The sequence below is a fragment of the Bos javanicus genome, chromosome 2 (assembly GCF_032452875.1).
Source record: "Bos javanicus breed banteng chromosome 2, ARS-OSU_banteng_1.0, whole genome shotgun sequence".
In the NCBI taxonomy this organism is placed as follows: Eukaryota; Metazoa; Chordata; class Mammalia; order Artiodactyla; family Bovidae; genus Bos; species Bos javanicus.
In genome coordinates this window covers 56,179,800-56,323,978 of record NC_083869.1, presented here as the reverse complement: position 1 = coordinate 56,323,978, position 144,179 = coordinate 56,179,800, and the positions used below count along the sequence as shown (strand labels likewise).

The 144,179-nt window shown below is 36.0% G+C and overlaps 2 protein-coding genes across 2 annotated transcripts; both read right to left on the bottom strand.

Annotated features, from left to right (window-relative positions):
* Positions 1 to 45,783: 45,783 nt before the first annotated feature.
* On the bottom strand, positions 45,784 to 48,550 carry LOC133260467 (low-density lipoprotein receptor-related protein 1B-like). The gene is made up of 4 exons (XM_061438830.1): positions 48,434 to 48,550; positions 48,147 to 48,298; positions 47,727 to 47,851; positions 45,784 to 46,487 (listed from the first exon to the last, which is right to left on the bottom strand). Exons 1-4 carry the CDS (start codon positions 48,530 to 48,532, stop codon positions 46,096 to 46,098), a joined length of 768 nt encoding a protein of 255 aa, XP_061294814.1. The 5' UTR covers positions 48,533 to 48,550; the 3' UTR covers positions 45,784 to 46,095.
* A 12,564-nt stretch (positions 48,551 to 61,114) lies between these two features.
* LOC133256090 (low-density lipoprotein receptor-related protein 1B-like) lies at positions 61,115 to 121,299 on the bottom strand. Its single transcript, XM_061430832.1, has 7 exons — positions 121,293 to 121,299; positions 115,115 to 115,255; positions 109,217 to 109,342; positions 108,015 to 108,146; positions 65,836 to 65,970; positions 65,130 to 65,259; positions 61,115 to 61,145 (listed from the first exon to the last, which is right to left on the bottom strand). Exons 1-7 carry the CDS (start codon positions 121,297 to 121,299, stop codon positions 61,115 to 61,117), a joined length of 702 nt encoding a protein of 233 aa, XP_061286816.1.
* Positions 121,300 to 144,179: the final 22,880 nt, after the last annotated feature.

Here is a 144,179-nt window from a genome sequence, read left to right as displayed (position 1 = left end):
TTTTGCCTTCTTGCATTTCTTTTTCTTGGGGATGGTTTTGGTCACTGCTTCCTATACAATGTTCCAAACCTCCATCCATAGTTCTTCAGGCTCTCTGTCTACAAGATCTAATCCCTTGAATCTATTTGTCACTTCCACTGAATAATCATAAGGTATTTGACTTAGGTCATACCTGGATGGCCTACTGGTTTTCTCTACTTTCTTCAATTTAAGTCTGAATTTTGCAATAAGGAGTTCAGGATCTGAGCTAGCTCCAGGTTTTATTTTTGCTGACTGGTATAGAGCTTCTCCATCTTTGGCTGCAAGGAATATAATCAATCTGATTTTGTCATTGACCATCTGGTGATGTTCATAATGTAGAGTCATCTCTTGTGTTGTTGGAAGAGGATGTTTGCTATGACCAGTGTGCTGTCTTGGCAAAACTCTGTTAGCCTTTTCCCTGCTTCATTTTTTCATTCCAAGACCAAACATGGCTGTTACTCCAGATATCTCTTGACTTCCTGCCTTTGCATTCTAATCCCCTATGATGAAAAGGATGGTTTTTCCTTTTCATCACTTTAAATGTATTGTGCCTCACCCTTCTGGCCTGTAGTTTCTTCTGAAAAATTATCTGATTGATCTTATGGGTTTTATCTTATATGTTATTTATTGCTTTACACTTGTCTCTAAATATTTCCTCTTTGTCTTTAATTTTTGTCTAGTTGATTACTATGTGTGTTCCTCCTTGAGTTAATCCTGCTTAGGACTATGTTTTTGGGTTTGGGTGACTATATCCTTTCCTATGCTAGAGAAAATTTTAGCTGTTATTTCTTCAACTATTCCCTATGTCCTTTTCTCTCCTTTATTAGAATTATCCTACATTATTGCCTCCTGTAATGTGAATGTTGGTGCATTTGATGTTCCAGTGGTCTCTTAAACTGTCATTTTTTTAAAACTCCTTCTTCTTTATTCTTTTCTTCAGTATCATTTCTAGCACTCTGTCCTCCAGCTCACAGATTTGTTCTTTCACTTTTTCTGCTATTGATGCCTTCTTTTCATTTCAGTAATTGGATTCCTCAACTCTGATTTTTTATATATTCTCTTTGCTAAAAAAAACTTCTTATAACTTCTTGGATCATCTTTACAATCATTGCCCTAAACTTTTTATTGGGTAGATCACTTTATTTAGTTGTTGTTGTGTTTTATCTTGTTCTTTCATATGGAACAAATTCCTTTGACATCTCATTTTGTTTAAATTTCTAATTTTATTTATATATAGTATCTTAGCTATGTGTCTTAACCTTGTAAATGTGGCCCTCTGCAGGGATGTCCCATATGCCCCAGAAGTATATTCCCCTTTCATCACTGGGCCTAGGATAGGTTCTGACTAGTATTTATAGACTCAGTTCATCACCCTACAAGATCTTAGTATTCTTGCTTCTAGTATCTGCTTCCTGGAGGCTGAGCTCAAGGTTTGTGCAGGCTTTTTGGTAGAGGGATGAGTGTCTGCCCACTGGTGGATGGATCTGAGTCTTGATCCTCCAGTGGGCAGACAGTATCAAGGAGTGTGTTTAGAGGTGGCTATGGGCTCAGGAATTCATTAGCCAGCCTCTCTGCTTACAGGTGAGGCTGTGTTCCTTCCTATTTAACCTGAGTCATTCTAGCACTGGAACTTACAGACTGTTGGGTAAGGCCAGGTCTTGGTGCCAAGGGCCTAAACTATTTCCAGTCAGAGTTCACATAGGTCCCCACTTTGTCTGCCACTAGCTCTTTATGACCCCAGTAAGAGCCACAGTCATCCCCTGCCTCCCAGGGACATCCTCCAAGACCAGAAGGTATACCTAGCTCAGGATCTTATGGAGTTACTGCTTTTACCTTGGGACAGGGTGTATGTGGGACCTTGTGTTTGCCTTCCAAGAGTGGATTTTCCATGTCTTCCAGTCCTGTGGGGCTCCTGAAAAAAGTCCCACTGGCTTCAAAGCCAAGTGCTTTGAGAGTTCTTCCTCCAGTGCTGAGCCCTTGGGCTTAAAGCCTGCTAGGGGGCTCAGAACTCTCAGTACTGTGAGAGAACTCATGCAATATAATTATTCTCTAGTTTGTGACTTGCCCATCCAGGTGGTATGGTATTTGAAAATATCATAAGTGTGCCCCTCCTACAGTCTTCTGGTTTATTCTTTTTGCATTTGGATGAAGAATATATACGTCCTCTGGTAGCTCAGAAGGTAAAGTGTCTGCCTGAAATGTAGGAGACCTGGGTTCGATCCCTGGGTAGAGAAGATCCCCTGGAGAAGGAAGTGGCAACCCACTCCAGTACTCTTGCCTGGAAAGTTCCATGGATGGAGGAGCCTGGTAGGTTACAGTCCATGGGATCGCAGTTGGACACGACTGAGTGACTTTACTACTACTACTACTATATATATATATATAGAGAGAGTAGATTCTAGTCATTTTTATTATGCTTCTGCAGTTATTTGTGATTTTTGTGTGCTCATGAGAGGAGGTGAGATCAAGATCATCCTATTGTGCCATCTTGTTTCACTCTCTACTATGATTTCTTAAAGTGATGTGTTTTATTATCCTTATCAGTGGCCCTAGGATAGCCTCAATTATGACATGTTTCAATAAAATATAAATTTATTACTTGAGAATTTATCTTAAAATTAGGTAAACATGAGATTAGTATTCAGCTCTCATTATAGATCATCACCTCAATGTCTCTGATTCTAATATAAGTTGGACTTACTGTTTTACAAAAAAAAATACAGAGAAGTGATCACTTTTTTATGTTGTGAGAAGTTTCACTAGGGAATGTAGAATAAATACAATTAATGTAAATAGCTTTTGATATGAAAATTCCATTAAGCTTAAAAGTAAGGCTGTGTTTTCATAGAAAAAAATAGCCAGTTTTCTGTTAGAACATTTCTGTGTGAGAATTTTCCCTAAGTTTACAAATATGAATACTTTTCTTAATCTGGTATATGTGATTTATTCAGGTAAAGAAGTAGGTTTATAACTCTCATAACAGCCAATCTTATTATAATTAAGTTCTAGGTAAAATAAGGATAAAATATGTAAAGAAATCCGTATCCATATATTAGCAAGTCAAATATGATAATACACTAAAAGGATCATTTATCATGCAAGGATGGTTCAATCCTGCTAATCAATCAATGTAGTATATCACATTAATAAATTGAAGAATAAAAATCATATGATTATCTTAATAGATGCAAGAGAAGCTTTTGACAAAGTTCAGCATACATTTATGATAAAAAAAAAAAAACTCTCCAGAAACAAAGTATGAAGGAAACATATCTCAACATAATAAAGGTCATATATGACAAGCCCACATGTAACAGTATTTCAGCTTTTCACCACTGAATATTGTTTCCCCCAAGAACTGGAACAAACAAGAATGCCCACTCTCATCCCTTTTAATATTGGAAGTCCTAGCCACAGCAATCAGAGAAGCAAAAGAAGTAAAAGAAATCCAAATTGAAAGGGAGAATTAAAACTGCCACTATTTTCAAATGATGCCATCCAATAGAAGGATAATCCTCAAGATACCAAAAAACTACTAGAACTCATGAATAAGCTCAGTAAAGTTGCACAACATGATACAAACTCTATTATACAGAAATCTGTTGTATTTCTATTTACTAACAATGAATTGTAGGAAAAAAAATATTTGTAAAAATTCCATTTACAGTTGCATCAAAAGGAAAAAAAAATACATGGGAATAAATCTAACTAAAGGAGTAAAAGATCTGTACTTGGAAAACAGTGAAACACTAAGGAAACAAATCAAGATCACAGAAATGGAAAGATATGTTCATAAATTGGCAAAAATAATGTAGTTAAAATGACTATCTATAGATTCAGTGCAATCCCTATCAAATTACCAATGGCATTTTTTTCATAGTACTAGTACAAATAATTCTAAAATTTATATGGAAAGACCAAAAAAATCCCAAATAGTCAAAAGAATGTTGAGAAAGAACACAGGTGGAGGTATCATGCTGTCTGATTCAAACTATACTACAAAGCTACAGCCATCAAAATCACATAGTACTAGCACAAAAATAGACATATAGATCAATGGACAAGAATAGAGAGCCCAGAAATTAACTGACTCTTTTATGGGCTGTTAATCTACAACAAAGGAGGCAACAGTATACAGTGGGGAAAAGATATCCTCTTCAGTAAATGATTTGGGACAATTGGATAGCTACATGCAAAAGAATCAAACTGGTGTACTATCTCATACCATGCACAAAATTCAAAATGGACTAAGAATTTGCAAGACATGTAATCATATAAAAGAGCATATTTTGAGCTTTTCTCCTCACAAAATAAAGGTGCTGTTTTCATTACAATTTTAACTTTTAAAAAATTTATTTGGTATTATAATTTCAGATGAGGAAAAGGTGAAAAATGCATATGAGGTTTGAATTTTTAAAAATTTAGTTAACACAACTTAAAAAGTGTAGCTAGATTTCTATTTACCTAATCTATGATCCCAAATAGCCATTAGTTGGTCATGTATTCTTATAGTACATTTTTTTTTCTTGCTCATATAGATTGTGAGATATAGAACTTCCGTGTACCTAATATTTACTGTGTGCCTGTTATGTACCTAACGCTATCCTAAACACTAGAAAAAAAACAGAAAACAACATTTTAACTTTATAGTTAATGTTCAAAAAATGATTTTCAAATCAGAGTTTCAGTGTACCAAAAACAAATGGACCATCATCCTAATTCATTTTTGGTGAATATCATGCAGTCATACATACAGTCCTGCCATGTCTTAGGGAAGAAAAGCAGCCTTGTAGAAATTAGGCAAAGATCTTAAAAAAAACAAAATAAATAAGAGAAGCCTGATATCTAGGAGAACCAAGTGTCATGGGCAAAAATGATGTCATAGGCCTCAAAGGAGAAAAGTTTGTCAAAAGTAGAGGGTGGTCAACAATTTCAAATGAAATGAGGTCACTGGCTTTGCTAAGCAGAAAGTCATTGATATCTGTTACCAGATATGAGAAAGCACATGACAGATAGCAATAGTTGATGGAGTGAGAAGGTGAGTCAGTGGGTATGGATTACTCATTTTAAAGCAATGAATGAAAGGAAAGGTGAAGAGGACAGTGGAAAGCTGAAAAAGAGAGAGGTTCGTTCATGTTTCTATTTTTAGTATAAAAAAAAGCATGATTTTAGGTTTAGGAGGATAGCTACTATGTAGGGAGAAATGAAATGTTAATAAAGAGTAGGAAATTCTTGGGACAAGAAAAGGGGTTTAGCTATAAAGTTTGAACTTGAAAGTCCACCTTCTAAAATGAAAAAGCAGAAGAAGATTAAAATGGTTAAATAAGAATAAAATAATAATAATAATGGTAAATAGTAATCAGGGTAATAATAGTTGACATTATTTGAAATATATATATACATACATTCATACATACACACAGATACACATACACATGTGTATCTCAGTTTTAAGTCATTGATATTTTAATATGTTACTATCCATATTTTACAGATGAGGAAGCTGAGACACAGAGGGGTTAATAATTTACAAAATCACTGTACTATGTACCACCTCTCAATAAACCTGATTAATTCTATAAATGAAAATGACAAAAAACTGAGGATATTTTCTTAACCCTTCTATTTTTGGTCTGTAAGATAAGGCAGAAATAACCTTTACTGAGAATTATGAGGACAGATATGGAAAGAGTTTTAAGATGATGGCAAAGAAAACTATGGAAGCTTCTGTGTTTTTCTGTGTGTTTTCTCTCTCAAAATACCTATTATTTGGCATTAGAAACTAATAAAATTTGTGGAATTTTAGTAGGTTTTTATCAGAAAGATCAGCGTTACTAAACTTTCTGTTTAGGTTGCAGAGTTCAGTTCTTTGCCTATGAGATTGTCAAAATTAGCATAGGTTTTAATATTACTTTTAAAACCTTAGAACATATTAACATTTAAGACATTACATTTTAATCTTCTGAGGTGGCTCAGACGGTAAAGCATCTGCCTACAATTCGAGAGACCCAGGTTCCATCCCTGGGTCGGGAAGATCTCCTGAAGAAGGAAATGGCAATCCATTCCAGTATTCTTGCCTGGAAAAATCCCATGGACAAAGGAGCCTCTTAGGCTGCAATCCATGGGGTGGCAAAGAGTCGGACACGACTGAGCGACACTTAGTGAAGCGAACACCTCACTTTCACTACATATAACTAGTTCCAACTCTACAAGTGTGTTTTCTCCTAAAAATAATCTACTGGTCACTGGCTTTGAAAACTGTATTAGATTTTCTGTTTAAGCCACCCACAGATGAGGTAGCTTAAATAGAAACTTTATTTTCTCCCAATTCTGGTGGCTGGAAGTTCAAGATCAAAATGTCAGCAGGTTGGTTTCTTCCGAGGCCTCTCTCCTTTGCTTACAGGCCTTCTTGATGTGTTCTCACACAGCCTTTGCTGTCTGTGCTGTCTGTGTTCTGATATCTTTGTCTTATAAGACATCAGTCATATTTAACTAGGACCAATCCATATGACCTTATGTTCTCCTCTTTGAAGGTCCTGTCTCCAAATATAGTCACATTATGAGGTACTGGGAGTTAGGATTTCAGCATATAAATTTAGAGGATTAAATTTAGAGGAGGGGACACAATTTGACCTGTATCAGAGAGCATTAAAAAATCTTATTTTTTTTTGTCTGTTCATCTGTCTGGTCAGAACAAGAGCGGGATTACTTCAAGAATAGCCTTGGGCTATCCTTTTCCTCAGCATCCTTAGCACTCTGAAATAAAAATGAACTCATGATGATGAGCTTTGGTAGACTGATATTCATTTTTCTTTACTAACAAGTAAAGAATGAACTTAAAAATATTTAGCATATTTAGTGTTTGGGGAATAACAACAAAAAAGTCAAGTCCTTCTACATTGTGACTGTCCAAACAGCAACAAGCTTTCTCTCGTGGCTGTTCCAGACTAAGTTAAGATTCATTTTACCTTACAATCAAAAACTTCTGGTCCTTGACTATAATAGTTTGGGCCAGGCACTGTGGAAAGCACTCAATTAGCATCATTTTCATTAATCCTCATACAAGCTGTTAATGAGAATAGTTTCTTTAATTTCAGCTAAGGCTTAAATAGATTATATTACCGTACTGATCACATAACCTAAATTTGAACCCAAGCCTCATTTATTCCAAAGTCCATGATTTTAATCTTTAAAAAATAATTAATTTGTTTATTTATTGGAGTATAATTGCCTTACAATGTTGTGTTAGTCTCTGCTGTATAACAAAGTGAATCAGCTATATGTATACATATATCCCTTCCCTCTTGAACCTACCTCCACCCCTTCCAACCTCTCTAGGTCATCACAGAGCACCAAGCTGAGCTTCCTATGCTATACAGCAGGTTTCTACTAGCTATTTTACATATTACCATGTATATATGTTAATCCTAAGCTCCCAGTTCATCCCACCCTCCCCTTCCCCTCTGTGGCCTCGGGTCCGTTATCTATGTCCTTGTGTCTATTCCTGCCCTGCAGATAGGCTCATCAGTACCATTTTTCTAGATTCGATGCAGGTGGGTTAATATACAATATTTGTTTTTTTCATTCATATGACAGACTCTATGTTCATCCACATTACTTCAAATTACCCAGTCTTGTTCCCTTATATAGTAATATTCCATTGTATATGTGTACCACATCTTTATCCATTCCTCTGTTAATGGACATTTAGGTTGCTACCGTGTCCTGGATACTGTAAACAGTGCTGCAATAAATACTGGGGTACATGTGTCTCTTTGAACTATGATGTTCTTAGAAAAATGCCCAGTAGTAGTACTGCTGAATCTTATGGTAGGTTTAAAGGAACCTCCATACTATTCTCCTTATTAGTTGTATCAATTCACATGGCTTCCCTGGTGACTCAACTGGTAAAGAATATGCCTGCAATGCAGGAGATCATGGTTCGATCTCTTGGTTGGGAAGATCCCCTGGAGAAGTAAATGGCAACCCACTCCATTATTCTTGCTGGGAAATTCCATGGACAGAGGAGACTGCTGGCTCCATGGGGTTGCAAGAATCAGACACAACTGAGACACTAAACCATCACAACAGTGCAAGAGGTCTCCGCCCCCTCTCCAGCATTTGTTGTTTGTAGATTCTTTTGATGATGGCCATTCTGACTGGCATGAAATGATATGCCACTGTAGTTTTGATTTTCATTTTTCTAATAATTAGTGTTATTGAACATCTTTTTTCGTGTGGTTTTTGGCCATCTGTATGTATTTTTGGAGAAATATCTATTTAGGTCATTGACCTAATTTTTGATTTTTTTTTTTTAATGTTGAACTATATGAGCTGTTTGTATATTTTGGAGATCAAACCCTTGTCAATTGTTTTGTTTGCAAATATTTTCTTCCATTCTGTGGGTTGTCTTTTAATCTTTTTTATAGTTTCCTTTGCTGTGCAAAAGCTTTTACGTTTAATTAGGTCCCATTTATTTATTTTTGTTTTTATTTTCATTACACTAGGAGTTGAGTCAAAAAGATCTTTCTATGATTTATGTCAAAAAGTGTTCTGCCTATATTTTCCTCTGAGTTTTATAGTATCTGGCCTGACATTTAGGTCTTTAATCTAGTTTATTTTTGTGTAAGGTGTTAGGAAGTATTTAATTTCATTCTTTTAAATATAACTGTTCAATTTTCCCAGCACCACTTATTGAAGAGGCTGTCTTTTCTCCATTGTATATTCTTGATTCTTTTGTCAAAGATAAGGTGACCATAGGTGTGTGGGTTTATCTCTGGGCTTTCTATCTTGTTCCATTGACCTGTAATTCTGTATTCATGCCAGTACCAAGGTAGTATTATCTCAGTTACTGCAGCATTGTCATATAATCTGAAGTCAGGAAACTTGATTCATCCAGCTCCGTTTTCCTTTTTCAAGCATTCTTTGGCTAAGTGGGAATTTGTTGTGTGACACAGGGAGCTCAACCAGTGACAACCTAGAAAAGTGGGATGGGGTGAGAGGTGGGACAACTGTATACCTATGGCTGATTCATGTAGATGTATGGCAGAAACCAACAGAACATTGTAAAGCAATTATCCTCCAATTAAAAATAAATAAATTTTAAAAATTGCTTTAGCTATTCTACCCAAAACAATCTACAGATTCAATGCTATCCCTATCAAATTACCAACAGCATTTTTCACAGAACTAGAACAAAAAAATACTGCAATTTTCATAGAAAGACAAAATACCCTGCATAGCCAAAGCAATTTTGAGCATGATTTTAATCTTGACTGAATACTAATTACCAAATATTTCTAGATATCTATAGACATAATGGTTATGAAGACTGGATTATGTGAACCAGATTTTGATATTACCAAAATGAATAAGGCAAATCTTTAAAAACCTAATTTTGTGATGGCGATGGGTAAGGAAAGATTTAGATGTCATAATTGAGACTTTGAATATGACTGTAACTCTTTAACAGAAAATACTAGTAGTCTCACAACTGTGCAAATGACACTATTGATTTTGTGGAAGTTAAATAGCAATGATGCATGAAATGGTTTGTTACATTAAATATATATGTGAATTTAAGCTACATGGGTCATAAGTCATAAGAAAATGAGTCTATAAAAGTGGCTATATTAGCATTATTGAACAAATATACTACCTTATTCATGATGATTACCAAAGAGAAGATTTATTTGACTTATGGCTCATGTTTTCAATGCTAACAATTTTTGCCAGTATTACTATATATAAATTACATTATTTCTGACTTTCCAAATGAAGAATGGTGAAGAAATATGAAATCACATTTCCCATAATACTTAGCATAATATATTAAATGCACAATAAATATTTTTGAATCAAATTCAACAAAGGAAAAGCATAAGAATCAATACATGAGCATTATTTATTAATCTATTCACACCTAAAATCAAGAATAGCAGCTCTTATTAATACAGGGTATTTTCAGATCAGTAAAATAAATGCTTCAGTATTTTCTATGAAGAGTAAATAAATATGATTTATATGGGTTTCTAAACCTTGATGTAAAGCTCTGCCAAAGAGATGAGTGCAAGTAAAAACATATTGTTACTTATTAAATGATAGAATTTTAATATTTCATTTTAAATGAGAGAAGATTCTGTTCTTGGAAGATATTGAAAGAATATTTGACAAATTGAATTAAATAAGGCAAGAATAAAAATGGTAATTTAGCAGAGTCTATAGGGAGGTGATAATTTCAGACTGCAATATTATCTTGTGCAAAAGTATTATACTACTTGACAACTAACTATGATTCTGTCTCCTCAGTAAAAAATAAGAAAATATTAAATTTAGGTAAAGCTCATCTTTTTTTAGGGTGATTCAAATTCAAATACTAAATTTATTTCTAGCTTCACTGCTAAACCAATAATTTTTATAAGGAACTCAATAATAAGGAAAAAAAAAAGGAACACTTTAGTGCGTAGTCATTAAGTAAGGCAAACAGTGGTATAGATTCAATTCATACATTATGTCTAAAAGATTTCATGCCCGGGGGAAACTAGAATGGCATATATGTGTAAGCCATATTATGAAGTCACTTATATTTTAAAAAGCTGTCTGTCACTAGATGATATTAAAGATAAATGCTTGTTATCTTAATATTAGTCTCAGAAAAATATTAATGACCTGATTCATAAGCAAAAGTCATCAATTAACCCAGATAGTTATTGCTCAGAGTTCATTATAATGTGACAAAACTGGCAGTACAGACTATCCACTCTACAAAGCCCCTGACTGGCAGAGATTTCAGTTTACTCTTAGTGCTTGTAGAATTCTGTTTATAATCATACCATCCTTGTGTGATACTAACTTATAGTTATTTCTGCTGGTAAAATTTTCTGTACTACCTTGTAAATTCCAAGAGGGCAAGAACCTTGATTTTCAGAGAGCATATGATTCCTTCCCTTGGTAAATATTCACTGACTAATTCACTTACTAATTGCTTAGTAAGTCCCAGCAGGTCTGCAGCCAGGGTCAGACTGCCCCAAAGGCATTTTTACAACAGTCCACACAGTGTCTTGAGGGCCTACAAAGAGCTGGGCTGGAGATACAGACAGGCCCCTACACACAAACCTTCAAGTTGCAAACTTTCAAAGATGCAAACGTATCTATCAGCCCCTATATGACAGCTGTTGTACTGTACTCCTGTAAGTTTCAAGGTAGTGTGTGCTGCTGTGCTTAGTCGCTTCAGTTGTGTCCGACTCTGCAATCCTATGGGCTGTAGCCTGCCAGGCTCCTCTGTCCATGGGATCTCCAGGCAAGAATATTGAAGTGTGTGGCCATTTCCACCGCCATAGGATCTTTCTTACCCAAGGATCGAATGTACATCTATTAAGTCTCCTGCAATGGCAGGTGGTTCTTTACCATTAGTGGTACCTGAGAAGCCCGTGTAAAAGGTAGTGTACTGTAAGAGTAAAGATGTTTTCTTTATTGTGTGTGTGTGTCTTAATGTAATTATTACTTGTGTGAAAAGTGTTAGGTTGGCCAGAAAGTTCATTTGGGTTTTTCTGTAACAACTTATGGAAAACCTAAATTAACTTTTTAGCCAACTCAATATTGTAAACCTCTTACAGTACGGTATTATATAGCCAATTGTGTTTGTTGGGTACCTAGGGTAATTTTGGACTTATGAACAAATTGGACTTAGGGATGTGCTCTCAGAATGGAACTTGTTCATATGTGGGGGACTTACTGTATATTGATGTGCAAGGCACATTGGTCTGCTCTTATACGACAAATAAACTATTTCAGTAAAAAGAGAATGATATTATAAATAGGGCTAGAAGCAAATGGTGCAAACCGTCAAAGATGTACTTATCTCTGACTTCAGTTGTCTGTGTGTGTGTATTATGTGGATATTAAGAAAAAGCCAAACTGAAATCAAAAGTGTGAAGACAAGTAAGTGAAATATAAATGAAGACACAGCACATTCAATATTTATCTAGAGGTAAGAAGAGAGAATGTTTCATTTGATATATTCCATTATTTATCAGGGTAGACATTTAATAAATCCAAATAGAATTATTTAATTTGGGTAAACATTCAGAAGACAGAGACTTATCCTCCCTTATCTCTGAATCTGTGGTGTTCACATATGCAAATTGCACAGAAAGAGTTTTCTGCATTCACAAGTGTAGAAACAATGATAAATATATACTTGCTATAGCTTAAGTAAAGCATTTGTCTTTAATACCCCTTCAGAATGACAGAATGTGTTACGTAGCGTACTAAGTACAAATATCAACCTACAATTTTGCTACTTACCCACTTTCTCCCTTGCATTGTGAATATATTTTAATAATATCAGTGGAGGTAAATCAGAGACCTAGGAAAATGCTATGGAGTTTACAAAATAAGTTATAAATGTCTAATGCTATATGAGAGGTCTTTGATCAATTATTGAATTTGACTTCTGAGTATAAATATGTGGCTTTATGTCATTCTGGTGAAAATTGCTTGGAAAATTATGCTTCTATTTTTATTAATTTTAAAACAAATGTTTGTCTTTTCACTGAACTCTTTCTTCTCTGCTTAAGATCGGTAGAGTAAAAAGGTTATTGTAGATGTCTTTTGAATAGTGACTAAATCTTAATTTCTATTATTACCCACCAAACTAATAAGTAAAATTAACAGGTACTTTTACAGACACTAGCTGTTCCAGACTTAAGTACCTCTGTCATTCTAGGCATGTAGGTTGCTACTCAGTGACCTGCCTTGACAGTTGATTTCACCCTGTCTAGACCATTCAAATTCCAGTTTTTTGAGACTAAAACAAAAACATAGAACTTTATATTCTACAAAGGTTTTACTGTTTCAGACTTTTATGGATTAATGGATAATTTGTTATTAGCCATCATTCTATACATATAGGTTTTAAGCAACTTCATCCTACGGTTTCAAAAGGGATGAAACAAAGGAGCTTATAAAAATGTGCTTAATTACATAATACAATCATTCTTGTATATCTGATGCATACTTATATTTAACAATGTTCCTTTTTAATTTTTTTCAGATTTTATTTAGTATTGCTTCTGTCTTGACACTCAAACAAACTTCAGTTGTCAGCAATCCTGAAGTTGCAAATGAGGAAACAGAGAAGTATTTGGATTTTTGGAAAACCAAACACTTCTAATGGTAGGAATTCATTCCATTATCTTGAATATATTACTTTCTATTTTTTCTAATTTCACCCCCACTTACTCATATTTGTATATTCTATTATTATCCAATGAGTATTTTCTGTCATGAAATTCTAAGGAAAAAAAAGTACAGTATCCAGAAGATGTATTAGTTGAGTATATAAGCTCAATAGACACCATGAAATAATTGAAGAGCTATGAGTCTCTTCACTTACAGAGATCCCTCTCCTGAGAGACCCTGTGCTTTCTTCATTTACACTATTTGAAGTTGGAAGGGAGAAATCATATCCATTCTTCAGAATTTTTGTATACTATAGTGGTCATTTTGCATGCTGGCCAGATTCTACTAATTTGTAAGGAGATGGCTTTTTAAAAAAAGTCAGTTAAGAAAATGAAGGCAGAAAAACATAGTAGTTTATGTTGATTGAGTACTTACTAAATACTAGGCACTGTTCTTTTATTTTTATTCATTCACTAGTCACACCAAGTGGCTTTGCAGGATCTCTGTTCCCCAACCAGGGATTGAACTCAGGCCACTGCAGTGAAAGCCTAACCATTAGGCTACCAGGTAAACCCCCAGCACTAGGGAACTCTGAACACTAGCCACTATTCTAAGCAATATATGTTAACTCTTTGAATCTCATCAATTCTTGAGACTGCAGATAACATTATATTTGTCTCTGAAAGAGGAAACAGAGGAAAGGAGAAGTGAATAATTTGCCCAAGGATATAGATTCTAAGTGGAGAACAGCAAAGGAGGGGCTGGGGTGAATCTAGGTAGATATCCTGGTTCTGGAATTCCTGCTTCTAACAACTATCATATACCACCTCTCATATTTTCTCATAGAAGCTTAAGTCTCTTCACTCCCTCCACCTAGTAATTACAAGAGTCAGCTAGGCAAGCAATGGAAGTCAAAAAACTGCTTTTCCTCTGCAAATGAAGCTTTAATACAAGTCCTCTAACAACCTAATTATATGGCTGACACACAGCAAGTTCATAAGTTATTTTTATTACCCACTAAGTGATGAGTTCTCTTTTAGGTTACAAAGGGTGTAGTAAAGAGTATATGCAGTGAACTCTATCTTGAACAACCTAACATTTCTTTGAGGGGATCAACAACAACAAAAAACATATGGCAGTAATAAAGGGACTAAAGCACACATGAGGAATCCTGAATGATTTTTAAGAGAGATCACTGTGGGTTATAGTTCTAGAAAAAAATTCACATCTCTTCATGCTGTGGACTGATGTGAATTGGATGATAAATATCCCCTAAAGTTGAGACCCATTGAAAAGCCATGAAATATCTTCCATTCTAGTTTAACAACATGAGTAAACAAATGAAGTTTCAGAAAAGAATATGTATATTACTGAGACAAAAGGGTGTCAGTAGAGCTGGAGGAAAGGGTCAGTTTTACACTCTAGATCCATCACTGGTGAGATGGATCAAGATTGAGATCACACAGAGAGCAGGTGAATGAATTACAATTTGAGATGCAGAAAACACTGAGTTAATCAGTATTTTAGGGAGTAATTCAGTGAAAGCATTGTTCATGATAGAAGCTTTTAATAACTTACAACAAGGTAAGTTGAAGATTAACAGTCATTCAGTAATGAATGAAAACACAGCCTATAATGATAATGAATAGGAAAAGTACTTGATGAATAAATGGCTCAGGTGAAACAAGAATGGAGGAAGTAAAAATTAATAATAACAGTTTAGATTCAAATGGGGAAGAAAAGTAATGATTTTATTAACAATGAAAATAGGAAGGGCTCTGATTTTTAAGTGGGAAAACAACTTTGGTATATTGATTACGAGCTGACAATAATATAAAAGGAAAATTTCAGTAAATGTCTAGAGAATTCACACCATTCCATTTGTGAGGAGATACATTGGCAAATTTGGACTTGGGTTAATAATAAATAATGAAGACCCTAGTATGAATCATCACAATGACTGAAATCTCTAAAAGGGAAAATATGTCATCCATATGTTTTTGCAAAAACTGCCTTGTACCATCAGAAACAGAAAATACAAGGAAAAGAATTTGACAGTACAGGGAAATCATGGGAAAACATTAAATGGCTTGTCTCTTGGTTCAGGTTTGGAAAAAATGTGTGGTTAACAGATATCTAATTGAATGATGAAGTGAGAAGTGTATGATTATAATTCAGATAAAGAAAATAGCATGCTAATAGATTTGATAATACAGGCTTGATACAATGTCATCAGAATGTGTTAGAAAGAAGGAATACTAAGTTCAAGGACTTTAGATATAAGTGCCAAGAAGTGATCAGATCCAGAATATTGTCAAGCTATACAAGAAAGTGAAAATAGAGAACAAGTGTCAAGAATTGTTACTGAAAATTTTGGGGAGGTTAAAAAGTGCACTAGAGCAAAGGTCTCAAACCTTTTTGGCACCAGGGACCAGTACTGTGAAAGGGTTTTCCCACCAGGGCAAGGGGAATGGTTTGGGGATGATTCAAGTGCACCACAGTCATTGTGTACTTTATTTCTATTATTATTACATCAGCTCTACCTAAGATTATCAGGCAGTAGATTCCAGAGTTTGGGGACCCTATGACTAGAGCATCAATAATTATGCTATCATCCAAGAAAGACTGCATGAAAGGGAAGGAAAAGAAGAAGGAAGAATTCTGGTTTAAATTGTCTAAGGAAATGGAAAGGAAACATGTAGTTGAAGGAGAGTATTGGCTGACATTTAGTTTTACCAACATGTAATTAAAATAGAACTATATATTGAAAATTTTACTTTGTAGAAATCTAAAATAAATTAACGAGGTTTGCAAGAGCTGAAAACATTCATTTGAATATGGCACAAAGTATTACCGAGACTGCTATTCTGCAAGAATGATGATCTAAACCACATGCTATTTTATAGTAGATGTTGCAAATAAGACTAACTGAAAAATTCTGGAATGTAATTTATCTTATGCCATTTTTAAAGCAATATAATTAAAACTTGAGGAAAAATCTGTATGTCAATTTCTGTCTTAGGAAACATATTCACATAATGATTTGTTTTAGAATAAATTCTTTGAACACTCTCTCCCCGTTCCCCCTCTCTCTCAGCACTTTTAACCAGACAGGTAAAACTGAAAAGCTCAGAATTGCAAGCTGAATATGTAAATAACACTTCTTGATTTCCAGTAAACTTTGTTTATTATTATATCATAAGTCTAAAATACTGAGCACATCTTAGTGAACATATGAAATTCAAATATGTTGCCCTTGCAAATAATAACAGGCATCTTCACTCCAACAAATTATAATCATCTTTCAAGAGGAACCTTGGATTCACTTGTGTCCTTGCCTATTTCCACAGGTGCTCTACTGTTTTCTTAAGAATTTTGAATTCACCATCTAGCCCCTCAAAGACCTATTTATAATTCAAAGTACATTGATTTCATCTATTGAATTTATGCCATAAATCTCTCAAAAGGAAAGGAAAGCTCTAATATGTATACTTTCTTTTATTACTTCCTATGAAAAATGTCTCTTCTAATACTATATCATATTTTTTCTTCCTTAGATGCCATTTATAATTTCCTCATTCAAGTCAAAACTACAAAAAAAAAAATTCAGTTACATTGCTTACATAGAAATGAGGGGAATTAAAGTGGCTTAATAGCAACTAATCATGAGAGACTTGTGAGAAAAATTCAACATTATTTGAGCTAAGTCTTTAAAAGTTTATGCTCTTGAAGGTGACAGAATCAATTCAGTGTCTAAAATCCACTAATCTTCCCATAATTTTGTTATAACTTTTCCCAGTAGATAATCCTTTCCCATCTCATTTTATTTCTTTGCCATCAAAGATAGATTGACTTAAGGTTCATGTATAAAGCCAGATATTATTGTCATTGCTCACTCATGGTTGTCAAGAAACACTGTATCACAAAATACAACAAAAAAGGAAGTGAGTTTCAAAAAGACTGACTAAATTTTAATGTATTATGTATGAAATCCTAGACAATAGGCTAACAATCACTTACACAACTGGCTTGATGGTAGAAGTAGCAAATTCTTCCCCTCCAGTTATGTGTGCAGCCCGTTTGTGGCTCCTCCCATCAGTGTGAGTTCATTTTTCCTTTCCCTTGAATCTGGACTTGGCCATGTGACTTGACTTGGATTGACCAATGAGACTTTAGTAAGTATGACTTGTAAAATGTTTGCAATTTGGGTCCAGCTGTTTCTTGACACTCTGAGGCCATCCACAAATGACCTGTTGTATAATGAGAGATTTATGCCACAGTATGTGGTGTTGGAGAAGACTCTTGAGAGTCCCTTGGACTGCAAGGAGATCCAACCAGTCCATTCTGAAGGAGATCAGCCCTGGGATTTCTTTGGAAGGAATGATGCTAAAGCTGAAACTCCAGTACTTTGGCCACCTCATGCGAAGAGTTAACTCATTGGAAAAGACTCTGATGCTGGGAGGGATTGGGGGCAGGAGGAGAAGGGGGCAACAGATGAGATGGCTGGATGGCATCACTGACTTGATGGATGTGAGTCTGAGTGAACTCTGGGAGTTGGTGATGGACAGGGAGGCCTGGCGTGCTGTGATTCATGGGGTCGCAAAGAGTCAGACACAACTGAGCAACTGAAATGAATTGAACTGAACCCTGAACAAAGCCTGCCAACTGTCAAACATATGAGGGAGGCCATCCTTGATCATCTAGCTACCATCTGATCTGCCAGTTGACCAGAGATGAACATCTGACAAAGACCAGAAGACCCACTCAGCCAACCCACAGAGTAATGGGATAAACAAGCAGTTTCTTTAAAGACACTAAATTCTGGAATGGTTTGTTATACAATCAAGTCTAGTTAATACAAACAAATCTCTCAAATCCTAAAGTAGGGATCAAAAGGAAATAAATATAATTATCTTTAAACTGATATTTAACACAGAAATGATTATGTTTAGGGATTAGTAATCTCACTCGGAGAAGGCAATGGCACCCCACTCCAGTACTCTTGCCTGGAAAATCCCATGGATGGAGGAGCCTGGTGGGCTGCAGTCCATGGGGTTGCTAAGAGTCAAACACTACTGAGCGACTTCACTTTCACTTTCCACTTTCATGCATTGGAAAAGGAAATGGCAACCCACTCCAGTATTCTTGCCTGGAGAATCCCAGGGATGGGGGAGCCAGGTGGGCTACTGCCCTCTACAGGGTCACACAGAGTCAGACACGACTGAAGTGACTTAGCAGCAGCAGCAGCAGCAGCAATCTCACTATCTCCACCCTCACTCACCTGTTGGCACTTTACATGGCACTTATCCAATACTGGGATGTTTATTCATAGCTGAGTCACTATATGTTCCCAAAGACCACCTAGCATCTTTACAATTGCTCTATCCTCTAAGAACTGTATCAGCTTGCCAGTCTCCTAGTCACCAGAGTCACTAACTAAAACACTTTTCAGTCTACCATAGGTTTCTAGTTGTTTTGATAAATGTTGACCCTGACTCTTTCACATGGAGATGTTCCAGTGGTCTCTGATTATGCAAATAGAAGTGCTTTCACATCATCTAACATGACCTATAGGACAGTCTCCTGAGCCTGAACGCCTTGCAGAAAACTTTTCAGCTACTATCTAGATAAGTCTATGATTCTCAACATGGGAATCCTAGTATTTGTTCGTGTTGCATGGGAAAACCATTGTCAATATTTTTGTCAACACTTTGGACACACATGTGAACAACTGGGCAGTATTTAGTCTTGTGAATAATACTGACACTGATGATGTGAAACTTGTTGAATTCTCTGTGTTGATTATCTGCTCCAAACCTGAACCACACTTCATACTGACCTTGCAAAACTTCAATAGAATGTTCTACACATGATTCAGAATCATTTTTCCTTTGTTTAGCATAATGCTCTTCATGAATTTTTTCTGCTCTTCATATTAAGAAGCCTCTACCCGTGATGTCAATGTTTCTTGTTCTGTGGTATGTCATAGACATCTAGATCTGATCTGAATTGATGTTGTGATATAGGACTTTAGGACAATCACACCACCCCAGAATATGACACTTGAGCTTGAGGATTAGTTTAAGCTGAAGCAAACGGAAATGGCAGGTGTGGATGATGCTCTCTACTCTCCTCCTACCCACTCTGAAACTGGACATAAATTTCGCTTTTGAAGTTGTCCCCTCTCTTGTACCAGGAACAATCATCATCAGTGGATATGAAGTTAACACTGAGATAAGTCTGCATAAACAGCACTTTACTAAATAACCCTTACCCTCCATTAGTTTTCCTTCCCACCACTTACTGCCTCTAGAGGCCCTAAACTCTTTCCTTTGTTTAGTCATTTCTCTATAATTTATCACCCTTTCTTAAAATTCTGTAAAAGTCCCTGGGTCTAACCACTTCTCTAGGTTGTGAACTCTTCCATGAAGGTTTCCAAGTAGATGTGAAAATTAATGTAAAAAAATTACCTTTAACAAGAAAAAATGCCTTTTCTCTTGTATTTTTCATTCAGTTTAATTTGTGTTTCACTGACCAAAATATAACAGAGTTCAGTAAAAGTTGTTTTTGTCCTCAACACCTGCCACAGACTATCTTCTGTGAGAAACTCCAATATCTTGAAAATTTGAATTCATGGAAGCCATAGTGAAACTAATTTACAGCCTACAACTTAGTGAGGGGGAGATCTCACATTCTCTTTTCCTTTGCACTAATCATGACTCACTCCAGGTTTTGTTCTTCATAATTAATGATTATGTTACCCTCTCTTCCTTTGGACCATAAAAATTATTCCCTGCTTTACCACTTGCTGACTCCTTATGCACAGATTTCACCCTTTAATTTTATCCTTTTCTTATCTTGGTAATTTCAATATCTAACAAAACAATGTTCCATTATAATTTTCAGTAGCTGCAATTATCTAAATAGGTAATCTGAAAATTGCTTTTGTTAATAAACGTAACATGATTGAAAGTCATTTCTTTATTATATGAAATATGACAATTCTAATAACTAACATTCTTACATTTTGAGACTGAATGTCTCTATGATATACACCAAGCAAACTAAAAACAAATACATTTTAAAAACTGACATTTTTCACCTTTGAAATTGGAAAAGGAAAATTAACTTAGTCAAATGTATTTTTATGCACTCATAAAAGGATATAGAACAAGTTCTTTTAAAGAAAAAGACATTTCTAGTGAAATATAATTTAAAAGCAAGGCATATTGCCTCAAGTAGCCATGAATAGCATAGGTGGTAATATAATGATTTAACAAGTTTTACCATTTTGCTATAAATGCTTCAGAGTTTTAAAGACAAATACTTTGAAGTTGTGTTGAACCATATAACCCTTTAATAACATATCTCTCTTTCTCCTCCAAGAAAACAAAATGTTAATGTTTGCATGTGTGATTTCACATTATTTATTTTTTATTTAGGCTTTTTATTTTGAGCTAATTTTCAACTTACAAAAAAGTTGCAAAAATAAAATGAATTCCCTTTTGTTTCTAATGATAACATCTCATATAATCATCACATAATTATCAAAAAAGGATCACTGTTTTAAAAATATTACTGTGTGTCTTTTTTAGTTTAATTTTTTTTATAATGGAGTATAATTGCTTGAAATGTGTGTTTCTGCTGTACAACATGAATCAACTATATGTGTACATATATATCCCCTCCCTCTTAAAACTCTCTCCCACAGCCCCAACCCACCCCTTTATGTCATCACAGAGCTCTGTGAGCTAAGCTCCCTGTGCCATACAGCAGCTTCCCACTGTTTTACACATGGTGGTGCATACATGTCAGCCCTACTCTCCCAAATCATCCAACTTTCCCTTTCCCCAAAGTCCACAAGTCTGTTCTCTACATCTGTGTCTCTTTTCCTGCCCTGCAAATAGGTTCATCTGTACCAAATTTCTAGATTCCACATATATGCAGTAATATACACTAAAAATATTACTATGTATTTCTATCCAAAAATAATATGTAGCAGTTTAGCATCTTTTTCAACATTACATACCAAATTAAACTAATATCATTTGGCAACATTTTGTTACATTATATATTTTGTTTTAACCAAATTGTATTTGATTAATGTGAATAGATGTAACATTAGGTTTTGTTGGTTTTTTTTGGCTGTAGTCTTGTCATTCTCCTTAGTGTATAAGAGTTCTGGTTTAACCACATTGTCAAACCTTAAAAAAAAAAAATTGCCAAATTTAAGGGTGGAAAGGGTATTTCATTATTTGACTAGGAATTTTCTTGATGATTGGTGTAGCTTAATAAAAGTAAAGAAAAGTGAAGTCACTCAGTTATGTCCGACTCTTTGCAACCCCATGGACTGTAGCCTACCAGGTTCCTCCATTCATGGGATTTTCCAGGCAAGAGTATTGGAGTGGGTTGCCATGCTGTACTCCAGGGGATCTTAGTGGTACATTATAAATTCTAGCTTCAATCTTTTGTTGCTTTTATGGAATACAAATACTTTCTGCTACTGTTAGTCTGTTTTCTTTTAAATTTTCTTACATATCTGCTGCAAAGTTTTTAACTTCAGTGAGGTAATATATACCAAACTTACTCTTTTTGTGTTTAATTTTTGAAATATCTCCCTATCTGTAGTTCATAAATATATTTTCCTATATTTTCTTTGAAATTAAAAAAAACACATTTACATCTTTAATGTACTTGAAACTTATTAGTAATAATTTTAATTTTTATTGATAATTTATTTCCTTTATACAAGTTTTTATACAGTGGAAGTGAGAAATAGATTTAAGGGCCTAGATCTGATAGATAGAGTGCCTGATGAACTATGGAATGAGGTCCGTGACATTGTACAGGAGACAGGGATCAAGACCATCCCCATGGAAAAGAAATGCAAAAAAGCAAAATGCCTGTCTGGGGAGGCCTTATAAATAGCTGTGAAAAGAAAAGAAGCAAAAAGCAAAGGAGAAAAGGAAAGATATAAGCATCTGAATGCAGAGTTCCAAAGAATACCAAGAAGAGATAAGAAAGCCTTCCTCAGTGATCAGTGCAAAGAAATAGAGGAAAACAACAGAATGGGAAAGACTAGAGATCTCTTCAAGAAAATTAGAGATACCAAGGGGACATATCATGCAAAGATGGGCTCAATAAAGGACAGAAATGGTATGGACCTAACAGACTGAGAAGATATTAAGAAGAGGTGGCAAGAATACACAGAAGAACTGTACAAAAAAGATCTTCACAACTCAAATAATCACAGTGGTGTGATCACTCATCTAGAGCCAGACATCCTGGAATGTGAAGTCAAGAGGGCCTTAGAAAGCCTCACTACGAACAAAGCTAGTGGAGGTGATGGAATTCCAGTTGAGCTATTTCAAATCTTGAAAGATGATGCTGTGAAAGCGCTGCACTCAATATGCCAGCAGATTTGGAAAACTGGCCACAGGACTGGAAAAGGTCAGTTTTCATTCCAATCCCAAAGAAAGGCAATGCCAAAGAATGCTCAAACTACCACACAATTGCACTCATCTCACACGCTAGTAAAGTAATGCTCAAAATTCTCCAAGCCAGGCTTCAGCAATACGTGAACCATGAACTTCCAGATGTTCAAGCTGGTTTTAGAAAAGGCAGAGGAACCAGAGATCAAATTGCCAACGTCCGCTGGATCATGGAAAAAGCAAGAGATTTCCATAAAAGCATCTATTTCTGCTTTATTGACTATGCCAAAGCCTTTGACTATGTGGATCACAATAAACTGTGGAAAATTCTGAAAGAGATGGGAATACCAGATCACCTGACCTGCCTCTTGAGAAATGTGTATGCAGGTCAGGAAGCAACAGTTAGAACTGGACATGAACAACAGACTGCTTCCAAATAGGAAAAGGAGTACATCAAGGCTGTATATTGTCACCCTGCTTATTTAACTTATATGCAGAGTACATCATAAGAAACACTGAGCTGGAAGAAGCACAAGCTGGAATCAAGATTGCTGGGAGAAATATCAATAACCTCAGATATGCAGATGACACCACCCTTATGGCAGAAAGTGAAGAGGAACTCAAAAGCCTCTTGATGAAAGTGATACTGGATGCTTGGGGCTAGTGCACTGAGACAACCCAGAAGGATGGTATGGGGAGGGAGGAGGGTTCAGGATGGGGAACACATATATACCTGTGGTGGATTCATTTTGATATTTGGCAAAACTAATACAAATATGTAAAGTTTAAAAAAAAAAAAAAAGAAAGTGGAGAGTGAAAAAGTTGGCTTAAAGATGAACTTTCAGAAAACGAAGATCATGGCATCTGGTCCCACCACTTCATGGGAAATAGATGGGGAAACAGTGTCAGACTTTATTTTTGGGGGCTCCAAAATCACTGCAGATGGTGACTGCAGCCATGAAATCAAAAGACGCTTACTCCTTGGAAGGAAAGTTATGACTAACCTAGATAGCATATTGAAAAGCAGAGACATTACTTTGCCAACAAAGGTTCGTCTAGTCAAGGCTATGGTTTTTCTTGTGGTCATGTATGGATGTGAGAGTTGGACTGTGAAGAAGGCTGAGCGCATAAGAATTGATGCTTTTGAACTGTGGTGTTGGAGAAGACTCTTGAGAGTCCCTTGAACTGCAAGGAGATCCAACCAGTCCATTCTGAAGGAGATCAGCCCTGGGATTTCTTTGGAGGGAATGATGCTGAAGCTGAAACTCCAGTACTTTGGCCACTTCATGCGAAGAGTTGGTTCATTGGAAAAGACTCTGATGCTGGGAGTGATTGGGGGCAGGAGGAGAAGGGGACGACAGAGGATGAGATGGCTGGATGGCATCACTGACTCGAGGGACGTGAGTCTGAGTGAACTCCGGGAGTTGGTGATGGACAGGGAGGCCTGGCGTGCTGCGATTCATGGGGTCACAAAGAGTCAGACATGACTGAGGGACCTAACTGAACTAAACTGCACCATAAGTTTGTTTTTGATATCTGTAAGTCTGCCTATGTTTTGTAAATAAGTTCTTTTTTTTTTAAGTTAGATTCCACATATGAGTGATATCATATGATATTTGTCTTTCTCTATTTGACTTACTTCACTTAGTATGATAATCTTTAGGTCCATTCATGTTGCTGCAAATGGCACTATGCTTTCATTTTTATGGCTGAATAATATTTTGTTGTATATATCACTATGTCATCTTTATCCACTCCTCTGTCAATGATCGTTTACGTTGCATCCATGTGTGCTGGCTATTGTAATTAGCAATAAACATCAGGGCACATGCATCCTTTTGAGTAATGGTTTTGTGTGGATATATGCCCAGGAGTGGGATTGCTGTATCATATGGTAGCTCTATTTTTAGATTTTTTTATGAACCTCCATCCTGTTCTCCATAGAGGCTGCATCAATTTACATTCCTAACAACAGGGTAAGAGAGAGTTGTCTTTTCTTCACTTCCTCTCCAACATTTATTGTTTGTAGAGTTTTTGATGAAAGCAATTCTGACCAGTGTGAAGTGTTACCTCATTATAGTTTTGATTTACATTTCTTTCATAATTAGTGACATTGAGCATCTTTTCATGTGGATTTTGGCCATCTGTATGTAGTCTTTGGAGAAATATCTATTTAAGTCATCTGCCCATTTTTTGATTGGGCTGTTTATTTATTTATTTATTTTTGATAGCTGCATGAGCTGTTTGCATATTTTTAGATTAATCCCTTGTCAGTTGCTTCATTTGCAAAACTTTCTCTCAATCTAAGGATTGTCTTTTTGTTTTGTTTTCTTTGCTGTGCAAAAGCTTTTCACTTTCATTAGGTCACATTTGTTTATTTTTATTTTCATTACTCTAAGCAGTGGTTTGAAAAATATCTTTCTGTGATTTATGTCAAAGAGTGTTCTGCCTATGTTTTCCTCTAAGAGTTTGATAGTATCCACCTTACATTTTAGGTCTTTCATCTGTTTTGAGTTTCCTTCTGTGTATGGCATTAGGCTGTGTTCTAATTTCATTATTTTAGATGGGGATGTTTTAGGTGCAGTTTTCCAGCACCACTTATTAAAGAGACTGTCCTTTCTCCATTGTATATTTTTTCCTCCTTTGTCAGAGATTAGGTGGCCATAGGCACATGAGTTTCTCTCTTGACTTTCTATCCTATTCCATTCATCTATATTTCTGTTTCTGTGCCAGTACTATACTGTTTGTGCCAGTAACATACTACCAGTACTGTAGCACTGTAGTGTAGTCTGAAGTCAGAGAGCCTGATTCCTCCAGCTCGGATTCTTCTTTATCAATTTCTTTTTCTTTATTATTATTTTTTTTTACTGTTAAGGATCTTTTATGTTTCCATACAAATATAAAATTTTTTGTTCTAATTCTGTGAAAAATGCCCTTGGTGATAGGGACTTCAGTGAATCTGCAGATTGCTTTGGGAGGTAGTCATGTTCATATTGATTCTTCCATTCCAAGATCATGGTATATCTCTGCAACATCTTTCACTTCTTTCATTTTATAGTTTTCCAAGAAGAGGTATTTTGTGTCCTTGTTGTTTTTCAGTCTTCTCCTGCATAGAGGTTTCTCAGGAGACAGATAAGGTAGTCTAGTATTCCCATATCTTTAAGTATATTTCACACAGTCAAAGGCTTTAGCTTAGTCAATGAAGCAGTAGATGTTCTTCTGAAATTCCCTTGCTTTTTATGTGATCCAGCGGATGCTGACAGTTTGATCTCTGGTTCCTCTGTCTTTTCTAAACCTAGCTTGTACCTCTTGAAGTTTTTGGTTCACATACTGCTGAAGCCTAGCTTTAAGGATTTTGAGCATAATCTCAATAGCATGTGAAATGAGTACCACTGTACAGAAGTTTGAACATTCTTTGGCATTGCCTTTCTTTGGAATTGGATTTAAAACTGACCTTTTCCAGTCCTGTGGCCATTGTTGAGTATTCCAAATTTGTAGTCATAATGAGTATAGCATTTTAACAGAATCATCTTTTGGATTTGAAATTCCAACTCAGCTGGAATTCCATCACCTCCACTAGCTTTCTTCATAGTAATGGTTCCTAAGGCCCACTTACTTGACTTACACTCCAAGATGTCTGGCTCTAGGTAAGTGACTACACTCTCGTGGTTATCTGGGTCATTAAGATCTTTTTGGTACAGTTCTTCTGTGTATTCTTACCACCTCTTCTTAAGCCCTTCTTCTGTTAGGTCCTTCCTGTTTCTGTTCTTTATTGTGCCCATCTTTGTATGAAATGTTGCCTTGGTATCTATAATTTTCTTGAAGAAGTCTCTAGTCTTTCCCACTCTATTGTTTTCCTCTATTTATTTTCATTTTTCATTTAAGAAGGCTTTCTTATCTCTCCTTTGCTGTTCTCTGGAACCCGGCATTCAGTTGGATGTATCTTTCCTCTCTTCTTTGTATTTTTCTTCTCTCAGATATTTGTGCGGCCTGCTCAGACAACCACTTTACTTTCTTGGATTTCTTTTTCTCATGTACTAGATCTAATCCCTTGAATCTATTTGTCACTTCCATTGTATTATCCTAAAGGAGATGGTTTAGGTCATACCTGAATGGGCTACTGGTTTGCTCTACTTTCTTTAACTCTGAATTTTGCAATAAGGAGCTGGTGATCTGAGCTACAGTCAGCTCCAGGTCTTGTTTTTGCTGACTGTATAGAGCTTTACCATCTTCAGCTGCAAGGAATATAATCAATCTGATTTCAGTATTGACCATCTGGTGATGCCCATGCATAGAGTCATCTCTTGCATTGTTGGAAGAGTGTGTTTTCTATGATCAGAGCGTTCTCTTGGCATAACACTGTTAGCCTTTGCCCTGCTTCATTTTGTACTCCAAGGTCAAACTTACCTGTTTTCCCAGGTATCTCTTGACTATTTTTCCATTCCAGCCTCCTATGATGAAAAGGACATCTTTTTTGGTGTTAGCTTTAAATGGTCTTGTAGGTCTACATAGAAAAATTCAGCTTCAGCTTCTTTATCGTTAGTGGTTGAGGCATAGACTTGGACTACTGTGGTGTTGAATGGTTTACCTTGGAAACAAACCAAGATCATTCTGTTGTTTTTGAGATTGAGCCTCAGTACTTAATTTCAGACTCTTTTGTTGACTATGAGTCTGGTTCCATTTCTTCTAAGGGATTCTTGCTTAAGGTTTTCTGTGTATATAATTTCAGGTCATCTGGAAATGGTGATACTTTTACTTCTTTTCCAATTTTGATTCCATTTATTTCTTTTCCTGTCAGCATTCTCTGACACCTGTGGCTAGGACTTCCGCAACTATGTTAAATAAAACTGGTGAAAATGGGACATCCTTGTTCCTGATGTTAGAGGAAATGCTTTCCACTTTTCACCCTCGAGTACGATGTTAGCTGTAGGTTTATTGTATATTGTTGTTGTTGTTATTCATTCACTAAGTCATGTCTGACTCTTTGCCACCCCATGAACTGCATCATACCAGGCTTCCCTGTCCTTCACTATCTTCCTGAGTTTGCTCAAACTCATGTCCACTAAGTCGGTGATGCCATCCAACCATTTCATCCTCTATCACTCCCTTTTCCTCTTGCCCTCGATCTTTCCCAGCATCAGTATCTTTTCCAATGAGTTGGCTCTTCACATCAGGTGGCCAAAGTATTGGAGCTTCAGCTTCTGCATCACTCCTTCCATTGAATATTCAGGATTGATTTTTTTAGGATTAACTGGTTTGACCTCCTTGCTGTCCAAGGGACTCTGAAGAGTCTTCTCTAGCACCACAGTTCAAAAGAATCAGTTAATTGGCACTCAGTCTTCTTTATGGTCCAACTCTCACATACATACATGACTACTGGAAAAACCATAGCTTTGACTATACTGTCCTTTGTTGGCAAAGTGATGTCTCTACTTTTTAATTTGCTGTTAGGCTTGTCATAGGTATTCTTCCAAGGAGCAGGTGTCTTTTAATTTTGTGGCTCCAGTCACCATCCGCAGTGATTTTGAAGCCCAAGAAAATGAAATTTGCCACTCTTTCCACATTTTCCCCATCTGTTTTCCAATAAGTGATAGGACCAGATGTCATGATCTTTACTTGTTTAATGTTGAATTTTAAGCTAGCTTTTAAATGTTCCTCTTTGACCTTCATCAAGATGCTCTTTAGTTCCTGTCTGCTTTCTGCTATTAAAGTAGTATCGCCTGCATATCTGAGATTACTGATATTTCTCCCAGCAATCTTGATTCCAGCTTGTGCTTTATCTAGCCTAGCATTTCTCATGATGTATACTGTACATAAGTTAAATAAGCAGGGTGACAATATACAGCCTTGATGTACTCCTTTTCCTATTTGGAACCAGTCTGTTGTTCCATGTCCAGTTCTAACTGTTGCTTCTTGACCTGAATAAAGGTTTCTCAGGAGACAGGTAAGGGGTTCTGTTATTCCCATCTCTAAGAATTTTCCTGATATGAAGAACTGAGTCATTTGAAAAGATCCTGGTGCTGGGAAAGATTGAGGGCGGAAGGATAAGGGGATGACAGAGGATGAGATGGTTGGATGGCATGACCAACTCAATGGACATGAGTTTGGATGAACTCCAGGAGTTGGTGATGGACAAGGAGCCCTGGTGTGCTTCAGTCCATGGGGTTGCAGAGTTGGACACAACTGAGCAGCTGAACTGAACTGAAGAATTAACAATCAAGGGTTTTAGTGTAGTAAATGAAAAAGATATTTGACTAGAATTTTGCTGCTTTTTCTGTGATCCAGTAGATGTTGACAAGTTGATCTCTGGTTCCTCTGGTTTGTCTAAATGCACCTTGTACTTCTGGAGGTTCTTGGTTCATATACTGCAAAAGGCTAGTTTGAAGGATTTTGAGCATTACCTTGCCATCATGTGAAGTGAGGGCAATTTTATAGTTGCTTGTACATTGCGACTTCACTTTCACTTTTCACTTTCATGCATTGGAGAAGGAAATGGCAACCCACTCCAGTGTTCTTGCCTGGAGAATCCCAGGGATGGGGGAGCCTGGTGGGCTTCTGTCTATGGGGTCGCACAGAGTCAGACACGACTGAAGTGACTTAGCAGTAGCAGCAGCAGTACATTCTTTGACATTGCCTTTCTTTGGGATTGGAATGAAAACTGACCTTTTCCAGTCCTGTGGCCACTGCTGAGTTTTCCAAGTTTGCTGGCATATTGAGTGTAGCACTTAACAGCATTGTCTTTCAGGATTTGAAATAGCTCAGCTGAAATTCCAACACCTCCACTAGCTTTGTTCATAGTAATGCTTTCTAAGGTTCACTAGACTTCATATTCCAGGATGTCTGGCTCTAGGTGAGTGACCACACCATTGTGGTTATCTGGGTCATTGAGACCTTTTTTGTGCAGTTCTTCTGTGTACTCTTGGTATCTCTTCTTAATCTCTTCTGCTTCTATAAGGTCCTTGCCATTTCTGTCCTTTATTGAGCCTGTCTTTGGCACAGAATTCACATATGTCCTTGCTATGTCGGCCAACAGCTTTTATGACCTCAAAGATTTTGAATCTTAATAAACTTACAATTTGGGGCACATTCCCATCAGATCAGATCAGATCAGATCAGTCGCTTAGTCGCATCCGACTCTTTGTGACCCCATGAATCGCAGCATGCCAGGCCTCCCTGTCCATCACCAACTCCCAGAGTTCACTCAGACTCACGTCCATCGAGTCAGTGATGCCATCCAGCCATCTCATCCTCTGTCGTCCCCTTCTCCTCTTGCCCCCAATCCCTCCCAGCATCAGAGTCTTTTCCAATGAGTCAACTCTTCGCGTGAGGTGGCCAAAGTACTGGACTTTCAGCTTTAGCATCATTCCTTCCAAAGAAATCCCAGGGCTGATCTCCTTTAGAATGGACTGGTTGGATCTCTTTGCAGTCCAAGGGACTCTCAAGAGTCTTCTCCAACACCACAGTTCAAAAGCATCAATTCTTCGGTGCTCAGCTTTCTTCACAGTCCAACTCTCACATCCATACATGACCACAGGAAAAACCATAGCCTTGACTAGAGGAACCTTTGTTGACAAAGTAATGCCTCTGCTTTTGAATATGCTATCTAGGTTGGTCATAACTTTCCTTCCAAGGAGTAAGCGTCTTTTAATTTCATGGCTGCAGTCACCATCTGTAGTGATTTTGGAGCCCAGAAAAATAAACTCTGACACTGTTTCCACTGTTTCCCCATCTATTTCCCATGAAGTGATGGGACCATATGCCATGATCTTCATTTTCTGAACGTTCAGCTTTAAGCCAACTTTTTCACTCTCCACTTTCACCTTCATCAAGAGGCTTTTTAGTTCGTCTTCACTTTCTGCCATAAGGGTGGTGTCATCTGCATATTTGAGGTTATTGATATTTCTCCCATATCTGAGGTTATTGATATTTCTCCTGGCAATCTTGATTCCAGCTTGTGTTTCTTCCAGTCCAGCATTTCTCATGATGTACTCTGCATATATATGCACAATCTCATGGTATGGAAATTGAATTTTACCATCATGAAAATTACTTTTCTCCCTTTATTTAAAGTCATCGTTTATGTCCACTAATATTTTATAATTTTCTCCACAGAAAATTGTTCATCCTTTGTTTTATTCCTAGTTTAAGAGTTTTCCTTAATTATATATCTTAATTGTTTATTGCGGAGGAGGCGATGGCACCCCACTCCAGTACTCTTGCCTGGAAAATCCCATGGACGGAGGAGCCTGGTAGGCTGCAGCCCATGGAAAGCACTGGACTTTACTATAAGCAATGTCGTTTTTTAAACTGCTCTGGTTGGCTAAAACAAACCATCAGAATGAATCCTATAGAAAAAAAAGATATAATTGTGTAATACTGAAACATATACCAAGTCACAATGTAAAACACAAATTTTAGTTCTTAGTGTGGATTATTGTCAGGTTTGAGGGCATAATTTTTATGTACTTTTGGGTTTTTTTCAGTGAGCATATGTATATATACTGTTACTGATTTCATGTCTGAAAAAAAATCTGTTTCTCTTCATTTTGAGTAACAGTGTAATCAGTTATAGGATTATATATTCCCTTAGTGGTGTGAACATATTTCTAACGTTGATTAGAAGTCTGCTTAAATTCAATTGTTGTTCCTCTGTAAACAGTCTGTCTATTCCTTCCTATAGTACTTTAAGGTCCCCCTCCCTTTTTTAAATGATTCTCTGAAGTTTTACTATCGCTGACTTAATTATATTATTATTTTCAGTGCTCAGAGGGAATATTCAATCTAAGGACCCATTTATTTCTTCTTCTCTAGTAAACCCCACCATTGTTTCTTGGAATGTTACTTTTCTGCCCTTCCTTCTCTTCTTTGTCATTTGTTAACCTTCACTACCTAACAACTTACCTTCCAAGTTTTACAACTGCTCTTAGTTATTTTTATTCTTACTTGTGTATTAATTCTTCAGTAATTATCATACTATTTGTTCATTCTCACTTTGACTAGTCCAACATAAACTTTATTATATCAACTAAGATATCTTTTAAAATTTTTATTATACTGACCATATTTTTCAGTTCTAAGATTTTTAGTTGTTTTCATTCATTTTAATTATTTTTCTTGTATAACTTTAGCCTCTTTAGTTTCACCATCACTTTTTATGGACATGTATTCCTTTTCCTCTGATGAACTCCCAAAATACTATAAAAGTCTGCTTCTAATTGTTCTATTATTTGCTTTCATTCATCTGCTGATTGGTATCCTTTTTTCTAGCTGTCTTTCTTTAAAATTCATTTATTGTGGAATTTGAATTTGCAGACTCTCCTTAAGTAAACTAGTTATTTTTTAACCTTTCTTCTGACATTCATTCCTTTTAGTTTGTTGGTTCAGTTGCTTTCACTTGTCCTCTGGGCCTTAAGCTGCAGCTCTTTTCTTACATAATTCACTTGGATTTTTGTTCCACAGGGCATATGAGAACTTGAAAGGCAGTTAAACTACAAAAAGAATGATGTTAGTGTTGGTCACAGGATTGTTTCTGTATTCTCTAAGCCTCTAAGGTAAAAACTTCACACAGGACAGTGGTCCATGAAGGAGATGGCATGGTTTTACTTCAGCATTTTTTCCTATGTGGTAGCCTCACCCCAGACCATTTTAAGTAGGCTCTAAACTTACTCCTGTTCCTCTATAGGATCCATATTTTACAGGCTCATAAGTCTGATGCTTCAATCATTCTAACTGGTTTATATTTCTGTTCTGTTTATTATTCAAGGAAAAACTTGTTTTTGAAATTATCTAATTTTTATTATAAGTTATCAATCATGCTATGTTTTAAAGTCAGAGATAATCTTAGTGTTTTAATTTTTAATCTCATATTGACCATGATAGTAGTAGTAGTGGTCAGATACTCATAGCAGATAGTAGTAGTCAAGGGGTCTTGTCTCTTCACATATGAAAAGTAAACTATGACACTTTCCTTTACCTATAACTTTGAAGTCCAAGAGGTTAGAAACCAGACTTCTCATCTTTAGTTGCCCATACCTAATAATCTGTGTCACACTTTAAGCAGGTAATACACACATTTAATTTGGTGGCTCTTTCCATAGTACCTTTTATACCTAAGAGTAAAAAATTCATTCTACATGAATTGAAAAGATAAAGGAGAGCCTTCATTCTAGCCTTCATTCATTCAGATATATAAAGGATATAAACTTAAATCTGATTTGTGAAAGTATTTAGAGCTTTCTTTAAATACATAGTGAATTTATTTTTTTGGTAAAAGATGCAACAAAATGAAATGTGTTATTCCAGATTTATCAAAATAGGATACCAACAAGGTAGGAAGAGTCAGTTCATCTACTTCCACAAACACACCAAAATTACAACTACATGTGGAGCAACTATATCTGAGAATGACCTGAACACTAGTGGAATGGATTTTCTACAGCTATGGGTATAAGGAAAAGGCTTCATCAAGACAAGAAAAAAATGGAAATCTAATCAGAACCCACACAACTAAAGTGGTGACACACAAGCGGGAGGAATATCATGGTGGCAAAGGGCTCTAAGTGTCACACCAGGCTCCCCAGCCCCAGGTACTTGCACTGGAAAGAAGAACTCTCATAGCATTTGACTTTAAAAGTCAGTGAGGCTTATGTCCAAGAGAACTGGAGGGTTATGGGAAACCAAGACTTGGCTTGCAAAGAGGTTGTGCACTCATTCACTCATTCTGAGTTGCAGTGCAGAAGCAGTAGCTTGAGAAGTTCCTAGGTCATACACTAAGGAGATATGTTGACTGATTTTAGAGCATGTGCCAGAGTAACAGGAATCTTTTGGAATTTTCGCCAGGTACAGAAGTGCTGAAAGGCACCATGTTTTTCAATTCTCTTTCTACCCAACCTGATCCATTTCTGTCATTCTCCACCAACTCAGCTATACTGCGCACCTGGCCCTAGTGTTCCCAAGTACCAGCCCTACCCAACTTATTCAACTTGGCCAGTGCCTCTCTCTCTCTCCCAAACCTGGAAAGCTGCTTTGGCTGACAGTGCTGTCCCTCTAAAGCAGCTCCACCTATCAGATTGCCCACAACAGTTGGAGTCAGAGGTTATAGCCAGTTGGCCTAGGGGCCAACACCATCCCCGGTGCACATCCAGCAGTTACACCCTAAAGACAATTGGAAAACACACACTGCTTGACCACCTGATTCTGGTAAGCACAGGGGGTTGTGTCGCTGGGCCAAACAAGAAACTTTGTACATAAGTCCACTCTTTCAAGAGTAGGAAACATAGCTAATTTATACTAAAAACCTAGAAACAAATACACTTAGGCACAAAGAGGAGACAAACTTAAAATGAAAGTATGGAAGTATAAATCAAAACCTCAGAAAATAATCCACACAAAACAGAGATAAACAATTTACCTGATAGGAAACAAAAAAATAGTTAAATAGGCTCACCAATCTTGAGGGACAAGTGGATGAACTCAGCACTTCCACAAAGAGAAAAAAAATTTTAAAGTGAATCTGAACCAAAGGATACATTAACTGAAATAAAAAATACAAAGAGGGGAGTCAACAGAATTAGAGGATGCAGGAAGATTAGAGGATGCAAGGCAGATTAGTGGAAATAACCCAATTGGGAGAGCAAAAGAACAGATAGCAATTTTTTTTACAAATGAATATAGTTTAAGAGATCTCTGGAACAATACCATGCAATACTATGATTTGTATTATAGAAGTTCAAGAAAGATAAAGGGATAGAAAAACTGTTTGAAGAAATAATGGTTGAAAACTTCCATAACCTGGAAAAGGAAACAGCTAGCCAAGTCCAGGAAGTACAGAGGGTATCAGACAAGATGAACCCAAAAAGACTCACACCAAGACAAGCTATAATCAAAATGTCAAAAGTTAAAGAGAGAATCTTAAAATCAGCGAGAGAAAAATAAGTTAGGAAACCCACAAAGACTATCTATTTAATGACTTTACTGTGGAAACTTCACAGGCCAGAAGGAACTTGCTTGATATATACAAAGCGCTGGGGGGTGGGGGGTGGGGGGAAACAACTTCTGATTAGAATACTCAAGAATATACCGGTGGTTATTCATAATTAAAGGAGAGATACAAAGTTTCCCAGACAAGCAAAAACTTAAAAAAGAGTTAATCACCACTCAGCTGACCTTATAAGAAATATTAAAGGGGCATTATCAAATAGAAAAGAAAAAGGACATAATGAAAAATTAGAAAAATACTAGAAAAAAATCCTACTGGTAAATCCCAAACATGTAGTAAAGGCAATGGATCAGCTACCTATAAAGCTAGTATGAAGATTAAAAGACAAAAGAGGCAAAAATTTCACATCTAAAATAGAAAAGTGACACACAAATTATAAAAGAGGGGCAGTAACAGTGTCCTACTTTTAGAATGTGCTCAAATTTATGCAACCATCAACTTTAAACATTTATGTAGGTTGTTACATATGAACCACATGCAAAAAATTGATAATACATAGATAACAAAATAGAGAAAGAAATACAAACATAACACTGAAGAAAGTCAACAAATTACAAAAAGAAAACAAGAAGAAAGGAACAAAATAATCACAAAACAACCAAAAATGATTAACAAAAGAGCGGTATGTATAGTCATCAAAAATCACTTTAAATGAACAAAAGGCTCCAATTAAAAGACAGTGTTGCTAAATGCCTACTAGAGAATCATATCATATCTGAAGATGCACAAAGTGAAGGGATAGAAAATTATACGCTATGCAAATAGAAACAAACAGAAGGTGGGGTAGCAATATACTTTTAAACAAAGATTTTATCAAGGGAAAATGGAGGGCATCATGTAATGAAAAAGAGAGATTAATCAACCAAGAGGCTATCTATGCACCCAACATAGCAGCACCTAAATACATAAAGCAAATAATACATTAAAAAAAGAACAGTAATACAGTAAGAGGAGGAAACTTTAACATAACTACTTACATCATTGAATAGATCAGCTAGACAGAAAACTGATGAAGAAACATTGGGTTAAATGACATATTAGACCAGATGGATTTAACTAGAGAACATTTCATCCTAAAACAGCAAAATACACATTCCTTTCAAGTGCGCAAAATACACATTCCTTTCAAGTGCACATGGAATATTCTCAAGGATAGATCACATGTTAGGCCACAAAACAAGTCTCAATAAATGAAGATTGAATTTATATTAAGCATTGTTTTCTGACTGCAGTGTTATGAAACTGGAAATTACTTACAAGAAGAAAACTGCAAAAAGTATACAAATATGTGGAAGCCAGACAACATGCTTCTTAATCAGTGGGTCACTGAAGAAATTTAAGAGAAAAGAGAAAAATATCTTGAGACAAATGAAAAGAAAAGCACAACAGTCTTAAAATTTTCAGGACAGAACAAAAACAATTCTAAGAGGGAAGTTTATAGTAATATTGGTCTCTGCCAAGAACCAAGAAAAATCTCAGTCTAGCCTTACAACTAACAACACAGAAATATGTCGGAGTCCAGCTCCAGCAGCCAGGGTATCAGTCTGAAGAGATGAGTGGTGGCGGTGGGGAATGATCAAGGTGTGGGGCTACATGTTTATTTTAAGCATCAGGTCTTTTTTTTTACTTTGACAAAAGCATTAGGTCACAGGTTTGACATATTTAGTTTTCTCTCACCCAGATTTATTGTCTCATTGTTGCCCTTTAAACAGAGTTCCTGTTTCAGCGATTTTCTCAGAATCCTGTTTTCTTGTGATTACATTGTAACTCATGTTTATGTCTGGGCTGTATACCACATTTTTCAGTTTATTTTTTATCTTTTTAAATCGTGTTTGTCCCTAGTATCTTAAGCTCACTCTCTCTTAAAAAGGGTTTTAACTATTTTTAATTACTTTTAAACCCTAAACTCAGCAAACTTTCTTTGTCATAAACACTTTCCTCACAAACAGGTCCCAGATAACAATCTTTTTCATGGCCTCAAGTTGTGGCCTACGTGTTCATCCTGGGACATTTTTTGTAAAAATCTTTGAACAAATGTCAATGGTTATTTTATAGATTATTTTTTGGGCACAACTATAGAAGGCTTTGTGTTTTTTCATGTTTTTCTCAAGAACAATAAGCAGCTTAAAATTTTCTTTAGCCAACTCAACCAAAGAAAGGAAAGAACAAGTCAGAATCACAAAACTTAACTCCTTTATCTTGGGACTGTGTCTGTGGAATGAGGAGAGGGGGTTGGGGCTGTGCCTCCATTTTGTCAGTAATGTCTAATGTGGCTCCCAACAGAAATACAAAGGATAATAAGATTACTTCAAAATATTATACACCAACAAATTGAACAACCTAGAAGAAATGGATAAATTCCTATCAATATACAATTTTCTAAGACCTAAATTAGGAAGAAATAGAAAATTTTAATAGACCAATTGATAGTAATGCAGTTGACCGAGTTAAAAAAAAGCAGGTTTTTTTCTTTTTTTTTTTGCATCTGTCTCCTCAGGAAGGGCAATAAAGGTGAAAATAAATGTGACTATATAAAACTAATAAGCTTTTTTACAGTGAAGGAAACTATCAACCAAATAAAAAGAAAACAACTGAACAGGAATACATATATACTTTGATTAAGCTGCTTTCAAGTTACCCCTATAGAAATGGGATCTGTAACACAGCAACAAACTCCTATGGCATCTCTTAAATATTATCAAAATAACATAACCAGAGTTATCTTCATAAAACAGAAATCCTATTAAATACATGCCTTAAAGCTTTCCATTGTTTTCCCTTTATCTACTAAAAAAATTGAAACTCCTTGTCTTAAATAATAGTATATCAATGATCACTGTACCATTTTCACAATAACTAAAGGTAGAAGTAACTCAAGTATCCATAAACAGATAAATGGATAAATAATATATGCTATATACATACACGGAGAAGGCAATGGCAACCCACTCTAGTACTCTTGCCTGGAAAATCCCATGGACAGAGGGGCCTGGTAGGCTGCAGTCCATGGGGTCACTAGGAGTCGGACATGACTGAGTGACTTCACTTTCACCTTTCACTTTCATGCATTGGAGAATAAAATGGCACCCCACTCCAGTATTCTTGCCTTTAGAATCCCAGGGATGGGGGAGCCTGGTGGGCTGCCATCTATGGGGTCGCACAGAGTCGGACATGATTGAAGTGACTTAGCAGCAGCAGCGTATACATACAAGAGAACATAGTTCAGCCATAATGAGGCAGATCAACTTCTGATACCTAAAACATGAATTAACCTTCAAAATATTACGCTGAGTGAGTTACAACACACGATAAAACAAATATTGTATGACTCCATTTATATGAAATATATACAATAGCCAATACATAGAGAAAAAATAGATGAAAGGTTACCAGAGAATACAAGGATGGGGAATGGGAAATAATTGCTTCAATGAGGTTTGTCTTTAAAAAGAAAGAAATGTTTTGGAGATAAATGGTGGTGAGGGTTGCACAATACTGTGAATGTATTGACATCACTGAATTGTTCAATTAAAAATAGTTGAAATGTAAATGTTATGTTTTACATATTTTTATCTAATTTTAAAAATTTATAATGGAATATACCAAAAACTATTGAATGGTACACTTTTAATTACATTTCAATAAAAATTTTAATACTTTTTTCTTGACAAACCAAATCCTTCAATATGGGACTCCTCTCTAGGACGCTAGCCTCATCTCATACCACTCATGCTGTACAACCCATATTCTAATCATACCAAATGATGTGTTGCTCTTGTTTACTCTTTGCTTTTTCATATTTTTTTTTTCTAAAGGAAATCAGTTCTTTTTTTTGTTGTTTTTGTTTTTTTTTCTTTTAAATTTTATTGTATTTTAAACTTTACATAATTGTATTAGTTTTGCCAAATATCAAAATGAATCCGCCACAGGCATACATGTGTTCCCCGTCCTGAACCCTCCTCCCTCCTCCCTCCCCACACCATCCCTCTGGGTCGTCCCAGTGCACCAGCCCCAAGCATCCAGTATTGCGCATCGAACGTGGACTGGCAACTTGTTTCTTACATGATATTCTACATGTTTCAATGTCACTCTCCCAAATCTTCCCACCCTCTCCCTCTCCCACAGAGTCCATAAGACTGTTCTATACATCAGTGTCTCTTTTGCTATCTCGTACACCAGGTTATTGTTACCATCTTTCTAAATTTCATATATATGCGTTAGTATACTGTATTTATGTTTTTCCTTCTGGCTTACTTCACTCTGTATAATAGGCTCCAGTTTCATCCACCTCATTAGAACTGATTCAAATGTATTCTTTTTAATGGCTGAGTAATACTCCATTGTGTATATGTACCATAGCTTTCTTATCCATTCATCTGCTGATGGACATCTAGGTTGCTTCCATGTCCTGGCTATTATAAACAGTGCTGCGATGAACATTGGGGTACACGTGTCTCTTGATCCTCTACATAGAAAACCCTAAAGATTCCACCAGAAAATTACTAGAAATAATCAATGACTATAGTAAAGTTGCAGGATATAAAATCAACACACAGAAATCCCTTGCATTCCTATACACTAATAATGAGAAAACAGAGAGAGAAATTAAGGAAACAATTCCATTCACCATTGCAACGGAAAGAATAAAATACTTAGGAATATATCTACCTAAAGAAACTAAAGACCTATATATAGAAAACTATAAAACACTGGTGAAAGAAATCAAAGAGGACACTAATAGATGGAGAAATATACCATGTTCATGGATTGGAAGAATCTATATAGTGAAAATGAGTATACTACCGAAAGCAATTTATAGATTCAACACAATCCCTATCAAGCTACCAACAGTATTCTTCACAGAGCTAGAACAAATAATTTCACAATTTGTATGGAAAAACAAAAAACCTCGAATAGCCAAAGCGATCTTGAGAAAGAAGAATGGAACTGGAGGAATCAACCTACCTGACTTCAGGCTCTACTACAAAGCCACAGTTATCAAGACAGTATGGTACTGGCACAAAGACAGAAATATAGATCAATGGAACAAAATAGAAAGCCCAGAGATAAATCCACGCACATATGGACACCTTATCTTTGACAAAGGAGGCAAGAATATACAATGGATTAAAGACAATCTCTTTAACAAGTGGTGCTGGGAAATCTGGTCAACCACTTGTAAAAGAATGAAACTAGACCACTTTCTAACACCATACACAAAAATAAACTCAAAATGGATTAAAGATCTAAATGTAAGACCAGAAACTATAAAACTCCTAGAGGAGAACATAGGCAAAACACTCTCTGACATACATCACAGCAGGATCCTCTATGGCCCACCTCCCAGAATATTGGAAATAAAAGCAAAAGTAAACAAATGGGACCTAATTAACCTTAAAAGCTTCTGCACATCAAAGGAAACTATTAGCAAGGTGAAAAGACAGCCTTCAGAATGGGAGAAAATAATAGCAAATGAAGCAACTGACAAACAACTAATCTCAAAAATATACAAGCAACTCCTACAGCTCAACTCCAGAAAAATAAATGACCCAATCAAAAAATGGGCCAAAGAACTAAATAGACATTTCTCCAAAGAAGACATACAGATGGCTAACAAACACATGAAAAGATGCTCAACATCACTCATTATCAGAGAAATGCAAATCAAAACCACTATGAGGTACCATTTCACACCAGTCAGAATGGCTGCGATCCAAAAGTCTACAAATAATAAATGCTGGAGAGGGTGTGGAGAAAAGGGAACCCTCTTACACTGTTGGTGGGAATGCAAACTAGTACAGCCACTATGGAGAACAGTGTGGAGATTCCTTAAAAAGCTTTTTCATATTTTTACACTTCAAATTCTCTGAGCCTTTAGTCTAGAAGAGTAGTTTGCAATTATTTTTGTTCTGAGGACTTTTGCACTCTTAAAAAATATTGAAAATTCCAGGAAACCTTTTGTATATGTGAGGTACTATCTATTACATTGTTAGAAATTTAAACTGAAAAATGTTTTAATATGTATTAATATATTTAAAAAAATGATAGCATACTAATATAAATGGCATCATCTATGAAAATAGCTGCATTTTTTAAATGAGAAAAAGCAATGTTTTATCATTTTATCAGTGTGCTTAATGACTGGATTACTACAATACAGCTGAATTCTCATATCTACTTCAAATTTGTTGTGTTATTTTAGTTGGAATTTATGAATAAAATCCCTCATGATTATACAGTGGAAGTGAGAAATAGATTTAAGGGACTAGATCTGATAGATAGAGTGCCTGATGAACTATAGACGGAGGTTCGTGACATTGTACAGGCTCAGGGATCAAGATCATCCCCATGGAAAAGAAATGCAAAAAAGCAAAATGCTGTCTGAGTAGGCCTTACAAATAGCTGTGAAAAGAAGAGAAGTGAAAAGCAAAAGAGAAAAGGAAAGATATAAGCATCTGAATGCAGAGTTCCAAAGAATAGCAAGGAGAGATAAGAAAGCCTTCCTCAGCGATATGCAAAGAAATAGAGGAAAACAACAGAATGGGAAAGACTAGAGATCTCTTCAAGAAAATTAGAGATACCAAGGGAACATTTCACGCAAAGATGGGCTCAATAAAGGACAGAAATGGTATGGACCTAACATAAACAGAAGATATTAAGAAGAGGTGGCAAGAATACACAGAAGAACTGTACAAAAAGATCTTCATGACCCAGATAATCACGATGCTGTGATCGCTGACCTAGAGCCACACATCCTGGAATGTGAAGTCAAGTGGGCCTTAGAAAGCCTCACTATGAACAAAGCTAGTGGAGGTGATGGAATTCTAGTTGAGCTATTTCAAATCCTGAAAGATGATGCTATGAAAGTACTGCACTCAATATACCAGCAAATTTGGAAAACTCAGCAGTGTCCACAGGACTGGAAAAGGTCAGTTTTCATTCCAATCCCAAAGAATGGCAATGCCAAAGAATGCTCAAACTACCGCACAATTGCACTCATCTCACACGCTAGTAAAGTAATGCTCAAAATTCTCCAAGCCAGCCTTCAGCAATATGTGAACTGTGAACTTCCAGATGTTCAAGCTCGTTTTAGAAAAGGCAGAGGAACCAGAGATCAAATTGCCAACATCCACTGGATCGTGGAAAAAGCAAGAGAGTTCCAGAAAAACATCTATTTCTGCTTTATTGACTATGCCAAAGCCTTTGACTGTGTGGATCACAATAAACTGTGGAAAATTCTGAAAGAGATGGGAATACCAGACCACCTTACCTGCCTCTTGAGAAACCTATATGCAGGTCAGGAAGCAACAGTTAGAACTGGACATGGAACAACAGACTAGTTCCAAATAAGAAAAGGAGTACATCAAGGCTGTATATTGTCACCCTGCTTATTTAACTTATATGCAGAGTACATCACGAGAAATGCTGGGCTGGAAGAAGCAGAAGCTGGAATCAAGATTACCGGGAGAAATATCAATAACCTCAGATATGCACATGATATCACCCTTATGGCAGAAAGTGAAGAGGAACTAAAAAGCCTCTTCATGAAAGTGAAAGAGGAGAGTGAAAAAGTTGGCTTAAAGCTCAACCTTCAGAAAACGAAGATCATGGCATCTGGTCCCACCACTTCATGGGAAACAGATGGGGAAACAGTGGAAACAGTGTCAGACTTTATTGTTTTGGGCTCCAAAATCACTGCAGATGGTGACTGCAGCCATGAAATTAAAAGACACTCCTTGGAAGAAAAGTTATGACCACCCTAGACAGCCTATTGAAAAGCAGAGACGTTACTTTGCCAACAAAGGTCCGTCTAGTCAAGGCTATGGTTTCTCCTGTGGTCATGTATGGATGTGAGAATTGGACTGTGAAGAAGGCTGAGCGCTGAAAAATTGATGCTTTTGAAATGTGATGTTGGAGAAGACTCTTGAGAGTCCCTTGGACTGCAAGGAGATCAGCCCTGGGATTTCTTTGGAAGGAATGATGCTAAAGCTGAAACTCCAGTACTTTGGCCACCTCATGTGAAGAGTTGACTCATTGGAAAAGACTCTGATGCTGGGAGGGATTGGGGGCAGGAGGAGAAGGGGACAACAGAGGATGAGATGGCTGGATGGCATCACTGACTCGATGGACATGAGTCTGAGTGAGCTCCAGGAGTTGGTGTTAGACAGGGAGGCCTGGCGTCCTGTAATTCATGGGGTCTCAAAGAGTCAGATACGACTGAGTGACTGAACTGAACTGATAAAGACAATCCAGCTTCACACAGCTACAGAGTTGAAAAGGAAGGAGGGTTTTCATAGCCTTTCAGATAATTCTGAATATGCTTTTATACTACAGAACATGAAAAGTGATAGTTACTTAAAGGTTAGATTCAGTGTAGAATCAGAAACCATAGTGATGAATGTTTCATACTCCATTTCATTAAATTCATTGGTCTATCTTATACTCTTAATGTATCATTTACCCAGGCATGATTTTATCATATAAGTAGGAAAATTTTGGTTCCCTGAGTTGCGCATATCTTCCAAATGTTGACAATTTCAGTATGCAACAACCCCTCAAATCACTAGTAATACCACTACCATCTCATCAGAAAAGCATTTAAGTATTGGGAAACTATCAAGCTTACTATAGTAGATACAATTCTTCCAAAAATTTAATTTTTACTTGAAAGCTTGATTTTTATTATGTGCAACAAATGTAGGTTATTTTCCTTGGAATGATAGACTTATGGTATTCAGTCTGCCACACAACCAGGTTTGAATAATCATAGTTTGTCTGTTCCTCATTCAAGTAAAAGATAATGTCAGTTAAAAGAACCATGGACTTACATAAAGACAGAAATACCCAGTTTCCTTTAGCAGCCATTGGACTTAAGAATGCAATAGAAGTTCCCTATTTGTATTTTATCACAGAGTGTAAAAAGAGGTGTAATCTGAAGGATTAGGAAAGATTAAGATTTAATAAAATTATTTTTTTACCTTTTCTTCAAGGACATTCTTAGGTTAAACTGGCTTTTTTTTTTTTTTTCCTGCTATTAAGTGGCAGTGAAAAATACACTCACTACTAGTACTGTTTGGTGCTGCTGTCTTCATTAATGCTAAGGTATCATCAGTTTAGCCACAATGGTTTTTCCACCATTGGTGCCATTTTTAACACTGTAAAAAAAGACAAATATCTAGTATTATTATGAACATACTTTTGATCACTTAGATTCCTTGACTCCGTTCCATTGTACCCTCTGCCTTTCCCCAGACAGATTATTTATTCTCTAGACCTTTAGTATCTTAGAGATTCTATTAAATTTCAATAGAAATTTAATTTTTTAAATTGAAGAAGTTAATAGATTACATGTGCAACGTGAGCATATTCAACTCTAAATTGTATTAGTCTAAGAAAATGGAGTGAGGACCAAAGAGAATTATAGTATAAACTTCATAGAGCTATAACTAAAGAATCAACAACTCTCAAATGTCTGAACTCTATGATTAGTATATTTATAGTTGTATCTTCATATTTACACACACACTAGAGAGCAAAATAGCATGAATATACAATGCTATATGTATGTTTGTGCTAGAATATACAAATTGGTATTAAACTATCAATAAGTATGGTACCCTACAGAATAACGAAATAATATTTTATATTTGTATATACTTGAAAGTACACAGTTGAACTGACTTGGAAAGGCTGAGTCAGATTTGAATAGACCCAAAGGATTTTGAGATACTAAATGTTGAAAGAACAAAATAAACTTTAGCAGGCCTAGCATGGGATGGTAATGTATAATAGAGTTTGACATTAAGTATCTATTTTTCATATGAATAAAATATATGAGTAGATACTGGATCTCTCTAGTTATCTAGTTATCTCTCTAGTTAATATATATTTATATTAACATAAGCTGACTCTTTTATATATTAGCTATATGATAGTAAATATTATAAAATCATTGTCAAAAGTGAGGGAAAATAGGTCTTTTTCAAAAACAGTTGATGAAATTATATATTAATATAGTCTTCTTGAAAAGAAATTTGGCCAATTATAAAAATTAACATTGATTTTGCAGTTCTATTTCTAGGATTCTATACAAAAGCAATATTCACATGTGTGAAAAAATATTTATGTGACATTCATTGTAGGTAATGATAAGACACCAAAACAACCTAAATGATTGTCAATAAGAAAATGGTTAAATAAATTAGTTTACCCTTAGTACAGGAGAGATGGGCTTCCCAGGAGGCACTAGTGGTAAAGAACCTGCCTGTCAATGCAGGAGACATAAGAGACTGGGGTCCAATTCCTGGGTCGGGAAGACCCCCTGATCAAGGGCATGGCAACCCATTCCAGTATTCTTGCCTGGGAAATTTCACAGACAGAGGGGCCTGGTGGGCTCTAGTCCATAGAGTCGCAAAGAGCTGGACACGACTGAAGTGACGTGGCACAGAGACACAGGATAGACACAGGCTTTCAAAATAATGAGATAGAGCATTATATACTTAAATGAAAGCCTTTAAAGATATATTCTAAGTGAAAAAAGCAGGTGAATATTGCATACAGATCATTCCATTTTTGTAATTACAAATGAAACACATACATATAGAAAATTCTGGAGGCATGACAGCTGTCACAAGTAAGTAAACGGAATTGATGTTGCAGTGATGGGGCAAAAACTTCCTTTCAAATCCATATTACTTGAACATTTTACAATAAACTTATGTATTATTTTGAAATTTAAAAAGTAATGACAAAGGTTGACCTTAATAAAGTAAAATTGGGAAAGTAAGGAATATATGGAAATATGTTCCATATGTTAAACAAGGAATAGGAAGATAGTTCCTGTAAAATTGGATGACAGGAAGAGGTTTCTCTAAATTATATAGATGATTCATACAATATTACATTTGAATCCCATAAAATATTAAAATGACTGTCTTATAAAATTTTTAAAATGTCTTAAAAATATTAATTCATTAGTTACACTCTCTCATCAAGAATGTTATATCTGTGATAAAACAGATATATAACAAATATATAACAAAGATATGTAACAGATATATCACAAAGATATATCTTTGATATAACAAAGATAATCTGTGATATTTGAGAAAATAAAATTCACCAAATATAATTAGATAGGTATCCCTAAAGATATAATTTCTCCCATTAGAAGAAAATAAAATTAGTAAGTTTTATACTAAAAATTATTTCCCATGAATTTTAATAAACATTTATAATAAACATTATGAAGGAATATACTGAATGTTCCATGATTAGAAGCTAATAATCATAATATTCATGCTGTACATGTTAAGCAGTTAATTGCTTCTTTGACTTTTGGGGTTTTGGATGATATAGTTGCACTTGTTTTAGAATAAAAACTCTAGGAAAATGTAATTACTACATGCAATCACCACTCTAATTTCTCTATTACTCCAAATGATACCCGTTTCCACTAAACTATTAAAAAAAAATGTTGTACTTACTTTCAACAATTACTTGTCTGTCTTCCCAGTTATCTTTAATAAGCTGTATATTTCCAAAGTGTGCATCACTGTAGAAGATTCGGTTGCTACCTTTTCTTTGATTATAGTCAAAAGCCAAGGCTATGACATTCTTGAAATAACGTGGATTTTCATATGGCCTTATTGGTGAATTTAAGTTGGTTTCATCAGAAAGATGAATACTTTTTAATATTGTTCTCCCTGAATACAGCAAATAGCCTTCATGCCTTAGGCATGTAACTCCGTCTTCTGCCAAATATCCATGGGCACAAGCACAAGTTCTCCAGGAATTTCCTCGATAAAGACAGAGCTGCTGACATCCCCCATTGTTCTTGGCACAAACATTGGTCCCTAGAGAGAAGAAAAAGATACATACACACATTGTGCTTTTGCTTTTGTTTTCCATATAGTTTTTTCTTAGAGACATATTAAAAATTAACGTTGAATCTTCTGGATTATTTTATTCTTAATTTTAGACTGGTCAGTAAAAAAATCAAACACTGTAAAGTACTGTTTTTTTTTTTTTTTTTAGTCACTCCACTTTAAAACCTTAGATTTATTATTTCACACTCTTCTGCTTCCCTGACCATCTAAAGAGAATTATTTAAAAGTTAACCTTAATCTGTTAGTTAAGTACATAACTTTTTTGAAACTTGATACTGAGATTACAATAGGTTTCAAGTATTGTAATCTTTGGAGCAAGTAACTAATACACTCAAAACATGAACTGAGTTCACCAAGAAAAACAAAGAAGCACTACCTGTGTCTATGAAGTATATAAGGTATTAAAGAAATTCATGGTTCCAATGTTACTAACATCCTAAGTATACTGGGCATAACTTTTTTACTCCAGTTTTGAGTGAGTGTGTAATATGCTATTAAGATTTCTATGTCAGACTAATTCTCCTTCATGAATCCATCATCCTCTAATGGCACTTAAAATAAATATTATCTTAATAGAAATGATATTAAAAAATATCTAACTCACTGTCATACCAGTTTAAAAACATTTTAAAGAAACATTTTAAGAAAAATGTTTTAAAGAAACATATTTTAAAGAAATATGTTTTAAAGAAACATATTTCAAAGAAATGATGACTGTGGACACATTTCACGCTAATAGCAACCTTCCAAAGCCATCATCACTTTATATATTAAAATATAATCTGACATGAAGACAACCTTTTGGTCCAAGTAATGCAGCATGTTTGGTCAGTTCTAAATAAAATGGAAAAACATTTGGCTGCTCTTTGCTAATATCCTAATTGTGCTTTTTATACTTAGGTTAAATATATGTATTTATCACATGTTTCTATATTACTTAGTCTAAACCTATACTGAAGACAGGCCAAGTATATAACATGTCCATATCCATGCACTGTCTAGGCAAAAATATCTATCTATGAATGATTATAAATTAATTTCATTAGGCTACCATATGATTTTTGTTAGAAATTAGGGGGTAAAAAAAAAGGGTCTTGAGGTTTAGGACTTATAAAAATTAATATCTAAGTTAAGTTGATAAATAAATGTTAAAAAAATAAGAGAAAAAAATAGCATAAAATGTATTGATAATAGAAGAGCACTGACCTTTCTCTCTTACTCGGTTAAAGATTTTAACCTCCTTCAGGTTGACTCCAAGACCCGTTCTCATGGTTACAGTTTCTGTGGCATCATTCTTGTGGCCCCTTCTGATGGACCCATTGGCATGTGCTCTGCCAAGAAGTCGAACATACACGATTAATAATCTTTAACTAATTCAAACCACACCAGTTATTTAAGCTGAAGATAACAGATGGCCCAGCAGAAGGGAAAGAAACCAACATTAGTCTGTGACATTGAAAGAGTTGAGCCTGGAATAGCAAGAGCAACTGCCTTTTTTTGTGGAAATTACATGGTTTGTGAGATTTTTTTGTGACCTTGGTAAGAAATGGCTAATCCTACAAGGGTAAATCAACTGACACTAAAATAACATTTTGAGACTCAAATACTTATGAAAAAATAAATTACCTGTCAGACCAGTAGATGTAAGCCCCAAAGACTGCAACTGAAAACATATCCACATTGTTCCCTGACAGCACCATCTCACGATTCCCACCAGTCTCAAGGTCAATTCTTTCTATCTTGTCTGTTCGAGCATCACACCAGTACAATTTATTTTCCTAAGATCGATTGAAAAGTAATATTACAAGCTGTTTTTTATTAAGTGTTTCACAAAGAAAATAAGAGAACACTAAAAATTGAGTAAAGCAAGTTTGCATTTAATGCAGTTTAAACACTTAAGACAACCAACAGACCTCAAAGTCAATGGAGATACCATTTGGCCACGTTATTCCCATGCTCACGAGGACAACCTTCTCTGAGCCATCCAAGCGAGCCTTTCCAATGCAGGGCATCTGTCCCCACTCAGTCCAGAACAAGTAGCTGAAATGAAATTTTAGGTAAACTCAGGTAAACACAAAAATGTATATTATTAATAAAAACAGCAATAACATTCATATTAACAACAAAAATACCTTTTACAAATAAATATATGTATGTATTTGTTTGCAATAAAATAATTTTTATTGTAAAAAATTAGCTATTCATAGAAAGTACTAGGAAGAGTTTCCAAAATACCCTGTGTACACACTACCCTACCTGAAATGCCTTATACTTGCTTAATTTGCTCCTGTTTTTGATATCACAAACATCATTTCCTTCAAGAAGCCTTCTATGTTCTGATTTTTGCACCATACATTCTACTTCATTGTGTGAATTAGAGTGGCAAATTTACACTTGTATTTCTTTACAATTTTACTTTTTATTGATATATTTGGGTGCTATTAGATGTTAAGCACAATGAGGACAGAGATCTTTATTATTCACTGTTAACCTACAGCACTAGGTAATTTATGAATGCATACACAAATGCAGTATAACTTTCAATTCTGTCCACTTAGATTGCTAAACGGCTAGCTCTTCTAGTTTGAATTATATAAATTATCTTGTGATGCCATTTTAAAGCATGAATTCATACAAAGCAAAGCTTATTTTAGTAATCTGTAATATGGAAGTACTATGGAAGAAACTAAAATATAGAAAGAAAATCAGACAGAAAATGCAGAAATAAAACATGTCAATAAATGAAATGTTAAAACACAGAAGGTACATAATCCATGTTTTATTTCACCTATTCTTTCAAGAAATATAATATTTATATTCAGTTCAGTTCAGTTCAGTCGCTCAGTCGTGTCCAACTTTTTAATCCCAGCACGCCAGGCCTCCCTGTCCATCACCAACTCCCGGAGTTCACCAAGACTCAAGTCCATCGAGTCAGTGATGCCATCCAGCCATCTCATCCTCTGTCGTCCCCTTCTCCTCCTGCCCCCAATCCCTCCCAGCATCAGAGTCTCTTCCAATGAGTCAACTCTTCACATGAGGTGGCCAAAGTACTGGAGTTTCAGCTTTAGCATCATTCCTTCCAAAGAAATCCCAGGGCTGATCTCCTTCAGAATGGACTGGTTGGATCTCCTTGCAGTCCAAGGGACTCTCAAGAGTCTTCTCCAACACCACAGTTCAAAAGCATCAATTTTTCAGCGCTCAGCCTTCTTCACAGTCCAACTCTCACATCCATACATGACCACAGGAAAAACCATAGCCTTAACTAGATGAACCTTTGTTGGCAAAGTAATGTCTCTGCTTTTCAATATGCTATCTAGGTTGGTCATAACTTTCCTTCCAAGGATTAAGCGTCTTTTAATTTCATGGCTGCAGTCACCATCTGCAGTGATTTTGGAGCCCCCCAAAATAAAGTCTGACACTGTTTCTCCATCTATTTCCCATGAAGTGATGGGACCAGATGCCATGATCTTCGTTTTCTGAAGGTTGAGCTTTAAGCCAACTTTTTAACTCTCCACTTTCACTTTCATCAAGAGGCTTTTGAGTTCCTCTTCACTTTCTGCCATAAAGGTGATGTCATCTGCATATGTGAGGTTATTGATATTTCTCCCAGCAATATTGATTCCAGCTTGTGTTTCTTCCAGTCCAGCATTTCTCATGATGTACTCTGCATATAAGTTAAATAAGCAGGGTGACAATATACAGCCTTGACGTACTCCTTTTCCTATTTGGAAGCAGTCTGTTGTTCCATGTTCAGTTCTAACTGTTTTTTCCTGACCTGCATACAAATTTCTCAAAAGGCAGATCAGGTGGTCTGGTATTCCCATCTCTTTCAGAATTTTCCACACAGTCAAAGGCTTTGCCATAGTCAATAAAGCAGAAATAGATGTTTTGCTGGAACTCTCTTGCTTTTTCCACAATCCAGTGGATGTTGGCAATTTGATCTCTGGTTCCTCTGCCTTTTCTAAAACCAGCTTGAACATCTGGAAGTTCACAGTTCACATGTTGCTTAAGCCTGGCTTGGAGAATTTTTAGCATTACTTTACTAGCATGTGAGCTGAGTGCAATTGTGTGGTAGTTTGAGCATTCTTTGGCATTGCCTTTTCTTTGGGATTGGAATGAAAACTGACCTTTTCCAGTCCTGTGGCCACTGCTGAGTTTCCCAAATTTGCTGGCATATTGAGTGCAGCACTTTCACAGCATCATCTTTCAGGATTTGAAATAGCTGAACTGGAATTCCATCACCTCCACTAGCTTTGTTCGTAGTGATGCTTTTAAGGCCCACTTGACTTCTCATTCCAGGATGTCTGGCTCTAGGTGAGTGATCACACCATCATGATTATCTTGGTCCTGAAGATTTTTTTTTGTACAGTTCTTCTGTGTATTCTTGCCATCTCTTCTTAATATCTTCTGCTTCTGTTATTACAATACAGAAATTCATGCTTTCAGATAAACCAGATCTATTCTTCTGAAGTTATGCCCAGTGAAGCTTTATTCAGCTGTCAGAAAATAGCAGTGACTAAAGTTTAGAAAAATATGGCAAACATTGACTTATCACACAAAAGAGTGTATACTCTGTGAATATTTGTTGTGACCAACCTAGACAGCATACTGAAAAGCAGAGACATTACTTTGCCAACAAAGGTCCGTCTAGTCAAGGCTATGGTTTTTCCAGTGGTCATGTATGGATGTGAGATTTGGACTGTGAAGAAAGCTGAGCACCGAAGAACGGATGCTTTTGAACTGTGGTGTTGGAGAAGACTCTTGAGAGTCCCTTGGACTGCAAGGAGATCCAACCAGTCCAATCTGAAGGAGATCAGCCCTGGGTGTTCTTTGGAAGGACTGATGCTGAAGCTGAAACTCCAGTACTTTGGCCACCTCATGCGAAGAATTGACTTATTGGAACAGACTCTGATGCTGGAAGGGATTGGGGGCAGGAGGAGAAGGGGACGACAGAGGATGAGATGGCTGGATGGCATCAACGACTTGATGGACATGAGTTTGAGTGAACTCCAGGAATTGGTGATGGACAGGGAGGCCTGATGTGCTGCGATTCATGGGGTTGCCAAGTGTCAGACATGACTAAGTGACTGAACTGAACTGAACTGACTGATATAAGCAATCGTACACAAGAAGAGAAAGTGAGACTGCATATAGAAACAACTGAGTGACTGATCTGATCTGATCTGATCTGATGTTCACATTTTGTATTTCTCCATGAAAATACTAAACTATATAAAAATATGTGTATATCCTTTATACATATTGTTTTGATTTATCTTAAAAGTTGATTTTTTTCCCCCTGAAAATGCTGTATAAAATAAATGCATTGGACTTTTACAACCAAATTGAGCTATGGCTGGAATCCCAAGTATATTAATTCTGAAGAAACTTTCACTCCTATTTATAAGCTCTATAAATCAAAAAGGGAAAACTTTGTAGCAAGAAATCCAACTATTAATATTTTACTGATTATATCTAGGTTGAAGCAGGCATGATGATACCTATACTTGTATTAAAATTATGAGTTTTAAGTCTTTAAGGGACATTGCATTAAAAAATTATTAAAAATTAATATTTTAACTGAAAGGTAAATGTGTTGCATCATTTAACTTTTCAAGGAGAAATTTTAGCATTACTAATGACATTAAAATGACTAATCAGTTGTTTGTTAAGATGGGAAGAACGTTATACTGTGAAGGAGGCATTTTAGGCACCACGACAGACGTGCTTATTTATTCAATATGATTCTTGTCATATACTTTTAATATATTCCAGAGTTAAAATATGGAAGGAAGGGAGTATAATATATATTTTATTTAATAGTAAACTGCTTTCAAATGTACTAAATGACTAATAAAAATATTATATCAAGTGAGTAGGTCAAATCAGCCATTTAACATATTAAATCTCACAACTATAGAAACTGCAATTCAGGGAGTTAATGATCATAATCACATGGCTGATAAGGGAACTGCACACAGGCTTTATTAACCCAGGTCTGTACCTTCTTCTCTATGTTGTCTCAAAAAATACAAATATAATACAACAACAATATCAAATGTTATTTTCCCCTAGGTATAAATATAGCAAAAATCTCCATACTTAAAACACAAAACAAAATATGAAAAAAGTCTTAGTCTTAAAAATAAGTCTCTCCTTCTTTATCCCTTGTTTCCTCCTATTTTAAATTTGCAATACTTCCATGCAGGAGGCTTAGATGAATGGCAACAAAATTAGGAATAAAAAATATTCAAAATAAAACTGTCTCGAATACAGAGTTTATTCAATTTTCAGTAGTAATTTGACAAACTGTTACGACATAGCTAAATAAGACAAAACTGACTGCAGGCATCACTTTTGTGGCTAAAATATTTATCAGCTTAATACAACTAAAAGATTCTACACCCACCAAAATTAAGCAACATTTTATGAATGTCAGGTAAATAACAACTGATTTGCTCATTAAACTGAAATGGAGAGTACAAAATTAACACCTTGAAAACCTTTGGGAATGATAAACCAAATGTAGAGAAAGAATGCTACTTACAAAACTGAAGGGAGAAACTTATGAATAATTTAAGAAGCAATTTACATATACATGTTTGATTTATTTTTAATGAACATAGATTCTTCATATCTAAATGTGATATCTAGCAATGGGAAGAAATGAAAATTGTTTTCACTGGTTTTTGAGACTCCATGGAAATTAAGATTCAGTGATAGCATTTCAAATTGTATCATCCCCATATGAGTTCAGTTTTGCTGTTGTGAAGTGTTTGTTGGTTCATATGATACAACCAAGAAAATTGCCTTTAGAGTATTAACTTGGTTGATCTAGCCCTGAAAATACTTTTCAAGGCTATCCCAGATACAGAAATTTTTTAAATTATCAAAATCAAATGCTGCAAAAGACATTTCTCTGGATAATAATTTGTTTTACACTGAAAATACCCTAATTCACAGAAGCTTACAGCTACAGAATTAAAAACAGATTAAAAAAAACCAGACATTCAAAAGTGGTTTTAAATATTATAGAAATACTATTAATATCAGAAATCATCATAACACAAATATCCCTATTGTCTTAATTAGACATAGAAGTTCTTGACAGGAATATGTGCAAAGAATACATATTACAAGTTAACTTCCAATTAACTTTTGATATTTCAGTAATATGTAGAAGACTATTGGGTAGAGTTGAGTCCCCAAAAGTTTTTTAATTTATATTTGTAGTGATCACAGAATTAGTTTACACATAGGTGTGTTAATAATGGAAAACAAATATTTTTACATAACAATTAGATTCTGCTGAAAAATATACTTTCAAGGTACTATACATGTCTTTGAATAGTTCCAAAAAATATTTTGGGGGAAAGAAGGCTAACAGGAAACCTAAGCTCCAAATCTGGTGGGGAAAGAATAAAGGAATATGAGTAAGAGAAGAATGAACATGTTTAAATTGTTACAGACATATATTAAATATGATTCTTATATTTTAAATATATGAAAAATAGTGAAAAGCCTCTAATTTGAATCAATCATTTTCTTTTAAGGTTCTTTGACTCTTTCACTGGAGCATAGATCTGGGTTGCAATTTTTACAATAAATTTGCTATTTCCTCTAGTCCTATCCTTTCCCTAAGAGAATATAACATAGATACTTTATCAAATGTGCTGGAGAAAACCTGAAATAGTCAAAAATTGCCATGCTGGTACAAAAAATGAATATCACATTAATCTCTAACATAGGCAATTGGTTGAAAAGAGAATAAAGAATGTCACTCTGTTCTCTGCTAGAGTGGAGTTCAACATTGTGTTAGTTTATCTGTAGAAAGTAAGAAAGACAAAAGCCCTATAGGGTTTTATATATCGGGAATAGTAACTGAGCAATATCACTAGAATCACTTAAAACACATACTAATTGTATACCTCAGCCCATATATCTGTCTCTAAATTCATGCCAAAGCACAAGCAAAATAATACAGTATTGTCAAAGTTTGAATACATTTCATGAATATGTGAATTGACATCCTTCATCCTCTATGAGGAATATGGTATATTTCTCTATTTCTGAGAGGGATTATTCACACCCCTTTTGCCTTCATTTGTGTGCAGTTTTTGTTTTGACAAAGTATTACATGCCAATCCCAAATCACTTTTCAAGTCCTGATGTGTTACTATTTCTTAGAGGCTCCTGAAAGTATAAAAAGAATGCAACCACAGATACTGGAACACTCTGCTCAAAGAAAGTCTAGAGAAAATATAACCTTGAATACTACTTTCTAATTTTTTTATAGTGGTTTGGTGGATGATTCTCAAAAGTATTCTTTCATTGCAGTCATGCACTCATTCAACAAATATTAAATAGGTATCTATTAAGTGCCAGGAACTGATAATAAGAGATGAATTGGACTCAGTGACCCTTATAAAGGTCACTGTTTAATGACAGACACAAATGGGTAAATAAAGAATTACCTGAGAAAAATGTTAACAGCAATGCTTAAAACTTGCTAGTTTTAAGTCTCTGTAAGTCATCAAAGTAGGGGCTTCAACACAAAAACTGTGCAAGTGCTATGGTGAGAGAAGTTGTAATCCCCATAAACAACTTCAGAGGTGAACTTTCTAAGCAAATAAAGATACAGGCCATCTTGGTTGTTGTCTCTGTTTCAACTTAGAAATATTTTTATTATTTCTTAATATTGAAGACCTGTTTCTTCAGGTGGTATTCTGTTATTTTTTATCATTAAGTTTTACATTAGATTCCTTCTTGACTTTTCAAGGAAATCCAACAAGTCCATCCTAAAGGAAATCAGTCCTGAATATTCATTGGAAGGACTGATGTTGAAGCTGAAACTCCAATACTTTGGCCACCTGATATAAAGAACTGACTCATTTTAAAGGACCCTGATGCTGGGAAAGATTGAAGGTCGGGGGAGAAGGGGATGACAGAGGATGAGATGGTTGGATGGCATCACCAACTCAATGGACATGAGTTTGAGTAAACTCTGGGAGTTAGTGATGGACAGGGAAGCCTGGTGTGCTGCAGTCAATGGGGTCACAAAGAGTCAGACACAACTGAGCAACTGAATTGAACTGAACTGACTTTGCAATATTAAGTAATTATGTAAAACAATTATGTGTGTGTCCAGCCAACAGTGGAGAAATATGGAGAAAAAATCTTTAGAAAGAAACATTCCATTGCATCTGTAATTCCATAACATGTTAGGTTTATATTTAATTCCTTATTTTATGTATCTATTTATACCCTGCCATATTTCCCATCCTTTCATTTTAATAAATGTGTACATATACATATATATATATATACATATTAGTTTGTATTTATATGGTTAACAGTTGTTTTCCTGAGTGAGTGGTCCATTTTTTAATTTCCTTTTTGTTTTCTCAATTTATAACACTTGATGTTTCCCTATAATATATGCATTTTCCTATGAAATATTTAACACAGACTCCAAGAGCCTAGACTTCTAGTGCTCATGAGTTGATTTGGAATTCTTAAAATATTATACAGAAAATTTTAACTGGTTTCATGACACCCAAACCATCTTATATATCAGTCATATCAACCTGCCCTGGATATCCCATGTTAAAACAAACTGAAGAAATTTCTATAAGCAGACAGAGAAATATCTTAAACTTCTTGTTTACCCTTTACTGAATTTTTACTGGTTGGATCTCTTAAGAAGTTAGGAACAAGGTCCTATACTTTTGTGCAACTGTTACTGGTCTCCATTCAACATGGCTTTGGTAGTCTGGCCCAGGGCCTCCTTCTTACAAAAGGAAGTGCCATGACCTTTCTGGGTTTTCTTTCTCCCTCACTAGCTTGTACCTGCAATGAAAGCAGAAGGCATCTTTATCACTTCTGGCCCTTCATTTTTCTTTTCAGTGGGAAAGGTAAGATTTAAGATTTGTGCTTAGAGGTGAAGAAATGAGAAACATATAGGGAAAAAAACAGGTAAGACATAACTATCTTTGAAAGAAGAGTGATTGAAGTAGAATTTTGGAGAAAATACTTAATGGAAAATAAAACACAGCAGTTTTCTTTCATTTGTCCTTATAATTTGTTAATATGCCTCTCTCATAGTCTTGTATTAATAGAAAAAGGTGGATGTGATTTGGGGTACTATTGTGGTATTTCTGAGTTACTTAACCATCATGGTATATTAATATTATGAATTAGCACCCTGATTCCATCATTATTTCTATTGCAAATCAAAGTTAATTCCTTCTTTATTGTATATCACCTTGACTTCAGATACAAAATATACTTTAGGAGATGGTGTTAAACTATGCTATACTTTTGTTGTTTCAAAGATGTTAAACTTTAATTCATGACCTTCTATATATTATTGAGCATATCCAAAATGCACATATATATATACACACACACATACACATATATGTAATCAATCAAAGACCATTTAACAGGTGTACTTGTTGAATACCAAGATACCACAGAAAGCTGGATCTTTGCCATGGAAAGGAACACTTCTCAGAAAGTTATTTATGCTCATAGAGATATAAAGCTAAATTACGAGAGGCAATGTAGATCCTGGTGCCTAAAAAGGGGGAAAAATAGAGTATTTGTGCTTCATTTAGAGATCATACACCATGGAAGATTAACTAGCTTTTTTGATATCATACTGTGACTTTCTACACATCTTTTGTTGTTGTTGTTGTAGGTAGAAAAACACTTTTTAGCATAAAGAGATTGCATTTTAATTTTTTAAAGAGTGAGGCCTTACCAAAGAACAAGGGAGTCAGTGGAGGAGAGAAACTGATTTTTCAAGCTAAACTAAATTCATATACACTTTCTATTTTGCATTTGGATACACTTTAAAAGACTTCAAGTCTCCATTGTTCAAAATCAGGCTTCATGCCCCACTCTTCAAGGAACATTTATATTTTGGATTCAGCTGATTTACTCCATTATGGTTCACCTTTTCCTTTGGTAAGGACACCTGCCACTTTTTAACTTTAGGCAGAATATTTAAATGCTGTACTTCATTCCTATGATATGAATTTTGACACTTATATGACTATGTAATATTACCTGGAAATCGGTGTTTAAGTAACTTTTACGCAGAGTGATCATTGATAAGCCCTTTTCCCACTCCTCTAAACTCATCAGTAAGCATATAGATAAGGTATTGGAAGACACTTTTCACTAATATTTCCAAGCAGTAATAAACATTTCCTGAAAAGAAACATAATATCTAAAAAGGTATATCAAGTCAATTTTGAATCCTGAAAAATGTCTATAGATGCAGTAATACTGAAGAAAAGTTTTTAAGAAGTGAAGATAGAGAAATAATATTTAAAATGGCTATTCATGTCAAAGATTTTTTTTGAGGGATGAAATGTGAATCTTGTGGGGAGGGGAGGCTCAAAATTAATAAATCAAAAGTGTTTACTGAGATCTGCCAGCTAAGTCAGCTCTGAGCTCAGAGTCACAATGGAGAGAAGTGGAAAACTTAAGAGACACCTGGAGATAAAAAATGACAGGATTTACAGACAGATGGAAATAGTTGATGAAAACCTGTGGAAAGTCTAAGTTTCGATCTTGTCAGGACAAAAGAACCATGGTTACACAAAAAGACACAATGTTTAGGACAGAAAGTAGATGAAAAATAGATGTAGTATATGAAAGTAGATAAAAAAAGTTTTAGTGAAAGTTGGATGTCACTGAAATAAGAATAAATCATTTCTAAAGGAAATTGTAAACAGAAATAAAAGGAATGAAGATAAAATATTGGATGTAATGCAATGATTAAAGTTAGAAACATGAAAATATATGTAAAAGATAAATATAGCAAGTGAGAAAATAGCATACAAAGCTTTAAATGTGTGTGCTCAGAACAGATACACAGTGCTCAAAAAAAAAAAAAAAAAAAACTATATATATATGGAAGGGATCAGAGAGAACAGTAAAACTCCAAGTTAAAGAAGGTAACAGAGCAAAACTCTTGAGTGGATAATCAATGGAAAAATGTTAAGAAGGCAAGCAGTATGAAACCTGAAAAAAAAAAATCTGGATTTGGCTATGGATAAATTTAGATATTCCTAGAAAGAACTAAAGCTGAAAACTCATTTCAGAAATTCAATGATGAGACATTTACTTCTAAGAACTAGAGAAGTAAACATGCAGAGAGAAATAGGGCAGCATTTTTCTTTTCAAATAAGAGGGATCTTAGCCTAGTTGAAAGCAAAGGGAAAATCTTCATTGTAAGTTAAAGATGATAGAATGGAAGAGTAACTGCAATGAGATGCCCAAAGAAATGGATGCCATTGTGTCTAGAATAAAAGTGAAGTATATTTAAGTAAGGGGGAAAAAAAAAAAAACTTTCTCTGAGGTTATATACTCTATTTCAAAACATTCACATTATGAATGTGTATATTCGCTCTAATACATTTAAACACCAAATCCATTTAATTGCTTTACTAATAGCTGACAATTTTGCCATCTTCCCCCTCCAAGATGACATACTTAGAGACCTTATGACTCATGTTGTTGATCCTGTGAACATCCCAGCTCATGCTTCCTCATCTTTTCTGTTTCAGGGACTTACATCTATCTCTCTTTTGCCTCAACCTTACATTACTCTAACTTCCTGTTCTTGGTTTCATTCCACTTCATCACTAATTTCTAGACCTCATCTCCTGATTAGCAACTCATGGTTACTCCCTTATAATTGCCAACTTTGATTATGTTATCACCTGCTCCCTTTTGGGGTTATTTTTCCCATCATTTTTCTACTGCTAAGTTACCAAGCATTCTTACTCAAGGTCATATAAATACCTCATTAGATTCTAGAAGTTCATTGCAGCTGGACACATGTTGCTTAATCCTTTTTATTCATATTCTATTTGCCACAATAATTTCAGCAAATCTACCTATTCACTTATAGCCACTAATTCTATGCATATCATCTATGACTTTCTTCAATTTCACTAATTTTAACCTCTAAAATAGATTCTACTGGCATATTCTTACTGCTGAAGCTGAAGCTCCAATACTTTGGCCACCTGATAAGAAGAGTCAACTCACTGGAGAAGACCCTGATGCTGGGAAAGATTGAAGGCAGGAAGAGAAGGGGACGACAGAGGATGAGATGGTTGGGTGGCATCACCAACTCAATGACATGAGTTTGAGCAAACTCTGGGAGATGGTGAAGGACAGGGAAGCCTGGCGTGCTGCAGTCCATGAGGTCACAAAGAGTCAGACACAACTGAGTGACTGAACAACAACTGGCGTACTCTGTTCCCTTCATTCATTCCATTGCCAAAAATAGAAGAGAACTTTCCCTAATATAATCATCCTATTTAAATTTACCTCATTTAATCTTCCCAATAACCACAAATGATATAGCATTTGAGATCAAGATACTTAAAAAGATATCAAAGGTAGGAAATGTCCACATTGACCTTCCAAACTGTAGTGGACACCATTGGTGCTGCATTTAGACACCCTCTGATCCTGTTTGCGATTTCTAGGCACTCTGATACCCAGCTACTGTGCCCTTTTCTTTTTGGTAACTCATATAGGCAACATTTTTCAGAGGACAGCTACTAGAATCTCCTTTTGCAAGTGGTGCTGAGAGCAAGAAATCTTGGGAATGTATATCTCCCCAGGGTTGCCCTATCCAGTGAATAACTGGCTGGGAGTTTGAAGTCAAGCTTCCTTGCTAAGTGAGGTTTACCCTCCAAAACTTTCCAAGGTTCACAGTTGAACCTTTGTTTGGCCCCTTTCTTATCTGACTTCTACCTGACTTGAATTTTCATTCCAGGATCTGTTTTCAGAGATACCTGATTTAAGATTCAAATCTTTTCCATCTGCTATCCTCCATTCTTCCTATTCCACCCTATTGCTTCTTCCTTGCCAAGGTTACTGCTAAACTCCTTGGAATCTATCTCCTCTTTACACACATTTTCTTCCACCCCTCAGCTGATGAATATGTGCAATACCTCCCTGGTCCCATACTAAGAAAAACCTTTCTTTATACCCTACTATCTTCTCAACAAACTTTCTATTTTTTACTCTTTTTCTTCATTGTCCAAATTTCTGTCACTGTAGTCTAAATATTCTGGCTCTATTTTCTAATTATCTTTCACTTATTAATTCTTTATATTTGGCTTCTGCTCTTATCAGTTTCCTGAAATTCATAACAATTAAAAATGTCATCCCTCTCACCAATTACATGTCCTGTTTTCTGCTTTTATGTCTCTCAATCTCCTTCTTGCAGATACATTTGAAGTTTTTCCTAAAACTCTCTTCTCTTGATTTCTATGACAGTGATTTTTCTGAGTACTTGAAATGGCTTCTTTCTCTGCATTTCTTTTGCCTTATTGCTAATTTTGTTTTTGCCCCTCATAATCATTTTATCCCCTATTTGTAAACATTCTTCATTCATGTCATTAGACTTTTTTTCCTATAGTCTTCCTTGGATAATTTCATCCACTACCATTTTTTATTGCAGAACCTGAACTCTGTTGGAATAAGTAGGAATGACTCTATATTTATCCAACTCTTGCCTCTATTTATGCTTTACTATCTCTTCTCCAGAATTTGCTATCTCAGGAAGAATCCAAGATTTCCAAGACAATCCTAGTTAAAAAAACAGAATGATATTATTAAGATTAATTCTCATGCATAAAAGACCAGATCTTTCTAAGTCCAAACTTTTATCTCATATCTATTTTAAAATATTATTCCCTCTTTCCAGCTTAGATCTGACACCTCCTGGCTTAAGAACTTGGAGTAAAAAAAGTCACACAACTTTTCCATTTACAACTTTTATATTTATTTTAGTTTCCCACTTATATATTGGTCTCTGGTTGTCTCTCTTTATTGATCTAAGGGCAGAGAAAGAATCCTTCGTCTTCCTGCATAACATCCTTCCTGGAAGGATAAAGAACCATTCTGAAGAATTTCTTAAAGAATGCAACAACTTCAATGTACTTCTGATCTCTGCTTATGTGGATTCTCTGCAGTCATGGGGAAGGCTTAGGAGAGAGGATCCAGGACCAGTTTGTGTTTCATTTGGTAAACTGGGGATGGAGTCATCATAACATTTTTAAAATGTGGGGAATCCAATTGCCAATTTTATGGCCCCAACTTATCTTCCACCTACATTAACTACTTTTCCCTACATGTCCTTTATATACTTTTGCTCTTGGCAATGTCCTTTGCTTTGCCACTACTAATTTTTTATTTATTTTATTTCTTATTCATATAATACATTTCACACCATCTCAAAAACATTCTTTCTTCATGTCTCCTCAATAGTGTCTACTAATCATCACCACAGCTGCTACTACCCTCACTTTTACTACCTACACCAGTCATAAGCTATCTGTTTTCTGAAAATTTAATGTAGTTTTATAATAGTCATATAAAAATTTTCACTTTAACATGAAATTTAGGTATCAGATTTAAGCTTGAGTTATATCAATATAGTCTTTTGGTGCTTCCATATTAGTTCTACTTTACATTATGTTACTTAATTTTCTAACACAATTTTGTACTTGTTTAAAAGTTTAAACAGAAAACTCATTGTGAACAAAAGCTACACCTTATTTATATCATCATACTTTACAGTGTCTACTGGTATCTTTCACATCATCTATCGTCCTGTTTTGTCAACATGTACTGAATTAAAGGCTGAGGAGGAGATGGAGACATCCTGACATGATCTTGTTGGCTGGGAGTAGCACTTAAACTGACAAAATAGTGAAGTACATGCAGAGTTTTTGCCTGATGTCTTCAATCATTCTAAAGAGAAATAGATATTGTTATATGCTAAGATGACTGTACAAAATATACTTAACAAAAGAAGGTCTGAAATAACAACTTGAGGGCAAAACTCGGCTTCAAAAGAAATGCAAGAGAAAACTAAAGATTGATAAGTTAGCAGCAAGAGGCCTGTTAAATTGAACTGCATAAATCAGTAATAGACCAGGCACAAGAAGTTCTCTAGAATAAAGTGAAGCCCTGGACTTATAAATATGATGGGAAGACATCATATTATTCAAACAAACCCATTTCCTGTGTATCTATAATATTTTATAACATTCAAATTATATTTGTTCCTACCTTAAAAATAATTACATATAGTCCAACAATTGATCAGGTTTATTTTTTCCATTGAGGGTATACTGATTCACTGCTTTATTATAAAGTATAAATGAAAAAGATATTTTAAAAATGTCATTGCATTAGTCAGTGTTAGTCATTCAGTCATGTCTAATTCTTTGTGACCCTATGGACTGTAGCTCACCAGGATCCTACGTCCAAGGAATTCTCCAGGTAAGAATATTGGAGTGGGTTGCCATTCCCTTCTCCAGGGGATTTTCCTGACCTAGGGATTGAACCAGAGTCTCCTAAATTGCAGGCAGATTATTTATCATCTGAGCCACCATCGCACTGGAAGAGGAAATTTTATATTCAAGTTTACAGGTATGACATGGACACACTAAATTGACACATGTGTTTTATGCTTGGAACTAAACAAAATTATACCTTCCCTCAACATTCTTAATGTGTACTGGCAAGTGTCCATGAATGTGCAGTTGTAGGCAAGAGAATGTACAGGGCAAGTCAGACCCAACTCAAATATTTTCTAAAACATCTAGCTTTTCTAACATTTTGTCATTATTTTTTATTCTCTTTCACTTATAGTTCTAGTCTTTAAATATTTATTATAACTTTTTGTAAAATCTGTTAAGTCTATTTTCTTATATGCTTGATATTTTTGGTTAATAGTTTCTGTAATACTTATATGTATATATGTAACAGGTAGCACACATACATACATATATAATGCAGCATAATCTTTGAAATTTAGAAAATATAACTCTCCCATATATAATGTTAATGACAGAGTAATATATTTTAATTGTGGTATCAGTTTCCTTATCTGTAAAATGGAGGAAATAATGTCACTCTGGGCTTCCCTGTTAACTCAGTGGTAAAGAATCTGCCCGCCAATGCAGGAGACTTGGGTTCAATCCCTGAGTCAGGAAGAATCTCTGGAGAAGAAAATGTGTGCATGCGTGTGTGCAGTTGCTTCAGTCGTGTCCTACTGTTTGCAACCCTATGGTCTGTAGTCCACCAGGCTCCTCTGTCCATGGGATTCTCTAGGTAAGAATGCTGGAGTGGGTTGCCATGCCCTCCTCCAGGGGATCCTCCCGACCCAGGGATCAAACCCCCATCTCCTGCACTGTAGGTGAATTCTTTACCCCTGAGCCAACTGAGTAGCTCAGGAAATGGCAAACATTTCCATACTCTTGCCTGGGAAATCCTATGGTCAGAAGAGCCTGGTAGGCTATAGTCCATTGGTATAAGAGAGTCAGACATAATTTAGTCTTTAAAAGGCAACAAAAACACTCTAATAAGTTTGTTATAAACTTTAAACAGAGGGAAAGAGGACTCACTGGTGAATTCTGAGCAAAGAAGTTACTGCCGCTTACATTTGAGAAGGATCATTAGGCTGTGACATAAAGAATAGACTATAGGAATACAAGGATAGAAGATGGTAATCCACAATCCTGAAATGTTGGCAAGAGTGATTACACTCAGACTAGGGTGGAAACAATGAAAACTGGGAGAAGTAGGTAAAGCATAAATGTATTTTGAAGCCAAAGGTAACAGGATTTCTGGTATACTGAACATAGGATATGTGAGAAAGATACCAAAAATGTCATATTGTATCTTTGAAATTCATCTCAAGATTTTCCTCTAGTAATAGAAACTCAGTTTATTTAATTGAAATTATTAATAGAAACTCAGATTGTAGAATTTTAATTAGACTATAGAGTTTGGTTGTCCAAATGGAAAAATGGCACTTTCAATAAGACGGTAGATATACTTATCTGTAACTTAAGAAGAAGAAGAAAAAAAGTTTGGGATGAATATGTTGATATAACAATTATAAATACATAAATGGAAACTGAAGCTTTAGAAATACTGAAGAACAAGTTTGGCTATCAGATGGTTACTTCATTCACCAAAAAAACCTGACTTCCAAACACATAAACAATTTTAGGGAGGAACTTTAAATGAATAACCTAGAAAAGCATTGCTGTACTCATTTGGATTTACACACACATTAAGGACTGCATAAGGACTTCCCTGGTGGCCCATTGGTTAAGAATCACCTTCCAATGCAGAGGACAAGTGTTGGACCCCTGATCCAGAAAGATTCCACATACCCTGGAGCAACTAAATCCATGAGCCACACCTACTGAAGCCCAGGCACCCTAGAGTCCCTGCAATTAGAAGCCCACCACATGGCAAGTAGAGAGGAGTCCCCACTTGCCTCAACTAAAGAAAGTCTGCAGGTAGCAGTGAAGACTCAGTGCAGCCATAAATAAATAAATACACATAATAAATGTAAGCCCATTAAATATGTACTGAAATACACATGACAAAGTGAAAACAAACTTTTCCTTCCAGTTAGGTAAGATACTGAATTTGTTTCAAACATTATGATTAAAAATAAATATTAATATCAACATACAGATTTTTCTTTTAATGAAACTTTAGAAAAGTCACCTAAAATCCCCAAATGTATGTAAATGTTAAACTTACCCTTTTTCTGGGTGCAAAGCTATAGATCTTGGTTGATCCAGGCCTTGGGAAATAATTACGTAACGAAAAGAGCCATTGAGTCGTGCAACTTCAATTAAGTTGAAACCGTGATCTGTCCAATATATGTTACCTAGAAGAAATACAGAAATGTTTATAATATAATTGTGAGAAAAATTATTTATTACTTATAGCTAAAATTAACTTTCTGAACATTCACATAACCATAAAGAAATCATTTACCTCCTATATTCTTTTTTAATAGGTACATTAAGCAGAAAGCTATAAATAAACTCATATGTAAATACTTCTTAATCTCACACATCTGTTGTTTAACCCATATAATGATACTTCTGTGTGTTAAAAATAAATGGAAACTTCTCTCACCTGAAAAAGAGCTCTATTTTCACTTTCTACTGACTTCAGGCAAAAGACAACTTCTAATACTTTTTTATCAGCCTCATGGGACTCAGGAGAGTTGAGCAAAGTTAATACTACGTAATCTACTTCTACATAAAAACACGTATACAAAGGCTCAGAAGTATTAGAAAGAGTGAATAAAAAAGAAACAAGACCATTTATCCCTGTGGCTAGAAGTACAAAAAAACAAACAAAAACCCGTGATGACTCAGAAACAGAATTTTTATGAAGAATATTGAACCCCTAACAATACAGGCTTAAAACAAAAACAGAAAGCCATGGATTTTACCAGCAATCCAGTCAATAGCTATTCCTTCCACTCTTCCCAAGCCATTGGTAATGATGTCTTCTTTCCAAGTTTGATCTCTTTTAGCTCGGCTAATTTTGTTGAAGCCCATGTCTGTCCAGTAGATGGTATCATTTTCTATTGATAGAACAAACAAACATACATACACTATAGAATGTATTGATATATGTATTTGTTGTTATTCAGTCACTAAGTTTTGTCCAACTCTTTGAACATAGACTGAAGCAAGCCAGACTTCCCTATCCTTCACTATCTCCCAGAGTTTGGTCAAATTCATGTCCACTGAGTTGGTGATGCCATCAAACCATTTAACCCTTCTGTTAAATGGGTCTGTTGCCCCCTTTTCCTCCTGCCCTCAATCTTTTCTAGCATCAGGGATATAAGTATTAGGAGCACACTGCATCAGCATTTTGAGCGTTATCATCCTGGGTGTACCCGAGTATAAATGTTCTTCATTAAAATTTACTAATAAAAATGGTATGAAAGATATTAAAACCACATGAGAAAATCTAGTTAAATGTTTTTTAAAGCATTTTTTAAATATATGTGCAAATAGTCTATTATATTTTTTTCATTTTTCTATTCATTTAAACTCATAAATACTTATCTCCCATGAATTTAAAATTTTGATATCATACCATATTATTTTGGACCATAGCATTTCTCATCACATCTGTTCTAATGTCATATGATAAGAATACTACTGGAGATAATCAACAAAGTCTCAAAGTAAAGAGAGAATGGAAAGAAACAGGACATTTCAATTATGTCAAGGGTATTTTAAACATAAGGTCATTCAAAATGTATAAAGCTTTAAAAGTACCTTATCATCCAATTATTCCTTCTGAGGTACTAGTTTCCCAAATGTCAACTACAAAGCCTGTGCATTCTTTTTCAAACTCTAATTGTAAAAATGGGCTTAAGAACACTTGAAGAATGGCTCTGTGCTATCATAGAGTCTTTAAATAACAGTTCTTTTTGAATATTTGAATGAAAAATGTGTCTAAAGACTATAAATGAAATATATGTGCATGCATATGCATAAAGGGTAGCAATTATAGATCAATGATGTTAAATACAGCCACCAGAAAGACACTGGGGACAAATCATTAAATAATAAATTTGCTACCAACTAAGTAAGTTTTTGTGTTGTGACCTACATGGCTAATGAAGAACAAATCCTTTAAGACCAATATAATTTCCATCTGGCATAGTGACAGGCTATGGAAATAAAGAAAAGGCAATTAGTATAAAAAAGCCATTTATCAGTAAGTTTGGGAGTTCTGTTTCAAACGAAATACAGTCTAAATTCTATTACCTATCTGGGGAAAAATTCCAAACAGCCCCTGTTTGCAACACTGGTTTAGTCAGATACATGCTTGAATCAGAGCAGAGATACCATTTTCATATACATATCTGCAAAGTAAGGATTTGTTTCATCTTTCCCATTTTGTCAAAGTATCCGTTGATATGTTTTTATGATTGAAGAAATGAATTGATCAACAAAAATAAGCACTGCTGCTGCTGCTGCTGCTGCTGCTAAGTCACTTCAGTCGTGTCCGACTCTGTGCGACCCCATAGACGGCAGTCCACCAGGCTCCACCATCCCTGGGATTCTCCAGGCAAGAACACTGGAGTGGGTTGCCATTTACTTCTCCAAAAAATACGCAAAATAAGCCCTACTTTTGCATAAATACTTAAGTGTTATATGAAGAGCCCCACTCTCTTCTGCAAACATTAGACCCACATAGCCAGTTACTTATTTTGTATCTCCACTGAAATATAAGAAAAGGCAATCCTGACTGTGAAAGACAAATTTTGGGTTTCTACCTGAAACATGCTTCCCTCACAGTCTTCCATGTGGCAGCTCCCCTTGCCATGGTGATATGATGAAGGGCACCTCCATCCTTTGTTTCTTGGGTTAAAAACCTTATGCTGTCCTTAATAATTTTTTCCCACACTTCACATCTAATTCATCACCAACTACTCTCATCTTCAATCTATTACCAAATATTTTAGCTCTTTTTATTCTTTAAAATCATATCCCTCATCTCACCATTCTCACACTGTATAATTAGAATGTAATCCAGGTCATTATTACCTCCTACCTGAAGTACTGCAAAAGACTCTAACTTAAGCCCAACGTCCACTTTGGCCTCAGGTCTCCCTTTCCTCATGAGCCTTTTCTCCGTTGAGGGTCCACTGTCACCCTATCCAAATTCAGTAAGATAATTTCTCTACTCTTCATTCAGTGCTCTAATCATTTTCCATCTCATTCAAGGTAAAAGTAAAGTTCCTTTCCAAGACCCTCCTTCATGATCCACCCATACCCTTCAACTCTCTCTCACCTATTATCCTTCCACTCTCCCTGCTTTAGTAACAAGAACTTCCTCTCCCTAAAACCAAATACTATTCAGTCCAAATTTCTTTCCATCACTTTTTCTTCTGCTTGGGATGTTCTTTCCCTAGCTACTTGCATGGTTCTGTCTTAGCTCAAATATTCCCTTCTTACTCAAACTTGCCCTGACTACTCTATAGAAATTATTTCCTTGTCATGCTCCATTTCCCTTACAGACCTATTTTTCTCCACAGCATGTATTACTGTCAAGCACATTACATACTTACTGATTTGTTTGTTTAGCATCTGTCTTGTCTCACAGAAATATAATCCCTTTGAGGGCTGGGACTTAATTTTGTTCCCTGTCTTGTCCCTGGCACCTAGAAGAGTGGCTAGTACATACTAAGGTCAGAGTAAATATCTGATGAACAAATGAATTACTGTGATGTGTAGTACAAAGACTAGTTGAAAGGAGACACAACTAAGGGAGACAAAGCTTGTACATGAGAAACTTAATAAAGTAATTAAGGAACAGAAGGTACGCACATTGAAAAATTACTAACAGTTGATAATAGTATAGCTTGAACAGCATATTAGTAGTAAAGATAAGAGGCTTAAAAAAATTTTTTTGTGGCCACACCACATGTGGGATCTTAGTTCCCTCACCAGGGATCAAACCTATGCCCCATGCATTGGAACCACTGAGTCTTAACCACCAGACTGCCAGGGAAGTCCTAAGACAAGTGTTTTTATGAGTTCAGAGAAGACACTGACAACAATCTTCACAGGTATTAGAATAAAAAAGACACTAAATATGTAGTTGACCCTTACTTTTTCCTATTATTCTCTAATAGCTTTGCCAGCCCTGCAAAGTTTTATTCAGTATAACCACAAAGCATTCTTTCACACATATACCATATTATCTTGCACATACTTTATTATTATATTGATTTGAAAATGCATCCCTGCATTTCTTCTTGGAAATTGTCTGAGATATGTGATAAGTAGGGACTGCAATTGACTCAGTATTTACCAAAACAGCTACATGGGCAGTAGATACCTCATGAAAATTCAATATTTGAATAATAGATTAATTTGTAACATTGAGACCATCTCTAAATGGTCAAATCCACTGGATTAGAGCACTGAATAACTGAGATGTATTCTTATATTCTTTTATGCTGTGTACTCGGGATATTAGTAAGCAAATCAATCATGTAGTGATGTATTAAGGAGGACCAAGAGGATAGAAGATTTATATCACCATTCACATCCAATTCTCCTTTCCTTATATTAACATATATATTGTACCCCTCTACACCCTAAGTGGAATAATTTCACTAAGATATAAGAATATGTAGTCTAATACCCAGGAATATAACTAAATAAACATAAGCTACATCAAGAATGTTTTAATTAGTAACAGAATCAGGCAGAAATATGACAAAATTTTATTACAAACTTGAAAGATATAAAGTGGAAATACATATAAAGATAGAAAAGGATGAAAGACTATCATAACTGCACTCCAATACTTATTCTAAAATATGATTTTTTAATTATATTCATTCAACAAATATTTACATGCTGCTGCTGCTGCTAAGTCGCTTCGGTCATATCTGACTCTGTGCAGCTCCTGAGACAGCAGCCTACCAGGCTCCCCCGTCCCTGGGATTCTCCAGGCAAGAACACTGGAGTGGGTTGCCATTTCCTTCTCCAATGCATGAAAGAGAAAAGTGAAAGTGAAGTCGCTCAGTCGTGTCCAACTCTGAGCAACCCCATGGACTGCAGCCTACCAGGCTTTTCCGTCCATGGGATTTTCCAAGCAAGAGTACTGGAGTGGGAAACTTGAAACTAATATAATATTGTAAAATAACTATATGTTGATAAAAATAAATAAAAATATGCAAATATATGGGCATGGCTATATTTCAATAAAATTTTATTTACAAAAAATTTACCTAAGGACATTAGATACTAAAATTTACAACTTTGATGAGCTGAGTTTACCTATCCAATTGTTTTTGTTTCCATTCTGTTGGACCCATTATACTCTATCCTATACATTGAAAGTAAGGACAGTTGTGCTCAATCCCCAAAGTTAACTTATGGAAAATTCTATAAAGTGTATATCCTGGGGCTGCCCTGGTAGCTCAGTGGTAAAGAATCTACCTGCCAACACAGGAGACACAGGTCTGAGAAGATACCACATGCTGCAGAGCACTCAGCTTGTGGGCCACAACTACTGAGTCTGTGCTCTAGAGCCTGGGAGCCACAACTACGGAGCCCACATGCCCCAGAACCTCGTGTTCTGCAGTCAGAGAAGCCACCACCACCACGAGAAGCCCACACACCGCCACTAGAGAGTAGCCCCTGCTTACTGCAACTAGAGAAAAGGCCATGCAGCAGCAAAGACCCAGCACAGCCAAAATATAAATAAATAAACAATAATAACAACAACAACAAGAAAAAATGTGTTCTGGTTTCCTGATAAACTTCAGGCTTGGGTTCTAGAGAATTTTTCACCTATGGCTATTCAACAATTTCACCAGCTACACTCTTTATTATCTTATAGAGAAAGCTTCCAGGACTTTGTTGTTACATTTTCAGCTTTTGTTGTTATATACAAACAAGATTCAGCTGTATGGAGCCAATACAATTCTTGGTATCAATGCTTATAGTGAACCCGCACTGTAACTGACTATTGGAATCAAAATGAACAATGTTCCTCGCTCCAAACACCAGTGCTTGCTTGTCTTTATTTGCTATCACTTTCATATGAGCTGGTTGCAGACACATTTCTCATTTAAAAATCAAACATAAGCATTCTCCATGAGTTAGCTTTTAAATTAAAAACAATGTTTTTTTTTTTTTTTTTTGCTACTTATCAGCAGTGACCTTAACAGATATACCCAGAAACCAATTGTTTCTACATTTGCAAGGGCTGCTTTAAGGCTACACAATCCATTAATTCCTCTAGTTTAAGTAAAACAATGGTCTCCAAACTGATTTTCATTCTAAAACTTTGACAGATATGGCAGTTCCCTCTAATTCAAACTCTGGTCTTTTACTCTTTCAATAACCACCTTCTCTTATTTTTGTAAGAAGAGCCTTTATGCTATTACTCCTGCGTTTCCCAGTCATCATGTGTCTTAATGTAATATTTTGTTTCTTTTCCGTGTCATTTCAGTCCAGATTCAGGACTCAGTTTTTTCCCTTAATCCATGTCTTAGTGGTACAGATGGTAAAGAGTCTGTCTGGAATGCAGGAGACCTGGGTTCAGTCCCTGGGTTGGGAAGATTCCCTGGAGAAGGCAATGGCACCCCACTACAGTACTCTTGCCTGGAAAATCCCATGGACAGAGGAGCCTGATAGGCTGCAGTCCATGGGGTCACAAAGAGTTGGACACGACTGAGCGACTTCACTTTCATTTTCACTTTCATATCTTACTCTCTCACCTACATTTATACACAGAACTATATATACAAACTTGCAATACAGACAGTGCAATAGCACAGAAGCATGAGAAGCAAAAATTTATTATCACAACATAAAGACTTCAAGCTGAAAATTAAATGTCTTTTTCTAAAAGGTCTCCTAGCCACGCCCACCACAGGGTTTGTTTTCCCAGTGGCAGCTTCATACTGAGCCCCAGACATGTCTTATCCTCAGCTTCTTCTCTTGTCTCAATTTATCATTCCCTCCTCTTTCTGATTAGCCACTTTTCAGAAAGAAACTATCTCTAATCACTGCCCCCTTTCTCAGCAATAGGTCTGCCTTTAAATAATCTTTTTTTTTTTTTTGGTTTTTAAATGGGTACCCATTAGAATTGCCTGGGGAAGAATTTAGTATTTTCAAAGAATACTAAAGATGCAACCACACCTCAGAGATTTTTTAATTGCTTAGTCTAGGGTAGTGTGCAGGTTGAGAATTATTAGTTAACCTGTAAAAGGCACAGATAAGAAGAAAAACAGTTATTTAACAGGGTATAATATCTTGAGCAGAGAAGGCAATGGCACCCCACTCCAGTACTCTTGCCTGGAAACTCCCATGGACGGAGGAGCCTTGTAGGCTGCAGTCCATGGGGTCGCGAAGAGTCAGACACGACTGAGTGACTTCAATTTCACTTTTCACTTTCATGCATTGGAGAAGGAAATGGCAACCCACTCCAGTGTTCTTGCCTGGAGAATCCCAGGGACGGCTGAGCCTGGTGGGCTGCTGTCTATAGGGTCGCACAGAGTTGGACACAACTGAAGCGACTTAGCAGCAGCAGTAGCAGCAATATCTTGAGAAAGAGATTTCTATTATAAAATGTTACTCCCACCCCACCACATCCCACCCTAACCTCCATTACAATCTTGTTATTAATGAGTCATTGCCAAAGGGATTTTCAAGAAGAGAAGGGGGAGACAAGAACTTGATATAGTCTCCAGAACATTATATTATAGCTTTGGGGGTGACATTTTTCCCTCCAGTTTAGGGAGGACTTTAACTTGAAAAAATAATTTAAAAAAAATTTGTCCAGTTGATTGTGATTGGCCACTGGCCCCAGATATGTTAGAAATTACTGTTCTTCACTCTCTGACTGATTCAAGTCAGATTATAAGTCAGTTCATAGGGAGATTACTTTGTTTTGATCTTTCTCCATTCCCAATAATTTGTTTTTATTGAGCTGTTTATGTTCTATACCAGAAGTATGTATTTTTGCTTGAATTTTTAAAAATTATATGGACATTGTGAAACCTGAAATTCTTTATCTTCCTGCACCAGTTATTAGAAATATAAAAGTTAAATTTGCTGCCCACTTCTACCAAAATTCTATAGAATTTTACAACATGATTTTATCTCTCATTTCATGTTATTTTTTTCCTTAATTTTTCTCTTAGCACTCATTTTTTTTCTATCTTAATTGTTCATCTTATTTCAGTTTCTACATTTTTAGGAATCTCCATAAACTAATTTTTAGAATCAGATGTTATATACAATATATATTATATATAACACATTTTAACACATCAAATCATAATGTTACAGACAAGTCACATCAGAGTTGAGTATACACACTCAACTCTATAGGGAATGACTAAGAAAATCCAAAGCAATGCACGGAAACCTTAACATTGTGGTTTTTTACTTTTTTGGTCCAACTGCAGCCATGAAATTAAAAGACGCTTACTCCTTGGAAGGAAAGCTATGACCAACCTAGATAGCATATTCAAAAGCAGAGACATTACTTTGCCAACATAGGTTCATCTAGTCAAGGCTATGGTTTTTCCTGTGGTCATGTATGGATGTGAGAGTTGGACTGTGAAGAAGGCTGAGCGCCAAAGAATTGATGCTTTTGAACTGTGGTGTTGGAGAAGACTCTTGAGAGTCCCTTGGACTGCAAGGAGATCCATTCTGAAGGAGATCAGCCCTGGGTGTTCTTTGGAAAGAATGATGCTAAAGCTGAAACCCCAGTACTTTGGCCACCTCATGCGAAGAGTTGACTCATTGGAAAAGACTCTGATGCTGGGAGGGATTGCGGGCAAGAGGAGAAGGGGACGACAGATGAGATGGCTGGATGGCATCACTGACTTGATGGGCGTGAGTCTGAGTGAATTCCGGGAGTTGGTGATGGACAGGGAGGCCTGGCGTGCTGCGATTCATGGGGTCGAAAAGAGTCGGACACAACTGAGCGACTGATCTGATCTGATCTGATCCTTTTAAAATTTCTATTTGGGTATATATTCATAGTGTATTCAACTGTAATATATAATTCAGTAATAATATATAATCTTTATAAGTAAATAATTTTTAATAAAATGACACATTTTAAGTGAAATCTTTTTGGTTAACTAGTAAGTTGTCTGACAAAAATGGAAGGTTTAGTATTACCAAAGCAGCTGCTACTTTCCAGTCATGCCCTGTTTCTGGCACAGTCTGCGTCATGGTGCACCACATGAAACCTCTGGAGCAAACTATTATATTATAGAAAGTGGGAGGAAAGCAAGGTCAAAGTCAAGGTCATTAGGAAAGATTTCATGGAAAAAGTGAGGCTTTGACTAATCTTTGAAGAGCGGGTAACATTTGGATTTGGAGAGATACACAATATGGTTCCTAGAAACCTAGTTCAGAGAAAGAACCAATTTAATAAGTGGGCTCATCTTTGTTAATAGGAAGGAGGGACAACAAAATTATTTCAGGAAGAATCATGAACCTAATTGATGATGACAGCCAGTTCTGATACCTGGGAACAGATAAGAATTAAGTTGTACTTTCTAGTCTTTTGTAACTTTGAATCATTTCTTCAGACATTTTGCAGGTTAAAAGTGACCCAAGTTCTTAATAGTCCATATTAAAAGGGATTCAACAGTAAAGTGCTAATGAATGACATTTGTTTCTTTTATTTTGAGAAAGGCAAATCGATACAAACCCTAATGGGCAATTTCCCTACAGCAACAAATCAGTAAGAACTTCATCTTGTGAGTAAATAAAATCTGCAAGACTTCAAAGTTTCTAGATAGTTTAATCCCCTTAAGGTACAATGTTATGAAACCTTTAGATAATGTACATTCTCTTTTAAATTACTCTTTTATCAAATAAGAAATATATGCCTGTTGAGCTTTTGTGTCTTGAATGAAATCTGCATTAAACATACTCATTATAAAAGCAATTCCATTTTCAGGTGTTGAACTGTTTCCTCTCAGGGTAACAAAAAAAAATCTTTCACATTTTCTTAAGCATTCACTGTTTTATCTCTTCAAAGCAATAGCCAATGTGCTGTTTTTCATATGCATTAAGTTAGTTCTCACAGTCCTGTGTGCTTAATTTTGACTTTCAGGTAGCATACAAGAACTCAAATGTGCTCTCACACTCCCGTCTTCTTCAGATAAGAAGAGGACCGATAGTAGCTCCAAGGAGAAATGGTTTTAATTTATTCTGTTTTAGACATCCAAAACAAAACTGTAAAATTGAGACAGCATGTTGAGTAGATATATCTTCGGGGGACACCCACTCAGACATTTTTTCAGGAAACCATCATCCTACTTCAGAAAACACTAACGTTCTGTATCACTTTTAATTTTGAACAGGGAAAAGGCAGAAATCTTGTTCTTCAAATGTTTGGTTTCTATATTCTACCTCAAATTGGTTAAGTCAGACAAAGATGGAGTATAAACCTTAAAAACAGAGGATTTCCCAGCAAATATGTCTGGAGGTTTTTTGTTTTTTGTTTTCTTCGTTACTTCTGGTGGGAAAAAAAAAAAAAATCCTTAAGAAGTTTACTAAAGAAAGCAATGTAGCATAATAATTAACAGCTTGCACAGTGTGGTTGGATTTCCTGAGTTATAGATCTCAGCTGTATTACTTAGAGGCATTTTAAAGTTCCTTAATCTTTCTGTTCAGTTTCCCAATATGTAAATTGGGACTAATAATGTGGCTGTGAGGATAAGTAAATAAATGCTTTGTGAAAGTATGTAATGCCTAGTACATAATATATGTAATCAACTATTAAAAATACAGGCTGTATCATATAACAAAATGAAATGTATACTAACTAGTTGGGTCTTCCTTTGAAGTCTGGTGGGTTAAGATTCCACACTTCCACTGTAGGAGGCATGGGTTAGATCCCTGGTCAGGGAACTAAGATCCCATATGCCAAATAAAAAGTATAATAATAAATTTGACAATTGTGTATACTTTTGAAGTTTTAATGTGGTTTGAGTTTAATATTACCATCATCTTTATAAATGTAAAATTACATAAAATATTCTTATTCTCCTCTGAAAGTGAAAGTGAAGTCACTCAGTCATGTCCAACTCTTTGCGACCCCATGGATTGTAGCCTACCAGGCTCCTCCATCCAAGAGATTTTCCAGACAAGAATACTGGAGTGGGTTGCCATTTCCTTCTCCAGGAGATCTTCCCAACTCAGGGATTGAACCTGGGTATCCCGCATTGTCAGCAGATGCTTTATAAAAGGACAAATATATAAATTACTATCATAAAATTAAAAAATCAAATAAATAAAAAAAACAGTATAAAATTTCTTCAAAATAAACATTTGGCATTGCTATATATTTCCAAAGTCACTAGCAATTAATTATTTATAATAAAAATTAATATTGATTTGGATGCATAGTGACCTTTTCAGAAGGCAAACTTAAGTTTACTATTAAAAGTGATACAGAAAATTTGCTCTAAAGGTTAGTTAAAGTTGTCAGTGTTTATTGTACTTAAAGGACAGGCCAAAAAATTTATTTTTTCAAATTTGGAAAGAGTTATTATTAACATTATTAAAGAATCAATAAAAGTTCTGTCCTCAATGGTTGTCTTAAATATCTATGCATACCATATAATTTAGAGGTGATGGATGAATAAGAATCTTAGGATATAATTATTTTCTCCATTGACTTTACTGTTATTTAATCATAGCTAACATGATAAAACATAACATATAAATGTGCTCTGAGGTTTCAGAAAAAATCACAATGATTCTATTTTTGTAAACAAATTCCTGATAAACCTTTTTTTAATTGTATATTGATGCTTTTTATTCAAGGATAGTTGTATCATAAAGGGATGCCAGAATGACCAAGATTTCTTCAATCTTCCCAAATAATCAGTCACCCTCTTGTAAGTACTTAGTAGCCACAAACATCACCTATCATTTTGCAGTAAGTCGCAGTTGTCTCTCAACTTGTATGGAGAGTACATTGAAAGTAAGGTTCCATGTTATCTTTCTAGTTAGCTCCTCAGAATCCAGTACATTACTTTGGACTGCTGCTGCTGCTAAGTCACTTCAGTCGTGTCCATGATCCCATAGATGGCAGCCCACCAGGCTCCCCCTTGGGATTCTCCAGGCAAGAACACTGGAGTGGGTTGCCATTTCCTTCTCCAACACATGAAAGTGAAAGTGAAGTCACTCAGTCAAGTCCAACTCTTGGCGACCCCATGAACTGCAGCCCACCAGGCTCCTCCATCCATGGAATTTTCCAGGCAAGAGTACTGGAGTAGGATGCCATCGCCTGCTCTGGCTTTGGACTCTACAGATACAAAAGCTCGATGAATGAATAACCTAGCATGAATTCATGCCATGAAACAGTTCAAATTCAACATGTCAGAACATAAACCAGAACCGGGCTTCCCTGTTTGCTCAGTGGTAAAGAATCCTCCTGCCAATGCAAGAGACATGGACTAGAGCCCTGATCCGGGAGAATCCCACATGCCAAAAAGCAGCGAAGCCTGTGTGCCACAACTATTGAGCCTGGGCTACAACTACTGAGCCCACACATTCTAGAGCCTGTGCTTGCAACAAGAGAAGCCTCTGCAGTGAGAAGCCTATGTACTGCAACTGGAGAATGACCCGGGTTGCTGCAACTAGAGAAAAACCTGCACAGAAACAAAGACCCAGCACAGTAATAAATAAATAAATATTATTATTAAAAACAAACAAACGTACAGAGCTGCCCTACATCCACTCTTTGCTCTCTGTCTCTCAGTTGATGGGAAGAACATATTCCCCATCACCCAAAGACCTGAAAGTTGTCCTTGATTCCATCAGTATTTACTTATGTTACCATCACATCCAATCAATCACCAAGCCCTTCAGGTTTTGATTCCTATTTTGTTTTTCAATCTGCATGTGCCACTACAGTCTCATTCAGGTCTTTACTATCTCTCTTCTGAATGACTGCAACAGCCTCCTAAATGGTGTCCTTCCTACAGTTTTATCTTCCTCAAATCTGTTTTCACAAATATCTTAGCTAAAATGCAAATCAGGTCTTCTCACATACCATTGTTCATGTTCCTAGATTTCTCACAACTTAGGATGAAGTTCAGATTACTTAGTAAGTCATATGGGACCACCTATGATCAAGAACAGTGGCCTAAAAACTTTTCTGATGAGTAAAAGAATTTGAGTATTCTCTCTTTCTCCCTTTTGCTCTCTATGTGTGTATATGTATATTTATATATTTTATATGTAAATATCATATATAAACCCATTATACATGTACACATATAGGAAACATGCATATAAATATAAAATTTTAAAGGTCAAGAAAAATTAAATACAAACATTTGTAATATGTTTTTACCCTATATTTGAGTACACTATTAGTCACAGAGCATCCACCTTGCTCCCCTCTTGGAACAGATTCAGCCCATAGTCCTGCTTTGGTTTTGTCTAGCACACCTCCTGCCTCAGGTTGACCCTGTGTTCCCACCGTGTTTGTAGTTGCCCTTACTCCCTGTGCACACAGCCATCATATCACTTCTCTGTGCTTTTCCTCATGTCATGTCTTCTGTTCCTCATTACCCAGAAAACTATTATTCAGATGTTAAGACCCATGCTTTCCTCCTCCAGGAAGACTTCTCAATTATCCTATTTTAAATCACCATCCTCCTTGTTGCTTACCTCCATAGCTGGGCTTAATTAACGCATAGCTTACTCGTATGCATTTTCCTTTCCTGTAGATTGAAACTGATTTTTGCTCATCGTGGATTCACAATGCTTATCTCTAGCTTTCCATAAATGGTAATTGAATACGTTAAGTCTCCTAGATACGAACCTTCAAGTTATGAATTTTCAAAGGTGTGAACATGCCCAGCTATTGTACTGCACTACTGTACTTTTTAAGGTACTGTAAGATTAAAATTTTTTCTTTATTTTTTGTATTTGTTTTTTGCTTTTAATGTATTATTTGTGTGGAAACTATTGAAAACCTATTACAGTACAGTACCAAATAGACAATTTTGTTATCTGGTCCCTAGCCTAACTTTGTTGGACTTACAAAGAAATTGGACTTATGAACATACTCTCAGAACTGACCTCATTCATGTGTAGGGGACTTACTGTACATGTTGTATTCAATTAATAACAATGCAAATAGAATAAAGTAAATGGTTTAAAGAGAAGTTAAAAGCAGAGAATCATCTAGAGTTAAGGAGGGTTAGAGAAGACATAATTTACTTAGATGATAATTTCCTGAGGTAGTAATATTTTAGCTGACTGTTGAATTCAGAAGATTTTATGATAATAAAATATATCACAAGGCTTTAATCTTTAACACAATTTAATTGGATGACACAATAGTCTATTCATTTAGGAAACTAAGAATCTGCAGAAATTTCAGCAACATTTTACCAGAATTATTAACCATGAATTTTGCATTTTAGGAATAAAGAAATAGTTAAAAAAACAAAACCTCTAAGCAAACAAAGTATTTATATGAACTAGGCTTTCACGGGTGCATTTTAGAAATAGTCTTATTCTTGGTCTTAGCAGAATGACGAACAAGTTTACTAAAAATAGTCTTGAAGCAGCTTGGGCAAGGGAATGATTTTTCACCTCAATTAAACCAAGCTCATGCTGATGAGAAGTTAAAGATTATATTAGAAAACTAACTCTGATGAAACAGAAAAAAACATTAAAAAGATCCCCATATCAGCTTGCATTATCAAGTAAATGAAGAAAGATGTAATTTAATAAGAAACAATAATAAGGTAGTCTCAGACATTCTAAAAAAATTAATATGTCCTAGGGAGATAAAGAAAACAAGACTCTTTAAGACATTTTGATTCAGTGAGAATACAAATGAAATAGTTTTAGAAAGTTGTGACAGAACATCTTAAGAGGGTAGATCAAGGACAAAGACTTTTTCTGAAGTAGCAAATTTTAAATATTTCCCATTATCAAAGAAGAGCTATACTAATTCTCTATATATGTATGTTACGTATGTGTGTGTGTGTATCCTTTCCTTCTGCTATACTACCTTGAGCTTAAGTCTTAGATCTTAAAAGAAAAACTGTGACCGACTAGTAGATAATTGGATAGGCGTCTACAAAAGGAAACTCTAGTGCTTTAGGAAATGTAGTGAGTGACTAAGTGGATCTGCCTTCTTTCCTTGGATGTCAAATTGAATGAATGCATGCCATGACAAAGTCTTTATTTAAGACATGTATGAAGAATGTCTTCCTATAAATCCTACACTATACGTTGTATTTTTATTTCTATTTTCCCAATGTATGAAATATGATTAGATCATAAAGTTAAATAGTAAAATATCCATAAAAAGCTTTGTACAAGAAAGTCCAAAGCTTTATCCATACAATCCACAAACTAGAAACATACAAGACATTCCTCGATGGAAGAATAGATAAACAGAATATAGTGTATTCACACAATGGAAAAGGAACTCACTACTAAGACATGCATGGATATGATGGCCTGAAGTGAAAGAAAGACACAGAAGAATATATAGTGTGTGATTCTACTTAAATAAAATTCTAAAAGTGGCAAAACTAAACTATGGTGATAAAAATTAGATTGCTTCTGAGGATAGTGCATTAAGAATTAAAAGATGAAACAAATACTCTCAATGACCCCCTGGAGGACTTTGTGTTTTCCTTTCCTGTGACTCTGGATTCTGTAGGGTTGGAGCTCCTGGTTGCAAAGGGCTACACTTTTGTCAAACGACCCCTGCAAGGGTCTCATTGAACTACAAGCTACACCAGCTGCCAAGAGAATCTGCACTTCTTGTGTCTAGAGGATGACCAGATGAAAAGCTAAGTCTCCAAACCAGCATGGACTTTTGACCCTGAGCAGCATGAGGAAGTACAACTGTTCTCGTACCATGCAGCCAGGAAGGAGTATATGTGAAACCTTGGTCTTTCACTCAGGAGCCTTCTAGTACTCTCCAGAAAAAGACACATCCAGCAACCCCAGTCTGAGAACTATGACCAAGGATTCAGACCCTTCAGAAACTAAGCTTCGGTTCACACCATCAGATAAGCCCCCGACCCTATCTGGATTGCAAAGATAATCAAAGATTGGATTATTGCTGCCAGGTCACTCATATGGCCAAGAAGTAGAAGGAGGCAAGTTCTACCCAAATCTCAAGGAATTTACTTCTCTGTCAGTTTGGCTCACAGGGCTGCAGCCCACTGACCTCACTAGTTCAACTCACTAGTTCAACACTAGTTCAACACACTTCTATCTTAAGGCTTACTGTACTCTGCTTTCCAGTGAATCTGCACAGGATTCTCATTTCTTTCACTCAGGCTAAAACTCACCTCTCCACGTTTTTCCTGAACACATGATCTAAAATAGCAGCTGCTTTGAATCTTCCACTCTTTAAAGATGCTTTTCCTCCTTAGTGCTCATCACTGTCTGACATCAAATTATATTGGGGAGGGGAATGAATGTTTGTGATCTAGTTTTCCCACTAGGATATAAGCTCCACATGAACAGAGATGCTGTCAGTTTTGTTTCTGCTGCACCTTCAGTTTGTAAGAGTTTGGCACAGTGTAGGTGCTCAAGATTGTTGGGCCAATGAAACTGGCCAATGGATAACAGCACAATTCAATAATAATATCGTATTTTAAATTATTTGCTGCTTAAAAAGAATAAGGTCAAATATATCATTATTTTTCAAACTGAAATACTGTACTATTGCAGTAGTAGGAAAAAGTAATCAGACAAGGGACAGACTATTCACTTTCACTGAGAAAATTCTTGGAAGCCAACATGCATATGAAAATTTGTACCCCACATTTTACATTTATTTGATGGTATTCTTTCTTTTTAAAGCACCCTATAAAAAGATGACTCAAATGCAAAAGAAGAATATGTAAAACTACTTTAAGGAATTAAAGGTCAACTCCTTCAAAAGTGATCAACTCTACTGAATTTAAAGTCAACAAGCCAATGACTAATTGGTCAATTTCTATTACTGAAATTCTTTTAAAGAAAAACAACACATTTTTGTTTTTCTGTTGTATTTTACAATAGGAGAAGAATCTAATCTGATCCAGTAGTTTTTAAACTTTTAAAAAACTACTATAAAATTGCTCTCTACTTTCAAATTAATACTGAGCACTCATTCATTTTATTAAAATTATGACTATGCTGAAACAATTTACAAAATGGCTGAAAATTATTTTTTAATACTTTCCACTTTGAGAGTTCACTCTCCCTTTTCTTCCTCTCTCATTTTTGTCCTTCATCAGAATTGCTCCATTTAATAAAATATTTTCTTCCTGAACTCAGATACTCCACTGCCCAACCTTCCCCAACTTCCTTTCCAAGGCAAAAGCCATTTGGTTATCTTCAGTATGAAAAATCTGTCTGTGAAAAATCTTTTTCACAATGACTATATATTAGCTTATAACTTGTCTCTTCACACTCAAAGGATTAAGTAATCAAATAAACTATTTACTGTTTAGCAGAGGGAATATTGTAAGGTAGAAAGAAAACTGAGCTTCAGAGGCAGTAGAGAACTGAATATTTGGGCACCATAGTGTATCAGATATGGGACTTTGAACAAATCATTTAACCTTTCTGAAGTCTGAGTTACAAATCCTTAAAATGAGAATAAAGCCTATTACACAGGATTGTTCCTGAGGTTTTATGATATCTATGGGAAGTTGTCCAGCCTTGGGTTAATATATGGTTCATGATACAGTTGATAAATAAACACTTGAAGAGCCCTTCTGGAGATACTGGTGCATTTCTGCTCTATCAATGAAAGAACTCTGTAAAAGATACTCTTCAATTCAAAGCACTTCTCCAATTCACCTACATATAAACTCCCTTTTTTCTTTTCTATTTATAGAGTTCACAAAAAGAGTAATAAATGAAGATGACTGTCTTTTCTAAAAGTAGAAAAACTGAAACAAAAAAAATTAAATCTAAATAAAAATGTAGTAAAAATTATTAATAAATTATTTTACCTTATATTGAATCAAATTGTAGCTTTGCTAAGCAAGTGAATATGTAGGCTTCTTACCTTATTCTTTTATTTTGCGAGTCACCTAGACTATAATCATTAAAACCCATTTAACTTGAATCATAGTTGAAATATTCCAATGCTCAGAGCACTGATAATAACCTGGAAATAATCAAGTTATGTTTCACAAGGTTAACTTGTAATTAATTCTGTATTTTATTGTGATTATTCTGAATTTGCAAATACACACAGGAGAGTCATGTTTTTTATTTTCTGAATTTGAGCACTTAATTTCTCACCATATGCATTTAAGGACAGGTTTGTATATTACTGATTATTTATTAGAGCTTTTTAGTTAGATTTTTGCCAGCAGCAGGCAAAATGAAGCCATTTAATGCAAGAGAATAAAAGGAAAGTGTTTTGGCCTTTACTTTCAAGGTAAAGCTATGTTCATTAACAACAAAGAAGAGGCTGTGGTAGCAAGAAGGAAGAAAAAAAATCAAAACCCTACTATTTCCTTTCAAATAGCCTTATGAAATATTAAGCAAAATCTAGTAACACATCCAAACATATTCAATAAAAAAAGAATGATGAAGTAGAATTATTAAGAACTATGAAGATGAAGTAGAATTACTAAGAACTATTAAGATGAAGTAGAATTATTAAGAACTATGAAGATGAAGTAGAATTATTAAGCTCAATCAGAACACTATTATCCGTCACCAACTCTGTCACTCACAGATGTGCGTTTTTGGACAAGTCACTTCAACAGTCTGGGCTTCTGTGCCAGTTTCTAAGGCGGTGTAATAAATCATTGCAGAACTTTGGGGCTGAAAACCACAGTTTTGCTTATGAACCTGCCATAGGAGCAGGGCTCAGCAGGGGCAGTGTTTCCTGCTCTGATGTCTCTACTCTGCTTGCCATCAGCTGGGGTGAGCAGAATGCTAGAGAATGTAATCATGTGAAAGCTCGCTTGCTTGTGTATCTGGGAAAACTCAAACAGCGAGACCTGGTGCAGAGTTCCTTAGGTGTGTCTCTGTTTCTATGAAGTCTGTCCGCGTGATGGCCATTTTGAAACAAAACTTTTTTACTTTACATGAAAAATAATCAATTTGGATTAGATAAGCTCTAAAGTCTCTCATGTCAGACTCTGGTAAATCTCTGATTAAATGAAAACAGAAATGATTTAAAAATGATCTGAGACAGCTGGCATAATGTTAACACATTGGGATGGAGAAGAACTTCAGAGAATAAGTAACTCTGGAAGTGTGTAAAGCATCCAAGTCAGCAAATGACAACAATTTTCAGAATTAAGGATTATGTGTAATTGCAAATGCAGGACTATTTTTCATAGGGAGCAATTTCCAGGACAGAGGGCAAGTTGATTGTTCCAGGCCATTTAGTCTTTCTGTTCAAAAACATAATTATCATGGCTCATTTAAAATTTGAACACCTGATGTGATATCAAGAGCTGTCAACACATTACTATTGCTAAGATTTAAAAAAAGCCCTAGGAGTATTTATCTATATTTCAGTATATTGTCAATCCATACAAAATTTTGAATCATAATAATATAATGATGTTTTGTATGTCCATCCTGATACTATAAATTTCATTTGAAACTGACTAAAAGAACTAATGTTACCAGTGGGAAACTGTCTTTAACAACAAAAATTAGCTGGCCTGGACATCTGGAGACTATATAATCAATTACAGGAGTACAGTGAAACAAAGCATGGGGAATCCTCTAAGGATAAATGGCAGGAATTCAACCAGAAACAGAGGTGTAAAAAGTGAACCAGTCCATCCTGATTTCAAGTTTTATACTTGTTTTAATGCATACGGAGTTATTTTGATATTATTCTGTATTCACAAACCACAATTGATATATGAAAAATGTTTTACAATTGCTTCGGTAATTGATGACTTTCTAGTATCGGGGAGTTTGTTAAACAAAGCATGGACACTTGTCATTACTTATTTCTTGCCACAGATTCATATACATTTTATCAGTTGAAAAACTTAAATTCAAAAAGTTAAAGCTTGCAAGGTCATATCATTTATTAATCTTAACCTTGTTATTTATAAGTGTAGTGACAAGGGGATTCTAGTATTTCACACAGAAGGAAAATGACACAAATGCAAAAGGAATTTCCAGATTAAATTTCTCAATCATTCCTAAAGTGTGACAGTAAATGTGAAAAGATTTTCAATGTCTAAGTGACCTTAAATACACAATTCTTAGGTATCCTGAACTGTCTGTTAAGGATGGGGCATACTTTCCCAGTAAACTGAAACCGTTTTAGACATCCAATCTGTGATCTGAGTAAAAAAGACAAAACCAAACAAAGAGCCAATGTTCGCCTACACAGTTTAACTTTTCGGCATGCATTATGTGCAAGTGAAAACTCTACATAAAGTATCTGAAAACAGAAGTACTCTACAGCAACATGAATAAAACCCAGTTTTCAAAGTTGAAGAAATAAATGTTCAAAAATCTTTTTAACAATGACTATGGTTCTTAATTTTTCCACCATTTAGTGTATTTTGAAATATTTTAGCTTTAAATTCCATACAAATTTTGTATTTCATTCTTTGACACCTGAGTTGATATAAATATACAATTAATATTCTAAGAACTATTTTTCCCCAGAAAATCTTCAAGCACAATTCATGCCAAGTAACTGAGCCATGATCTCATGGTTTCATGTTTCTCCTGAAATATCTGACACATAGGCATGATACTATTTAAATACCATTTTGAGGAGATAGCACTTCCCTTAATAAAATCAAGCTTTGATTTTTCCAAATTTGTCACTAAAAAGATTTGTATTTGGAGAAAGATGTCTGACCTTTCCTCTTGTCCCCGAGATTCATTTTCCTGTTTGGAATATGTCTATCATTAAAGCTGCTACCACTGTTGAGTTCTCAGGATCAGATCAGATCAGATCAGTCGCTCAGTCGTCCAACTCTTTGTGACCCCATGAATCGCAGCACGCCAGGCCTCCCTGTCCAACACCAACTCCTGGAGTTCACTCAGACTCACGTCCATCGAGTCAGTGATGCCATCCAGCCATCTCATTCTCTGTTGTCCCCTTCTCCTCCTGCCCCCAATCCCTCCCAGCATCAGAGTCTTTTCCAATGAGTCAACTCTTCCCATGAGGTGGCCAAAGTACTAGAGTTTCAGCTGTAGCATCATTCCTTCCAAAGAAATCCCAGGGCTGATCTCCTTTAGAATGGACTGGTTGGATCTCCTTGCAGTCCAAGGGACTCTCAAGAGTCTTCTCTAACACCACAGTTCAAAAGCATCCATTCTTCGGTGCTCAGCCTTTTTCACAGTCCAACTCTTACATCCATACATGACCACAGGAAAAACCATAGCCTTGACTAGACAAACCTTTGTTGGCAAAGTAATATCTCTGCTTTTGAATATGCAATCTGGGTTGGTCATAACTTTCCTTCCAAGGAGTAAGCATCTTTTAATTTCATGGCTGCAGTCACCATCTGTAATGATTTTGAAGCCCCAAAAAATAAAGTCTGACACTGTTTTCACTGTTTCCCCATCTATTTCCCATGAAGTGATGGGACCATATGCCATGATCTTCATTTTCTGAATGTTGAGCTTTAAGCCAACTTTTTCACTCTCCACTTTCACTTTCATCAAGAGGCTTTTGAGTTCCTCTTCACTTTCTGCCATAAGGGTGGTGTCATCTGCATATCTGAAGTTATTGATATTTCTCCCGGCAATCTTGATTCCAGTTTGTGTTTCTTTCAGTCCAGCGTTTCTCATGTTATACTCTGCATATAAGTTAAATAAACCATGAACTTCCTGATGTTCAAGCTGGTTTTAGAAAAGGCAGAGGAACCAGAGATCAAATTGCCAACATCCGCTGGATCATGGAAAAAGCAAGAGAGTTCCAGAAAAGCATCTATTTCTGCTTTATTGACTATGCCAAAGCCTTTGACTGTGTGGATCACAATAAACTGTGAAAAATTCTGAAAGAGATGGGAATACCAGACCACCTGATCTGCCTCTTGAGAAATGTGTATGCAGGTCAGGAAGCAACAGTTAGAACTGGACATGGAACAACAGACTGGTTCCAAATAGGAAAAGGAGTTCGTCAAGGCTGTATATTGTCACCCCAGGAAAATCATTGCAAAACACAATGGAATGTATTAATGCTCATAGAAGAGATACACAGGAGCAACAGCAGCAGCAGGAGTGCTTTGTTATGAATAGCAACTATTCATTTGAATAGTTTTCTATAATCCAGAATACTAAACAGCCACTGAATGAACAGGACTCTACTAAATCTAATGATCAAAAATAACAAATTAAAATGCCATATTTTAGTATTTATTCTATAAAGGGTGATGTTTATTTATATATTTGTTTGTTCCAGAATGAGTGTATATTATACAAACATATCAAATCCTGTTTATAATAGACAATTTTTTAGAACAATTTTAGGTTCATAGTAAAACTGAGTGGAAGATGCAGAGATTTTCCATACACCACCTGTCTCCACATACTCACAACCTTTCTCCCTATCAAAATCCCCTCCCACACTAAGTGATGTATTTGTTACAGTTAAGGAAGCTACAGTGACACATCATTTTCTCTCAAAGTTCTAATTTACATTAGGAATCACTCTTGGTATTGTGTATTTCATAGGTTTGTCAAGGGCATAATGATATGTGTCCACTGTTATTGTATTGTACAGAATAGTTTCACTACCCTAAAAATTTTCTGTGTCCCACCTACTCATCCCCACCTCACCTCTACCCCCTCCCAATTACTAATCTTTCACTGTCTTCATAGTTTTGCCTTTTATAAAATAGCGTATATATCTCAAATTATTTTTTAGTTATGGTTTTGGAATAAGGTAGTCATAGAAACATTTTTCCATTGCAGATAAAATTTTAAGTGTAACAAAATATTTATACTTAATTTTCAGCTAAATCTATTATAATTTTTCTTTTCTGCAGCTAAACAACAATATAATCTTTGTGCATTCATTTAATGACTGGGTAAATTCTACTTCAAAATCTTGTTTCACTTCAGTAAACAAGACATCAATTCCTGAAAAAAAAAATTTAAATTAAGCTTGAGCCACTTGTTTCCATATTTCTTGCACAAATTATACAGAAACACTTTGTCAGTAAGAGTTTGAACAATGTCATTGATTTATGCACACTTGAATAATAAGTGCCAAGAATTCTAGTCTCAGAATGGTGACATGAGGAGCATAGTGGGTCCAACCTCCAGGGAAACAAGCAAAACTGGTAAAAATTATTTTTAAAAAAGTTTAAAATCTCTCAAAATTAATGTAACAGTATATGGTAAATGGAGAAAAAAAATTTAAAGAATTGCTTAATCTTAGTAGGAACAGTCCCTCTTATCCTGTCCAATTCAGCTTGGTGGAAACTCTACTATTGCCAGAATTGTGTAAGAAGATGGGGTTCTCTTTCTCCTCAGCTCCTAATAAGAAGTCTTACCAGGAAAGACAGGACACGAGCATTTCTTACACCCTCCAAATCCAAGTTGCAGACTCTAAACTCCTGGTGATTCAGTAGAAAGCTCAGGGCCTCCCTAACTGACCCATGCCCCATCTATAGAGGGCAAGTTCTTCCTCAGGAGAGGAAGACTAAGAACACTGTGATCTTGACTGCCCTTACTTCACTTTGCTGCTGGAGCAGAAGTTCCATGCCAAGAGAGACAAGCCAGAGACTACCACCCTCTCTAGCACCAGGATTAGTGACAAGCAGATTTTATTCAGAATGAGAAACAGTCCTTAAGAGTAGAATACTCCAAAGCTCTCCCCAAAGCAATTGCCTTTATTTGAACACTATGGAGAAGTTCAACTCTAAGTGTGCTATCAAAAGCAACAAAGACTTTTGTTGTAAATAATTAAGAGAAGGATTTAGCTTATGAAATCTACAAGCTAAACTATAGGCCAACGAGTTGCTCAAACAAAACCACAAAAAGAGACATCAAAACTTTTACATCTGGAAATATATTAATGTAGTACACCATATCATCAGAGCAAATAAGGTACAAGATCATCTCAAGAAACAGAGAAAAAACACTGAACCAAATCCAACAATCCTTTATGATAAAAATATTCAACAAATTAGGAATAGATTAAGAATATCAACAAAATGAAAGCAGTAAAAACAGCTCACATTGTGTAATTAGTTAATGTATCATATTGGATGTTTCCCTTAATATCAAGAACACGAAAAGAATGTCTGCATACTATAGATGTTAGGCAGGGAAATTACGCAAAAAATAGAAGAAAGAGGAGAGGAAGAGGAAGATGAGAAGGAAGAGGAGAGTAAAAAGAAGTAAATAAATAATAAAATAAAAAGAAGAAATACTAGGTAGAAGTTGAAAAAAAGGCATCCATACTAAAAGTAAAGAAGCATGCTAACTCACAGAAGGAATGTCATTGTATACAGCAAATACTAAGGAATCCAGTAAAAAAGCTATTGCAACTAATAAATGAGTTTTGTAAGGCTGTAGGATACAGGATCAATATACAAAATCAATTTTATTTCTATACATTTATAATGAATAATCCAAAAATAAAATCAATAAATTTCCTTTCAGTAGCATACAAACAGGAATAAAGTTAACAAAACAAATAAACAGGAATAAAGTTAACAAAACAAATATGAAACTTATACCATTCAACATCACAGTAATCCAAATCTATGCCCCACCACTATTGCTGAAAAAGCCGAAGTCAAACAGTTCTATGAAGACCTACAAGACCTTCTAAAACTGACACCAAAGGAAGAAAAAAAAAGTCCTTTGCATCAAAAAGAATTGGAATGCAAAAGTAGGAAGATAACAGATACCTAGAATAACAGGCAAGTTTAGTCTTGGAGTATAAAATGAAGAAGGGAAAAGACTAACAGTTTTGCCAATAGACTGTACTAGTCATAGCAAACACTCTCATCCAACAACACAAGAGACAAGTCTACATACACATGAACATTACCAGATGGTCAACAATGACATCAGATTGATTACATTCTTTGCAGCTGAAGATGCACAAGCTCCATACAATCAGCAAAAAACAAGACCTGGACGTGACTGTGGTGCTGATCACCAGCTCCTTATTGCAAAATTCAGACTTAAATTGAAGAAAGTAGTGAAAACCAGTAAGCTGTGCAGGTATAACCTAAATCAAATCCCTTAGGGTAATACAATGGAAATGACGAATAGATTCATGGGATTAGATCTGGTAGAGTGCCTGAAGAACTATGTATGGAGGTTTGTAAGATTGTACAGGAGGTGGTGACCAAAACCTTCCCTAAGAAAAAGAAATGCAAGAAGGCAAAATGGTTGTCTGAGGAGGTCTTACAAATAGATGAAAACGAAGAGAAGTGAAAGGCAAAGGAGGAAGAAAAAGATATACTCAACTGAATGCAGAGTTCCAAAGAGCAAGGAGAGATAAGAAAGCCTTCTTAAGTGAGCAATGCAAAGAAATAGAGGAAAATAATAGAATGGGAAAGACTAGAGATTTCTTCAAGAAAATTAGAGATACCAAGGGAACATTTCATGCAAAGATGAGCACAATAAAGGACAGAAACAGCAAAGACCTAACAGAAGCAAGAGATTTAAAAAACATGGCAAGAATACACAGAAGAACTACACAAAAAGGTCTTAATGATCTGGATAACCATGATGGTGTGTCACTCACCTAGAGCCAGATATCCTGGAAAGTCAAGCGGGTCTTAGGAAGCATTACTACAGACAAAGCAAGTGGAAGTGATGGAAATCCAGCTGAGTTATTTCAAATCCTAAAAGATGATGCTGTGAAAGTGCTGCACTCATTATGCCGGAAAATTTGGAAAACAGAAGTGGCCACTGAAAAAGGTCAGTTTTCCTTCCAATTCCAAAGAAAGGCAATGTGAAAGAAAGTTCAAACTACGCAATTGCACTCATTTCACATGCTACAAAGTAATGCTCAAAATTCTCCAAGTTAGGCATCAGCAGTAAGTGAACCAAAAACTTCCAGATGTACAAGCTGGATTTAGAAAAGGCAGAGGAACCAGAGATCAAATTGCCAGCATCTGGTGGATCATAGAAAGCAAGAGAATTCCAGAAAAACATCTACTTCTGTTTCATTGACTACGCTAAAGCCTTTGGGTATGTGGATCACAACAAACTGTGGGAAATTCTTATACCCGTCTCCTGAGAAACTGGTATGTGGGTCAAGAAGCAACAGTTAGAACCTAACATGGAACGATGGACTGATTAAAAATTGGAAAAGGAGTATATCAAGACTGTATATTGTCACCTAGCTTATATGCAGAGTATATCATGTGAAATGCTGGGCTGGGTGACTCACAAGCTGGAATCAAGATGTCAGGGAGAAACAGCAATAATCTTAGATATGCAGATGATACCTAATCACTCTAAGGGCAGAAAGTGAAGAGGAACTAAAGAGCCTCTTAATGAGAGCAAAAGAGGAGAGTGAAAAAGCTGGCTTAAAACTCAACATTCAAAAAACTAAGATCATGGCATGAGGCCTTATCACTTCATGGCAAATAGATGGGGACAAAGTGGAAACAGTGAGAGATTTTATTTTCCTGGGCTCCAAAATCACCACAACAGTGATTACAGCCATGAAATTAAGACACTTGCTCCTTGGAAGAAAAGCTATGACAAACCTAGACAGTGTTTCAAAAAGCAGAGACATCAATTTGCCAACAAAGGCCATCTAGTCAAAACTATGGTTTCTCCAGTAGTCATGTATGGATGTGAAATTTGGACCATAAAGAAAGCTGAGTTCCAAAGAATTCATGCTTCCAAATTGTGGTGCTGGAGAAGACTCTTGACAGTCCCTTGGACACCAAGGAGATCAAACCAGTCAATCCTAAAGGAAAACAGCCCTGAATATTCATTGGAAGGATAGATGCTGAAGCTGAAACTCCAATATTTTGGCCACCTGATACAAAGAGCCAACTCACTGGTAAAGACCCTCATGCTGGAAAGATTGAGGGCTGGAGGAAAAGGGGATGACAGAGGATGAGATGGTTGGATGGCATCACAGTCTCAATAGACATGAGTTTGCACAAACTCTGGGAGATAGGGAAGGACAGGGAAGCATGGTGTGCTTCAGTCCATGGGGTCTTAAAAAGTCAGACACGATTTCATTACTGAACAACATGTAAGTCCACATGGATATTATACTCTGTATGTGAAAATTAAGTCAAGATAGATTATTGACCCACATATAAAAGCTAAAATATAACACTGAAATGAAAACATAGAATTAAATTAGAGGTAATGTTTTCTTAGAACCTCAAGAGCACAATAAACAAAATAAAAAAAAAAGTTGGACTTCATTAAAATTTAAACTTTTGCATTTGTCAACACATCAGAAAGTGAAAAGACAAGCATACCATGGGAGAAAACTTTTGCAAATCACATACTTTATAAGGGATTTTATCTATAATAAATCAAGAACTCTAGGAACTCAACATTAAAAAAAATAAAAAATAGGCAAAAATCCAGAGCAGACATTTCCTTCTCAGTATATACAAATGACCAATAATCACATCAAAAGATGCTCAAAATCATTATGCCTCAGGGAAATGCAATCAAAACCACAGTAAGATATTATTTCTGACTATTAAAAAAGATAATAACAATTTGTGGTGACGATGTAGAAAAATTAGACCCTTTTACACACTACTGTGGGAATGCAAGGCATTTCAACCAGTTTGAAAAACAGGCTGGTATTCCTGATGTTCAAGCTGGTTTTAGAAAAGGCAGAGGAACCAGAGATCAAACTGCCAACATCCGCTGGATCATGGAAAAAGCAAGAGAGTTTCAGAAAAACATCTATTTCTGCTTTATTGACTATGCCAAAGCCTTGGACTGTGTGGATCACAATAAACTGTGGGAAATTCTGAAAGAGATGGGAATATCAGACCACCTGACCTGCCTCTTGAGAAATTTGTATGCAGGTCAGGAAGCAACAGTTAGAACTGGACATGGAACAACAGACTGGTTCCAAATAGGAAAAGGAGTATGTCAAGGCTGTATATTGTCACCCTGCTTATTTAACTTATATGAAGAGTACGTCATGAGAAACGCTGGACTGGAAGAAACACAAGCTGGAATCAAGATTGCTGGGAGAAATATCAATAACCTCAGATATGCAGATGACACCACCCTCATGGCAGAAAGTGAAGAGGAACTAAAAAGCCTCTTGATGAAAGTGAAAGTGGAGAGTGAAAAAGTTGGCTTAAAGCTCAACATTCAGAAAATGAAGATCATGGCATCCGGTTCCATCACTTCATGGGGAAATAGTTGGGGAACCAGTGGAAACAGTGTCAGGCTTTATTTTTCTGGGCTCCAAAATCACAGCAGATGGTGACTGCAGCCATGAAATTAAAAGACGCTTACTCCTTGGAAGGAAAGTTATGACCAACCTAGATAGCATATTCAAAAGCAGAAACATTACGTTGCCAACAAAGCTTCATCTAGTCAAGGCTATGGTTTTTCCTGTGGTCATGTATGGATTTAAGAGTTGGACTGTGAAAAAGGCTGAGCACCAAAGAATGGATGCTTTTGAACTGTGGTGTTGGAGAAGACTCTTGAGAGTCCCTTGGACTGCAAGGAGATCCATTCTGAAGGAGATCAGCCCTGGGATTTCTTTGGAAGGAATGATGCAGAAGCTGAAACTCCAGTATTTTGGCCACCTCATGTGAAGAGTTGACTCATTGGAAAAGACTCTGATGCTGGGAGGGATTGGGGGGCAGGAGGAGAAGGGGACGACAGAGGATGAGATGGCTGGATGGCATCACTGACTTGATGGACGTGAGTCTGAGTGAACTCTAGGAGTTGGTGTTAGACAGGGAGGCCTGGCGTGCTGCGATTCATGGGGTCGCAGAGTCGGACACGACTGAGCAACTGATCTGATCTGATCTGATCTGATTCTTCAAAGTTTACAGAGAGTTCCCATATAACCTATCATATTTGTTTCTAGGTATACATAATAGAGAAATTAAAAAAAAAATATATATATATATATATCCACACCAAAATGAGTATATGAATGTTTCTGGAAGCTTATTTTTAAGTGAAAACAACTCAAATGACAATCAGTTGGTGAATGGATAAATAAAATGTCATATATTCATAAAATATAATATTGTTTGGTAAAAAATAATTAGGTACTGAGTCTACAACATGTATGAATTTTATGCTAAGTGAAAGAAATCATCACAGAGGGCCATATAGCAGATGATTCTATTTATATGAAATGTCCAGAATAGGCAAACGAGTTGGTGATGGACAGGGAGGCCTGGCGTGCTGCAATTCATGGGGTTGCAATGAGTCGGACACGACTGAGCAACTGAACTGAACTGATACAGAAAGAAAATAGATTCGTGATTGTCTTAGGAAATTAGGAGAAACATGAGAATTACTCTTGGGTATGGAGTTTTCCTTTAGAATAATGAAAATGTTATAAAATTAGATATTGGTGATGGTTGTACAACTTTTTGAATATACTCCAAACCACTGACTTATACATTTTAAATGTATTCATTCTATAATGTGTGAATTATATCTCAAAAAAGTTAGTTATTTAAAAAAGGAAACTGTGTTTTGAGGAATTATCACAAATGTTATGAAAAAGACTTACACCCAAAACCTTAAAACAATCACAATGTTCAAAAATATTAGAAAGGAAAAAAAAAAAAAACTGTGGTAAGCCACATGATAAATAATGTAGCCCTATTCAAAATAGTATTTACAGATTGTTAATCACAACATAGTAAGGTGTTCATGTTAAAATATTAAGTAAAAAGTTTAAGATAACATTTTATCAAAATAAGATATTTATATTTTAAAAAATCGACTGAAAGTTAATACTCCGAAATATTAACAGTTGCTGTTGGTGTAGTAATTTTGTCTCAACTTTGTTCCATGTTTCTTAATTTTCCAAATTCCCCATTATGTACAATTTAGAAAAAAATTAATAAATAAAAATATTTATTTAAAAGTTGATATCTGCCATCAATAAATGATTGCTGAACTAAGGACTATCATTCCATAAACTCATTTCAATAATGTTTAATGATGATTGAACTGGTGGATGTCTACTTTTTCATTTAATCATCACTATTTTGAGATAATAGGGTTTCAAGTTAACACTGTAAATAGTATGCAAATACACTCATTGTAATTCTTTATTGCATCTATAAATTCAAGTCTGAGCCAAGCTCAAAAATATCACTTGCTTTATTACTAAAATAGTATTAAGGGGAAACATTAAATGGAAGCAAATATAAGTCTATAGTCACATTTTAAATAAGGTTATGAATACGAGTCACCAATAAATCTTAGCTCTATTTCCTTATAATCAGCATAATGTCTCATAAGTAACATAAAATTTTTGAATTCTTTTACCCAGGATTTAGAAAAAGCTTTTCATATATAGTTAGAACCTTGAATTACTGTGGAATCATCAATTATTTTTAGTATCTTAATATTCAATTTGTAAGGAAAGCAGGAACACAAATAGAATCTCTTCTGTGAACATCTCTTTTGTTTCTCCCCTGAAGAAAAGAATAGATTCACAATAGTCCACTTTCTGTGCTTCAACCATGGAAACCTAATTCTGATTCTATTCACATAGGTTCTAATGACTGTTGACTAAGAAAATAGATGGGTTTAAAAAATAGCCTACAGGTTGTTACTGTTGAAGCTGTTAATATTGGAAGTTGAATAGTCAAAAAAAAGCTGAAAGACACCCAGAGAAATCAGGATTCAGAAGTGGTTTGTTTTAACTGTTTAAAATCCTCCAGAGCCAGAGCCAGTAATCCTCCAGATTACTCATAAGTAATCTATTCTAGTATTTAATACACTGACTATAAAGTTCCATTTCCAGTTGCATCTGAGTTTTTCCCCACTTGATTTACATCTAGCCCCTCTAATTCAGTCCTCAATAAAATTAAATAATAAATAAATAAGACAAAATTCTAAGGATCGGGCTTTTTTTTTTTTTTCAGCATAGTCCTAGATGAATATACTGACAGAAAACTTTACCCACAGTAAATGCTCTGTGTCCCATGGTGGGTGAGCATAAAGAACTGTCCTTGTTGCCAATATTTTAGCTCCCTACCTAGTCACAAAACTCTAGACAGGAACACTGGATACAACAGAACTCATTCTAAGCATATTTAACATCAGTCAACACACAGCCTGTATTGGTACCAAGAAGGCAACTATGCTCATAATTCTGTGGGTGTCATATACCTCTGTATCCCCTATGCAATCCTGCTGCTGCTGCTGCTGCTAAGTTGCTTCAGTCATGTCCAACTCTGTGTGATCCCATAGATGGCAGTCCACCAGGCTCCTTCGTCCCTGGGATTCTCCAGGCAAGAACACTGGAGTGGGTTGCCATTTCCTTCTCCAATGAATGAAAGTGAAAAGTGAAAGTGAAGTCCTTAGACTTTAGTCACTCATGTCAGACTCCTCACAACCCCATGGACTGCAGCCTACCAGGCTCCTCCTTCCATGGGATTTTCTTGAAAGACCTTTTCCTAAAAGCCTTTGGTGTCAGACAGTTGTCAGTAGAAGATTTAGTGTAAGTTAATATTATATGAAGACTTTTCCAGACACTGGTCAAAAACTGTAAAAGTTGATATGATGAGTTTTTGGATTTTGTTGGAGAATTTTTATGGAATCCTGGTCAAAAGCAAATTTGGCAAATTCATGTTATAAAAAACCAGAAACTAATGAATAAGATGACTAAGATAAGAAATCGTCCCCTAATGAAAATGACATTGGGTCTGCTACTTCCATGGATAATGGCATTACATCAGAGGTGTGTTTCAAAGTCATTGAAAATATATGTTAGATTTTTCAACCTTGGAAGTTAGCATTTGAGGTTAAATCATTCTTTATTGTGGAAATCTGTCTTATGCATTGTTTAGCAGAATCCCTGGCTTCTACCCAGTAGATGCCAGTAGCACCCCTTCAGTTGTGACAATGAAAAATGTTTCCAGATATTGCCAAATATAATCTGGGGCATACAATCATCCCCAGTTGAGAACCTCTGTCATAGAACTACTAAGTCAGATATTAGTACCAGGACCACAAACTACCACCTGTCCTCAGCCTGGCTTTTTGAACCCAGGGCACTGAATGGCCAGATATCTCTGAGCCTTTGGCTAATATAATACATTTGTTGTTGTTGTTGTTGAAAACCCATTCAGTCTTGAGTGCTTCTGGGATCTTTTCTCACTTACGTCTTACCCTAGCATGTAACATACACACATATATACACTTATATGAGTGTGTGTATGAAAATACCCTTATGGCAGAAAGTGAAGAGGAACTAAAAAGCCTCTTGATGAAAGTGAAAGCGGAGAGTGAAAAAGTTGGATTCAAGCTCAACATTCAGAAAACGAAGATCATGGCATCTGGTCCCACCACTTCATGGGAAATAGATGGGGAAACAGAGGAAACAGTGTCAGACTTTATTTTGGGGGCTCCAAAATCACTGCAGATGGTGACTGCAGCCATGAAATTAAAAGACGCTTACTCCTTGGAAGGAAAGTTATGACCAACCTAGATAGCATATTGAAAAGCAGAGACATTACTTTGCCAACAAAGGTCTGTCTAGTCAAGGCTATGGTTTTTCCAATGGTCATGTATGGATGTGAGAGTTGGACTGTGAAGAAAGCTGAGCACTGAAGAATTGATGCTTTTGAACTGTGGTGTTGGAGAAGACTCTTGAGAGTCCCTTGGACTGCAAGGAGATCCAACCAGTCCATTCTGAAGGAGATCAGCCCTGGGATTTCTTTGGAAGGAATGATGCTGAAGCTGAAACTCCAATACTTTGGCCACCATGTGAAGAGTTGACTCATTGGAAAAGACTCTGATGCTGGGAGGGATTGGGGGCAGGAGGAGAAGGGGATGACAGAGGATGAGATGGCTGGATGGCATCACTGACTCGATGGACGTGAGTCTGAGTGAACTCCGGGAGTTGGTGATGGACAGGGAGGCCTGGCATGCTGTGATTCATGGGGTCGCAAAGAGCTGGACACAACTGAGCAACTGAACTGAACTGATATATATCCACACACACATTATGAAATATATATGTGTATATATATGTGTGTGTGTGTGTGTATACACAGACACACACATAAATATATTCAGCTTTGTCCCATTCCATCTGTAAAGCATTTAACAGTTTATTTAGGCCTTATTATTTTTCTCTGCCTAGAGCACTTCTCCAGGTATCCAAGACTTATTATTTATTAGAGGTAAAAGATTCAAGACTGTGATCCTGGTTCTTCATATTAATTCATCCTCAATTGATTTAAACCAGAATTCAGAAGCTGTCTGTAGAGGAGCCTCACAGATAATCCAAACAGACAATGAGAATTCACCTTTTAGACAGCAATGTATAGAGATAATATGAATAAAACTCTTTAATATTGTTGTAAGCAGCCTCTGATGTGGCCACCAGTGATTCCTGTCATCCGGTATTCATTCTCCCCTTTAATCCGCTCCTTTGAATGTGGGCTAGACTGAGTAACTAGCTTCTAATATATTTTGGCGATGGGCTGTCACTTATGATATTTGATTACAAAAGGTCTGGCTTATATTAATAGTTTCTGTGTGCTTTTTTTCTCTCATTATTATTATCATTAGTTCTAAGGGAAGCAACCATCATGTTTTAAACTGCCCTGTGGAGAGGCACTCATGACAAGAATCTAAGGTCAATAGTCAGTGAGGAGCAGTGACCCTCAGTCAAACACTCACAAGGATATAATTCCTGCCATCAACCACACTGATAATTTGGAAGCAGATCCTCCCTAGTTGAGCCTTCTGATGAGACCACATATCTAGCCAGTGCTTTGAAGGCAATCTAATAAGAGACCTAAGGGATCTCATAGACGCTATACTATTTTTCTGTTGTTTTAAGTAGTTAAATTTTAGTAATTTGTTATAGAGCAACAGATAAATAATACAAACATTACATGGAATTCTGTTCAACATTATGTGCCAGCCTGGATGGGAAGGGGGTTGGGGGGGAATGGATACATGTATACGTATGGCTGAGTCCTTTCACTATTCACCTGAAATGATCACAGCATTGTGAACTGGCTATACCCTAACAGAAAATGCTTTTGGTATTAAAAACATAAAAATAAAATTTAAAAATAATATAAACATTAAGAGATAATAATTTTCTTATTCTCCTTTTGATGATGACAGTGATCACTATCATCCCCCGCCCCCCACCACTCTCACTCAGATGAGGCTGTATCATTAACCTTCTGCTCCTAAGTTTATCAGGGGTAACTCTACAATTGGTAACCATATTATCATTGTCCCCCAAAATCCTATTCCCTAATATTGTCTGTCAATTTTCTTTTCCAACCGTAAGTACCACATAATTAAAATTCTCATTATAAATTATCAGGGATCTAATATTGATTACTTCACTACTGGTTATTCAATCATGACTTATATGAATTTCAAGGGCAAAAATCCAAAGGCAAGTACTTAATGAATAATTTAATTTGAGCATTCTGAAGCAATCACCTCTCCTCTGCATTCATTTTGTTATTGTTCAGTCTCCAAATTGTGTCCAACTTTTTGCAACCCACGCATGGCAGCACTTTGCAACCACGCCTCTCTGTCCTTCACCATCCCCTGGAATCCATATCACATCCTCAAACCCAGTTTTTCTTCATTGTTTAAAATACTATCTTCCTTAACAGATTATTTTGATCACTTACATTGCATAAACACATAAAAATTTCCAAATTTAACTGTGATAATGGAGTAACTGCTTAAAAAAATGATATGGATTTTTTAGGATGTTATTTTAATTTCATCCTTTTCCTAATCTACCATGAGTGATTGGTTCCATCTCTAAGATTTCTAGTTTAGCCAGGTCCATATTCTAAAAATAATAAGAATTTTATAGAAATAATTAGTTCATTTTTCCTTTCAAGTTCCCAAAAAGGATCCACTTACCACTTACTGCCCGTGGCTAAGAATAAAATCAAATGAGAAAAAAAGAATTAAAGATCATCCATTCCTTATGGCCAGTCAGAAAATCAATTAAATAATTTCTTTTTTCCTCTTTTAACTAGAAAATTGTCTACTTGATTAAAAACTAATGGCCAATAATCTTGGAAGCTGAATTATAGCTTTCAAACTTATTTTTAAAGAAAGGGTATTAAAAAGGAAAATGGACTAATCTGCCCTCAGTTTTCTAAAAATGGGGAAAACAAACACTCCTAGGTTAAAGTTACACTTAATATGAATGGTATAAATGCACCTAAGCTAAAAGAGACCTGCACATTATCATTTGATCTATCAGCAGTTTCCACAACTAAATAGATGCCAATCTATTATCTTAGAGACAGAGTATGAAATAATTTGCAAAACATCCAAAATATTGACCTATTCCTAAACATATTTTCTTCACATGTCTTTAATTGTGCTTTTGCTGGATTTATAGTATTTGGTTAATATACAGTGCTTTGTTCAAACATACCAGTAAGATAATTTGTCAATTTCTTAGCCACTCTTAATAATTTATTATGAATTAGTGTAACCAGATCTTTTGAGAATAGGGTTCAAAACTCAGTTTTGACAAGGAAAAGAGAAGGAAAGACATCATAGTATCAGATACAAACATATAAGAGGTACCTGAAGAGAATCCTAAGTTGAAAAGGATCCTGAGAAGCTAAAAATAAATACAGCAGCACAGAGAGACTCAGAAGAGGGGGGGAAAGGTGTTCAAACAGACTGGATGTACTTCTGTGAATAAGTACAAAGCTGGTACTGGGACCTTTCACTTCCATGAGGAATGCTAACTGCCTGAGAAAAAAGTTTCATGAAACTTTGTAACATTTCCGATAACAGAATGATATACCCTAAATAAGCTGACTGACCAAAGCTTTCATCATAGTAAGTCATCACTGTGAATCTTCTGGAGCTTTTGATTTCAGGTAACCTGTTGAGAACTCCAGAAGCCTTACAGAAGGTTACTTTCTTTTGCTTTGTATTTTATGCTCTGAGTTCAAAAATTATCCAAAAAGGATTTGTGAATTACTTCCAATAATTTGTTTAACCTATAATGACTTATTCTATGTATGGTTGTTATTTGTTTCCTGGTAGTGTTGGAAAGCTTGTTTTCTTGTGGTAGTTGGTATTATACGTCTTGAAAGATTTACTGGACTTGCCTATCTACAAATACATACAAACTGTTCACATGACTTGAAAATACAGTCTTGAAGCAAATTTAAAATGACAGCACAAAGCAGTATTGGTTCACTGTCACAAGAACAAGAAGAAATTGAACCAGCCCTAAAAAGTCACTTTGTCTCCAAGGAAATGGTTTTCATAAAATTGAAAAAATGTCTGAAAGCAACAGTATTGTATTTCTTAAGCTATTGCTGTTACTGACATAAAATGAATTCTTTCTATAATTCTTCTCTGGCCTTGGTTGGTGACAGAATGGTTATTAGAAAAAAATTGTAAACAGCTGTTTGCTTAGCCTCCCAGCAAAGGAAAAGGAGCCTCTCACTTGAGTGTCACCTGCTTCAATTATTAAATGGATTTAAAGCCATATGATTCTTTACATAAATCAAAATAAAACATGATCTTCTATCAGTATAAATTTACAGAAGTGCAATTCAGTTTCATCAAGTAGTGCCAATAATGGTCTAAGTTAGATCATGTTTAAGACGTTAGAAATGCAAGATGGCATAGCATGAAGAATTAAAAGTAGGACACTCCATTACTACCCCCCCTGTTGATCTCTCTGGGTTGTTTCCTTATCTGTAACATGAGAAATGCCACTAGATTGAGTCAAAAGTTCATTCTAACATTCAAAGATAGATGTAAATGATGTGAGACTATTAAGAAGAAAGTCTTTCATGGAAACAAATGACATTCAACTGTGTAAACACAGCAACAGTATCGTGTCACATATTCTCTTTCAGTGTTGTTGTGTACTTTTATAATAGACTTTATTTTTATAGCCATTTTAAATTCACAGCAAATTTGAGCAGGAGTCCCCATATGCCCTTTCCTTTCCTACACTCACAGCCTCTTCCACTAGCAACATCTCAAATAAGGGTGGTACATCTGTTACAAGTATTGAACCTACCCTGATAGGTCTACAGGTTATATTAGTGTCTATAGGTTGCATTAGGATTTAGTCTTTGTGTTTTATATTCTCTAGATTTTAACAGATGTGTAATGGTATGTTCTGTCAGTTTGTGTATTGTCTTAATAGCCAGATCACTGTGTGATGGTGGAAAAAGGCATTTAGAATATTCCCCATAGTAACTGTAAAGCAATGACATCACAATAATGGCTCTTCGATGCTCTCTTTAAAAAAGAAAAAAAATAATCCTACTGATTATCCATTCATGCATTACTTCTGAAACTATTTATTGTTTATCTTTATTCCCCACAGCAACTTAGCAACTTAACTAGCAGATAGTAATCAACATTTGTTAACACTGAGTTGGATAACTCCAATTTGAACAAAAGAGATAAAAGATGAAAAAAGAATGTAAGCTGGAAAAGTTCAGTAAATCATTATGCTCTGAGTAGAATTTCATCCAGTTAAGTAATATCCTATTATGTGATTATTATGAAAAAGTCATGAATATCTCCAAAGTGGGGGTGAGGAAATTGAATAGAGCATTGCTTACTAAAGATCACATTTCTAACTGGAGCAGTGAGCTTTGTTATGAAGGCTTTTCCCCTAATTAAAATATATCTGTAAAACATCAAATGCAGTATTCATTCATCAGGAGGGATATCACCCAGCAGGCCAGGATTTTCAAAGCTGATTTTTTTTTTTTCCTGTGGAATGGGACTTTTCCAGTGAAGTGATAAAGAATGCTTTGAACATTTTGAAATAGCCACAGGGTCTTCTTTCTTCTGTGGGTAGTATCCAGAATCGCTTCATCTGGTGAAAGAAATTCTTTCACTCACTGCAGAAAACTTTAATTCATTACAACCAAAGCCAGCAAGATTCAGATGTGTTAATCCTTGTGAAAGATATGGATTTGAGCATATATTTAGACGTTTAGAATTGTAGTGAAATAATATTATATAAATTATGATGGTCATACTTGACAAGCAATCCTTCTTCACACCATTTACTTATTATGTTTAGAATAAGAGGCTGTTGTGCCCTTATATTTTGTCATCTTAATTTTGATCCTAAAAGTAGAAACTATGTCTCTAAAGTGAATACAATCAATAAAAGAAGAGCAGATAGAATGTCTGCATAGGGAACTACTGGAGGAAGAACCTATGATCAGGTTATAAAGGTCTTGATAAAAAGGATTGATGTATCAAAAATTATTTTTTATATTAATCTCTCTGGGGCAATTCAGTTATTTTCCTTCCTTCCCCTCAAAAGCAGCTTCACTCAGCCTAGCCACAGAACTTCTATACTGTCTACAGTGATATTGATATGAATCAAGTTTCTGAAACTTATTCTGATGCTAATACATTTTCATAAAATGCAATCATAAAAGGATCAGATTATATAGTAGAAGGAAGCACCAAAGGTATGTGGAAACATGGTCAAAAACTCCTGATAAGACTGCCACCACCACCATCATTATTAGTGTTTTCTGTTGGTTTACTGTCTAAGTACTGTCCATCAGACACTGTCTAGCCTCCTAGGTTTGTATTTAATGACTTCAAAGAGCTGGTGATGTTATTTAATCTTTAAATATCTGCTCTACATATTATTCATTATCATTAAGTTCATTTTCACTAGAGAAATTTACTAACCTACTCTTTCTGTCTCCAAGAAGTTAAGAAACAACTACTAATCTATGCAGATAACTGAACAGAAAAAAAAAAAAAAAGTAAAAAAAACCAGAAATCAAAATCCTTGCTAACTGGGAGTTTAAATATAGTTTGCAGAATAGGTTTGTAAATATATATCACATATGCTAACTTCTACAATTTACTGTTTTCCATGGAAATTTATTGATTTCTATATTATCGCTATTTTCTAAGTACCTATGTGTATCAAACGTTTCAAACATTTGCACAAAGTGATCTAAATATTCTCATACCGCCAAAAGTGAGGAAACTGAGCCTCAGGAAAATTAAGTAATGTACCCAAGGTCAACACTTGTTAAGGGTTTAAACTGGTTATAGAATCCAGGTTGTCTGTTGCTAAAATCTGGCCTCTTCCCACCATAGGTTTTATTGGTCCCTATGTCTGACCATCTTTGATTTCAAAGCAAGTTCTATCTCTCTGTTTTCTAATTAACAGAAATTTTAATAGACTATTCAGCATTCTAATTTCACATGACTATTCCAAATGCTTGCAATCCTTTTACATTTAGAATAAAATGATTTTCTAAAGAGCCTTCCTTTCTAAGAATGCAATTTTAAAATATGGACAGGTACAATATGAAGAACACAAAGTTTTAACAAATAACTAGGAATTGTTCTATTGAAAAACTATTTTGATACAAAGTATGTTTATTACAAAATATCAGTAGTTACTATGGATTTGGAGCTTCCCAGGGTGGCACTAATGGTAAAGAATCTGCACGCCAATGGAGGAGACATAAGAGAAAGGGGTTAGATCTGTGGGTTGGAAAGATCCCTTGGAGGAGGGCATGACAACCCACTCCAGTATTCTTGCCTCGAGAATCCCATGGACAGAGGAGCCTGGTAGGCTATGGTCCATGGGGTCATAAAGAGTCGGACACGAAGTGACTTAGCACAGATGTAGAAATAGGGAGAATACTATTCTTTGCAAATAAAATTACCTCTCTAGTGGCATATTATTTGAAACTTCAACATCTCAGGGTCATTATAAAACCCTGGAAAGTAAATTCAACTCATACAGATGATCAGTTTTCCCTTAAGGAACAAGAGATTGCTAATGATCTAATCACAGCATTTGACCAAATGGCTTATTTGACATTTGATTTGGAAATTTATCAAATACTTTCAAAAATCATTATGGAGTTTTTAAAAGAATCAAATATGTGATGCCAGCTAAAACATGGGATTATGTATATTTAGTAAAAATTCATATATGAATATACTTTTCAAGAAGTTCAAGTTTTTCTTAGTTTTGCATCTATTAAATCCTATTAATAAAATTCTAAAGAAAGATATGTTTGTAAATAAAGGCAGTGTAGATTACACATGGTAGGGTAGGGAGTATTCCACAAATAATGAGATTGGATCAAAGAGCCTTGTTTGATCAAAAAACACGCTAATTTTGGAAAAAATTAACATATCAATCAATAAAATATGCTATATCTGTCTAAATATATTTGGGAAAACCATTTAACCATTTAAAAATCATAGGATAGTTGCCTTTCTGTGATTCAAAGTATTTAGTACAAATAATCTTCTTAAGAAAACCCATCTTTCAATCATCTGTGAAAATCCCCAGTAATTTTTTTAATTTATAGCCATGCATTGCATTAACACATGATTGAACAATGTGTAAAAGCTGAGGGGGAAAAATAGGCTTAATATCAGAAGCTCATGTATTGATGCTTAGTTTTTTTTAAAGATTACAGGTCAAAGAAGAATTATTTTAATATTAGATAAAATTGTCTTTACATACAAAAAAAAATAACTTGGAACATGAATTATATCTTCAAACCTAAAACAAGAAGCACAAGACTTGGTTGGATGAGAGATGGAAAAATCTGCTTTTATAAATTTAATCCTTCAAGCATAGAATAATAAATATTAATATTAACAAAAGAAGTATATCCAATGCTTATGCTATATGTGAATTTAGCAATTAGAACAAAAGACTTATATCTTACAATAGATTTAACAGTTTCTACCATCAATGCCCAATCACACAAGTTTTTTTTTGTTTATTTGTTTTGTTCATTTGTTTGGCTTTGACACTCAGCTTGTGGTATCTCAGTTTGCCAACCAAGGACTGAAGCTGGGCCCTGGCAGTAAAAGTGCTGAATCCCACCCACTAGACCACCAGGGAACTGGCCCCTCCATCATATACTGCCGGGGTCCAGCCCCGGCTGATCCAGGGTATGCGAAGCGGGAACGGCGTCAGCGAGGATCAGGATACAATAGTTTCAATTAGATATTAATTAGAGATGTAAAGAGTAATAGAATGAGGATAGCTCAGTAGGAAAATTCAGTGGAAAAAAGAGGCTGACTGGCTTGGTTTATGCGGGAGACCAATAAAACTTCAAGACAAGAAGTTTGCACCACTTACTTAGGCCGCAGGCGTCCTTCCGTTCTCCCAAAGGAGAGGAGACACTGAGGCCTCCCCGGTTGGATCTTAGAAGCCCAGGCATAATTAGTAAGCATGGCGGGTTCCGCGCTCCAGATGGGGACTCAGCCAGAGTGAGAGAGCGAGCGACATGGGGAGACCAATATTTCGAGAAACTGATCCCAATTCTTTATTTTCCATGGTCTACTTTTATACACTGAGATGTTATGCAAAAATTACACGGGGTCAGCAGTCCTGACTTTTATCAAAGTCAGGTGCTTCATACAAATGTATACAGAGGTCTTAGGGGTGTTACATCATCTTCTGGCCAGGGGGGCCTGCTGACAATTTATGACCCTCTCCTTGTGACAACGGTCAGTCAACCAGGACACTTATTTCTCCAGGGGTGATTATTCTTAAAACAGACGCCACCCAAATAAAGTTACATTCCTATAGGGTGAGGGTGTAGTGGGTTTTAGTTAAGGAAAGAATTTACTTAGCCTAAGGTCTAACGTGATTAATATCAAAGGTTAATACTTATTTCTTCTATATATTCATTAATGTGTGTAAGGGCAGGGGATATGGAGACTTAGCAACAAACTCATTGGCTCAACAAATGAAAAACCCTTCACCAATACAATTTCTAATCAGCCCACTATACTTATACTAATAGTTTTCTAACTTTTCTAAAGAACCTGTTTTTAGAAGGTTTAAAGCATCTCGTGCCTCTCACGGTTGGGAGGCTGTGAGCAGTCACATGTGGCCGGACGAGCCTGTCAGGCAGGCTAGAGAACCTTCAGAGGAGTTTGTAGGTTAAAACACTCTTGTCACGCCCAGGAGTTTTTATTAACTGGAGCTCTAAGTTAACTCCTTCTCTGAAAGAGGTGGTGGGGGACAGCCCCCCGTAAAGTCAGAGGTGTAGATGAGCACAAAGTAGTAAAGTAGGCAGGCTCTGGTTATGGGGGTAGATGCTCGAGGATTTCCAGGGGGACTCCTGAGGCTCGATCCCGCCTTTGCGTATGTCGAGCCTCCTTCCTCATGACCTTTGCCACGGGCCGAGCGCCTCACTCTGGCCCCCAACAATATACTCTTTATTAGCCACAGAAAAATGATAGCATCCAATCTGCTTTCTTTCACTGTTTGCTAAAACAAAAAGGTAAGTTAAACTCTGACTTTAAAATGATAGCTACTGTATTGAAAAGTAATACAGAATGGCTTAGCATTTATAATTGTTTCAATTATGTGGACTCCAGTATTCTTGGGGCTTCCCTGGTGGCTCAGACAGTAAAGAATCTGCTTGCAATACCTAGGCTCAATCCCTGGGTTGGGAAGATCCCCTGGAGAAGGGAATGGCTACACACTTCAGTATTCTTGCCTGGAGAAATCCATGGACAGAGGAACCTGGTGGGCTAAGATCCATGGGATTGCAAAGAGTCAGACATGACTGAGTGACTAACATTTTCATTTGCTGCTACCTGTATTAGAATAGATAATCACATTCTGAAAAATATTTTAAATATATATGTTTAAGTATATAAGCTAAAGTGTTTTATTTTTAATATGTATCATTGGAGAAAAGTAAGCATGCCATTTGAAAAATAAAAAAGTAAAAACAAAGCAACCAAGTGACAAATATGTCATTTTTATATTGCTACATGTTAGAAAAATTTTACTTTTTCAGACAAAACATATTTATAACAATTTGTGTAAGGCTTATAAATTCACTTCTGATTTGTTTCCTTATTCCTCATCTTGACTATCAGAGTACAGATGGAAAGGTCCTATTTCCATCATGTTTAATAAATCAAAATACCATACATAAATTATGAATAAAAAGCTATTTACCTGCATGGAAATCTATTCCCACAGCAAATGAAGTTCCTGAGATAGGCATCAAAGCATCCATTTTGTCACTTGGTTCCAGAGGTATTCCCCTGATTCCTTCATGAACAGAGTACATAAGAAATGACTCTATACCTAAATTTAAAAGAAAACAAAAGCAAAATGAATATTTAATATTGAAATCATTCCATTGGCAGGAGGGGGGATCAAGATGGCAAAGTCGAAAGACCCTGAACTTACCTCCTCCCAAAGGAATCCAAAATTACAACTTCTTAGAGACCATCTGCTTATGAGAACATTCTAAAAATTATCAGAAAAGATTTTCCACTTTTTCCTTTATATCTTTATAAATATATAAAGAAAGAATCACAAAAACATGGGTAGGACGGACAGAGACATGGTCTTGTCAGTCAGGAAACACACCTACTCCCCCGGAGGTGGAGGATTCACAACCACAGGTGTGCTTCCTAAGGAGTGAAGGGTCTGAGCCCCACACAGGGCTCCCCAGACCAAGGATCCTGCCCTTAAAGACAAGCCACCAGAAAGCTGAGTTTGAAAAACAGCTGAACTTGTTTTGGAGAGCCAAAGATATACAGGACACAGAGGCTTCTCTTTTACAGAGTGGACACAAAATCTCACATATTGTCAGTACCAGCAAGAGACAGTAGTTTGAAAGGTGCTTGGGTCAGATCCACTTGGTGATCTTGGAGAGCCTCCTTGAGAGGCAGGAGGAAATTGGGAAGCCCCCTGGGGACTGACAGTCTGGCAGCAGCCACTTTAGGGATCTTGGTATCCTTCTCAAACTATCCAAAAAATATTCCATAGGAAGGAACACCTCCAAATTATTTCTATGAGAACAGCATCACCCTAATTCCAAAACCAGGCAAAGATACCACAAGAAGATAAAAATGATAGGCCAATATCACTGATGAGCGTAGATATGAAAATCCTCACTAAATGTTAACAAATTGAATTTAACAATATGTTGAAAGGATCATACATCATGATCAGGTGTTAATTATGCAAGGGATTCAAGGATAGTTCAATGTCTATAAATCAATCAATGTGACACATCATATTAACAAAATAAAGAATAAAATATTATATGGTAATCTCAATAAACAAAGATAAAGCTGACTCTGGTTGCCTAAAAACTGTATCGATGAAATAAATGCACTAGAGATAAGATTTTCAAAACCTTATACCTCGACATGACATGCGGTTCTTTTGGAGATAATATCCCACTGTACACATGCAAGTTCTTGTAGTTTCTGATGTTGGTAAACAAAGCTGAGAACATCCACCATTATTTAGTTGGCAGGAATTGCTGCCTGAAAAGTAGAAAAACAAACAAAAGAAACATAAAAATCAAGAAAAGTTTATAAACATGTTATTACTGATTTATAAATGCTGCTGCTTCATATTGGTTAGTATCATGTTTTATTCCCTCAAATAATTTGAAGTAGCAGATTATGGTTGAAGTCTGTCTTTCCATAAAAAGCACAGTATACTGATTACAGAAAACAATACTATAATCAATTTAGAGTGTTGATTCTAAAGGAAATCAACCTGAATATTAATTGAAAGGACTAATGCTGATGCTGAAGCTCTAATACTTTGGCCACTTGATGCAAAGAGCCGACTCATTGGAAAAGACCCTGATGCTGGGAAAGGGATTGAAGGCATGAGGAGAAGGGGACAACAGAGGATGAGACGGTTGGATGTTATCACCAACTCATCAACGTGAGTTTGCGCAAACTCTGGGAGACAGTGGAGGATAGGGAAGCCTGGTATACTGCAGTCCCTGGGGTTGCAAAGCGTCAGATATGACTTAGCAGCTGAATGACAATAGACTAGATGTTAACTGTTCCCACTAAAAGAAAAGAAATGATAACTATGTGATGTAACAACTAGTACTACAGTAGTAACCATATTGCGATATAAAAAATGTTAAATCAACACACTATACATTTTAACCAGTTATCTGTCAATTATATATTAGTAAATATATATTTACAATAAATAATAATTAATATTTTGCAAAGTGAGATCCATGAGAGAATTCACAGTGACAGAAAAGTAAGAGGCAATGGGTGTGTCATGAATGTGGTCATAGACTCCAATACTTTAAGGCCACATAAACCAGGAAATCTCTTTTCTAAATTCTAAATTTCACTTCAACTCTACAGTTACTTCATTTTCAAGTATACTTGATCCAGCTGAATCAAATAAACAGTTATTAATTTATATTACTTACTCAAAGATTATACCATTAAAAGTAAGGATATATATATATATATATAATTTCTTAAAAGCAAGGAACTAACTTACCATTTCAAGGAACATAAATCTTCCAAAATAAATTTAAACACACCCATAAGAGTTATCTAACTAATTGGCATATTAATTTTCCTTATTCCTGTGTTGTAGCAATAACAAATATTACTCAGTTAATCAGAGTTAGGCATTCTATAAAGATGTTCCATTGAATTTACTAGGCCCAATGTGCTAATTAAAGCTGGTAGCATGAAGTTAAGTAATTTACAATCTTATCCAGCAAGTTCATTAAATATCCCAGTTTTATAACATTTTTATTATTCTAGGACATGCAATGACATTTGCTGGATGTTCAAACACTGATATGAAGTACAATAAATCCAGTGAGAATTACAAAGCATGATGAAAGCTGTATATCAATAGTGTTCTATGGAAAATTCAAAACACCAATGCAGCTCATTATTTCTAATCTCCTGAATTCAAGATAGTCTGAAGGGATTTAATTGTTCAATCAAACCTGTCACATGCTCTGTCATTTTTGAAGTGTGAAATAGGCTGAACTGCGACAATTTCTCATCAGAGAGATCTACCACATTCTTTGCTGATTTCCCATAACTGGCAGTTGTTCTTACATGGATTCACATATTATGATTTGCCTTGAACTTTTGAAATGATTACCTTTGTTTCCTTTATAAACTAATAAAGATTAATTGATTTATCCCTTTTTACCAAGCTGACATAATAATAAGATGAACTTTCAGCTCTATTTCTATTTTAGTGATGAGCCAATTATTTTTATAGATCTATAATAATTCTATACTGACCCAATACTTATTTAATTTTATAGGAAGCATGTGAATAGATAAGTGAAAGGCAAAGAGAAAGGGAAATATATACCCAACTGAATGCAGAGTTCCAAGGAATAGTAAGGAGAGATAAGACAGCCTTGTTAAGTGAACTACAGCATGACTGTGCTCATTTCACGTGTTAGCTAGGTTATGCTCAAAATCCTTTAAGCTAGGCTTCAATAGTACATGAACCGAGAACTTTCAGATGTACAAGCTGGATTTAGAAAAGGCAGAGGAACCAGAGATCAAATTGCCAACATCTGTTGGATCACAGAAAGCAAGAGAATTCCAGAAAAACATCTACTTCTGTTTCATTGACTACACTAAAGCCTTTGACTGTGTGGAACACAATAAAAAGTAGAAAAATTATAAAGTGAAGGGAATACCAGACCACTTTACCTGCCTCCTGAGAAACCTGCATGCAGGCCAAGAAGCAACAGTTAGAACAGACATGGAACAATGGACTGGTTAAAAATTGGGAAAGGGATACTTCAAGGCTGTATACACTCACCCTGCTTATTTAACTTATATGCAGAGTAATAATGCAAAATGCTGGCTGAAGTAATTACAAGCTGGAATCAAGATTGCCAGGAGAAATATTAATAACCTCAGATGTGCAGATGACAGCATCCTAATGTCAGATGGTGAAGAGGAACTAAAGAGTCTATTGAGGGTGAAAGAGGAGAGTGGAAAAAGCTGGCTTAAAACTCAACATTCAAAAAACGAAGATCATGGCATATAGTCCTATCACTTCATGGCAAATAGACTGGGAAACAGTGGAAACACTGACAGACTTAATTTTTTGGGTCCAAAACCAATGTGGATGGTGACTGCAGCTATGAAATTATAACACATTTGCTTTCTTGGAAGAAAAGCTATGGCACACCTAGGCAACATTAAAAGGCAGAGACATCACTGTTGACAAAGGTCCATATAGTCAAAGCTATAGTTTTTCCAATAGTCATGTACAGATATGAGAGTTGCACCATAAAGGAGGCTGAGCACAAAAGAACTGATGTTTTCAAACTGTGGTGCTGGAGAAGACACTTGAGAGTCCCTGGGACAGCAAGGAGATCAAACCAGTCAATCCTAAAGGAAATAAACCCTGAATATTCATTAGAAGGACTGATGCTGAAGCTGAAACTCCAATACTGTGGCCACCTGATGCTAAAAGCCTACTCACTGGAAAAGACCCTGATGCTGGGAAAGATTGAGGAGAAGGGGACGGCAGAGAATTAGATGGTTGGATGGCATCTCTGACTCAATGGACATGAATTTGAGCAAACTCCTGGAGATAGTGAAGGACAGGGAAGCCTGGTGTTCTGCAGTACAAAGAGTCAGACGTGACTGAGCAACTGAACAACAACATGTGAATGTATATTAATACAATGCCAATCTATAGCAATATGCATTTAGCTATAGATTTTTTTCCAACTACCATTGAACAGTGAAAATCTGACAAGTGATACTTATCTATAAATTTTGAAAAAACAAATGGACAGCAGAGGAAACAAAGGAATTAAAGAAATAAAGAATAATGGATTAGAGAATTATTTATAAAAACAAAAGAAAATACAGAGTTATATATAACCTTGATATCCAAAATGCATGAAGAATGAAGAAAAAGGAACTTCTGTGATTGTGTATTTTAAAACATAATAATAATAGAAATATGCAATAAGATATAATTATTTTTATAAATAATAAAATTCACTATGCTAATAATGTTGTTCAGTAATAATACATGTTGTATATTATTTGCTTAGTCTCTAAGAGAAAAAGTAAAATAAAAATAATTTTTAATAATATCTTTGCCTATTAAACATAAATTTAATGCAGAAAATAATAGAGTTTTTTTTAAGGAATAATTTAGGCTGTGAATATCTAGCACATTAGAAAAAGTGCTTTGGCTTAATATTTTGCAGTGATATAGATGTTCAAACTTCATTCCTCAATTCACTAGTAGAACTAGAAAAGTCCACTTGGCTAAGGAGAAGTCTCAGCTCTCCAGTGATCTGTATCAAGAATGATAAATGAAGTAACTAATTGTACTTTGAAATCTGAAGTGGTAGTACTGTTAACACCTTAAGTAGTCCTAAATTGCTCATATTTCATACTAATGAAGCTTTTAAACTACCTGCTATGATTCTGTTAATGGGGTTGTCTTTAATACAGATGCTTTTATCAGCATATTCTTTGGTAGAAACAGTATTTTAAGTTTAATATTATCATACCATTAATTTCTAAGTGTTAGAGGTCCTGGGCAGTTTGGAAATACTTTCACAGTGCATGGAAGCCCCAGCTCTACCTATAGAATCAAATCCTTAAAAGATTAATGGGTCTTGTTAAAATGAACAATGTGAGACAAGCATAATATACTGAATTTTTCTTCCAAGAAACTTCATTGCAACTGTATCTACAAAAAATGGACTATTTTATTAATTTACAATTTTCAACAAAGTATGTGTGTGTTCTTTTGAAGAAGTAAATACATGTTTGTTTAATGTTTGGAAATATAATCTCCCCTTTTCTAATTTGTATTTTACATTTGTTGAATGTTTTCAGATATAATTTCATTCAGTGTAGACTATAAATTTAAATTTATCACAATACTGTAAGTTTTTACACTTAACAAATACATTGTATTGAAATCCATAAAAATGCAATCATATTTTATTTATTGAGTACCAGTATTTTATTTCCAGTTATATGATCTATTCTCCAAGGCTTGAATGTCAGTAAAATCATTTATTTTGATTCAGAATTTTTTCTATTAAATAATTCCTAGTGAAAACACTCATTCATTATTACAGACAATAACAAAAAAGAATCAGAGAATAAATACAGATTTGTGCATATGAGTTTGGATGTCAGCGTCATCTCAACCATGAATAGATCTCAGTAATCAGATTGTTTTGCAAAGTAATTTTTTTTCTTAAAAATATTTTTTTCCTTGATAAAAAAAATACATTCCATGCTACTACTGGCAATAAAGGATTCCAGACTAAAATTTGGCCCATACTCTATTCAGAAAAGGCAATCCTGAATCTGGTTTTCATTTTGCCTCTGGATGTACAGGATGATTTTCATTTGGTATCTCCCAATAAATTAATTCTGCCTGCTTGATTGTTGTCACCTGTCTTCAGAATTAGTGCACCCTTTGGTTCACTATTCTTTTTTATTGTCTTAAAAAATTTTTTTTTTCTTATCTCTACCCTTATCTGCTTTGGTCTACATGCCCAAATCTGTTAGATGAAAATCTTTTTAAGTTTTCTGGATATTTTTTCCTAAGCAGAAAAATATATGAACAAAAGTATTTTCATGGCAGCGATATAAGTAAGACAGTAGAATATAGAAGAATATTTTTTTTCTGGGAAGGGAGTCCTGCTAATGTCATGGATCATGAACCAAAAACTAAGAAAAAACAAGCAGGTGTGGGGCCATACTGCCTGGCATCTCTAATCTAATTGCCATTTGGGCAATGTGACAAGTCCACCTATGTAAATCATCTGTTAGTTCTCTCACTCCATTTCACTGCATTCCACTTGGAAAAGGAGAAACAAAAAAGCAAAATGCTTAGAGCCAAACAATGTAGTGCTTTTGGTTATAAAATGCTTGTATCAACATAGTCCATTTGAAGTCCCTTAGTTCATCCATTTTCTGGGCATAATTATACTTTGAATATATTTTGCTGGGATTTTAAAATTATTTTCATATTCTTAAATCAAGAGCTGAATAGACCTCTTTGAAGACCTGACAAATTCAGATTCCTTGGGCAGCTTTGCTAACATTTTGAAAGCTGACTATATACCTTATGTTAAAGTTATTTCTTCTGCAGTATTAAGCAGTATTTGCCTCCCTCCCTCCCCCCTTTTTTTATTAGGAGGAAAATAGGAAACATCAATTGTTGACTTGAGAAAATTGTATGAATAATTATGTGTTCAAAAGGCAGCACAAATTCATTACCATGTGACTTACCTTGCTGAGCTTCTTTATCATACACTTTCATATGAACAACCCCAGAAGTCTTATTTCTTAGAACGGTGGGGTTTCTTCCATCTCTTTTGCTGCAGGTTCCCAGCTGAGCTAAGTTTTGGTCTGCCCACCACAGTTTCTTATCTATAACAATGAAAAGATTTTTTTAATGAAAAAGATAATCATCTTATTAAATAATATTAAAGAACTATTAAACTCTAATGCTTTCTGATTTCTTTGGTTAAATTCCCAAACTCTGTTTCTAAGGGAAATAGCACAATCACTTTTACTTTTAAAAATACTTATCACAGTACATTCTATTGTTTAAATTTTCCTTCTTTTACTCCAATTAGAGATTATTGACTTTAACTTTTCTTTTTCTTAAAAAATACATGATATAAGTAAAGGTATAGTTCAAATGAATATGGAATACAGATTTTATTATTTACAATCTAAACCATGATTATAGTAGTATTGTACTGTATCTGTAAATGAACAGTAAAATCCAACAAAATACCTAAACTGTGAAAAAGATTGTTCTCTAAGTTCTATATAAAGCATGTAAGCTTTTAATCACTGGTACTCCACAATATTGGATTCTTCACAGTTATAGTGACTTATTTTTTGTACAGTTCATGCTCATTTCTCCAAAATTTTATAAATGAATACTATCAACTGGTATTGAATGTTTACTTTGTAATAGAGAATATACAATGTGCCTCAGATTAAAATTAGCCAGGTAGCTAGAACTGTAGTCAATTTTTATGCTTGTTATTACAGTATGTCAGACTGTCATATCAAAACTATAGGGATGCTATTATTATTTTCTGAGATTCAAAGAGATTAACTACCTTGGTCAAATTCATATATATGGTCATTCTGTCTCCAAAACTTGAATTCTTTCTAAGAGTCTACTCTTGGTGCATTAAAACATTTAAGGTAATGAAATAATTTTAAATCAAGTTCATAATTTTAAAGGTATTGAACAATCTATTTCAACAATAATGTTCAACAAGACAATTGAGACTACTATCAATTCCAACCAAGAAGTCTGAGTCAGGTTATTGAACTCGGGGAAGAAAATAATAACAATACAGTCTTTACCTTCAAGGTACAATTATTCTATCAAATGTCAGGATATTTTAGACTGAACCAAAGCTTTGTTTCAGGTACTACCAAAGGAGTAATAACACAGACATTAATGATAACTATCTTTTTCTAAATCTGATTTTATGCAATGTACAATTCTAAACACTATAGATAAATTCATTTAATCTTCACAATTCCATAAAGTAAGTACTAGTATTATTAAGTTCAGTTCAGTTCAGTTGCTCAGTAGTGTCTGACTCTTTGAGACCCCATGGACTGCAACACTCCAGGCTTCCCTGTCCTTCACCAACTCCTGGAGCTTGCTCAAACTCATGTCCATGGAGTTGGTGATGCCATCCAGCCATCTCATCCTCTGTTGCCCCCATCTCCTCCTGCCTTCAGTCTTTCCCAGCATTAGGGTCTTTTCCAATGAGGCAGTTCTTTGCATCAGGTGGCCAAAGTATTGGAGTTTCAGCTTCAGCATCAGTCCTTCCAATGAATATTCAGGACTGATTTCCTTGAGGATGGACTGGATGGATCTCCTTGCAGTCCAAGGGACTCTCAAGAGTCCTCTCCAACACCACAGTTCAAAAGCATCAATACTTCAGCGCTCAGCTTTCTTTATAGTTCAACTCTCATATCCATACATGACTACTGGAAAAACCATAGCTTTGACTAGATGGACCTTTTTAAATCATCTTACAGTTAAGAATATTGAGGCAAATAGAGTTTAAGAAGTTTTTCACAGTATCACGGAATGAATAACAGCCCAAGGTTATGAACCAAGCACTGATTTTAGAGTCCATGGCTGTTAATCTCATTTCTACAGTGTCACCTTCCATAGAAGGATAGAGTTCAGTCTTCTTTCTCTTGACATATAATATGGATTTTAGATTATGATGGTGAAGTTGAGTAGCCCATTCACTTAGGTTTTATTAACCCACTGCCAAGGTAATCAGCAATGTTTCAGAAAGTAGCTACTCTAAAGTCCTGGCTCCTGGGGGGCAGAAGAGGATGACACAGAGCAGAATGTTTTCATAAGTATGCAACTGTGCCCTTCAAAACACCTACAGACAAGTTTTTAAAAGTTATGAATCACTGCCCTTTTATCTCCTTCACAGCAAATACTGACACCCTTCTGGAGGTCCTCCACCCTTCTGAAGGACTCTGGGAGGCAAACCTCTGCCTGTCTCAGGAAAGAGTTTACAGCCAAGGTTATATCCTAAGCAGCCACCGATCATCCTAGCTTCACATAAAAAATCCTGGGCAAAGAATCATTAGTCTTCTCTCTTACAGAGTCATGGATGAGGAGGCATGTTCCATAGGGCAAGAATATTATTTAATGAATGAACAAACAAATGAAAAAGACAAACAGAAAATATAATAGAAAAGAGAAAAAGTAAAATATTAGTCTGAAAAGTCCAACAGAGAATTTCTGGAGGTCCAGTTGTAGGACTCTGCTTCTAGTGCAGGGGGCATGGGTTTAACCCCCAGTGGGGGAACTAAGATTCCATATGACATGCAACCCAGTCTCCCCACAAATAAATAAAATGTCCTATAGCCAGTATCATCAGACTGTACTTGCAACAATTAGATTCACTACTTCCATGAAGTTACAGGGAATAAAAAAAAAAGGCTAGTTTTACTTTAAAATGTCCTTAATTGAAAAGTAACAAGCATCAGTTTTGTTCAGTCCAGCCCTATTTATTATTCTGAGTAACAAAATTGGGATCCTGTGCATACAGAAAGCACTTTGGGTGCATCAGTTCAGTTCAGTCTCTCAGTTGTGTCCGAGTCTTTGTGACCCCATGAACCACAGCTCGCCAGGCCTCCCTGTTCATCACCAACTGCTGGATTCTACCAAAACCCATGTCTATTGAGTCAGTGATGCCATCCATCCAACCATCTCATTCTCTGTCCCATTCTCCTCCTGCCCTCAATCTTTCCCAGCATCAGGGTCTTTTAAAATGAGTCAGCTCTCCGCATCAGGTGGCCAAAGTATTGGAGTTTCAGCTTCAACATCAGTCCTTCCAATGAACACCCAGGACTTATCTCCTCTAGAACGGACTGGTTGGATCTCCTTGCAGTCCAAGGGACTCTCAAGAGTCTTCTCCAACACCACCATTCAAAAGCATCAGTTCTTCGGTGCTCAGCTTTCTTCACAGTCCAACTTGCACATTCATACATGACCACTGGAAAAACCATAGCCTTGACTAGATGGACCTTTTTGACAAATAATGTCTCTGCTTTTGAATATGCTATCTAGGTTGGCCATAACTTTCCTTCCAAGGAGTAAGCGTCTTTTAATTTCATGGCTGCAGTCACCATCTGCAGTGATTTGCAGTGTCAAAAATAAAGTCAGCTACTGTTTCCATTGTTTTCCCATCTATTTGCCATGAAGTGATGGGACCAGATGCCATGATGTTAGTTTTCTGAATGTTGAGCTTTAAGTCACCTTTTTCACTCTCCTCTTTCACTTTCATAAGAGGCTCTTTATTTCTTCTTCACTTTCTGCCATAAGGGTGGTGTCATCTACATATCTGAGGTTATTGATATTTCTCCTGGCAATCCTGATTCTAGCTTGTGCTTCTTCCAGCCCAGCGTTTCTCATGATGTACTCTGCATATAAGTTAAATAAGCACAGACACAATATACAGACTTGACGTATTCCTTTTCCTATTTGGAACCAGTCTGTTGTTCCATGTTCAGTTCTAACTATTGCTTCCTGACCTGCATATAGGTTTCACAAGAGGCAAGTCAGGTGGTCTGGTATTCCCAGCTATGGAAGAATTTTCCACAGTTTATTGTGATCCACACAGTCAAAGGCTTTGGCATAGTCAATAAAGCAGAAATAGATGTTTTTCTGGAACTCCCTTGCTTTTTCCATGATCCAGTGGATGTTGGCAATTTGATCTCTGGTTCCTCTGCCTTTTCTAAAACCAGCTTGAACATCTGGAAGTTCGCGGTTCACATATTGCTGAAGCCTGGCTTGGAGAATTTTGAGCATTACTTTACTAGCATGTGAGATGAGTGCAATTGTGTGGTACTTTGAGAATTCTTTGGCATTTCCTTTCTTTGGGATTGGAGTGAAAACTGACCTGTTCCAGTCCTGTGGCCACTGCTGAATTTTCCAAATTTGTTGACATATTGAGTGCAGCACTTTCACAGCATCATCTTTCAGGATTTGAAATAGCTCAACTGGAATTCTCTCACTTCCACTAGCTTTGTTCGTAGTGATGCTTCCTAAGGCCCACTTGACTTCACATTCCAGGATATCTGGCTCTAGGTGAGTGTGAATGATCACACGATCGTGATTATTTGGGTCATGGGTGCATAGTGAACTACAATTGTGTTGAACAAATGTACTTATGAGATAGTTTAAACTGCAGGAAGAATGAGCTACTGTTTTCAAAGGATATCATTTTATCAATGAAAGAATGTCTGACAATCCATGGCTATTCAGACTTAGATATTTGGCAGAAATTTTTCTCAAAAAAAAAAAAAAAAAGCTGGGGGGGAGTGAACAGTGTTTGACAATAACCAACTTTGAGACTTATTATAAAGCTGTAGTAATTGAGACAGTGTTGTATTGTTGAAAGAATAAGATCTATGTCTTTATAGATCCTATGTTCTAGTGAGATAGATAGACAAGAAATAAACACATAGAAACGGTATACCTAAAATTCCTATAAAGCAACAGCAAATAAATAACCTGATTGAAAATGGGCAAATAAATGAAACATTTCTCTAAAGAAAACTTGCAAGCAAACATCCAACAGGTATATGAAAAAATGCTCAACATCATTGATCATCAGGAAAATGCAAATCAAGACCACAGTGAAATATCACATCACACCTGGCTCTCAAAAAATTACAAACAAAACAAAACAACACAAAAACAAAAAACATAACAATGCTGGCAAGGATGCAAGGATGTGGAGAAATTTAAACTTGTACACTGTTGCTAGGAATGTAAAACAGTGCAGACACCATTTAAAATGGTATGGAGATTAGTCAAAAAATTAAAAATACACCATAATATGACCTTGGCCACCTGATGAGAAGAGCTGACTCATTGGAAAAGATCCTGATGCTGGGAAAGATTGAAGGCAAAAGGAGGAGAGGGTGGCAGAGGATGAGATGGTTAGATAGCATAACTGACTCAATGGACATGAGTTTGAGCAAACTCTGGGAGATAACGGAGGACAGGGAAGCCTGCAGTGCTGCAGTCCATGGGGTCGCAAAGAGTTGGAGATGACTTAGGGATTTAACACAACAACAATGTTCCAGCAATACCATTTCTGGGTATATATACAAAATAACTGAAGTCAAAATCTTGAAGAGATATTAACACTCCAATGTTCACTGTGGCCTTATTCATAAAAGCAAGCATAAATGTATGGAAACAACCTAAAAGTCCACCAAAAGATGAATGGATTGATAACATCTGGTGTGCATATACAATGGAATATTATTCGGCTTTTAAAAAGGATAATAATCTCATGGGGGATGTTGATAACAGGCAAGGCTACATGTGGGTAGGGATAAGGAGAATATAGGAAATCTCTGTATTTTCTTGTCAATTTTGCTGTGAACCTAAAACTGCTCTAACAAAATAAAGTCTTTTTAAAAATAGAGAGAATTTCACCCCATGCAACAAGATGGATGAAATTTGAGGACATTATAGTAAATAAGATTAGCCAGTCACAGAAGGATAAATATTGTATGATTCCACTCATATGAGGTATCTAAAACAGCCAAACTCATAGTAACAGAGTAGACTAGTGGTTGCCAGGAGTGGGGATGGGGCTGGGGGATGAGAGAGTTGCTGTCCAGCAGGTATAAAATGTTTCAGTTACAGAAGATGAATAGGTTCTAAAGATCTTTTATACAATATTGTGCCTACAGCTAACAATACTTTATTGTGCACTTAAAAATTTGTTAAGAGGATAGATCTTATGGTAAGGGTTCTTACCACAGTAAAAAAGATAAGAAATAACTGAAGGCTGTCATGAGTCCTATAAAGAAAATAGGCATAGTTTCACTTTCTGGTTTTCCTATTTTTGTCTGCACATCACTCCACTCTACTTACCCTCCATTGCACAAGTCTAAACCTACGCTCAGTGCAATAATTCAGACTAGCACATTCCACATTGACTCTTCTTTCTCATTGATTCCAAAGCCTCTGCAGACAGCATCATATGGTTTTGTATGAAATTGCTGCTTTTTCTTTTCTTTTCACTTGTACTAATTTTGACTCTTTATCCAGAGATGAAAATCTGAGAATAAGGATCCTGTCTTGTATTTCTTTGTATTCTTCACAGCGCTTTGTATTCTTTTGAACTGAGTGTGATGTAGAAATTCCCTAAATATCTGTGAAATGGCTGGGGAAATAATATCCCTAAAAATATCTCCCAGAATAATTTACTTCTTAGAAAACATTTAAATAAAGCCATCTCCTCCACTTCCTCCTCTTAAAATGTTCTCTTTTTAAATATTTTTCTTTTTTTGACAACTCCTCTAATATAAAGAACTTTGGTTTTGACTCTGTAATTATTTAGAATCATATTTCTATCACTTTTTTTCCTTACACTCTTATTCATATAAATATACTAGAATCTTCAGAAATTACCAAAATTCAAAAACTACTTTCTTATGTTGGAAGCAATTATGAATATCTCTATTTCACTATTATAAGCTGAACTCTGCACCACAAAATTCATATGTTAAAATTCTAACTGTCAGTATCTCAGACTGGGACTGTATTTGAACATAAAATCATTAAAGAAGTAATTAGGCTTCCCTGGTGGCTCAGATGGTAAAAGTCTGCCTGTAGTGACAGAGACCTGGGTGCAATCCCTGGGTTGGGAAGATCCCCTGGAAAAGGAAATGGCTACCCACTCCAGTATTCTTGCTTGGGGAATCCCATGAACAGAAGAGAAGAGTCTGGTGTGCTACAGTCCATGGGGGTCACAAAGAGTCAGACAGGATTGAGCAATGAACACTTTCACATAATAGGGTGGATCTTAATCCTACATGACACATGTTCTTATAAAAAGAAAATTAGGCCACAGAAACACACAGATGGAAGACTCAGTGAGGAAAGGATAGCCATCCACAAGCCATGGAGAGAAGCCTCAGAAGAAATCAACTATGTTGACTCCTGGTTTTCAGACTTCAGGATTCCAGAACAGTGAGACAATGAATTTCTGTCAAGAAATCCAGTCTATGAGACTTTGTTAGGGCAGCCCTAGCAAACAAATACGTTTACTAATAGGGATATAGAAGACACTTATGAAAGAATTAATATAAATATCATAAATGTAAATTGGTTCTACCATACAATTGCCAAACTCTGCACTCAAAAGAGAGAGAAAAATAATTTTACTGAGACACAACTGAGCAAATGAGCACTAAGTCCCAAGGCCTTTGCTAGGCACATATAACTGTCTCAATCATTTATAAGTGAGTGGACGCAATAAAATGCCTGTCAATAAGCAAAATCTATAACTTAAAAAAAAATCCACAAATACAGCAACAAACATCAAAATAAATAACCCAAAGAGTTGAAATTGCATTTACTGCCTGGAAATTGGAAGAGGAGTAAGGGCGATTTCTCACTTGTGATTTCAGTAACTAAATTTTACCCTCAGAGCTCCAAAAAATCTCTTTCATATACCTAACTATCCTCTTAATCTTCAGCCCATATATGCTACTACATAGCAGGAATTTCTACCTGAATATAAGGAAGTCACTGCAAACTTTACATGACCAAAATAAAATTCATCTTATTTTTCCCATGTATACTTATTTCCCAGTAGAATTATGTATGAATTAATGTTTGTATCCCCTGCTAAATTCATATATTGAAATCTTACTCCCAGGGTGTGGTGCCCTGGGAGGTGATTGGGCTGTAAGTGTGGAGCCCTCATGAGTGGAATTAGTATCCTTATAAAAGACACACCCCTGAGAGCTCTCTATCCCTTCTGCTGTGAGACAGTAAGACCAGCTGGCTGCCTGTGAAGCAGGGAATACATTCTCACCAGACACCAAATCTGCTACCACCTTGATCTTGGATTTCTCAACCTCCAGAATATTGAGAAATAAATGTTTGCCACTTAAAGCATCCCATCCTGTGGTATTTTTGTTACAACATTCTGAACTAAGACGGCTTCTCACAGTGAACGGTCTCTGACTTGGTCATCTGTGGTAAAAACTAGAGGGCCATCTTTTTAACCCTCCCAGGGCCATGTCTCTTAGGTGCTTAGCCCAATGTTTTATTTCCTCTCCATTCCCACTAAAACTCCTTAGGTCAGGACTCCATTACTTCTCATTCTCCTGATGACCTTTGCTGAGGAAACACTAGAGTGATCTTTCCAAAATGCGAATCTAAGCATGTCACTCCACCACTTAAAATTCTACAGTGGCTTGCATTCCCCTGCCAAACCACTTAGCATGGCACAAAGGCCATTTGTGATTTGATGCCTACTTAACTTTCCATCACTAGATCTATTACTGCCCACTGTGTACCATGTTTAGGAATATTGAACTGCAGTCAACTTTCAATTTCCCAAAGATAGATTAACTACATTATGAGGGAAAATGGGTGAAAATGGGCCAAAGACAGCTTACTTGTAAAGAAAAAGAACTAAAAGTGTAGTGGATTAGAGAAATATCTACATATCAGAATAAGTCTATTATTTATAATTATATAGGAACCATTCCATTTTTACATTGTACCTATTGCAAATAAGGAACGCCCCTTCCACCTGGGCAGTCAAAACTGGCTATGTGCATATGCAATCTGTTAGCTGCTTTTGGGTGCAGGAACAGTTTTCTGCAGTTTGCCTGAAGCTCTGGGCAAAAATCTATTTCTTAGGACAATGATGGTACTAGAAGTCTCTATGTTGTGCCTTGTCCCAAGACTTGTTTTTATTTATTTTTCTCAAACAGAGAATCTAGAAAGTGGCATTGGCGGTGAGAGGAAGAGCAACACAGAACAGAACCCTGACTTTTGTTCTGAAGACTTTGTGACCTTGAACTGACAGATACGGTCTTAAAATTCCTTCAGTTCATTGTCACATTGAGGTTTGCCTCACTGAGAGCCGAGGGGCAGTCTAGGATTGTAGGGAGAAAAACCTGAGAATGGCAGGTAATTTAATTTCCAAGTTGATGGCTTGACTGTGTTGCCAGGAACTAGTATTTGTGTGATGATGAAGGAGAGAATGACAGTGAGAGAGAATTTTCTGACAAAAACAAAGAGGCCCCAAATAACTGCTTGCTGCAATGTTTAGAAAACAAAAATGTTTATTTAGTGAAAATATTTTATTTAGTGTTTATTTAGTGAAAAATATTATTCTCATCAAAAAAAGGGAAAAGGAACAACAAGGTCCTCCTATGTAGCACCGAGAACTATATTTAATATCCTATGATAAACCAAATGGAAAATAATATATTTAATATATATTTCAGTCATATATATATTCAGTTTTATGTATATATAAAACTGAGTCATTTTGCTATATAGCAGAAATTAGCACAATATTATAAAGCAAATAAAAAGAAAATTAGAAGAGGAGAAAGAGGAGCGGGAGAAGAAAGAGATAAAGACCCACTGACCTCCTGTAAACACTTTAACATCCTAATGAAATGCATTTGAATTAAATATCCATCTTGTGTCACAGCTGTGTTAAATTGGATCTGAACAATGTTTTATCTGTATTCTCCTGATTTCCATTACCCCAGTAAATAGGATAATACAGAGTTGATACAGTTTTTCAAAACAATGATTCCCAAATATCCCGAAGCCCCTTTATGTGTGAGTGTTCAGTTGCAAAATCTGTCCGACTCTCTGCAATCCCAAAGACTGTAGCCTGCCAGGTTCCTCTGTCCATGGGATTTTCCAGGCAAGAATACTAAAGTGGTTGCCATTGCCTTCTCCAGGAGATCTTCTTGACCCAGAGATTGAACCGTGTCTCTCACATCTCCTGCACTGGCAGGCAGATTCTTTACCACTGCACCACCTGGGAATCCCCCAATGCCAATTACATAAATGTTTTAAATGGATGGTTTTAAGGCTTGTTGAGAGTCACTGTATACAGTGGGTGAGGGAGTATGGGTTGGGGTCATATAAACATGCTTTGATGCCTGGCTATGACATATTCTGAGTGATTTTGACAAACATACTTGAATCCTTATTATTAGTCTTCTCATCTGTAAAGGGAAAAAATTCCACCACACTGTTATAATATATGAAATAATTAGCCATATGATTTGAATGGTAAAGACAATAACTGGTAGCTACATTGAATAAAAGAATGAGTCAACAAAATCTAAAATATATTTGAGTATACTAATTCTAATATACAAGCACTTCAGAAAAAAACATTTCTATCCACTGTCAATAGAAAACTGTATGGAATTTTTTTTTTCATAATTAATGATGAATTACGACATTTCTAGGCTTCCCTGATGGCTCAGACAGTAAAGAATCTGCCTGCAATGCATGAGACTAGAGTTCATTACCTGGTTGAGAAGATCTCCTGGAGTAGGAAATGACAACCCACTCCAGTATTCTTGCCTGGGAAATCCCATGGACACAAGGGCTTGGCAGGCCACAGTCCATGGGGTTGCAAAGAGGTGGACACGATTGAAGGACTAACACTAAACAGTTCTATGATTTTACACTACTTCTCTTATGGCTAGCAGAATGTGCCACCGGAAAATGTGTCTCTTTGGCATAAGGATTATTTGGAGCTAATTATTTTAAGAAAAATCAGACATAGGATAAACTCTGAAAACAGAATAGAAATTACTCTTTTGTAAAGGAAATTTACATTAGAAAGTGGGCCTGTACCAGGAGGACAGACATCACCAGGGATAATCTTTTCATCTGAGAGATTCATCTGCAAGATGGGACAACCTTCGTTTACTAAACATTTCCTAATTTCATCTTTCCATGAACTGCCTTCCCCTCTTTGAAGCTGCAGACCCTATCTCTTTCTGTAGCTCAGGAAATAAATAGTATATAAAATAATAAATTATATATAAACCTGAATAGTATAGCTATCTTTTGAATCTCATATTTTGGTGGGGTCCAACCATACATAAGCTATTTTTTTTCCTCCTGTTAATCTGTCTTTGGGTTTCACCAATAGCTCAGTGGGTAAAGAATCTACCTACAATGCAGGAGACATAGGAGACACAGGTGTTTGATCCCTGGGTTGGGCAGGTCCCCTGGAGGAGGAAATGCTGACCCATACCAATATTCTTCCTGAAGAATCCCAGGGATAGAGGAGCTTGGTGGGCTACAGCCCAAAAGGACTGCAAAGAGTTGGACACCACTGAGCAATTAAGTGCACACCACACAATCTGTCTTTTATTAGGAGATATCAGCCAAGAGTCTAGGATGGTGCAAAAAAAAAATTATTTTCTTTCCCTATCCCACTAGTTAGATTCATTCACATGAATGTGGGTTGAGATTAGTAGTATAATACCTGAAAGTGGAAAAGAATAATGCTCATTGCCCGTGGCAATCACTCCAAAGTGATTACCAAGTTCAAGTCACATATAAAATGACCTATTAAGTTAGGACAAGTAGAATATTGGGTTTCCCTGGTGGCTCAATGGTAAAGAATTTTCTTGCAATGTAGGAGCCAGGGTTTGATTCCTGGATGGGGAAGATTCCCCTGGAGAAGGGAATGGCTATTCACTCCAGTATTCTTGCTTGGAGAATCCCATGGAGAGAGGAGTCTGGAGGGCCATAGTCCACGGGGTTGCAAAGAGTCATGATAGATTGACTAACACAAGTAGAATATTAGAACTTCAATTTGTATCTGTAAGTGCTGTAAACAAGGGAGATTAACAGTGTTCAAAGACAACAATGTAATTCTTTGTTTGACTTTTACATATACATTGTTTAGGAGACATGTTTAAGAGAATCATTTCCCCTTTATTAAGGTATTTAGTTTAAGCAAGCTCTACAATGGCAACCCACTCCGGTACTCTTGCCTGGAAAATCCCATGGATGGAGGAGCCTGGTAGGCTGCAGTCTATGGGCTCGCTAAGAGTTGGACACAACTTTCATGCATTGGAGAAGGAAATGGCAACCCACTCCAGTGTTCTTGCCTGGAGAATCCCAGGGACGGGGGAGCCTGGTGGGCTGCCATCTATGGGGTCACACAGAGTCGGACACGACTGAAGTGACTTAGCAGTAGCACAGAGGGTTAAGTTAGATAATGACCTCTATGTTGGACTGAGTTGTGTCTTCCCCCAAATCCAGAGATTGAAGTCCTAACCCTCAATGTGACTGTATCTGGAATTGGGTCTTCAGAGAGGTAACTAAGGTTACATGAGGTCATAACAGTGGTACCCCAGTCCATACATGACTGGTGTCATTACAAGAAGATATCAGGGATGTGGGCACAGAGGAAAGACAAGGGGAGGGTGTGATGAGAAGTTGGATATCTGTAAGCCAAGGAAGCCTGGGGAGAAACCAAACCTTCTGACACATTGATCTCTTCCAGCCTCTGGAAAGGTGAGCAGATAAATTTCTATTGTTTAAGCCATCTGGGCTAGTATTTGGTATGGCAGCCCTCACTGACATATATCTGCTAATTTATTCGGAACAGAATACAGTCCTGGGAAAGTTATTTAAAAGAGTCTGAGATTTTGAGTTCACGCTGAGATGCACAATAGGAACCACTGAGAGAAAACTCACTCTATATTCAAGCAGACCTGTACATTACCTCTAAAATATACTCCAATTACCTACTTCCAAATTACGTATTTCCAAGATCTCCACTGCTTCCACTTCCACTGATACCACACTAGTCCAAGAGGTCACAGAGTCTCACCTGAACTCCTACACCAGATAAGGTTCACCAGCGTCCGTTCTTTTCCTCTCCCATAGCCCAGTCTTCACACAGCTTTGGGCAATCATTTTATTAATAAAACACAAACCAGGATTTAAACTCCTGTTTAACTCTTCAGTTGACTACTGAAGTTTTCAGTCTTTATCAGATAAGTCTCTGAGAATCTTGTCAACCTTGACCCTCCTCTCCTGTGGAATGAAGCTCCTGTTACTCCAGTCAAGTTAGCCAGAACCTGACAAGCACTTTCTGATCTTAAAGAGTTTTTACTTGCTATTTTCTCTGCCCAGAAAACTCTTCCTTAGACATCTTCACAAGGCTAGATTTTGCTTGCCATTCAAGTGTAAGCTCAAATAACACCTCCCTGGCAAGGACTTCATGGAAACTTTTATTTTCACACCATTTTTCCGTATCTGACATTTTCCCTAATGTTTATGCATTTACTGTCTATGTCAGCTAAGAGAAAGTTCATGAATATAAGGACTGAAGCTACCTTTTTTCACCTCTGTGTCTCTATGTTGAAAAGATATAATCTAGATATATAACAATTAATAAATTCTCACTATTCTAATAAAATTCTAGTTCTAGAAATACCTGGGGCTGATAAAAGAAATATCCCCAATTCTGTTACTCTGATGCTTAGAACAAGCTTTGGGTAAGAGGGCTGTGTGTGAATGAGAGAAAGAGGCAAAGAACTGAAAAAATGGCCACTTAGAATTATTATCACCTGGAGCCTGAGCAGTTATATAGATTTTCTTTTGTTTTGATATCCCTGAATAAATGGGACACTGGAAAACAGTTTTTAACTTTTTCTTTGAGTAGCAATGGTGTCTCAAACTTCTGATATTCAGTTTCATCAGTGAACCTGGAAGCAGCAAGTGTGACCTTTTTTGCTGCTCCTCCCATGGCAGTCATGGTCAATGGGGACATTTCTCAGGTTGAGTGCCAGCTCTATACTAAGCCATGAGGCATGACTACAAGAGGGAATGTCTAAAGGTCAGTAATCGTCCTCAGCAAGTAGTTCTAGGTTCCTTTAAGAGATTGCAAACAATAGGAAGATAAATGTAAAATCAGAGGAATCACAAGTCAATTCTCCACAGAAGAACTGAAAGAGTAGCACTGACATATAGATAGTGGGAAGCTGCTGGACAGCACAGGGAGCTTAGCTCACTGCTCTGTGATAATCTAGAGTGGTGGGATGTGGGAGTGGGAGTGAACTCAAGAAGGAGGGGATATATAGACATGTAGCTGATTCATGTTATACAGCAGAAACCAACACTAGCTGATTCATGTTATACAGCAGAAACCAACACAATGCTGTAAAGCAATTATACTCCAGTTAAAAAAATAAATAAAAGGAGAGGGTGGGATGATTTGAGAGAATAGCACTCTAACATGGATATTACCATATGTGAAGTAGATCACCAGTCCAAGCTGATGCATGAAACAGGGCACTCAAAGCTGGTACACTGGGATAACCAAGAGGGATGGGATGGGGAGAGAGCAGGAGGGGGGTTTGGGATGGGGGACACATGTACACCTGTGGCTGATTCATGTCAATGTATGGCCAAAACCACCACAATATTGTAAAGTAATAAGCCTCCAATTAAAATAAATAAATTAATTTTTTTTAAAATAAAGGATTTTTGAAAAATCAAAGTAAGTAGATAGCTGCAGCTGCTTGCACTTTCTACACTCTCTGAGGATGGCTAGGGAAGGTGGAGATGGCGCGAAGGAAGTGAACAGCTGAGATATGGAATCTGGGGAACAGTGGTGGAGTTGTGTAGAGTTCCCTTTCCTCGAAGTGAACCACAATTTCATTTTTAAGGTGGAACGTCTAGGAGACTCAGCTGTGATTTTACCTAGCACTCCACAGGCCAGTGCCAATCTATTGTCACCCCACCAAACTAGTTCAAGAAAACAACCTATGAGTGCAAATGTGGAGAAAATAGTCAAGGAAAACAAGATCTTCATTTAATTCCTTTACAGTGTGGTTAAAGGCCTTAAATTACAGAAGGAAGAGAACCAGCAGAACTTTTCAGAAAATCCAGCAACTTTAATGTAAAGAAGTTTGGAATTAACAAATAGATAAATAAACACACAGAGAATGAATATGAAGAAAGTATGTGTTTAAAAATGCCTTCAGGAATATCAGTGCATGTGGGTTTGAATTACTTGATACAGGGTCATGCAATGATCTTCAAATTGATTTTCTGAATGACACTCTTTCAAAACAAAAATTAAATGAAGAAAAAACAAAACCCTGGTTCCAAATAGGAAAAGGAGTATGTCAAGGCTGTATTTAACTTATATGCAGAGTACATTATGAGAAATGCTGGGCTGGAAGAAGCAGAAGCTGGAATCAAGATTGCCGGGAGAAATATCAATAACCTCAGATATGCAGATGACACCACCCTTATGGCAGAAAGTGAAGAGGAACTCAAAAGCCTCTTGATGAAAGTGAAAGTGGAGAGTGAAAAGGTTGGCTTAAAGCTCAACATTCAGAAAACGAAGATCATGGCATCTGGTCCCATCACTTCATTCGAAATAGATGGGGAAACAGTGGAAACAGTGTCAGACTTTATTTTGGGGGCTCCAAAATCACTGCAGATGGTGACTGCAGCCATGACATTAAAAGACGCTTACTCCTTGGAAGGAAAGTTATGACCAACCTAGATAGCATATTCAAAAGCAGAGACGTTACTTTGCCAACAAAGGTCTGTCTAGTCAAGGCTACGGTTTTTCCAGTGGTCATGTATGGATATAAGAGTTGGACTGTGAAGAAAGCTGAGCACCGAAGAATTGATGCTTTTGAATTGTGGTGTTGGAGAAGACTCTTGAGAGTCCCTTGGACTGCAAGGAGATCCAACCAGTCCATTCTAAAGTAGATCAGCCCTGGGATTTCTTTGGAAGGAAGGATGCCAAAGCTGAAACTCCAGTACTTTGGCCACCTCATGTGAAGAGTTGACTCATTGGAAAAGACTCTGATGCTGGGAGGGATTGGGGGCAGGAGGAGAAGGGGACGACAGAAGATGAGATGGCTGGATGGCATCACCAACTTGATGGACATGAGTTTGAGTGAACTCCGGAAGTTGGTGATGGACAGGGAGGCCTGGCATGCTGCGATTCACAGGGTCGCAAAGAGTCAGACAAGTCTGAGCGACTGAACTGAACTGAACTGAATGAAGTAGGTTCATGAGAAAGAGGACTTTCTTCAGAACTTAAAACTAGTTAACAAGTATAGATAAAAGAGGAGCTTGTCTTAGTCACAGTTGTTAACAAAGAAGTAGAGAAGCTGCAGCCAGCTGTTGCTCTGAGATGCAGTCAACTAAAGTGCAGTCTAAAAATGCAGTCTAAAAATATAAGCTTTACTCAGTTGATAGACCACTAAGGGTCAGATGAGAAATTGCTACACTATAAGGGGGCTTCCCAGGTGGTTCAGCCAGTAAAGAATTTGTCTGCAATGCAGGTGACTGGGGTTTGATCCCTGGGTTGGGAAGATACCCTGGCAAAGGGAATGGCAACCCACGCCAGTATTCTTGCCTGGAGAATTTCATGGACAGAGGAGCCTGGTGGGCTACAGTGCATGGAGTTAGTTGCAAAGCGTTGGACATGATTGAGCAACTAACACTTTGACATACACACTTTTATCCCCCTTATAACTTCTACTTATTTGGAAAAGCAGGTGAAGGGGCCATAGTGGACCATGATCACTTAGAACCAACTATTCATTAACTTCACTGCTGAAGTCCCTAGAACTGATTTGTACCAGTTTGACCTTCCAAGCCAGTCTGTATGACAGGCATTCTATCAATCCAGGATATTGTGTTAAATTTTTTTGTTTCATTTGGAATACATGTATTTTTGTAATAGATATTTCTTCCCTCTTGAGACAGAATTAAAATCTGTTTCTGGTAACTAGATTCTATGTAGAATAGTGCCCAGGAAGTATTAATCTCAGTAGACATTGTCACAAATATATCCTTATTATTATGCTCATGTCTTGGTTTTCAGTTTTGTCAAAAAAAAATCTATCATTTTAAATATGTAAATATATAGTATATAAATAATTTATAAAGTGTATAAACATTAAAATGATATTATAGGGACTTCCCTGGTGGTTCAGTGGCTAAACCTCCTGCTCCCAATTCAGGAAGACCAAGCTCAATCCCTGGTCATGGGACTCGAACCCACATGACTCAACTAAGACCTGGTGCAGCCAAATACATAAACTACTAAAAATTGATATTTTATTGACCTAGAAATCAATGTTTATGACAAATTAAAACTGAAAAAAGTTTATATATAATTTGTAAAAAAGATCATAAATTTTAACTTTTCTAAATAAAGTTTTAAGATACAGTTTGCTAACAAATATTACTGATATCTTTAAATGATCCTATTCTGCTCATTTTTAAATTATTCAGCATTAATGTTAAATTTTTACTTCAATTAATTTAAATCATTTTTACAGTGTGCTTCTTGAGCAATGTTTTCTTCTTTTAATATTATTTGAGATTCAGTGAACTAGTATTTCATTCTGGTTTGAACACACTGTATATTAAAAGGTTCCAATATTTCAAAAATTGCTTCAAATGGTTGTTCTATCCTGGATAATTTATTGCTCTGTCTTTATTATTAAAATATGAATGTTGTTGTTGTAGTTACTATGCAATTCTTGACACTGCCAAATAATTAATATTGTAAAATTTACTGACTAGAAATATATATATGTGGGTGTAAACATAAATATATTACTGGGAAAAGGTTAAAAAATAAATACTGTCAAAAATAAATGATCTTTGGTGCTCCCATTTGCCATGATCCTGTCTTTCCCAAATAATTTAATATGATATATCTATTTATTTGAAAATAAAAGCACATAAAACCTCTACATTATAGCACATTTCAGAGGGAAGCATTGCCCATTTAAATAACGTTACCAAAATATTATATCATTGCAACTCAAGACTTTCAATTGAATTGGATGGGATAGCTGCCAGGTGGAGCAATACTCTTGAATCAGAAAATAAAAATAAAATTGTGGTTTGTAAAAGAAGCATCATCTTATAATCCTTTACTTTGTAACTCATTAAATTTTGTAACATTAAATCATATGTTTTAACTGTGATTCATAAAACAAAAAGGCATGTTCTTTTTATAACGAATCTCAGGATGAGCATCCCTATGCAATCACTTCATTATGCTCTCATTTTCATACCTGGAATTCCACAAGATAATGACTTGGTGTACTAGAACTAAGTCACAATATAATATTCCTGAATAAAGAATGCAACTGTGAATTTGATAATGCATATAGCTCTCTTTGGGGCTTTCTCAGTGGCTCAATGATAAAGAAACCGCCAGCCAATGCAGGAGATGTAGGAGACATAAGTTCAGTCCCTGGGTTGGGAAAATCCCCTGGAAGAGGAAATGGCAGCCCACTCCAGTATTCTTGCTTAGAAAATCCCATGGACAGAGAAACCTGGTGAGCTGCAGTCCATGGGGTTGCAAAAGAGTCAGACATTGCTTAGGAGCTGAGCACAGCACAACACAGTTCTCATTAAATTGGGGATTTAAAGTAAAATGGTAAGCTTATTGATATAAGACTTTTTAAGAAGAAAGAGTGGTAAGATGAACTGGAGATGTGATTTTTGTCATTCTACACCAAGTAATTTCCAGTTCTGGTTAGGTTTCTCACAACTAGAATTCCATATGAAAAATATAGGTGGCAAAATATCATAACAGAAAAAAAAATACACGAATGCTTAGATTTAACTTACATGGAAATAAATTGGAGGTATACTGAGTATTTCAAAAAAGAAAAACATGTTTCAAGGTAAGGGGGGGATGTCTAGATAAATTTTCAAGTGGTAGCTTATGGCTATATAATTTTGAAATTTTCCTGAGAGCATATGTTATGGCTATGTTCTATAACTATGTAACTTTTATGTATTCTATTGTTCATCAAATAGGAATATAAGTATTTCAACTTAATAAGTATCCATAATTTGGATAAGGTAATATTACAGATGATGAAGTGAGATTCATTTTTTTAAAAACCAAAAATGTTCTTCCAAAGTGAAATCTTAGTAGTCCTTAATATGGCACAAATATTATTCTTGTCTCATTATTCCAGTGAGCCGAGAGTTCTCTTGCAAAGCTCTTAATCTCTATTCCAAGGTAACAGGATCTTTTTCCCTCCCATACATAATCTCATTATGAGTCAATTCAACACAAAATAATCTCATCATCCGCCTTTTGAGTACTCTTCATCTGTGATAAATCAGTATACATATATACAACAATTATACTTACAATTTAAAAACCTAAAATCATGAGATTTTTTTTAAAGGTGTACATGTTTTATGGTTTGTTTTTAAAGATATTCCTTGAATGGTTATAATTTCAATATGGAACACTAAAAAATAAAATTAAATTGATATAGATATTTATTTCAACTTCTACTGATAAATGATTATGAAAAGGAAAAAAATAGAAATTTGTATGTTAATACTCAAGTACAAATTTTCTTTTTAATTTGCCTACATCTAGGTATATCAGTTCAGTTCAGTTCAGTCACTCAGTCATGTTCGACCTTTTGCAACCCCATGAACCGCATCATGGCAGGCCTCCCTGTCCATCACCATCTCCGGGAGTCCACCCAAACCCATGTCCATTGAGTCAGTGACACCATCCAACCATCTTATCCTCTGTCATCTCCTTCTCCTCCTGCCCTCAGTCTTTCCCAGCATCAGGGTCTTTTCAAATGAGTCAGCTCTTTGCATCAGGTGGCCAAAGTATTGGAGTTTCAGCTTCAAAATCAGTCCTACCAATGAACACCCAGGACTGATCTCCTTTAGGATGGACTGGTTGGATCTCCTTGCAGTCCAAGAGACTCTCAAGAGTCTTCTCCAACTCGACAGTTCAAAAGCATCAATTATTCAGCACTCAGCTTTCTATATAGTCCAACTCTCACATCCATACATGACCACTGGAAAAACCATAGCCTTGACTAGACGGACCTTTGTTGACAAAGTAATGTGTCTGCTTTTTAATATGCTGTCTAGCTTGGTCATAACTTTCCTTCCAAGGAGTAAGCGTCTTTTAATGTCATGGCTGCAGTCACCATCTGCAGTGATTTTGAAGCCCAGAGAAATAAAGTCATACACTGTTCCTACTGTTTCCCCATCTATTTCCCATGAAGTGATGGGACCGGATGCCATGATCTTCGTTTTCTGAATGTTGAGCTTTAAGCCAACTTCTTCACTCTCCCCTTCACTTTCATCAAGAGGCTCTTTATTTCTTCTTCACTTTCTGCCATAAGGGTGGTGTCATCTGCATATCTGAGGTTATTGATATTTCTCCCAGAATACTGATTCTAGCTTGTGCTTCCTCCAGCCCAATGTACTCTGCATATAAGTTAAATAAGCAGGGTGACAATATACAGCCTTGACATACTCCTTTTCCTATTTGGAACCAGTCTGTTGTTCCATGTCCAGTTCTAACTGTTGCTTCCTGACCTGCATATAGGTTTCTCAAGAGGCAGGTTAGGTGGTCTGGTATTCCCATCTCTTTCAGAATTTTCCACAGTTTATTGTGGTCCACCCAGTCAAAGGCTTTGGTATAGTCAATAAAGCAGAAATTGATGCTTTTCTGGAACTCTCTTGCTTTTTCCATGATCCAGTGGATGTTGGCAATTTGATCTCTGGTTCCTCTGCCTTTTCTAAAACCAGCTTGAACATCTGGAAGTTCATGGTTCACGTATTGCTGAAGCCTGGCTTGGAGAATTTTGAGCATTACTTTACTAGCGTGTGAGATGAGTGCAGTTTGCGGTAGTTTGAGCATTCTTTAGCATTGCCTTTCTTTATGACTTTTCAAAATCTTCTATGATCAGATGCCTTCCATCAAAGTTTAATTTGGATTGAACCAAACTGTCAAATACAGTAATCCTCCCTTATCTGAGGGCTCCCTGGTGGCTCAGATGGTAAAGAATCTGCCTGCAGTGCAGGAGACTCAGATTCTACCTCAGAGTCAGTAAGATCCCCTGGAGAAGGAAATGGCAAACCACTCTAGTATTTTTGCCTGGAGAATACCATGGACGTAGGAGCCTGGTGGGCCATAGCCCACTGGGTCACAGAATTGGACATGACTGAGCAACTAACACTTTCACTTGCTTTCCCTTAACTGAGCTTTCAATGTCCATGGTTTTAGTTACCTAAGTTCAATCAAGATCTGAAACTATTATATGAAAAATTCAAGAAATAAAGAGTTCTTAATTTTTAAATTGCACACTGGACTGAGTAGCATGATGAGTAGCTCCATCTTGGCTGGAGAGCCTAACTGTCAACATCTTTTTCATGACATCCATCTTGTCATGGCTCAGTGATCCAGGATTATCCTAAGTAGATGATCCTCCTACTGGATAGTCAGAAGGTCAGTAATAGCTTAGCACTATCTCATACCACCTATCCATTCACGTCACCTCATCTCATCACATAGTCACTTTATCATCTCACAGTGAAATGGAACAGGACTCTATGGTCCTTGACCCCCTCATGCTCTCGCTCTGTAGAAAAACTTTAGCTAAAGCATAATCAGAGAAGTAAGAAAATGCTGAAGCAAATTAAATCTGTCAAATAGGACAAAACAATGATAGTTTAGTCACCAAGCAAAATTGAGGACCTTTAGTTCCTTTTCAAGGGTTATAGATAAAATTCTGAACGATATCCTATGAGCTGTCTTATAGATACTGAAGCCCCCACTAAGTGGAAGAAGTTAACTACATGATGACCAGCCTGTAGCCATGATACAATGCAGAGAACTGACCTCAAGGAAATGAGGGGAAAAAAAAAAAAACTGACCCTAAAACTAAAGATTAACTGTACTTAAGATAACACAGGTCAAACCACTGCATGACCAATTTCAAGATGGTTGTCAGAGCTGAGTGTGCTGTTTCTGCAAGTAACCCATTCCCTCCAGCAATAAAAGCTCTTGTCCACCAATTGTCAGTGGAGGTGGCTTGGCCTTTGGACAGAATCCACCCACCCCCACTCCCTGCCATTGCTGGCATCTAAAATAAAGCACATTTTTCTTTCCACCAAACTTGCTTCTTTATTGGCTTTTGATCAGTGAGCAGTCAGACTTCATGTTCAGTTTTAAGAGACAAAGAGAGATCACATTCATATAACTTTACAACATATTTTTATAAGTGTTCTACTTTATGATTAGTTACTATGGTTCATCTCCTTCTATGCCTAATTTATAAATTAAACTTTATCATAGGGGAATTTTTAGTACTATTCAATGTTTCCATATTGTATATAGGATTTGGTACTATCTTCAGTTTCAGGCATCCACTGGGAGTCTTGGAATGTATTCTCCAAGGATAAGCAGGATTACTGTAGTCAAGGACTCAGGGCTGATTGTTTAGCCTCAGTTTAAATGAATAATGCTACCAGATCATGACATGATTCCAAGTTATTTTCTATGTTCCAACATCAGATAATACCTACAGAATATGGGCAGACTTTTGGAATGAACTCTCCAATTCTCTTGCTTCATTTTCTACCTTCATTTTCTAACTAAAATGTTGCTATAATTATATTAACTCAAAATTTTATCATAAGTCTAAGGTATACTAAATCTTTTCCCACTCTAAACACTTACTATTTCTTATTTTTAAATGAAGGGAGACATGGGACAATATAAAATAGTTATATCTCTACTCCAAAGAATTATACATTTTCACATTTATTCTTATTTTAATGCCATGAACATGAACAATATAATTTTACTGAAAATGATTCCAAAAAAGTTAACCTTTAGTAGTTTACAAAAAGATTAAAAGTCACTATTTAATGTTTTTAAGTACAGTAAAGCTGAAATGATTTAATTATTCCATTTATGTTAATGAAACCATTCTCTGATCACTAATTATAATCTAGTTAAAAAAATAGTACTTGATGTACTTTGGAATTGTAGTATTTATCCATTCTGTAAGGTAATTAGCATTAAGAACAGTAACATATTGGAACACAGCAATTTTAGGTGACAAAAATTGCTGGAATAAAATCACATATAGTCCTTTGGAGATTTCTCACAGTACTTTTAATGAAAATTTTGATGGGCTATTAGTTTTCATTAATGGTAGCTTGAGTACTCAGAGAAGACAACTATGTGCTTTACTTAGTACTGGGCAAATTGCCTGGATAGATTTCATATATTACTGTTCCTTTAATGAATAGTATTAAGGTAATTAGAAGACTGATGACTTAGAAAATTTAGGTGGTGTATTTGAAGTTGTTTGAACTCAGTGACACTGCTCACTGTACACTAAAAAGTAGATTATCCCTTTTGAAAAAGTATGATTTGAAAAGACAATCACTTAAAATACATAGCATAATTATAGTACATTTAAAATAGACTGGTTGTATATATTGAATTACAGAGAGAAATGCAATATAACAATTAAATCACTGCATCTTTTGCTGAAAAGTGTCTATAAATATGATTTTGAAGTAAATATCATTTAAATCTTTTAAAATAATATGCTATTTGGCCAGCTTTTCATCATCTGTATTTTCTGAAGTAGAACATGCTTACATAATTCAGGTATAGACATGACAATACTAATTATATAAATATCTATTATAATTGCACTGATGATCATTCATATACCTAAGAGAACTAACATTTTTTCAATCCTTGTGATAGAAGGAATTATTTTTTCTGATGTGTTTTAAAAATCCTCCATTAAAATAACCATTCTGAAGCATTATATTCCATGTTTCACAAATATTGTGAATATTTTCTACTGAGTAATATTTTATAAAGGCATATTCTGGTGTCTAGATTTTAATCTCTCAAAAAACTCAAGCTTTTTTAAAAGAATATGTTTATAATTTTTCCAAATTGAGATAATTTTAACTGGCATGATGCAATTTCATAAACATATAAATATTCAAGCTTTTAATTTTAGAACATTTGAAATTAAAGCAACAAACTGTAAGTTCTACAAAGTTGTTTGTTCTAAATAACTATAATTAATTTCTTCATGTGACTGATTTATGGTTTTTCTATAAACATTAACCATAACAGCTTGAAATAATCATATTTACTAGAAGTTTCTCTTCTTTCTTATTAAAATGCATAATCATTAATAGCAACTTTGTATAAAATAAATTGGAAATAAAGCAAAACACATGGGGCAGAACTAATTTCATCATCATTAAGAATTTCAACACACACAAACTAAAAGCTTCCCTTTAGAGAAATAAAGTTAATGTAGATGACTACTTTTAGCTCATATGCATAAATTAACTATATATCCTATTTTACTAGACTAGTTTAATGGCAGCATTAAAATTACACACACACACACATCAGGAATTTTTTAAACATAGCAAAAGCTCCACTGAGGAGGAGAGTAAGGTGAATACCTAGAGCATTAAAACAAGCAAAACAAAAATAAAAACAAAAACTCATCTAAAACCAAAAAGTATTTGAAAATATGATCCATAGTAAATTTGATTTCCTGTTTTATTTGTCTCCCTCAGATGTTCTTCCCCCAAGTACCTAAATGACTCACTCCTTTACTTCCCGCAGATTCTTGCTTAGCTGCCATTTCCCACTGAAAACTTGCCATGACCTCTATACATAAAATTGCAATTTTTAGGGTTCCTTTTTCCCAAATCAATTCTGCATTCCCCGTTCTTATGCCTGGGTTGAATTTTCTCCGTTAGTATCTTTTACCACTTGACAAACTTTATTTTACTTGAGTATTTGCTTTTATAGCTGGCCCTTGGAAAACTCAGGAGCACTGCACCCTCCTGGAAGTTAAAAATCGAAGTATAACTTATAGTCAGCTTTCTGACTATGTTCTCCCTCTTTATCTGCATCCAAGATTTCAACCAAATGCATATCTATTACAGTAAATACTGTAGCATTTACTATGAAAAAGAAATCTCTGTATAAGTGGATTCATGCAGAGCAAATCCATGTTGTCGAAGTGTCAAGTGTACACTGTTTTCCCACACTAGGAATACTGACCCTTTAGTAATGGAATTGTTACATGCTTCATGCCGTGCTGTTTGCCGAGCACCTACAAGGTGCCCAGCTCAAAATAGTCACTTGATAAATGGTTGAATTGGTAAATGAATCAAAATTGGGACAGATAAGTATGCTCTCTGTATTATGATATATAAGTATAAATAGAAACATGAGAAGCAAATCTTGATTCTTTTTCATTAAGTTACATTAAAGGAAAGAAAGAAAACATGAAAGAACTATATATCCCCTCCTTTCTCTGCCATCTATCCCTATCTTTCACTCCAAGACAATTTCATACCAGCAGCTGTTACAAACACCAAGGGTTTGTTTTTATGTATATATTTTTAAGGCTCTCAATTTTAATCAAAAACTGTGATAATAGGCCTACAGTCACAATATCAGGTTTCGTACAGGTGCTTGTTCTCTGAGGATCAGGAGTCTTTATGGTATGAGCAAGTTTCTGAAATTCAGCTCTATTGACATTTTGGGCCAAACAGTTCCTTGTTATGGAGGATTCTACTGAGTCTTATAGTTTGTTTACTAGTATTCCTGTTTTTCACCCCACTTCCCTGGTGACTCAAATGGTAAAGAGTCCGTCTGCAATGCGGGAGACCTGGGTTCAACCCCTGGGTTGGGAATATCACCTGGAGCAGGGCATGGTAACTTACTTCAGTATTCCTGCCTGGAGAATCCGCATCGACAGAGGAGCCTGGTGGGTTGTAGTCCATGGGGTCACAAAGAGTTGGACACAACGGAGCGACTAAGCACAGCACAAAAATTAGTAGAAACCCTTTCTTATCAGCAACTGTGACCTCAATGTTTTCCAACAATGACAAATGTTCCCTAGTAGACAAAACCACCTTGGGTTTGAGAATCACTGGCATAGTGAGAAGAAATAAAACTCTGGAGGTAGACAGAATTATGTTAGAGATCCAGCTTTGACCTTGAACCACCCACATTATTTTCAGAGGCAACACTGCAGTTTCAATATCTCTTTTGCATGGTTGCTGTGTCTATAAGCACTAATGTGTAAATTTAGAGAGTAGATGCTCTCTGAACAATACTTACTGAGATAAACAGTGAAGCATAAAAAGCATTTGATTTAAAAAATATATCTAAAATTTTAAAATAAATGCATGTGTGTGTGTGTCTGCATGCTAAGTAGCTTCAGTTGTGCCTGACTGTGACCCTATGGATTAGGGCCCACCAGGCTCCTCTGTCCTTGAGATTCTCCCAGCAAGAACAATGGAGTGAGTTGCCATGCCCTCCTCCAGGGGATCTTCCCCACTGAGGGACTGAACCTGTGTCCCTTATGTCTGCTACATTTGGCAGGTGCGTTCTTTACCACTAGTGCCACGTGGGAAAATAAATGCATAAGTGTGAAAAAAAATTGGAGCATTCTGTATAACTTTTTTGAATGTAACTATTTTCAATTAAAAATGTATTCTAGAGAGTAGTTCAAATCAATATATAGATTTAATTCATTTTTAATAGCTGCATAATATTTCATTTTATATGAACATTTCATGATTCATTTTGCTAGTCCTTTAAAATACACATGAAGGTTTCTTCCCCCGGACATCTAATTACAAGTACCACTACAAAGCATATGCTTACATACATCTCAGTGCGCATATATCCTAGTGTAACTAGAGCTACAAGACAAATTTCTGAAAGAAACACAAGCTTTAAAGATGAAGAATCATGGATTAGAAAGCTTGCTACACTATTTACTAACCAGGTAACAGTGAGTGATTAATTTATGCTACTGAACCTCGGCTGGGAGCTCTGGAGTAAGCAGTGCTAATGGTATCTCTCTCAGGGGACTGCTGTGAGAATTGCATGAGTTACAATTTGTAAATTAAATACTAGAATGCTTTATTTATTTAGACCATCAATTACTATCATTAAAGAGAATAATGCTGGTAGGCCCAGCTGTGAGAGACCACCTTTAAGAGCTAAAGTTTTTGTTTTGTTTGTTCTAGAACTCTATCAATTGTGTGTGCTTTGGCATAATTTTTTTTCTTCTTCTTCTTCTATCAAGGTGTTTGGTTCCCTTGACAACAAGCATTACTCAATAGAGCACTTCTTTTCTTGCTTTTCTACATACATATGTATATAGAGTATGTGTCAGAAATGATTATGTTTACACACTTATGCGATTCATTTTCTTCCCTTTTCAATTCAAACCCTTATATTTGAAAGTATTTTCTTTTCACATTTATTTCAATATATATTTAAATTGGATAATATATTTATGGTTGTGATCATTCTGCATAAATATTTGCCTGTTCTGATTGAAAATACATTTTGATTGCTGTGGCACAGGTTTGGTGTGTATATGGTCATTGTTTTATTTATTCATACATTTTCCTGCTACTTAGTGAATGTACTCAGTGCAAAGCATCTTGTTGTGTGTCATGAATAATGCATATATGAATAAAATTTGGTCCCAAATTATGGAGAAATGAGACATGTTAGCTCATTAGGAAACACAAAATTTCATCACTTCTGAAAAATACAATGGGGCTCTGAGGAAAAAATTTTAAATACTGAGATATAATTAAAGTAGGACTTGAAGTGAATCCTAAAGGAAATAAACCCTGAATATTCATGGGGAGGACTGATGCTGAGGCCTCAATCCTTTGGCCACCTGATATGAAGAGCTGACTCACTGGAAAAGACCCTAATGCTGGGAAAGATTGAGGAAAGGAGGATAAGGCGGCAACAAAGGATGAGATGGTTAGATAGCATCACCAACTCAATGGACATGAGTTTGAGCAAACTCCAGAGATAGTGGAGGCCAGAGGACCCTGGGTGCTTCAGTCCATGGAGTCACAAAGTGACTGGCACCACTTCATGAGGGAACAACAATAGTTGAAGTAGGCTTTGGAGGGCCTGTAGCCTGCCAGCCTCCTCCATCCATGGGATTCTCCAGGCAAGAACATTGGAGTGGGTTGTTGACATTTCCTTCTCCATTTCACCCATTAGGGTGGCTGATAAATATGAAAGGCAGCCAAAGAATAAGACAAATAGAAATAAATACGCCAAGATCAGATACAAGAGAACAATTTGCCTTGATGCATTGCAACTGAAGGGTAGGGGAGGGCTGAATGAAAAGCAGAGTTATGACAGGGAAGGCTCTTCCTGGTAGTGGAAACAGCCCTTGGCATGAATCAGGATCTCTCAGCTTCAGTTTCAGAGGATTGGGTTTTCACAAATCTTCTTGACCCTATTTCTTTTTCTGTAAGGTGGGATGAATAATGCTTTGGGTTTTAACAAAACTTATTGATCCTTAAATTTCTTTTATCTAAGGTGGCACTAGCAGTAAAGAACCTGCCTGTCGATGCAGGAGACATCAGAAACACATGATTGATCCTTGGGTCAGGAAGACTCCCTGGAAGAGGGCATGGCAACACACTCTAGTATTCTTGCCTGGAGAATTCCAAGAACAGAAGAGCCTGGGAGGCTACAAGTCCATAGGGTGACAAAGAGTTGGATATGACTGAAGTGACTCAGCACACATAAGGTAAACTAATAATGTCATGACAAACAGCTTCTGGTGAATGAAAAGGAGAAAAAAAATGAGCATTTCAGAGTAAGTTCTGAGTGCGTATTCCAGCCTCTGAAATATTATGACCCAGGGAGGGGGTGCCACAGCAGGTCTGAACTTTGCAGATCTTAATAGCTTGGGGACCAGAGATATGAAGAGTGGAAAGAAGTTAAAGAGTTGTAGTAGCCTAAATAAAATGTTAGTGAGTATCTAACTGGACTCTGAAAGCAAAACAAATAAAGGGGCAGAGCTATCATATATAAAAAGAAACCTGGCAATCTAAAGATCAGCCACAGGCTGGGGGAAGAAACTCATAAGTAGTAAGAACCCCTTGGAACTAAGTTTCAGCTGCTTTTCACATTCAGAGGGAGAGAAATATTCAGTAAGCTTTGATTAAAAAAAAAAAAAAAGGAAAAAACTGCCCTTGAAAACATGTGAAGTGGACTTGCCTTGCACAAAACAGAGGAAATGACTTCTTAAGGTAGACTATTAAAGTCAAGAATTT

Excerpts from the sequence above, each read along its gene's own strand:
- LOC133256090 (XM_061430832.1), bottom strand. Across the intron at positions 109,343-115,114 it reads TGATAAAGAAGCTCAGCAAG|GCAGCAATTCCTGCCAACTA; the intron begins GTAAGTCACATG and ends TCTACTTTTCAG. Across the intron at positions 65,971-108,014 it reads GGGAATAGATTTCCATGCAG|AAAATGATACCATCTACTGG; the intron begins GTAAATAGCTTT and ends TTCTATCAATAG.
- LOC133260467 (XM_061438830.1), bottom strand. The coding sequence starts at position 48,532 with ATGCCCTGCATTGGAAAGGCTCGCTTGGATGGCTCAGAGAAGGTTGTC. Across the intron at positions 48,299-48,433 it reads GTATCTCCATTGACTTTGAG|GAAAATAAATTGTACTGGTG; the intron begins GTCTGTTGGTTG and ends AATCGATCTTAG. Across the intron at positions 46,488-47,726 it reads TAACCGAGTAAGAGAGAAAG|GGACCAATGTTTGTGCCAAG; the intron begins GTCAGTGCTCTT and ends TCTTCTCTCTAG.